The sequence below is a fragment of the Coptis chinensis genome, chromosome 7 (genome assembly GCF_015680905.1).
Source record: "Coptis chinensis isolate HL-2020 chromosome 7, ASM1568090v1, whole genome shotgun sequence".
In the NCBI taxonomy this organism is placed as follows: Eukaryota; Viridiplantae; Streptophyta; class Magnoliopsida; order Ranunculales; family Ranunculaceae; genus Coptis; species Coptis chinensis.
The window spans coordinates 61,723,661-61,863,342 of NC_141462.1; the positions used below are offsets into that span (position 1 = coordinate 61,723,661).

Genomic DNA, 139,682 nt, shown 5'->3' on the forward strand with positions numbered 1-139,682 from the left:
CTCGAAGACCTTATTCACTCATACATATCATTTTTGAATTTTCCATTCCATTTCCTTCTACACTACCACCTAAGCCCCATAACACCTAATAAAGACCTCTAGCTCAATTAGGAGTAGGGTGGTGTGATAATAAGAAGTAGATGTGAATTCTCGACCTCGGCTAGCTTCTCTAACTGTCATTGAGTATGTAAGGAAACGTGTGCCCACTGTACACTAGAGTTAGCAAAACTTGAGTGGAAAAATAAGAGAGAAATTGTGTTTCGACACATACCTGTGAGAACCTACTTAAGGACGCTATCCAGGCGATCCAGAAACGTCCCTACTTATACATTTCATTGTAAAGATCACTGCATGCATGATCATATGTAGATTTTTTTATTATTGTATGTATATTAACTTGAATTTCGAAAGAATTAATCCTTGTTTCCCTGCTAGTGAGATGTATAGATATCTGAGAATAATTAAGGGAACAAGCCTTTGTTACTGAGTCGTTGTAGTATAAATGAAGTTTGTGAATATCTTCTCTAGAAAACTCTCATGAGGCTATAACCCGTCCACTAGGGAACTCCTAGTGGTTTAAGTCCTTATTTCATACGGTCAATGCAACCGCACTCTGCGAAACGAGACTTAGTTTAGGACAGCACTACATTTTTGGCCACTTATCGTTTTAATGTCTCTTCTTTGGTTGAGGACAAACAAAGTGTTGGTTGGGGGTGGTGTGATAAGCACTCAAAACTGTAATACTAAACCCTGAGAAACATAGCATTTTGGTTAATTATGTGTTTAATAATCATGAAATAATTATATTTTCGTATTTTTGCATGTTTTCGCAGTTAACGTAAATATGATAATAAAACATGCATCAAAGTACGGGAATATTGTGCATACTTGAAGTCTTCCAACTCAACTCCAGTAAAGCCCAACAAAGCCTGACTAGAGCCGAAGTTTCCAAAGGGACAAAACAAATGCAGAACGAGTCCACGTGTAAAGAAGCAGCAAACTTCCGAAGCTCACATCTTTCAAACCTGGACGCCGATTTTGGCAATTGAACTGCTAGAGCAACCAGGGTAGTGAGCTCTATGGAAAGACAGAAAGTTTTAAAAATGCCAAAATCCGAGCCGCCACTGGACACAGTGCATGGACCCACTCTGTGAGCCCACAAGAAATGATGAGTCACCATGGACATGTGGAAAGTTAAGGGCACACCTTGGTGATGCCTTCCTTATAGGAACTAACAAAACATTAAATGCAAGTTTTGTTTTGTATACAAAACTTTGAAAGTTTATACAAAGTAAGAAAAAAACAAAGTAAAGAAAAGGACAAAATGGAATTAAAGAAAGCTTCACATGAAGGGGTTATATATATGAGAAGGGGACTTCAGACTTTAGTTTTTACTTTTTACTTTTTAGTTTTAGACTATAGTTTTTAGCTTTACATTCCTGCTTTAATTTCCAGTACGTATTGTTGCTTTCTCCTTCCAGTAGCTTATCCTTCCATTATCAAGTACTATAAGTACTCCCTTTTATAAAGCTCATTTCTTTTCAAGTTTAATTCATGTTCTTCATTTACTTATTTATTGTATACAGCAAGTTCAATTAATCATCTAATGACCATGAGCTAAAACCCTCCCAAGGGGGAGGGTTAATGATGCTCATGTGAGGATCCGGATTGACACTTTAATGTTCTAGAATCACTACTTAGGAATTAGGTGTAGATTATGCATCCGGTCCCAAAATGATTGAGATTGTCTAAGTTTGGAGTGCTAATGCTCCAGAACAGTCTCGCGAGAGACCCAAATTGTCTCGCACGCGACTCTATGGTGTCAGATAGCTCTCTGATTTGTCCAGCTGATGTAGAATCAAACCAGGAGCTGAAGTGATATTCCAGAGATGGAATATTAATTCAACTCCTTATGCTAGTGAGATGAGCTTAGAGATGCGTGCATCTCCCTAGGGATCGATACTCGACGTCGTCTCGGGTTTGTCTATGAACTCCAATGGATTAAAGTTGTAGTGATATGGTATTCTAACTGTTGAAACTGATTCTTGCATGAGTACGGTTAACCCTTTTCCTGTTTCACTATCCCTGTTTATTTATGTAGAAATCAATCATTATTATTTTACATTACTTGCATTGTTGTTAATTTACTTAAACCAACTAAATAACCTAAAATCATACTCACTAAAAGCTGTAAATCCAGTTGTGAACCTTGTCGATCCCTTACTCGACCTATCCTACTAACCCACGTGAGTAAGGTAACTTGACTAAACGGACGTTTACAGACTTTGGACTTTGGACTTCGGACTTCAGACTTAAAAGAATCAAACCTGAAATTACCATTTATCATCTTTGACTTTGGTAGTTAACTTGACTTTTGACTTTGACTTTTCGGTACTGTTGCTCCTAAGCTGGAATCTTCCCAAGCAGCATAAATAGCCATCCTTTTTGTACTAAAATGCACGTATTAGGAATATGCATCCTAAATGGCCTATATCTTGCAAATGGTAGCAAAAGCTATAAGTTGTCTGTTCATTAAGCATAAGAAGGGCATATTTGAAGTATTGTAAAAGTAATAAAACACACATTTGGGGACTGATCAACTACCCCCAAACAGTATTTTGCTTGTCCTCAAGCAAAAGATGGGAGAGAAAAACTAAGATAACAAATGTGTGATTTATTATACTAGTCTCGTTTCACGGAATGCAATTGCATTGGCCATATGCAACGAGGCCTTAAACCACTAGGACTTCCCTAGTGGACGAGCTTAAGCCTCGTGAGAGTTTTCTAGAGAAGATACTCACAAACTTCCTCTATTTAGTACAAAGGGTCTCGTTGTAGGAACCGTTATGGTCGCAGTTTACAAACCGTGAAAACCATGCGCAGCGGAATAAAGGTTCTCACGATTTTGTTTAGAATTATACCTTTAGATCAGCTGTGATATCTCTAAGAATCCAAGTTCTACGAAATCAGCAACCTCTTGATCTTCTGTTGTATTCCTATCCTTAGAATGGACGTTGTGTGGGCAACAATCTTCCAGCCTCTTCTTTCTCTCTTAGCCTCTCTTACTCACAAAGTTGGAACCGAATTTGGATCTCACTTTTCTTGAGAAAAACCTTAGTCTTTCGGCCAGAGAAAGAGGATTTCTATTTATAGGCTACAACAGGGACCATGAGGAGATCGAAATCAGGGTTAGGTCTCCTGACGGGCTTGGGCTTCCCAATTTCGCCCAGAACACACGACCCAAGTCCATCAACAAATGGCTTATTCTATTAAAGGCCATTGTTACACTACCGCCCAAATCCCAAATTACGTGTTACATTTATGGGCTCCATATTATATGCTCGTTGATCTCCCCATGTTTAAGATATCGAATGCCCGTTGATTAAGTCAAGTTACTGACAACTACATTAATCAACTTCTTATGTCTTTGAGTAGTACCACTCAACCTCATTGTCATGTCGGATTAAATCCACCTCCAGAGTTTACATGACAATCCTTATGAGCTCCTCAAGGGGACATCATCAACCCGACTTCCTGCGGGTAACGGATTCCTTCTATAATCAACAACACACCTTACATACAATGTCATTTCCCAATCCATCAAGTTTGTTGATTCACAAATGAATCTCACTCATTGATGATTTAAAGCAATGTACAATGCACGTAAGTGCCCGTTATTATATCCGGATTAAGAGGACAAGCATCCATAATAGCAGAGGTGTTTGTTCTCTTATATAGTCAGTATAAAGAGAAACAACCTCACTTGGTCCTGTTCAATACACACAAAGTGTACTAGTGTAATCCTGTAGTCAAGATAGATTAATACCAGATTATACTACAACCGTACCAATGGTTTGTCCAAATCCATCTAGGTTGTGAACGTTTACTTATACTTTATAAGGTACTGATGATATGATCTTATGTGTGTCACCACACACCATATCATCTACAACATAAAGTATTAGACGCATGCATATAACTAATAACACATATAATATGCATAACATTTGCCCATATGATTCTCATTCAAAATATAAAGAATTAGAGTTAATACAAAAGTAATGCTTTTAGTTTATAACCCTATCACCGTTTTCTTATTTATTCTCAGAGGGTTATACATCTCATTAGCAGGAGAATAAAGAAAAACTCCTTTGAACTCAGAATAATATATATACAATAGTTTAATCATCTAAAGATAAACGTGCAAAACATGAGCGGTGAAATGCAAAAGCAGAGTCGTTTCCAAAACTTTTGGAAAGTGTCCTTAAGTTGGGTCCTCACAGGGGTGTATTGCAATCACAACTCTCTGATAGATTCACTCAAGTTTTGTTTTCTTAAGTGCAGAGGGCACTTATATTCCTCACATACTTGAATGATGTCCAAGGAAACTGAGGTCGGTTGATCACAATATCCACTTACTATCACACCATCCTATTCCTAGTTGAGCTAGAAGTCTTTTATTAGGAATTACGGTGCTAAGGTAGTGGTTTAGAAATAAAGGGAAGGGAAAACAAACTCTGATAAGTTGAGAAATTAGGTCTTCACTATATTTGTAACTAGAGAAGAACCTCGTTTTGTTCTTTGCTTTCGAATTTGTGATTCTCTTTAGCCCTTTAGCTTTGTGACTCCATAGGATTTTAAATTTTGGGAGTTCTAACTTTGCTTTTGTTTCTTTTGAAATTGACTCCTTTTGATTTTGAACTTTTGGGAGATTTCGATCTTTGAATCTTTTCTTTATTTTCTTTTTCTTTTGAAGCTTCTAACTATTATGTTTTTGTATAAGGCATTCTCTTCTCTTTTTTACAGATCATCCAATTCTCAACTCGTCAGCTTGGTAAGCTTTTTATTGTGTGTAGTAACGGTTCAGGGATTGATGGCAAAGAAATAACGAGGCTTTCAGAATTTGGTGAAGGCTCAAGGGGGGTAACTAGAGGAAAATTTATCTTTTGGGGTTTTTCACGTTTATTTGGCTATATCAATCCAAAAATGGCCTAAATTCTCTCCTAGGATATGGCGTGGTGATCAAGCAAGTGGACATGTTATCTCTATCCGGACATCCTTGTGTCATTACTCAATAATCATTCAGATGAAGCTTTTGGCTAGATTCTCACAGGATATGGAACTTAACTGTTCTAACCTTGGTCTCGAAAACTCACTGCTATATATAATCAAATGCTGATGCATGCCATTCATGAAACAGTGCAGAAACTATTGTATGTATATTAGTCTGAGTTCGAAGAACGAATCTTTACTCTATTGCTATAATGAGACTTCTAAACCATTTATTCATCATAGAAAAAGGAAAACAAAACTTTTGGTACTAAACAGAAATATTTTTGGTCTTTTCAAAATATTTTAAGAAAGAAAGAAATATAGAAAATCTATCTAATATAAGAAATGCTAATAAATAAATTCCTAGTTTTTGCAAAATGTTACTATACCACCCCCAAACAGACATATGCTTTGTCGTCAAAGTATGAAGAAAATGAAAGAGATTACCATAGGAACATGAGCAAAAACGGCAGTAACTTGTACTCTGGTCCTCGTTATGAAAATATACCACCCCCAAACAAGTTTGGAGCGTGGGTTGATAGATATAGAATGAGAAATACATAGTTTATCTAAAAGGTAAAAAAACGTAATTATTCTAATTTGATTTTTTTTTTAATTTTATTTGTAAAAACATGCATAGTGTAAAAAATAAGAAAATTTGGGCATGATGTATTTGTATGTTCTTCTGCTCATATACCACAAATCCTCAGACATTCCACAAAACACAAACATATATAACAGATGATACTAAAAAAACTAGAAGTGCAGAAAATAAAAACAAATACTACAACGAAAATAAATTACATATAACTATGCGGACACTAGGGAGTTGCCTAGTCAGATTCCACGCGGGAAAACTAACGACGTCGAGATGAACTTGAGCTACTACTGTGTCTCCTCTCTCATCGGGCTCTCTCAGAAGTCTGTGGAACTATCTCATCTCGCAGCTCCTGAAGCATCTGGGAGTGCTGTCCTGAAAGGTGCGCTGCTCCTACTGAATCGTATTCAACTGCTGATATAGTAGACGCTGAACCTCATGCATGAATTGCAAAGCATCCAATGGACGCATGAACTGACACAGAGCTCCTGGAGCAAAGTAGTCCACTAGAGGTGGAGTGTTGTCATCGTCGAGACCGTGCTCGATCTCTTGTACAGCCTCTGGGGACCAGTCATGCTGAACGTAATTAATGTAGACATGAGTGAATGTGGCAGACTTTACTACCACAAAGTCACTCGGAACTGCTGCTCCCCAACTAAGCATGAACCTAGTTACAAGGGTAGGAAGGGGAGCAGTACTCCGTCTACACTAAGAAAGCTGGTCCCACAAGAAATAAGCAATACATATCCCGTTGTTCCGGGTCTGTAAAATCCAAAGAATGTGAAGGATCGACTTATTGATATCTGAAGGTTTCGTCATCCCCACAAGGTTATGCACAATCCATGTTGCCACTACCAACTGGTTCTTCCTCAAAGAAGTATGCCTGGCGCAGGTGGAACCAGCGATGTACTCGCCCTCTAACACCATTGCATGCATCAAATTGAACACTGCTTTATGAAACTACTTACTCTTAGGTACCTCATGTCGCGCTTCATTACCCAAAACCATCCCAACTGTCTGCCTAGAGAACACATGAGAGCGACCCCCAAACGAAATGGTAACCAAACCTTCGTTATTGCGAGCTAAGCAGCGATAATAAGCTTGAACAAGAGAAGGGGAGTAATGGGTGGTGGGTTCTAGCAAGAGTCGCCTCCAACCTCTTCTAAGGATTTGTGCTCTAAAGAAAACATAAAAAATCCTCAAATCAAAGAGATTTGAAAATCCATCTTGGGTACAATCTTTCGATTGGCAGCCATAGTAGGATGTGAGGTGGGGTAAAGGTGGGCAAGTGGCAGTCGAAACTGTTTTGGATTTGGCAAAGAAGGAAGCGCAGCGCGGATTATGGTAGGCACGGGCGCATGTCGGCTTTGGTTTTGTGAGCTAAGGTTTTGAGTGGAGAAGATGGTATGTCGGGCAGTCACATGGTTAGGTTTTAAACCCGTACATGACCGTTGGTTGTTGGGTTTTGAGGTTTTGAAATTTTTGGCCCAAGCCTATATGAAATGCAGAAATACCGAAAAAGTCTCGTTCCGTCTCGTAACGCGTAAAAAGTAAATCTCCACTTCGTTACATGTCCAATTTGGACAAACAAACTGTTTAAACGATCAGTGCAAAAAATCCTATCCAACGGTATATCACATGCTTTGATCCAAGGTTGTATGACACACAAGATGATAGATGAACACCTTGAAGCGTGAAGATGACATAAGTTGTATACACGAATAAGCTCTGAAAAGAATAGAGTATGCCAACTTGAAAGCAAAGCACACGAATAATGGAATGAATCAGAAAGAGTGTTACGAGAACAACGGAAACGGATGGTGGAAAGAATATACAAACTTGAAATTAAAGACTAATTAATTTTTTTGGATTAAATTTTTGAAAAACTATAAAAATGTGGGTCATTTTTAGTGAGATCCCCAAAACTCGAGTCAGTCCCAACCAGATGGTTTGATGACTCTATGAAGCCGAGCTCTGTGTTTTGGTGTAAGACACATGTAGACTGTAAAAACTGAGCCTTCACTTATCGACTGAAGCCCAGGGTATTTTGGTGCTTGACATCTCAAACACCAGTTCTCCCTAACTGCACGCCGTCTACGGGCGTAGGAACTTTTTCCTGCACCAGGTGTGGTGTTGTGATTTCTCTTCCAGATATCCGGTTTTATATCAATCAAAAGAGACGCAAAAACTTCAGAATTAGAGGGTACTCGTCTCCATTGAGCCTTGCTCGGTGGAGAATAAATATGCATACAATAATTAAAACATCTACATATGAACATGCATACAGTGAATTTTATATTGAAATGTACAAGCAGGGCCCTTTCTGGATCCTTTAGAGAGCGTCCCTAAATAGGTTGTCACAGGTATGTGTCGAAACACAAATTTGCTCATAATTTTTCCACTTAGGTTTTGCTAACTCCAGTGTGCATTGGCACACTTATCCTCATATTCAATGACAGTCAGAGGACCCGAGGTCGATCAATCATGTCTACTACTTATTATCACACCATCCTACTCCTAATTGAGCTAGAGGTCTTTATTAGGTATTATAGGGCTTAGGTGGTAGTGTAGAAGAAAATGGAATGGAAAATAAAAAATGACAAGTATGAGAGAATAAGGTCTTCAAGATATTTACACTAAAGAAATGCTTATTTTCTTTTCCTGCTTCTCACATAGGTTTCCATATATACTTGAAACTTTTAAGCTTTTGGACTCCTTTTTATTTGATTTTTGGGAGTTTGATTTTTCTTTTGACTTTTTGGAAACATATTTCTATTTTTCTTTTATTTTTCTTTCAGAATCAAGTAACTGATTTTGATTTGGGACAAGTCTTTCTCCTTATTTTTTTGAATATTTCATCCTATTTCTCATACTCATCATTTAGGTGGGTTTATTTTAGTTGGTTTAATAGATGGGTAAGGAATTTTTGGTGAAAGTGAAAGGTTTGATGAAAGGTTCAGTGGGGCGACTAGCGGTAAAATTTGTAATAGGTATGAATTTTTGGCTATGTCGATCCAAAGAAAGCCTACATTCTCGCCTAGGATTCGAATAGTGATCAAGTAAGTTGACGTGTGATTTTCTCTACTCGGAAATACTACTTCTCTGTGTCATTACTCATAATTCACACATATCGAGGCTTTTTTGTTAGATTCTCACAGGATTGGTAATTTAAGTAAACTAACCCTAGGTTCCAGAAACTTACTACTATGTACATTTAATGATACTCAATGCATGAATGCTCATGAAAAGATGTAAAAACTATTGCATACGTATTATCTTCAGTTTCTTAAGAACAAATCCTAATTCGAATGCTAATGTGAGATTTTTAGACAATTTTTATCACAGAAAAGGAAACAAGACTTTGTCACAAAGTACATTTATTTAGAATAAAAACTATATACAACCCACAAGTTGCCTAATTTTTTATACAGGGATAAAGCACCCCCAAACAGAATGATGCTTAGTCCTCGAAGTATCAAGAGAAATAAATTACCTGAGAACCGTAAGCAAAATTAGGACTGGACATCTGCAACAAAAAGGTTTTATAACCAAATATATTATACAAAAAGGAAAAATGATAGCACACCACACACAACTATGAACAGTTACATATATATATATATACACATTGTTCTACTCAAATTTTACCAACCACTAGGTACAGGCTTTCTCTCATCATCTCAAGTGAAATGGGTTTCCTTAGCATCGCGCCAATATATAATGGTTTGCCAAATGGTGCTCCATTGTGGTGCCCCTGATTCATTCAAATGTGCCAACATACCGTCGTCGTTAGGGAAATAGCAGACGTACCTCAGGTACCGTGACGGTCGCCGCCATACCTAAAATCTTAATGAACGAATTATTCTGTTTGTAGGCCACATAGAATCTACTTTAACCCAGTCGTTGAAAGTGGCCGAAAACTGTGGAAAATGTGTCCTCTTGATTCGGCATGTGGTTATAGGTAAAAGTAAATATTCGTGCCAAAAATTGCGTGCTCTTTTCAAATTAGAGATAACACAGTTTGTGATATCAAAGAATGTATGACCTTGAGTAAGAGTATTGAAGACTACACATGCAATGTCATTGGCAGTAGAAAACTGCCAATCTCCTATGATGTTTAGAAGTACAAACAACATCGCATTTCCCACGTTCATGGTCATGCTTGCCAAGGGAATGGTGGTGTATGGCCATCTGCCAGGTGTTGCTTCGTCTATCCATGCTAGACCATCACCATATGTCCAGCGAAAATGATGCCATGAAAATGAATGGTATGAATTCTAGTTAATGTATGACCAAGTTGTTGCTGGCTGGTGATAAGGTAGATCCAAAGTTAGGGCAATCGTTGGCTTAGATAAAATATGTTGTGTGTCCCCAATTGTGATTATGAACCTGTCTAGGAAGAAACCATGTTCATGGTTGAATGCTCGTGTGTCTTCCATATTTGCATAAAAGTATGCAACCAAACTTGGAGAATAAGCTTGGTCCGGTTGAAGAAGTAAGGAAGACCACCCAATGTTGGTGATGTAGTCACGGAAGTGAAAGCCATAAGCTGGGGAGTCCATCATAGCCTGGAAGGATTGCTCATGAATGATTTTTGGAGTGTCCATGATTGATGAAGATGATCCTTGATGGAGTAGAGAGAGATGTGATTTATAGTAGGGAATCCTGACAGACTATCAATCAGTGTGGTGAGAAGTCCAAAAGTAAATAGTCGCCTTGCGTGAAACAACGATAAGGGCCCACCGCAAGGGAATCAAATATGTTCCCCATACCTGCTGATAAAGTCGAATAAATTATGTCGCGATAGATGGAAAAGTATGGAAGAAGATAAGGCCTTCCTGCAAACAAATTTAAAACAATAGTTTAAAATTTGTCTTGAAATGATGGTTTATTGATAACAACAAGAATTATTACAACCTAATGGTACATGATAAACGTAAAAAGATTAAAGTTTACCTACGAAATGAACGATGAAACTCAAAACGTAAGTAAACTAAAACTTAATTACGTGCCTATATTTATCAAAGATTTCTACTCTCAATCCTCTTGAGATATAGTGGAGTAGATGATTCGTTCCACTCCTAGTCCATCCGCATGGTAATGTTCTCTACGTATAAATAATCTTAACTAAAGTCTAATGAGAGATTTACGAAATGATAACTAGACTACGATGCAACTAGTCGACTATTTAGACAACTACGGGAATACTACGTTGATTCTATGATAAGGAGTTAGAGGGGGATTGATTCCACCTTAGCTCAACTTAATCCACTAACGACAAATCGTCGTAATCCGAATTGAACTGCTTCGCAGAACAATCTGGTTACTCCTAATCCCTAATTACACATGGCATTTCTACCAATTCATAACTAGCATGTGAACGATTATACCCATTCTCATGGTGAACTAATCATTTTTAGAGTGGAAAGGAAATTACGACGACTCTACGATAATCGGAATCAAGCTTTCATCAAGGCTTCTCAACCCCCTCTAATGGAGGTTTAGCCGAGAATCATCTCGCTATCATTCCCAATCATATTTGAACAAGACATGATATAAAGATTTGAACTTTACTTGTTTAAACTCAATTCAAAACTACTCATGCAATAATTGAATTAAACTAATAATGACAAATAATTGAATCTAAGAATTGAACTAAATAAGTAAATGGAAAATGAACTAGATTACCAAGAACACTATTTTATTAATCTAATGAATAGAAATGACAATAGTTTAATATTGAATTCAAGGCAAGAATAAAAACTAATTAATTAATCTAAAACTATATCTAGAACTAAGGTTTAATGGCTACTTTTCTTATCCTAACCTAATTTATTTTCTAACCTAACTATCTACCATTAACAAAGTGCTAAGCTTTTATTTTTATATGTTTCAGATCCAAAAATCGTGCATGGGCTTGGAGCCATGTTTTGGGCCAGAGAATCAGGCCCAAAACCCAATTCTTTCAGTCCAAAAGGGCCTCTTTAGCTACAGTTGGCTTCAATAGACTTTTCGTCCACTTTTGCTCCTCTGATTAGGTCAAGTCTTAGACCATTGGAAATCTCTTTCCGAGCCAGTCGTTTTGACATAAAGTAGGCCCAATTCCGATGTCTGAGTCCAAAGATACGGCCTTCGGAAGTTCTGCTGACTTTGAGTGTTGTTTCTGCCCGCGTCGACTTTTCAGCTTTTGACCGGGCTTTAGAAAGGCTTTGTCTTCTTGAATCTTGGCCTTTAATCATGGAACTCCTTAGCAACCGACCTTTGCTCCTTTATCTAGCTAAAGTCTCACATTTCTGCACATAATGGACTTTGAAGCCTGAAATGCATAAAAACACGTAATTAGTATTAACTCTTAATTATTACTCACATAATTGGTCTAAAAGTATGACTGTTACAGGGTTAAAACTATAGTTTTGGGCTCTTATCAAACCACCCCAAACAGCATTTTGCTTGTCCTCAAGCAAAGATGAGAAATTAGAATAAGTGACCAAAAATGGAGTTCTACCTACTCTCATTTCGCTGAGTGCGATTCCATTGACCATATGCAACAAGGCCTTAAACCACTAGGAATTCCCTAGTGGATGAGTATAGCCTCGTGAGAGTTTTCCAGTGAAGGCACTCACAAACTTCTTCTATACTACAACGACTAAGAAATAAAACTATTGTTTCCTTATTCATGCTCTAAATTAACTATACCTCTCACTAGTAATGCATATAGATTAATCAAGTCGAAACCTAAGCTAATATATGCATAATAATCAATCATCTATAATAAACATATATACAATGAGTAATACTATGAAATGCCTAGCAGGTTCGTTTCTGAAACTCGGGATAGCGTCCTTAAGTAGGTTCTCACAATAATAGTCAAGATACAACACTCTAATTTTTCCACTCAAGTTTCACTACTCCAGTGTGCAGTGGGCACACTTTACCTTACAATCTCAATGACAACAAGGAAGTCGGAGTCGATCAAACACATCTGCCAGTTACTATCACACTAACCTATTCCTAATTGAGCTAGAGGTCTTTATTAGGTGTTGCGGGGATTAGGAGATGGTTTAAGAAGGAAGGAAATGGATATTCAAAAAGGACAAGTCTGAGATAATATAGTCTTCATATTATGTAACTAGAGAAAACCTTGTTATTTACTTTTGCTTCTACACTTTGTTTCCATCCTTAGCTATATATTTTTTTTTTCTTTTTCTTTGGCTTTTGACTCCTTTTATTCTATTTTTTTGGCGTTTTTATTTATTTCTATTTTTATTTTTCTTTTCTTTAGATGGAAACTTCTTTTCTTTATTTTCTGAAGCAATTAACTAACTTTTGTTTACACAGGTTTTTCTCTTCTTCTTTCTTCCTCATTCTATTCTCAGACTTATCTAAATTGGGTAGGTTGAATTTTTTTATTTTGTTTTGTTTTGTAATAGGGTAAAGGATTTGTGGTTTATGAAAGGCTAAAGAAAGGCTCGAGGGGCTTACTTACCGAAAATAATTCATAGGTTTGAATTTCTGGCTATATCGCTCCAAAGAGGGCCTAAATTCTTGCTTAGGATATGGCATAGTGATCAAGCAAGTGGACGTGTGATTTCTCTATCCGGATTTTACTTCTCTCCCTTGTGTGTCATTTCTCAAATGTTTCGCTCATATAAGGCTTTAGGCTATATTCTCACAGGATTTGTAGAATAAGTACTCTAGCCTAGAGTTCAGAAACTTACTGCTAACAATCATAGATACTCATGTAATATATTTATAGATAGATACAAAGATTATTACCTACATATTAATCTAAGTTTCTAAAAATTATTCTAATGCAAAAGCTACGTGAGACTTCTAGATTATTAAGAGCATAGAGAAGGAAAACAATACCACTATTCCTAAGTGTATAGCATGAACTTATTTATTTATATTTTTGAATTTTTAAAATTTTAACTAGGAAACAAATGCATATTATACATATCTATATCCTAACAGATGCCTTAATTACACGTTTCTATGCCCCCAAACAAGAAGCATGTTTTGTCCTCAAAGCATTTAAATAAAGAGGGTAGAAAAATACCATGGAAACGCGTGAAATTCTGGAACATCTGCAAAACAAGGTTAAAACATACTAATATAAAAATTGACGCAACTCTATAAGAGTTCCACCCATTATGGGGTTAACAAGAATCAAATTACTTGGGACATAAGCAGACACTAACTAGAATTAAAACTTACCTTATCTCCCGCTTTTATTCTTCATCCTCCTCATCCTCTTCTTCTATAAAGAAGTGAGGTTCCTTCACGTCCTGCCATGCCATGATAATTTGCCAGGCTTCCCGCCATTTATCATCTATTATTGCTAACCTATTAAAGCCACCACTTATCCGGACGGGTGTAGGGTGCAACCTAATGAGGTTGTATCCTCCACCCTTGCCAAGTCATTGCACGGAAAGATCGAATAATACTATTGGTGGGTCTTACAATGTCGACCGTAATCCAATCCGTGAAACGTGTACAAAAAACAGGAAAGAAACATAGCATAATATGGAATAATATGGAAAATTAGAACCTCATGCTATGGGCTCGTGCTAAACTAGACATCAAGGTTCGTCCATGGCACATACGCCCCGTAAAGCAAGGAAGACACTGCAAGTGGCATCATTCACAGAAGAAAAACGTCATTCCCCTAAAATGTTTAGCATGATCCAAAACATAACAGTTCCTATGTTCATGGACAGGCTACCAAAAGCAACGTTATAGTCCCATTGGTCCTCGATACGGAAAATGCATGCCCCATACGACTCATGCAAAAACTCATAAGTGTAGACATACATATTATCTACCCAATAGCACCATGGGTCTTGTATTTCAGCGGCCATAGCAAGTCCAAGAACAAATGCTAGTAAAAACCTGGTAATTTCCATTGGTTCATCATCAATGTTGATGGAGAACACTTGTTCTCCATCTGGTCTCTCAAAGAAAATGCAGTTATCGTAAAAATAAGATGCTAGTGTTGGAGAATAAAGTTCAGCAGGTCTTACCATAAGCGGTTCCCAGCCTACGTATGTGATCGCCTCGCAAAACCAAGCACCATAAGTAGTGCTTTGGAACAAATCTTCGAAAGACTGTTCTTGTATTATTATAGGACATGTCATCTCAAAACGATGCTCTGGAACAGCTGCAAATGATCTGGGAACAACCCGCAGAAAACTGGAAATTTTTGTGTTTACGAGGTCGTAGCCAGTGCGCCACTTTGGCGCAGCGCGCCTCGATGATTTTCGAAGTTCCAGTGTTTGAAGCGAAGTCGCTCACCTTGAAGCGCTGGTGCGCTCTGTGCAAAATTTTAGAAAAATGAGTAGGGCGCAGGTGCGCTCCGAGGTGCTGATTCGTGAAAAATGAGACGAAACGTGGGAGTGAAAGGGTGAGTGATGGAAGTTAGGTGTAGTGTGGGTTGTGAGTGTAGAATGAATGAAGTTTATATAGATTTTAAGTTGCTAAAACGGATCGGGAAGTTGCCAAAAAGTTTTTACGACAGTTTCCTGAAATACTAAAATTTCCAAACCCGAAAACTGAAACAACTCATATTCTTGATTCTAAAAGTATCTTTTAGGTTGAATTTAGGATAGAATCTACCTATTTTATCGAGATTTCATCTTACCATGATATTTATTCATAGATATGCCTAATCGGCCATATTCTCACCCTGACTCCGAAATAACTTCTAAAAATGAGGGTCATATAAAAATCATGCTGGAATAGATAACACCACCCCCAAACAATTTGGGAAGGTGGGATCAATATTAAACAACCACGCATAATGAAAATAACCGCATTATATTAAATTTTTCATTCAAAGTACATTTCACTACAAAATTCAAATTACGGAATTAAAACTTACATTAAAATAACTAACAATAATAAAACTACACATAAAAATCATTAAGCTATACTATCCCTAAACACGTCGGTACTGGTAGCGGAGGGCACACGCTCAGGAGATGGCTCTTGAGCTCCCGATGGGCTAGCACCATTCGTCTTTCGGCGACGACGCTCGTGCCTCGATGATGTATCCTCAAAAGGAGAATCCCCATGAGGTGGAAAGCGTGCTAGCATATCGTCTCGGAACTGGCGCTGAGCTTCTAGCTCAGCCCTCATCTGTTCCCATCACTCATCCTCTCGCTTGGTACGAATCTCGAAGTTATGGTGGATAGTAGCCTGTCGAGTCCGGAGGTCTTCGCAGATAGTATTGAGTGAACGCATGCCACGATGAATCACAGCCATGCGTTCTACATCTGACCAACACCTCTCCAAGGCATCAGCATCAAAACAAGTCAAGTCCTCCTCATCCTCCGAAGTCATTCTCATTTCCACCATCCTCCTCGTCCTCTACCCTATCCTCAGGCAACCTCCAAACTCGTTGGACACAATCCTTATAAATCCAAGGATTTCGTGTAGGGTGAGGTAAATCCTATCGACGCGTCGAGTCGCCTCTCAACTTCAAAGATGATCTTGGTTATCAAAACGAGGGAGAGGTGCAATAGACTTCCCTACTCCCCTAATCATGTTAAGCAAAAACTCCAAGATACGAACTTCGATTTTCTCCTCTGGAGTATCCATAGAATGTGGAGGCAGTTCGGACCGATGTCACCGACCTTCTCCTTCCCTAGGGCGTTCCAACCAATCCATCGAAGCTACTGCCCGGTTGGTTGGTTCGAGGATGCTGGCGAACACAATCGAGCTCGCATTGTAGTTCCCTTCGCATAATGATCCACGCTCATCAACGGCTCTACCCCATTATATTAGGACTCCTGTAACGTGGCATCCAGGTGGATTCTAGGCGGAATGCCTAGAATCTCAGCCAACAACCCAGCAGTTACTTCCTTCCTCCTCTTTGCCACCGTAACAAAAATTCTACTCCCCTCCAACTCCCTCGTGTTGTAAAACCGTCGAACTAACTCTTCGTGGTAAAAGGCGTCAGTCGAGTACCACAAGCTATTCCAATCTCTACTAATCATTTTGTCACCATAAAACGACGCGAAGTGGTCGCCAGTAAATGCTTGCTCCGGCAAAATTCGACGTTGTTGAGCCATTGGAGTTTGAACTGATTTGGGGTTTGTAGAAGGTGTAGGAAGCAATGAGGAACAACCTCACTGGAACAACAATGGTGGTGGTGCGGTGGTGGCGCGGTGGTGTGAATTTTTTTTTTTTTTTCGGTGGTTTTTGGTGATTTAAATTGGTGGAGGTGGTAGTGGAAAGATTTTAGAGAAGATTTGAAGTTGATTTGAATTGTGGGCGTGGGTTTAATTAGGTTTCTTTTTAATTTTTGGTTTTAGGTTTTGAATTTTTTGTTTTTGTTTGTAAATGGCGGTTTGAGAAGATGAAGAACGCGACTGTTGGTGTGAAGCAAGGGGCGCAAGTGCGCGCGGGTTGGACCCAAGCCCAATTAGAATTTTTCAAATTTTTCGATTTTTAGCGCGACTTCAAACTAATATTGCCGCTTCGTTACCGGTCCGATTTTTGCGAATGAGATATGGAAATGATCAGGAGAGAATTTCCAATCCAATGATCCATAAAACACTCTATTCCGACTGTGGATGATATATAAGATAGTGGAAAATGCCTCGAAGTGCGTGCATGACGTACGTTATGCGAACGAATGAACTCTAAATTCATAGATTATGTCAACCCGAATCAAAATACAATTAAACGGCCTAAGCAACTCTAATGGGACATAAAACATTCTAGGACGGAAACACGAACACCCCACCCCCAAACAAAATTTTTTACAACAGAGTTTAGAAAAAAAAATTTTTTTTTTTTTTTTTAAAAGTGGGTCTTTTAAAGTAAGATTCCCGAGACTTTCTAGATTACTATGTTTATTATTTAATATTTTTTTACTTTTATAAGGAAAAACAATAAGCAATAAGGACATAATTCACCCCATAGATAAACATGACTCAAAAATCCGAGAAAACATGCAAGAGTGAAAAACATGAATTATGTTAAACGTGGACTTAGGATCCGGTACTTACAGCCACACACTCCATAGGGAGGGCCCGGTTACCTTAATGGTGCACTCACCAATATATGGAAATGAAAGGAAATGCACCAAACACAAAAGTTGAGTCGTTTATAGTCAGATACTCGAGACTTTATCTAAACATATGTATGAACATGCAGTTTATCATATATCAACAACCGAAATAGTTGAGGATCATTCCATAAATAAATATCATAGAAAACATATCCAAACATAATCAAGCACCAAGATTTCCTATGATGCAACCTAGTGAAATGAAAGCGAAGTCGGATAACCCTATAACGTAACCTAGCATGCACCTTCTTTTTCATTTTTGAACGAGAGGGTGTCCTAGTGAATAAGTGTGGAAAAGTGAATGGTTGTGGAGAATATGGTGGATATGGATAAGTTGTAGAAGGAAAGCATGGAAAAAATGAGGATGTGGGTTTAGCACAAAACTCATTCATGGTGTAGGTAGGGACTGTCTCAAGTCTGAAAATGAAGATGTCAAATGGTTTGTCCTTCTAAAGTATTTGTTTACTAGGTAGATTTAAAAAATTATGAAGCACAGGAAAAACAAAAGGATCGAGTGCAAACTCGAGATTCCTTTGAAAAAGGGTGGAAGGAGGGGAGTCGAGGTGGATGTTGTGTAAAGTAGTTCTTGATAGGGTGAATCATCACCTGCTCTAAGAAACTCATCGAATTCCTCATCTAGATTGGTCATATCCACATTACTATGGTAGTCCTCTATATCTTTGAGAAAGTCATCTATCTCGTCTTCATCCATAATATGTGTATCGACTAGTGTAGGGATGAAAATGTTGGAGTCTGAACTTCCAAAGGAAAGAAATTTGGGCATATGATTATCAGGGAACGTGTTGTTGAAATAATCTTGAGCGAAGCTCTCGATCATGCTAACCTCTCCATCCATAGACGAATCGGGTAAATGTGTCTTTGTTTTAAAAACATTTACTTCAACAGCAAGATGGCCAAAAGACATGGACATCGAACCATCGCGGCAATTAATGAGCGCATTGGGCGGTTGCGAGGAAAGGGCGCCCCTAAGATGATCGGACACGAGTCGTTAGCGACTTCAGATCGAGGATGACAAAATCAGCCGGATAGTAGAAATCCTAACTTTTACCAAAGACATTTTCGACCACACCCTTTAGGATACTTAGTAGACCGATCAGCTAATTGCAATATCATTTTAGTGGGTTGCATCTCGTCTAGACCTATATGTCTATATAAATAAAACGGGAGTAAGTTAACAATAGCCCCCAGGTCTAATAACGCGGTCGTCGTATAGGAATCTCCTAAGGTGCATTGTACAGTAGGAAGACCAGGGTCCTTGTACTTAACAATTCCATTATGTTCAGATAGAGTTGGGAATTGTTCTGTTAAAAAGGCTTCTTTTGGTATATTGGTCTTACGCCTAGTAGTACACAACTCCTTAAGAAACTTAGCATGGTGTGGTAGCTTTTTAATAGCTTCAAGGAAGGGAAGGTTTATAGTTAGATTCTTGAAAACATCCCTAATCTCCTCATAATTTGTATCCCTAGTTAACATGGCTAATTTTTGTGGAAACGGTGGTTTCTCTCTATATTTAGCAATGGTATCACCTGGATGTTTAACCTTGGCTTTCTGTTTCTTAGGTTGTGTTGTAACTGGTACCTCTACAGTGGTAGGCTCTTCAGTTTCTATTTCGGTATCTAGTAAAATAGCAGGTGTAGGGGCTACTGCTGGGGTAACTATAGGCATAGTTACTTTGTTATCAACCACTCTGCCAGAACGGAGAGTGGTGATGGCATTTAGCTCACCTACATTTGCATATTCATTCCTAGTATTATCGATTACCTCAAAGGCTGTGTTTGTTGTTTTAGGATTAGGTATTGTGTGACCTGGAAACACACCTTTGGGTTGGGCTTTATCTTGGGCCAACTGTTGGCTTAAATTATTAACGGATTGTAGAAGCTGTTGGTTAGATTGAGCCATGGTTTGGAAAAGTTTTTGGCTCACTTGTATGAAGGTGTCAAGATGATCCGGTTGTGTGGGTGTAGTAGTCACGGGAACTATCTCGCGTGAATTATTAATGGGCGGATTTTGATAGTTATTATTTACCGGAACGATACCTCTATTAGCATTATAATTATTATAACTACCTTGACCTTGTGCTTGACCTTGTCGAGGTTGCACTTGGTTGTTATAATTATTATAATTACCCTGACCCTGTCCTTGTCGTGGTGGAGCTTGGATAAAATTGTGCGTTGGCCTAACATATGTATTATTGTACCCTGGAGGTGTGACGTGTTGGTTATTTCTCCAACCGAAGTTGGGATTTTGTCTCCAAGGGGCATTAGGTTCACTATTAATGGAACAAGCCTGTTCATAGGCTATAGGATAGTGGGAGTCGGGATGCTCAGGACTCCAACAGAAACTACATGGATTTGAATTTACATTCATGACGGGGATAGGCTTTTGTTGAACAGAAATGGCCTCTACCTTTTTAGTGAGTGATTCGATTAGAGTTTTAAGCTCGAGATCGTGTTTACTTTCAAACATACCGGCCTTAATCGTATTAGAAGAACTAGTGGAGCGATGGATATCGTCCACTACCCCAGTTGTTATTTCGCTTAGTTTGATCCTCTAAAAATTTATAAGCCTCCGAGGCTCCTTTGCTTAAGAAACTACCCCATTCATTATGTCAAGGACTTCTTTATGGTGGTATAGAAGTCCTTTGAAAAAGGCAACTAACTAACGTGTCTTTCGCTAGGTTATGATGTGGACACTCTACAAGGAGATCGGTGAAACGATTCCAAGCCTCCTGAAAATGATTCATGAGGATTTTGTCGAAAGAAATGAATCTTGGAAAGCATCTCATCCGTCTTTAGGGGTGGGTAAAATGTTCCATAAACAGGTGAACAAGTTTAGCCCACGAGTCCACGAGAATTAGGCTTTTGGGCGTTAACCAAGACGCCTTTATCGGCTAAGGTGAAAGGGAATACCCTCAGTTTAATTTGTTCCACACCAACCGTAGGATGGTGGAATGTTGTTATGACTTGTTCAATCCTACGCATGTGCTGATAAGGTTTTTCATGGTCTAAACCATGAAAAACGGGTAACAAATTAAAAATATTTGGGGGGATTCGAAATCCCCCACTGGGTCTGCTAGAACGATGCAAGATTTGGGGCTATCGCTCAAGGCTTTGTAGAAGTCAGAGAGAGGAGTCACTCCTTCTTCAGGCATTATATCAGGTGGTGTGTGTGAAATAGTAGCTAGAGGTGTAGTGGGTGGTTTACTAGATAGACTTGTTTCTTGATGTTGCCGCGTAATTATGTTAGGTGTTTTTGTTTGACCAGACCTTAATCTCATACAAGGTTAAGACCAAACTTAACTAAACACGACAACCTCCAAACAATCCTGATATTCTAGTATAAACCTCTAACAGAAGATGCGAGGTATGGAAGAAAGGAATACCTATTGCGTCCTTGCTTCGCTTATGAATAGCGTCTTGTTTACGCGTGTTCAGTGTATATAACAAGTTAGAACACTGAAAAACTTGAAAAATCGAAGTTCGAATCAAACCTGTGGAAATCCGGCAAAATTCAGCTCGAGCAGCGCGCCGGTGTAAACTTCGAAGTTATAGTGTGTTTGGCTGGTCGCTCGGTTTCGGTTTGAAGCGGTCAGCGCTCGGCTTCCAAGAACTTCAGTAACAAGTCGTCGCTTTTTGAAGCGCGGAGTGCGCTCCATGCAATTTTTTTATTTTGTTCGAGGAAGTTTAATGCTGAAAAAGACAACCACAATTAGAATCAAACAAGGGTGGGTGGGTAAAATGGGACTTTAAGAAGAGTACTTATACTACGAAAACAATGCGAAAGTGAAACTAAGATGGCAGCGGCGCCATTTGATAAACGTAAAAAGATAGTTTACCTACGAAATGAACGATGAAACTCATAACGTAAGTAAACTAAAACTTAATTACGTGCCTATATTTATCAAAGATTTCTACTCTCAATCCTCTTGAGATATAGTGGAGTAGATGATTCGTTCCACTCCTAGTCCTTCCGCATGGTAATGTTCTCTACGTATAAATAATCTTAACTAAAGTCTAATGAGAGATTTACGAAATGATAACTAGACTACGATGCAACTACCCACAAGATGCAACTAGTCGACTATTTAGACAACTACGGGAATACTACGTTGATTATATAATAAGGAGTTAGAGGGGGATTGATTCCACCTTAGCTCAACTTAATCCACTAACGACGAATCGTCGTAATCCGAATTGAACTACTTCGCAGAACAATCTGGTTACTTCTAATCCCTATTACACATGGCATTTCTACCAATTCATAACTAGCATGTGAACGATTACACCCATTCTCATGGTGAACTAATCATTTTTAGAGTGGAAAGGAAATTACGACGACTCTACGATAATCGGAATCAAGCTTTCATCAAGGCTTCTCAACCCCCTCTAATGGAGGTTTAGCTGAGAATCATCACGCTATCATTCCCAATCAAATTCGAACAAGACATGATATAAAGATTTGAACTTTACTTGTTTAAACTCAATTCAAAACTACTCATGCAATAATTGAATTAAACTAATAATGACAAATAATTGAATCTAAGAATTGAACTAAATAAGTAAATGGAAAATGAACTAGATTACCAAGAACACTATTTTATTAATCTAATGAATAGAAATGACAATAGTTTAATATTGAATTCAAGGCAAGAATAAAAACTAATTAATTAATCTAAAACTAGATCTAGAACTAAGGTTTAATGGCTACTTTTCTTATCCTAACCTAATTTATTTTCTAACCTAACTATCTACTATTAACAAAGAGCTAAGCTTTTATTTTTATATGTTTCAGATCCAAAAATTGTGCATGGGTTTGGAGCCATGTTTTGGGCCAGAGAATCAGGCCCAAAACCCAATTCTTTCAGTCCAAAAGGGCCTCTTCAGCTGCAGTTGGCTTTAATAGACTTTTCGTCCACTTTTGCTCCTCTGATTGGGTCAAAGATTAGACCATTGGAAAGCTCTTTCCGAGCCGGTCATTTTGACATAAGGTAGGCCCAATTCCGAGGCCTGAGTCCAAAGATACGGCCTTCGGAAGTTCTGCTGACTTTGAGTGTTGTTTCTGCCCGCGTCGACTTTTCAGCTTTTGACCGGGATTTAGAAAGGCTTTGTCTTCTTGAATCTTGGCCTTTAATCATGGAACTCCTTAGCAACCAACATTTGCTCCTTTATCTCGCTAAAGTGGCACATTTCTGCACATAATGGACTTTGAAACCTGAAATGCATAAAAACACGTAATCAGTATTAACTCTTAATTATTACTCACATAATTGGTCTAAAAGTACGACTGTTACAGGGTTAAAACTACAATTTTGGGCTCTTATCAGTACATTATCCTTAACCACTGCTTAATAAGAGAAAACATAAAAAGACAAAAGAGATGGACTAAGAGATAAACATAACCTAAAAACCTAATTTCGAAAGGTGGAACAAAATCCAGGGTTTTGTTAACAATGATGATGGCTAAGTGGAAACAGTTCATTTACAAGACTATTGAGGTTATCAACTTTCTGGAAGAGCTGCTGCTGAAGTTCACTCTGGTATGTGGAAAAATTGTTGTGGTTCTTCATTATGAGATTGTGATTTTCCAAAAACTGTGAGTGGTTTTGCAAGAATTCTTCCTGTGCCACTTTGTGTATTGCCTGAACTTCCTGTAATTCCAACATACTTGTAAAGATAACTTCCTGACGGGCGTGTAGGGCTCGCAGGCTTTGGTGAAGAAAATGAATGCCCTTCATAGGATTAAAGATGTTATGCATGGCATTTTCATCAAAGAAATATTCAGAGTATGGGTTTTGGTCTTCTTGTTCCTCTGTCAAGTTTATTGGAGGATCTATAGTCCAAAAACCAGCGGCGCACTCTGCATGAATTACAGTAAGGCCAGCTATTTGAAGAGGTATTTCTAGATAAATAGCTTGATAACCAATGCAACATAATTTTCGTGACTAGAGTAGGCCGGCATAGGTGTTAACCATTTTTTAGGCCTAGTGATCGAGTTCCAGAGATATTGGATTATGCAAAAGTCATCCCTTTGAGTCTGCATAACCCAAAGTAGGTGGAGAAGAGGTTTGGTCACTTCAGATGTTTGTGATGTTCCCACCATATTGTGTCCTAACCAATGGAGCACGGTTCATTGATTTTGTTTCAAAGAGCTCTAAAGAACAACATGGTTTCGGTTTTCGAGTTCGCCATGAGATATAGTGGCCTTCAGTAGTTATTTGACGGTATCAAATGGTGACTCCTGAAAATGCATCTTCGGGTTCGTCATTGGAATTTGAAGGATGTCAGAGATGATTTCCCTAGTCAATTCAAAATGTTGTCCATGGGCATGGAAATAGAATTTACCATGGTTAGGTTCACTAAATTGGTAGAACATCAACACCAATTCTCTAGAATAAACAGCTACCGAATGATATAGAAGAGGCATCCATCCTCAACGTACAATTTCTGTGTCAAAATATGGAGCAAACAAGCATTCATGAAAAAATTTCAAATGGTTTTTCTCGGGCACTATTTTCTTGGTCGATCCATTTGAAAGTATAAGTGAGGGAAGAATAGTGAAGAATGAGTGAAATGAAGATGGCTGAAAGGAAGAGATTTATATAGCCAAGATATGAACCTTTACAGATCAGGATGGCAAGTGTAGTTAGGTCCAGAATTAATATGTGGATAAACACATATAAAACATGTGCTCATGCCACATCAAATTTATGTGGTAGCATGTTCAAATGAGAAATTCCCTTGTGGGTCTTTTAACGTCAGATTCCCGAGACGATGAATAGGTATTCATAAGGATTAGAGAATACGGAGGAAGGTTTCACAAGGCAGTTAGACCAACACGTATTTTCTATCTTGAGTTGTCAAATAGGGCATGTAAAGTCACATCCCTAAGATTGTTATCGAGGTATGCAAAGAGATAGAACATATAGAGGAAAGGGCCACAGGGTAGTTAGACCTACACGTAAATTCTGAATTTATGGAGCAAACCTTAATAATGGAAGTTGGTTAGAGCTTACAGAGTGGTGTGTGCGACATTTTGTTTTTGTGAATTTTTTTTTTTTTTGGGTTTTCTATTTATGAGGAAGTAAAAATACAAATAATACATACAAACATAACATAGGCAATTTCTCCATTTAATATGTAAACGTATAGATGTGTGAGAATTATTTAGCACACCACGCTAATGTACAAAAACATTAAAGAAAATAAAAGATGTACGTTACATAAATCTAGATATTTTGAAGGATGTTATGCATAATCAAAAGCAGGACAGCGATAAACACCCCTATCATGAAAACCTTGAATGCATCGTCACGTTGCTGCTTTTCAAATTTTTTTATCTGATTCATCCTGCATTAAAAGAGTAGAGTGTGGAAGAATTAATTTTTTGGAGAGGTGGAGAATGGGATGATTGAAGTAGTGGGAGGGGGGGTCGATATTTATAGGGAGAGATATGACCTTTGAGGAAAGCGTGCAGAATAGTAGAGATAGCGTGGGCTAAAAAGCTCAAGCACGTGTCGTGGATCGGGTCGAAATTGGTGGTCCAAGCCCGAAAAGTGTGCGGAATAGTATAAATCGCATAGGCTTAAGCTTGGATTGGGTTCTTTTTTAGGAACTATATACAAATGTACAAGGGAAGATTAACCTGTAAGCAACCCTGGACGGCCAGAAGACTCTCCATGTAAAATCTCAGGCAACTGTCATGTCAGCTCTGTAGCGAACCCAATCCAGCCAGACTGTGATCGCGGGCTTAACCTTTATGTTTTGGGGGCCTAGGGTGCAGGACGGTACCATCCTTGACCGTGTGAGGGGGGCAACTGTCTAATAATATTACCCTTATTACATATGGTATAGCCTCAAACTGCCCCGAAACAAAATCAAATATCAAACAGCTAGGGGTTGGCCTGGTGGAATCTGTTGCCCATTTCCTAAGTAAGGCAACATCCGAGGTTGAACACAAATCTCTTTGGGCACACTGGTAGTGCAAAGGGGAAATGCAAAATACACGAGTATATACATGTTAAGTCTTTTAACATTAAATCCTCAAGACGATTCCCAACCCATGGGAGCAACGGTGCGGCGACGAAGTTTATCCTGCTCAGCTGGTGTCAGACAAAAGTATACCTTATACCGGCAAATATCGGATAGGAATTCAAGACCTGGACAAAACATTTTTGACAACACATACACCACCCCATCATATGCGCACGTCGTTTACGAGCAAAAGTACTACGACCATTACCTATTCGTGATGAGTGAGACTTACACCAAATGATTAGCTAAAGTTCGCGAGGCAGATAGTAGAAAAGGGAAGAGAATGAAGGAGGGGAAATTTTTGGTACCCATTGTTTACCAAATGGAACGTTTGTTCGATTATCAGAAGACATTTATACTCAGGTCTGAAATAGAGTTGTTGTGGACTACGGTTCGGCGCTTGCAACCACACACTCTAGTTGGTATGAGAGAAGAAAAGAAAAGAGGGCACGACTGCCAAAATAGTGTACTCCCTTTTTAAAACACACGAAATGAAGTACACCAAGAAAATCTATCAATCGGTGTAGATTGGATCGTGTAGAAGAGTCTTGTCAACATCTGGAGACAATACCTCATGGTAATGTTTGAGACATTGACCATTTTCTTGAAATTTGTTGTTATTATTTAAATTTTTCAAAGATGATGGCCCATAGAGCACGATGCTCAAGTTCAACCAGTAGATGACAAGGTTTTCCAAAAACGAGGCGGTAAGGAGACATCCTGGGGGTGGTATAGAAACACGATGTAAATGTTAAGCACATATTAGGTTGTATATTACGTATTATTTGTCTTAAAAATAATAAAAATAAAAATAAAAAGTTTATGCTATACACTTAGGAATATTGGTATTGTTTCTTTCTCTATGCTCTTAATAATCTAGAAGTCTCACGTAGCTTTTGCATTAGAATAGTTTTTAGAAACTTAGGTTAATATGTAGGTAATAATCTTTGCATCTATCTATAAATATATTACATGAGTATCTATGATTGTTTGGCAGTAAGTTTCTAAAATCTAGGCTAGAGTACTTATTCTACAAATCCTGTGAGAATATAGCCTAAAGCCTTATATGAGTGAAACATTTGAGAAATAACACAAGAGAGAAGTATATTCCGAATAGAGAAATCACACGTCCACTTGCTTGACCACTATACCATGTCCTAAGAGAGAATTTAAGCCCTTTTTGGATCGATATAGCTAGAAATTCCGACCTAAGTATATTTTCCGCTAGTCGCCCCACTGAGCCTTTCATTAGCCCTTTCATAAACCACAAATCCTTTACCTGTTACAAAACAGAACAAAAAAAAAAAATAAAAATATAATATATATATATATAAAAAAATAAAAATCAACCTACCCAATTTAGATAAGTCCGAGAATAGAATAAGGAAGAAAGAAGAAGAAAAAACCTGTGTAAACAAAAAAGTTAGTTAATTGCTTCAAAAAAATAAAGAAAAGAAGTTTCCATCCAAAGAAAAGAAAAATAAAATAGAAATAAAATAAAAACTCCAAAAAATAGAATAAAAGGAGTCAAAAGCTAAAGAAAAGAAAAAAATATGGCTAAGGATGGAAACAAAGTGTAGAAGCAAAAGTAAATAACAAGGTTTTCTCTAGTTACATAATATGAAGACTCTATTATCTCGGACTTGTCCCTTTTGAATATCTATTTCCTTCCTTCTTAAACCATCTCCTAATCCCCGCAACACCTAATAAAGACCTCTAGCTTAATTAGGAATAGGTTAGTGGGATAGTAAGTGGCAGATGTGTTTGATCAACTTCGGCTTCCTTGTGTGTCATTGAGATTGTAAGGTAAAGTATGCCCACTGCACACTGGAGTAGCAAAACTTGAGTGGAAAAATCATAGTGATTTTTGTCTTGACTTTTATGTGAGAACCTACTTAAGGACGTTATTCCGAGTTTCAGAAACGAACCTGATAGACATTTCATAGTATTACTCATTGTATATATGTTTATTTTAGATGACTGATTATTATGCATATATTAGCTTAGGTTTCGACATGATTATTCTCTATTCATTGCTAGTGAGATGTATAGATAATTGAGACATAAATAAGGAAACAATAGTTGTATTTCTTAGTCATTGTAGTATAGGTGAAGTTTGTGAGTACCTTCACTGGAAAACTCTCATGAGGCTATAACTCGTCCACTAGGGAATTCCTAGTGGTTTAAGGCCTTGTTGCATATGGTCAATGCAATCGCACTCAGCGAAATGAGAGTAGATAGAACTCCATTTTTGGTCACTTATGCTAATTTCTCATATTTGCTTGAGGACAAGCAAAATGCTGTTTGGGGGTGGTTTGATAAGAGCCCAAAACTGTAGTTTTAACCCTGTAATAATAGTCATACTATTAGACCAATTATGTGAGTAATAATTAAGAGTTAACACTGATTACATGTTTTTATGCATTTCAGGTTTCAAAGTCCATTATGTGCAGAAATGTGCCACTTTAGCAAGATAAAGGAGCAAAGGTCGGTTACTAAGGAGTTCCGTGATTAAAGGCCAAGATTCAAGAAGATAAAGCCTTTCTAAAGCCCGGTCAAAAGCTGAAAAGTCGGCTCGTGAACAAAGACACAAGTCGTGAGAACTTCCAAATGCCGTATCTTTAGACTTAGACCTCGGAATGGGGCCTACCTTATGTCAAAACGACCGGCTCGGAAAGAGCTTTCCAATGGTCCAAGACTTGACCCAATCAGAGGAGCAAAAGTGGACGAAAAGTCTGTTGAAGCCAACTGCAGCTAAAGAGGCCTTTTTGGACTGAAAGAATTGGGTTTTGGGCCCGATTTTCCGGCCCAAAACATGGCTCCAAGCCCATGCACGATTTTTGGATCTAAAAGTATAAAAACAAAAGCTTAGCTCTTTGTTAATGGTAGATAGTTAGACCTAGATTAGAATTAGATTAGTTAGCCTCCATTAATGAGTTTTAGAACTTAGTTTTAGAATTTCATTTCTTGTTTTAGATTAATTTCTTTAATCATTGAATATCATTCATTAGATAAATAAAATAGTTATTATTCTTGTCATTTCGATTTTTGTTATTTCAATCTATTAGATCTAGTTTTAATTATTTATGGTTACCATTTCTTAGTTGTTAATTAGATTTCGATTATTGTTTAGTTAAATTTCATAAAGTTAGAATCTTTGTAATATGTTGTATTCAATTTCAATGGGAAATGATGGTTTGATGAATCAAGGCTAAAACCTCCATTAGAGGGGTTGATGAAGCCTTGATGAAAACTTAGTTGTATAGTGTAAAAGCGTTGTAGAGTCTATTCCATTCTAGAAAGTGCCATTTTGCATGAGAATGGGTGGACGACCTCACATGCTAGTTATAATTGGTAGAAATGCCATTTTAATTAGGGATTAGAACGAGCAATTCTTACTGTAAGAACGTAAGAATTGGATTACAACAGTCTATTCTAAGTGATTAAGTTGGATTCGAGATGGATTCAATTCCCCTCTAATTATTTATCTAGATTCAAGAACATTAGTATTTCCATATATTTCGTAGTGACATTCAACATATTGCTTTTCATATTGCATCGTAGTATAATTCCCCCTCGTAAAACTCTCATTAGACTTAAGACCGACTAATTAGATTAGAAAACATTACATGCTAGAGCACTAGGAGTGGAACGAATTTGTGACTCCACTCTATTTTGATAGATTTGAGAGAGAAATCTTTGATAAGCATATAGGATCATAAGATAGTTTTAGTTTACTTACGTTTTGAGTTTCATCGTTCATTTCGTAGGTAGACTATTTCAATTTTATCTTTTATCAAATGGCGATAAAATTGATTAGTCTACCTATGAAATGAACGATGAACTCAAAACGTAAGTAAACTAAAACTAATTTACGTGTCTATATTTATCAAAGTTTCTACTCTCAATTCTATCGAAATAGAGTGGAGTAACAAATTCATTCCACTCCTAGTTCTCTAGCATGGAATGTTTCCTAATCTAATTAATCGGTCTTAAGTCTAATGAGAGTTTTACGAGGGGGAATTATACTACGATGTAATATGAAATTGATTATTTGAATTTAAACTACGAATGCTATGGAAATATGATTGTTTTTTAATCTAGATAAAGGATTAGAGGGAATTGAATCCACCTCGAATCCAACTTGATAACCTAGCATAGGTTCTTGTATCTCGATTCTTACGTTCTTACGGCAAGAATTTTGAGTTCTAATCCCTAGTGTTCATGGCATTTCTACCAAATACTAACTAGCATGTGAGGTCGTCCATCCATTCTCATGGCGAATCACGACCTTCTAGAGTGGAATAGATTCTACAATGCTTCTACACTATACCACTAAGTTTTCATCAAAGCTTCATCAACCCCTCTAATGGAGGTTTTAGCCTCGAATCATCAACCCATCATTTCCCATTGAATTATAACTACACATCATATCAAAATTCTAACTTTACTAATCTAAATTAAACAATAATTGAAATCTAATTAATAACTAAGAATTGAATGATAATAAGAATTGAAATTAGATCTAATAAATTGTAAATGACAAAAATCGAAATTGACAAGAATAACTATTTTATTTATCTAATTAAATGACGAACAATCATTCAAGGAATTAATCTAAAACAAGAAATGAAATTCTAAAACTAAGTTCTAAAACTCATTAATGGAGGCTAACTAATCTAATTCTAATCTAGGTCTAACTATCTACCATTAACAAAGAGCTAAGCTTTTGTTTTTATACTTTCAGATCCAAAAATCGTGCATGGGCTTGGAGCCATGTTTTGGGCCCGGAAAATCGGGCCCAAAACCCAATTCTTTCAGTCCAAAAAGGCCTCTTCAGCTGCAGTTGGCTTTAACAGACTTTTCGTCCACTTCTGCTCCTCTGATTGGGTCAAGTCTTGGACCATTGGAAAGCTCTTTCCGATCCGGTCGTTTTGACATAAGGTAGGCCCCATTCCGAGGTCTGAGTCTAAAGATACGCCCTCGTTCTTCTGCGACTTGTGTGATGTTTCTGCCCGCGTCGACTTTTCAACTTTTGACCGGGCTTTAGAAAGGCTTTATCTTCTTGAATCTTGGCCTTTAATCACGAAACTCCTTAGTAACCGACCTTTGCTCCTTTATCTCGCTAAAGTGGCACATTTATGCACATAATGGACTTTGAAACCTGAAATGCATAAAAACACGTAATTAGTGTTAACTCTTAATTATTACTCACATAATGGGTCTAATAGTATGACTGTTACAGGGTTAAAACTACAGTTTTGGGCTCTTATCACATCCCTATAGGTGTCTTAAAGGCCGTTCTATATGCCCATAAGGCATCTGATAATTGGAGAGGCCAGTCTTTCCTAGATGGATTAACTGTTTTCTCCATAATGGACTTTATCTCTCTATTAGATACTTCCACTTAGCCACTGGTCTAAGGATGATACGGAGTTGCCACCTTGTGGGTTACTCTATATTTCTTTACTAATTACTCAAAAAATTTATTACAAAAATATTTTGCCCATCACTGATGATAGCTCTAGGGGATACCAAAATGAGGGAAATTATTTTTTCTTTTACAAAAATTACGACAGTCTTGTGGTTATTAGCACGACATGTGATTGCCTCAATCCACTTTGACACATAGTCAACAGCCACCAGGATGTAGAGAAAGCCATGAGAATTTGGGAAAAGACTCATGAAATCAATGCCCCATACATCAAAAAAATTCACAATTAGAATTGGATTTAAGGGCATCATATTGCGTTGAGTAATGCAACCCAGCAGCTGGAAGCGAACGCATGCTTTGCAATGCTCATGTGCATCTCTAACAAGTGTGGGCCAGTAAAACCCACATTGTAGAACCTTTGCAGTAGTTTTCTTACCACTGAAATGACCACCACAAGATTGTTCATAGTAGAAGGATAGCACGTCATTGTGTTCCCTATCAGGAATGTAACGGCGTATGAGTTGGTCTGAACAATACTTAAAGAGGTAGGGGTCATCCCATAAATAATATTTCACACTGGAAATGAACTTTTTTCGGTCAGCATGAGACCAAGAGGAAGGGACTTCCTCGGTGACAATGTAGTTTACGATATCAATGTACCAAGGAGATGAAAAGATTAAGTACAAGTGCTCATCAGGGAAGGAATCGTAAATGGGATCTGAATCGTTATCAACATCACTGACGAGTCTTGATAAATGGTCAGCAACAACATTTTCACAACCTTTTTTATCTCTAATTTCCAAAGTAAACTCTTGCAAGAAAAGGATCCATCAGATCAATCTCTGTTTTGCATCCTTTTTCGCAAGTAGGTAACGAAGTGCCGCATGGTCAGTGTAGACAATTGTCAAAGATCCAACTAAGTATGGACAAAACTTATACAATGCATATACCACAGCTAGGAACTCCTTCTCAGTGGTGATATAGTTACGTTGAGCTTCATTAAGAGTTTTACTAATGTAGTAAATGACAATAGGTTTGTCGTCTCGGCGTACGTTGACCAAGGACAGCTCCAATAGCATAGTCGCTAGCGTTACACATGAGTTCAAACGATTTAGACCAATCTGGTGGTTGGATGATATGAGCAGTAGTCAGGGCGGCTTTAAGAGTCTCAAAAGCTTCTTTGCAATTGAAATTAAAATCGAATATAGCATCCTTAATTAGTTGATTAGTTAAAGGTCAAGCAACCTTTGATAAATCTTGAATGAATCTCTTGTAGAATCCAGTGTGGCATAAGAAGTTACGGATGTCACAAACTGCTTGTGGGATAGGAAGAGATGAAATCTTATCAATCTTTGCTTTATCAACCTTTATTCTGTCTTTTGAAACAATATGTCCTAGAATGATTCCTTTGGTAACCATAAAATGGCAATTTTCCCAGTTAAGGACTAAATTTTTCTTTTCACAACGTGCAAAAACCTGGGAAAGATTTGATAGGCATCTATCGAATGAGTTACCATATATAGAGAAATCATCCATGAAAACTTCCATAAAACGTTCAACCATATCACTAAAAATGTGAAGCGTACAACGTTGGAACGTACCAGGAGCATTACAAAGGCCGAAAGGCATTCTTTTATATGCAAAGGTGCCAAAGGGACAAGTGAATGTTGTTTTTTCTTGATCAGCAGGATCGATGACAATTTGAAAATAGCCTGAACATCCATCAAGAAAACATAAATATGCATGACCCATTAAACGTTCAAGCATCTAGTCGACGAAAGGAAGAGGGAAGTGATCTTTACATGTCACCGCATTAAGTTTGCGATAGTCAATGCAAATTCTCCATTTCACTGGGATGCGAGCTGAGATGCATTCATCCTTTTCATTTCACACAACTGTAATGTCAGACTTTTAGGGGACAACGTGGACTAGATTCACCCAAACACTATAAAAAATAGGGTATATAATACTAGCATCAAGTAATCTTAAAACTTCCTCCCGCATCACATCCTTCATGGCGGGGTTCAAACGACGTTGTGGTTCACGCGACATCTTTGCTCCTTCTTCAAGATGTATGTGATGGGTGCACACACTAGGGTCAATGCCCTTGATGTCATCTAAAGACCATCCAAGCGCAGAACGGTGTTCTTGAATGACATCAATTAAATGCCCTTCCTGATCGGCAGTCAACTTAGATGAAATGATAATTGGGTGACTGCCATCTGGATCCAGATGTACGTACTTTAAATCCGAAGGAAGAGGCTTTAACTCAGGAGTGGGGGGAGTGGGAATCAAAGATTCTTGTGGAAAGTTGTCTTCAATAGAGAAAACGGATTGAAGTTTTTCAAAATCATCAGACAACGCTATAGTAAGGTCAAATAGTGGTATTGACTCTAATAACGTGGTAACGTCCTTAGTGTATGAGGCAACATCAAATTCTGAAACACCAAAAGAAAGAAATTGGTGGACTTCATTGTTAGGAAAAGAGTTTGTTAAATACCCTTGCGCGAGACTATCAAACATGTTAATCTCACCATCAATGTTAGCATTTGGAATTTGTTGCATTAACTTGAAAACATTGACCTCGACAAAAAGATTTCTGAAGGACATGGTCATGGAACCATCCCTACAGTTTATGAGGGCATTGGCAGTTGCAAAGAAAGGGCACCCTAAGATGATCGGAATGGAGTCACAGGCAGAATGACAAAATCAACTTGATAGTAAAAGTCTTGGACTTTTACGAGGACATTTTCCACAATGCCTTTGGGATACTTGATGGAGCGATCAGCTAATTGGAGTGCCCCTTTAGTTCATGTAGACCTAGTTGTTTGAATAGGTAATATGGAAGTAAGTTCACACTTGCGCCTAGGTTTAGTAATGCAGTGGCAGTATACTTGTCTCCCAATGTGCATGGAACGGTGGGTCTTCCTGGGTCTTTGTATTTTACAATACCATTGGTTTCAGTGATGGAAAGGAAATGTCCAGTGAGGAACACTTGTTGAGGAACATTGGTTCTCCTTTTGGTGGTGCACATATCTTTCAGAAACTTTGCATGTTTTGGCAATTGTTTGAGGGCCTCAAGATATGGTAAGTTGATGGTCAAATTTTTGAACATTTCTCGAATCTCATCAAAATTTTCATCAAGTTTGTTCTTTGCCAAATGTGCAGAAAACGGTGCCTTTGGTCGGAATTTGGCAAACGGATCAGCTTGATTGTTTCCCAGGGTCGTGGATGGTGACTTGGTTGGAATTGGTGCTTCTCGTGTTGGTTCAACATCATAAACATGTATATTGGGAGAGTCAACTGTATTTGGGTGATCAACTGGCAGACGTATTTGATTATCTACGGTTTTGTCAGAATAAAAAGTAGTGATTGCATTCACCTCACCTTGGTTTGGATTACTTGTACCTTGTTCATTGTTGAGTTCAAAGGCAGTGTTTGCTCGCTTAGGGTTTGGAACTGCTTGTCCAGGAAACACACCCTTTTGACTCTTATCCTAAGCTAAAAGTTGAAGAGATTGTTAGATAGACATCAGCATTTGAGACTGTTGATTCTTGTATGCCAAGAAAGTCATAGTCATCTTATTAGCAGAAGGTTGCACAAGTGGAGCAACAGGAACTAGTTCACGATTATTGTTGGTAGGCTGAGGATGATATCCGTAATTTTGATGCACTGGAACAAGGTTACGGTTGTTTTGGTAGGTAGGAGTTGAATTGCTCGGAACCGGATTTTGACCTTGTTAGTACTGCAGATTATTCCCTTGACAGTATGGAATATAGTTGGTGGATGGTCGAATATGCGGATTGGTGAAACTTGGAGGAGGCATCTGCTGTGTATTTGGTCTCCAAGCGAGATTTGGATGTTGTCTCCATGGTGCATTAGGGATGTTGAATGCACAAGCTTCTTCAGATGTTTGGGCAGTGAAGTCATATAACAAGGGATAATATACATCAGGATGGTCAGGACTTAGGCAAAGAAAACATGGGGAAGTGTTAACGTTCATGACCTGTTTGGGTTTTTTATCGTTTACTTGAACTGTGAGAACATCTACCTTCTTGGTTAGGGACTCAATCAGAGTTTTTAATTCTGGATCAAGTTTTACCCCAAACATAGATGTAACTTTAGGACTAGTATCTTGAGATGATCTTGAAGTATCAGTGTTACCCCAATGGGTACCTTTCGAAGCATGTTTTTGAAGAAAATTGTATGCCTCAGTAGCCCCTTTGTCCATGAAACAACCGCCATTCATAATATCAAGAGTTTCTTTCTGATGATCAGAAAGGCCATTAAATAATTAATGGACTAAGACAACGGTGTCAAGTTGATGATTGGGACATTCTAAAAGAAGATCTGTAAATCGACTCCATGCTTCGGTAAATGATTTATGAGGATGTTGGTGAAAGAATTGAATTTTTTGAAGCATTTCAGTTGTTTTCTTCTGAGTGTAGAATTTGACCATGAAAGATTGCACAAGTTTGTTCCATGTGTCGATGAATTGTGGCGGTTGACCTGCTAGCCAAACCGAAGCTTTATTAGCTAAAGTGAAAGGAAACAACCTCAGCAAGACTTGTTCGTTGGAGACGGATGGATGTCAAAAAATGGTAGCGACTTGCTGAATCCTACAAAGGTGATTGTACGGTTTCTCATGGTCTAAACCATGATAAACAGATAACAATCCGAATACGTTGGGCGGGATTTGAAAATCACCCACAATCTCTTCGAGTTTGATGCAGGAAGAAGGTCCTTCCTGTAAGGCAATATAGAAGTCCGAAAGGGGCTTCTTAGCTAGTTGAGGTTCGTTGGCCATAACGAATTGAGTTAATAGCGACAAAGGATTGGATGATTACTATTAACAAATGAAGAACTTTGTTGAGGTTGATACTTACGCAAATGTTTATCATATTTTTGCATACGATAAGTATATTCAAATTCTTTATTATTACCAGACATTAATCTCATGCAAGCATAAAATTAAATCTGAGGCACAAAAAGAACTTATTTTTACATGAATTTTATCATTTACATAATTATTATAAGTGAACAACGTAGGCCTACGCTTTTGCTAATGCAGCAGTGAAACAAGGAATACATGTGCATAAACAGTCAGGTTACATGAGATATATGAGGGAGGCTTTCCGTGCAAGCACGTTCCTTAATTAGATAACCTCAATCTTTCATGTTTCCTAGATACCGTTGGAATATTATTATAATTTATGAATTTTATTTTATTTTTTATTTTTATTTTACAAATTATGCATAAGATAAAAGCACAAAATATTAATTATTATGATTATTATAATTATATGGGGCTGGCTACCTTGACAGCTAATCTTGACAGCCCACCACATACACTAGATTATAGTCCATCCAACGTCCAGATCTTGATCTCATTTAACAAAGTAATTAGGGAGGGTAACTTAGTGCTTTGACTTTCTATTCTAAAAAACAACTCACAAACAAACCACCCGACTCTTCTTCCCCTTCCACCCAACAAAATCGATCTCTCCCAACAAATCCCAGCTCTTCCCCTTCCACCCAACAAAATCAATCCCCTTCCACCCAACAAAATCAATCTCTCCCAACAAATCCTAACTGAGAGCTTGATGAACTCTCTCTCCCTCTACATGAAATCTTTGTCCTCTCTCCTCACCTAAAGAAAACAATTCAAGTTTGAAGATTTTTACCTTTTTGGTGAGTTATTTCTATTTTGTTTCAGTGTATCAAATGTTAGGAAGAAACCCACCTACCCACCTTTCACGTTTTTCATTTTTTCTAGTGTTTGTGCGTGGTTAGTTTAATAAGCGCACGCCTATAGATAGAGCACAACTAATAGGCGCACGCCCACATTTAATTATTGCCTAATTTTTTAAGAGTTAAAATTGGAAATTTAATATGGGAGTTGCTTGATATTTATTTCGTTGTGGTTCTGCATTTATTCTGTTTGATATTTTCCTCGCTTTTTGAATTTTCTAGAAATGGAAAGGAATGTTGGAGCTGTTGACGGGTCTTCTTCTCGTTGTACTAATTCCCAAAGTAAAGACGTCGAGATATTAGTTGCTCCACACTTAGGTATGAAGTTTAATAGTGTCGATGAAGCAAAGACTTACTATAGAGAGTTTGGTAAACAAGAGGGATTTGAGATTCGTGTTCAGACTACAGATAAAAAACAAACTAGTGTGGAATTGCCTTCTAGTTGTCTATTGGTTTACTCACGTGAGGGGGTCCATAACAAGAAAGAAGAAAGTGAAGGTGTAGCTTCGAGAAATACTTCGACTGTTAGGTGTGATTGTCAAGCTAGAATGCAAGTTACAAAAAGAAAACTTGAAAATATATATGATGTGAGCTTCGTTGCAAACAACCATAGCCACAGTTTCGTCTCTCCATCAAAGAGGAAATATATGAAAGGTAACAAAAATATGCCTGAAGCTGCGAAGTGTTTGACAAAGGTTTTTCATGACAACGGTATACCTGTAGGGAAAGTGGCAGACGTTTTCCATGGGGATGTGATAAGAGCCCAAAACTGTAGTTTTAACCCCTTAATAATCATACTGTTAGACCAATTATGTGAATAATAAGTAAGAGTTAATAATCGATTTACGCTTTTTTTGCATTTCAGGCTTCAAAGTCCATTATGTGCGTAAATGTGCCACTTTAGCGAGATAAAGGAGCAAAAGTCGCCAGAACTTCCTAATGCCATATCTTTGGACTCGCACCTCGAATGAGGCCTACCTTATGTCAAAACGACCGCTCGAAAGAGCTTTGCAATGGTCCAAGCCTTGACCCAACTAGAGGAGCAGAAGTGGACGAAAAGTCTGTGGAAGCCAACTGCAGCTGAAGAGGCCTTTTGGATCGAAGAATTGGGTTTTGGGCCCGATTCTCGCCCAAAACATGGCTCCAAGCCCATGCACGATTTTTGATCTGAATGTATAAGAACAAAAGCTTAACTCAGTTTAATGGCAGTTAGGTTAGGTAGATAGCTTAGAATAGAAAGTAGCCATTAAAATAGCTTCTAGATCTAGATTTAATTGTTTTATTTAATTAGTTTCAAATCCTTTATTAGATTAAACCTTTGGATCTTGTTCTTCATTTGATTAGATCAATAAAGTAGTGTCCTTTATCAATTTCGCTTTTGTCATTTACAATTTATTAGATCTAAATTCAATTCTTGTTACCATTCAATTCTTAGTTATTAATTAGATTCCATTATTGTTTAATTAAGTAAATTTCAATGCTTTATATTATGTTTAGTTTAAATTTAAATGGAAATGATTATTGAAAATGATTCAAGGCTAAACCTCCATTAGAGGGGTTGAGAAGCCTTGATGAAAGCTTGATTCCGCTTAACGTAGAGTCGCCGTAATTTCTATTCCACGCCCGTAAATAATTAGTTCACCATGAGAATGGGTTTAATTGTTCACATGCTAGTTATAAATTGGTAGAAATGCCATGTGTAATTAGGGATTAGGAAGAACCGATTGTTCTGCGTAGCAGCGGTTCAATTCGATTACTTACGATTTAATTGCCGCTAGTGGATTAAGTTGAGTTAAGGTGGAATCAATCCCCTCTAACTCCTTATCATCGAATCAACGTAGCATTCCCTTTAGTATTCGATAACCGACTAGTGCATTTCGCGGGTAGTTGCATCGTAGTCTAGTCCCCTTTTCGTAAAAGCTCTCATTGACTTTTAAGTAGAGTATTGAGACTAGAAAACAAGCATACGGAAGGACTAAGAGTGGAACTAATCACTCTACTCCACTATATCTCATAGGATTGAGAGTAGAAAATATCTTTGATAAACAAAGGCTCATAAGTCTAGTTGTTAGTTTACTTACGCCAGGAATTCATCACTCATTTCGTAGGTAGACTAATCATTTTTATCATTATCAAATGGCGCCATCTTAGTTTCACTTTCGTATTGTTTTCAGTAGTGTTAGTACCGCTTTTAAAGTCCCATTTCACCCACCCACCCTTGTTGAATCATACCGTGGTTGTCCATTTTATAGTTGAAAAATTTCGGCAAAATTTTACCGAATCGAAGCCGGCTATCCTCCTTAATTCCCACCTATATGTTATCGATTGGCTGAGCGACCTCCCCATATGGAGCTTGACCATTTAAAAACACTGTAATTTGAAAATTACTTTCGAGCGAAGCCACCGTGTTAAATTTTTCGATTTCGGCGGCTTTGATTCGAACTTTGCTCTTTCATATTTTTCGTGTTCTAACCTCGCTACATACACCTAACAAGCGTAAACAAGACGCTATTCATAAGCGAAGCAAGGACGCAATCGTATTCCTTTCTTCCACACCTCGCGATCTCCTCGTTAGAGTTTTATACTAGTATATCGAGAATTGTTTGGAGTGTTGCATGTTTAGTTAAGCTCGACTTAGTCTTGCATGAGATTAAGGTCCGGTAGAACAAAACACCAAACGTAAATACACAACAACAAAGAACAAACAAGTCTATCTAGTATACCACACACTACACCTCTACTACTATTTCACACACACCACCGATATAATGGGGAAGAAAGAGACTCCTCTCTCGGACTTCTACAAAGCCTTGAGCGATAGCCCCAAATCTTGCATCGCTTTCTAGCAGACCCAACGGGGATTTCAGAATCCTCCAAATATTTTTAATTTGTTACCCGCTTTTCATGGTTTAGACCATGAAAACCTTATCATCGACACGCGTAGGATTGCACAAGTCTTAACAACATTCCACCATCCTACGGTTGGTACGGAACAAATTAAATTAAGGGTATTCCCTTTCACCTTAGCCCGATAAAGGCGCTGCCTTGGTTAACCGCCCAAAGCTAATTACTGCAATGGACTCGTGGGCTAAACTTGTTCACCGTTTATGGAACATTTTTACCCACCCCTAAAGACGGATGAGATGCTTTCCAAGATTCATTTCTTTCGACAAAATCCTCATGAATCATTTTCAGAGGCTTGAATCGCTTCACCGACCTGCTTATAGAGTGTCCACACCATAACCCAGCAAAAGACACGTTAGTTCGTGCCTTTTCAAAGGACTTCAACATCACCATAAAGAAGTCCTTGACATTATGAATGGGGGTAGTTTCTTAAGTAAAGGAGCCCCGAGGCTTATAAATTTTTAGAAGACCAAACTAAGCTTAAATAATAATTGGGGGTAGTGATGATATCCCCCGCCAAATCTTTCTTCTTCAACAGCTTAAGGCCGCCAAGATGTTTGAAATTAAACACGATTCCGAGCTTAAAACTCTAATCGAATCACTCACTAAAAAGGTAGAGGCCATTTCTGTACAACAAAAGCCTATCCCCGGGCCATGAATGTAAATTCAAACCCATGTAGTTTCTGTTGAGTCCCGAGCATCCCGACTCCCCATCGTCCGACTATGAACAGCTTGTTCCATTAATAGTGAACCTAACGCCCTTTGAGACAAAATCCCAACTTCGTTGGAGGAATAACCAACAAGTCACACCTCAAGGGTACAATAATCAATATGTTAGGCCAACGCACAGCTTTAACCAAGCTCCACTACGACAAGGACAGAGTCAGGGTAATTTTAATAATTATAACAACCAAGTGCAACCTCGACAAGGTCAAGCACAAGGTCAAGGTAATTATAATAATTATAATGCTAATAGAGGTATCGTCCCGGTAAATAATAATTATCAAAATCCACCTATAAATAATTCACGTGAAATAGTTCCAGTCACACCACCCGTGACTACTACACCCACACAACCGGATCGCCTCGACACCTTCATACAAGTGAGCCAAAAACTTTTCCAAACCATGGCTCAATCTAACCAACAAAAACCAACTCCGTTAATAATTTAACCCAACAGTTGGCTCAAGATAAAGCCCAAACCAAAGGTGTGTTGCCAAGTCACGCAATACATAATCCTAAAACAACAAACACACCTTTGAGGTAACGGATAATACTAGTAATGAATTTGAAAATGTAGGTGAGATAAATGCCATCACCACTCTCCTCCGGGCAGAGTGGTTGATAACAAGGTAACTATGCCTATAGTTACCCCACCAAGAGTCCCTACACCTACTATTTTACTAGATACCAAAATAGAAACTAAGAGCCTACCACCGTAGAGGTACCCGTTACAACACAACCTAAGACACGTAAAGCCACGCTTAAACATCCAGTGATACCATTGCTAAATATAGACAGAAAACCACCGCTTCCACAAAAATTAGCCATGTTAACTAGGGATACAAATTACGAGGAGATTAGGGACGTTTTCAAGAATCTAACTATAAACCTTCCCTTCCTCGGCTATTAAAAAGCTACCACATCATGCTAAGTTTCTTAAGGAATTGTGTACTACTAGGCGTAAGACAAATATACCAAAAGACGCTTTTTAACGTAACAATTCCCAACCTTATCCAACATAATGGAATTGTTAAGTACAAGGACCCCCCGTCAGTCCCTATCAGATAATGCACCTTAGAGATTCCTATACGACGACCGCGTTATTAGACACGGGGGCTAGTGTTAACTTACTCCCATTTTATTTGTATAGACAAATAGGTCTAGACAAGATGCAACCCACTAAAATGACGCTTGCAATTAGCTGATCGGTCTATTAAGTATCCTAAGGGTGTAGTCGAAAATGTGTTGGTAAAAGTTCGTGGATTTCTACTATCCGGGCTGATTTTGTAGTCCTCGATACGTAAGTCGCTAACCACTCGTCTCGATCATTTTAGGGCGCCCTTTCCCGCAACCGCCAATGCGCTCATTAATTGCCGTGGATGGTTCAATGTCCATGTCTTTTGGCCATCTTGTTGTTGAAGTCAATGTTTTTAAAACAAAGACACATTTACCCGATTCATCTATGGAGGAAGAGGTTAGCATGATCGAGAGCTTCGCCGAGATTATTTCAACAACACGCTTCCCGATAGTCATATGCCCAAAATTCTTTTCTTTGGAAAGTCGACTCAACATTTTCATCCCTACACTAGTCGATACACGTATTATTGATGAGGAAGGGATAGAGGATTTTCTCAAAGATGTAAAGGACTACCATAGTAATGTGGATATGACCAATCTAGATGAGGAATTGGATGAGTTTCTTCGAGTAGGTGACAATTCACCCTATCAAGAACTAACTTGCACAACATCCACCTCGACTCCCTCCTTCCACCCTTTTTCAAAGGAATCTCGAAGTTTGCACTCGATCCTTTTGTTTCTCCCGTGCTTCATAATTTTTAAATCCTCCTAGCAAACGGATACTTTCGTAAGGACAAACTATTTGACACCTTCATTTTCAGAATTGAGACAGTCCCCTACACACACAATGAATGAGTTCGGTGCTAAAACCACATCCTCATTGTGTACAAGCCGCCTTTCTACAACTTATCCATATCCACCATATTCTCCACACCCATTCACTTTTCCACACTTATTTACTAGAACACCCACTCATTCAAAAATTAAAAAGAAGGTGCATGATAGGTTACACAATAGGGTAATCCGACTTCCCTTTCATATCACTAGGTTGAGTCATAGGGAAAATTGGTGTTTGATTGTGTTTGGATATGTTTTCTGTGATATTTATTTATGGAATGATCCACAACTATTTCGGTTGTTGATATATGATCAATTGCATGTTCATACATATGTTTTAGATAAAGTCGAAAGTATCCGACTATAAATCCACTCAATTTCTGTGTTTGGTGCACTTCCTTAGACTTTAATATATTGGCGAGTGCACCATTAAGGTAACCGGCCCTCCCTATGGAGTGTGTGGCTGTAAGTACCGGATCCTAAGTCCACGGTTCACATAGTTCACGCTTTCCACTCTTGCATGTTTTTCTCGATTTTTGAGTCATGTTTCTCTATGGTGTGAATTATGTCTTTATTGCTTACTGTTTTTCTTTCTAAAAATAAATAAAAAATAAAAATAAAAATAAACATAGTAATCTAGGAAGTCTCGAATCGACTTTAAAAGACCCATCGCTAAAAACAAATTTTCTAAGCTTCGTTGTAAAATTTGTTTGGGGGTGGGTGTTCGTGTTCCGTAATAAATATTTTATGTCCCATTAGAGTTGCTTAGGCCGCTTTTATTGTATTATGATTTGGATTGACATAATCTATTAATTTAGAGTTCATTCGCTCGCGATAGCTTACGCCATGCACGCGACTTCGAGGCGTTTTCCACTATCTCGTATGTCATCTGAAGTCGGAATAGAGTGTTTTATGGATCATTGATAGGAAATTCTCTCCTGATCATTTCCATATCTCATTCGCATAAATCGGACCGTAACGGCTGGAATTTTGATTTGAAATTCGCAAAAAATCGAAAAAATCAAAATTTCGATTTTGGGCTTTCAGCCCCAACCAACCCACCACCACCCATCGCCAGCCACGCCAGCCTTACATTCTCAGCAACAGTTCATCGTTTTTTCCACTCCATTCCGCCATTAACAAAGCTCAAAACCCTAACAAAAATAAAAATTAAAAAGAAATACCATAAACTCACGCCAACCATCAAATTTCCAAGCCAAATCTCTTCTAAAACTAAAACCAAACCACCTCCACCAATTTAACCCAACAAAACCACCAAAAATTTAAAATTTGGTGTCATTGCCACCACACCGCCACCACCACTGTTCTTTCAGTCGGTCAAGCTAAACCACCACCACCACATCATATTTAAACCCTCACTCCATTCCAAACACTAGATGGCTCAACGCCGAATTATACCGGAGCAAGTTTTCACTGCAGACCATTTTCATACGCTTTTCACGGTGACGAAATGGCTAGTAGAGACTGAATAGTCTCGGTACTTTCGACCGAAGCCTTCTACCACGAAGACTTGGTCCGACGCTTTACAACACCGTGGAGTTGGAGGGAGTAGGATTTTTGTGATGGTAAGGAAGAAGAGAAGGGAGTGTGTCCAACAAGTTTGGAGGAGGGCGGAGGATAGAGAGGAAGAAGAAGAGGATGGCGGGGCTGGGAATGAAGAGGAGGAGGATGAGGATGCCTCCGAGGATGAGGAGGACGTGACCTGCTTTGATGCAGATGCCTTCCAGAGGTGTTGGTCTGATGCAGAACGCATGGCTATGCTTCATAGGGCATCGCTCACTAAACACTATCTGCACAGACCTCCGGACTCGACAGGCGACTATTCATCACAACTTCGAGATCCGCACCCACAGAGAGGATGAGAGATGGGAGCAGGCGAGGGCTGAGATGGAAGCCCAGCGCCAGTTTAGAGTGGATATGCTTGCACGCTTCCCACCTCATACAGACTCGGCTTCCGAGGACACAGCTAGGGCATGAGCGTCGTCGACGAAGGACGACTGCTGCTGGACCTTCTGGAGCCCAGGAGCCACCACTAGAGAGTGTGCCCTCCGCCACCAGTGGCGAGCTGTTTAGAGAGTCTGAGGATTGATAGTGGTTGTTGTTTTATTTACTTTTGTTGTGTTATTTACTTTTGTTGTTTTATTTACTTTTGTTGTTTTTATTGTAATGTAATTTTTATTTCCGTAATTTGAATATTGTAGTGGTACTCCAAATGAAATTTTAATATAAGGGCTTATTTTCATTATGCATGGTTGTTTCATATTGACCCCACCTTCCCAACTTGTTTGGGGTGGTTTTATCAATTCAAGCATTATTTTTGTATAACCCTCAGATTAGAATTAATTATGAGTCAAGGTGAAAATATGGTTGTTTAGGCAGAAATATGATTAAGTATCATTGTAGGATGAAATCTAGATTAAATAGGTACATTCTATCATAAAATCAACCTAAAAAGATACTTGGGTTTGAATTAGAATCCGTGGATATGAGTTGTTTCCGCTTTCGAGTTTGGAAATTTTAGGATTTCCTGAACTGCCCAGAATTAGTTTTGGCAACTTTTCGATCCTTTTTAGCAACTTTAAACCTATATAAACTTGATACAAACTATCCTCACAACTCACACTACACCTAAACTCCATCACTCACCTTTCACACCCGCGATTCCCATCGCTTCGACTTCATTTTCGCGAAAATCAGAACTCGAGAGCCGCCTGCCAAGCTTCAAGAAGCGCCATACTCTACACTTCGACAGAAAATTTTGTCGAAGCGCCACCTTCAAGTCAAGCGACTTCGCTAAAACACCGGAATTCCAAAATACTAATAAGCGGCGCCTACGCCTCGCGCGACTTCGGCTTACTTATCGGAATTCCAAAACACAAAGAGCCCGACTTCAGCCTGGTTGGCTGAGCTTCAGCGCCGACTTGGCGTGGACCAGAAATTTTCCAATTTTTCGCCACAGTAGTATCCGGATCATTCGCAGCTATCCCAAAGCTGCATTTTGAGATGACATCTCCAACATTGATACCGAACAGTCTTTCAAGATTTGTTCCAAAGCACTACTTACGGTGCTTGGTTTCATGAGGTGATAACATATGTTGGCTGGGAACCTCTTATGGTAAGACCGGCTGAACTTTATTCTCCAAAGACTTGCATCTTATTTTTTATAATAACTGCATTTTCTTTGAGAGACCGGATGGAGAACAAGTGTTCTCCATCAACATTGACGATGAACCAATGGAAATTACCAGGTTCTTGCTAGCATTTGTTCTTGGACTTGCTATGCCCGCTGAGATACAAGACCCATGGTGCTATTGGGTCGATAATATGCATGTCTACACTTATGAGTCTTTGCACGAGGCTTATGGGGCGTGGCATTTTCCAGATTGAGGACCAAGGGGACTATAACGCTGCCTTGGTATCCCGGCCCATGAACATAGGAACTGTTATGTTTTGGATTATGCTAAACATTTTAGGGGAATGGCGTTTTTCTTCAGTGAATGACGCCACTTGCAGCGTTTTCCTTGCTTTAGCCAATGGACGCCGGTTCTATGACCTTCCCAGAACTTTGATGTCTAGTTTAGCACGAGCCCATACCATGAGGCATAAGTACCTTCTTATGCCTGTTCTAATTTCACGATGATATGCTATGTTTCTTTCCTATTTTTGTACACGCTTCAACGGATTGGATTAAGGTAGACACGGTGCGACCACCAATAGTATTATTCGATCTTTCCGTGCAATGACTTGGCATGGGTGGCGGATACAACCTCACCAGGTTGCACCCTACACCCCATCGCACCAAGTGGCACTCAATAGGTTAGCAACCATAGATGATAAATGGCGTGAAGCCCGGCAAATTATCATAGCATGGCAGATCGCCATGGAGCCTCACTTCTTTATAGAAGTAGAGGATGGCGAAGATGACGAATAACAAATGAGTGGAGGTAAGTTTTAGTTTCAAGTAGTGTCCGCTACGTCCCCAAGCAATTTAATTCTGTTAACCCCATAATGGGTAGAACCCGTGATAGAGTTGGTCGGTTTTATTTCCTATATTAGTACGCTTCTAACCTTGTTTTACAGATGTTCCCGAATTTCACGCTACTTCAATGGTATTTTTCCTACCCTCTCTATTTAAATGCTTTGAGGACAAAGCATGCTTTTTGTTTGGGGGCATAGAAACTCGTGTAATTAAGACATCCGTTAGGATATAGATAGACTTAATATGCATTGTTTTCTAGTTAAAATTTCAAAAATTTAAAAATATAAATAAATAAGTCATGCTATACACTTAGGAATATTGGTATTGTTTCTTTCTCCATGCTCTTAACAATCTAGAAGTCTCACATAGCTTTTGCATCGTAATAATTGTTAGGAACTTAGGTTAATATGTAGGTAATAATCTTTGCATCTATCTATAAATATATTACATGAGTATCTATGATCGCTTTGCAAGAAGTTTCTCAAATCTAGGCTAGAGTACTTATTCTACAAATCCTGTGAGAATATAGCCTAAAGCCTTATATGAGCCAAAACATTTGAGAAATGACACAAGGGAGAAGTAAAATCCGGATAGATAAATCACACGTCCACTTGCTTGATCACTAAACCATATCCTAAGCGAGAATTTAGGCCCTTTTTGGATCGATATAGCCAGAAATTCAAACCCATGAATTATTTTCCGCTAGTCGCCCCTCTGAGCCTTTCATTAGCCCTTCCATAAACCACAATTCCTTTACCCTGTTACAAAACAAAAAATAAAATAAAAAAAAAAAAATATATATATATATATATATATATATATATGGGGAGGGATAGAGGCACATTCATTATGTGCACATTATAGCCACATTTTCGACATACAAATGAATTAAGGCCTAGTTTTTTGTGGAGATGATCTCCCCACCATGAAGATCATTCTCACAAAAATCATAATATTTGATATATGTCTAACCATGTAAAAATTAGTGTTCATTTGTGTTTATTTTTGAACTTTTCATCTAACGGTCTAAAAGTTTTGTAAGCATATTCTAATGTAAGACTTCTTTGAATGAACTAAATTTTTGTGAGCATGTTCGCCATGGTGGGGAGATGATATCTACAAAAAATCAGCCCTTAATTCAACTTTTAAGTCCATGATTTTGCTTGAATTAATTTACAATGTGGCTATAATGTGCGCATAAGAATGTGCCTCTATCCCTCCCCTATATATATATATATATATATAATAAATCAACCTACCCAATGAAGATAAGTCTGAGAATAGAATGAGTGAAGAAAGAAGAAGAGAAAACCCTCGTGTAAACAAAAAATTAGTTAGTTGCTTTTAAAAGAAAAGAAGTTTCCATCCAAGGAAAAAAGAAAAAAAATAGAAATAAATAAAAACTCCAAAAATAGAATAAAAGGGAGTCAAAAGCCAAAGAAAAAAAAAAAAAAATATATATATATATATATATATATATATATATATATATATATGGCTAAGGATGGAAACAAATTGTAAGAAAAAGTAAATAACAAGGTTTTCTAGTTACATAATATGAAGACTCTATTATCTCAGACTTGTCCTTTTGAATATCCATTTCCTTCCTTCTTAAACCATCTCCTAATCCCCCGTAACACCTAATAAAGACCTCTAGCTCAATTAGGAATAGGTTAGTGTGATAGTAAGTGGCAGATGTGTTTGATCGACCCCTTCCTTGTTGTCATTGAGATTGTAAGGTAAAGTGCCCACGTATTAATCGGAGTAGCTTAAACTTGAGTGGAAAAATCGAGTGTTGTTTTTCTTGACTATTATTGTGAGAACCTACTTAAGGACGCTTATTCCGAAGTTCTCTAAAACAAACCCGCTAAACATTTGATAGTACTACTCATCAGTGTATATGTTTATTGTAGATGCTAGATTATTATGCATATATTAGCTTAGGTTTTGACTTGGTTATTCTTGTTCATAGCTAGTGAGACGATAGATAATTTGGAGCATGAATAAGGAAACAATAGTTTTATTTTCTTAGTCGTTGTAGTATAGATGAAGTTTGTGAGTACCTTCATCGAAAACTCTCACGAGGTATAACTCGTCCACTAGGGAATTCCTAGTGGTTTAAGGCCTTGTTGCATATGGTCAATGCAATCGCACTCAGCGAAACGAGAGTAGTTAAGAACTCCATTTTGGTCACTTATTATAATTTCTCATCTTTGCTTGAGGACAAGCAAAATGCTGTTTGGGGGTGGTTTGATAAGAGCCCAAAACTGTAGTTTTAACCCCTTAATAATCATACTGTTAGACCAATTATGTGAATAATAAGTAAGAGTTAATACTGATTACGCTGCGTTTTATGCATTTCAGGCTTCAAAGTCCATTATGTGCGTAAAATGTGCCACTTTAGCGAGATAAAGGAGCAAAAGTCAGCCAGAACTTCCGAATGCCATATCTTTGGACTCGGACCTAATGAGGCCTACCTTATGTCAAAACGACCGGCTCGGAAAGAGCTTTGCAATGGTCCAAGCCTTGACCCAACCAGAGGAGCAGAAGTGGACGAAAAGTCTGTGGAAGCCAACTGCAGCTGAAGAGGCCTTTTTGGACTGAAAGAATTGGGTTTTGGGCCTGATTCTCTGGCCCAAAACATGGCTCCAAGCCCATGCACGATTTTTGGATCTGAATGTATAAGAACAAAACCTTAACTCAGTGTTAATGGCAGTTAGGTTAGGTAGATAGCTTAGAATAGAAAGTAGCCATTAAAATAGCTTCTAGATCTAGATTTAATTGTTTTACTTAATTAGTTTCAAATCCTTTATTAGATTAAACCTTTGGATCTTGTTCTTCATTTGATTAGATCAATAAAGTAGTGTCCTTTATCAATTTCGTTTTTGTCATTTACAATTTATTAGATCTAAATTCAATTCTTGTTACCATTCAATTCTTAGTTATTAATTAGATTCCATTATTGTTTAATTAAGTAAATTTCAATGCTTTATATTATGTTTAGTTTAAATTTAAATGGAAATGATTGCGGAATGATTCAAGGCTAAACCTCCATTAGATGGGGTTGAGAAGCCTTGATCTCTAAAGCACGGACGCACATAGTAAAGTCATGTCCCGTGGTCCGCTGTCCGGACACGCCATCGGACGCTGACGCGGACGACGCGGCTCGGACGCGTGTCCGACGCGGTCAATATGGTCAAGACGCAGTCAATGACATTGGACGTAAGTCAAGACGCGGGTCAAACTCAAAATTCAAAACATTTTGAAAACAAATAAGAAAAAAAAAAGGAAAAAGCCCAGTAGCCCACAAAGGAAAAAACCTCATTCTCTGATTCTCACCTCGGACTGGAAATGGCGTGAATGCGTGATTTTGAGAATTCTTCTCTAAAGCCTTTATTTGAATCATCGAACTGACCGAACTAAAAACATAAAAGAATAAAATCTATTATGCCATTTATGCACCATCCACTTGAAGCAGTTTTGCTGAAGCATGTTATCGCTGAATTACAGATCAGCTCACACCCGGCCCTTTGGTAAGAATTCTTCTTACTTGGTAAATTATCTAGTGTTTTACTAATGGCTCAAAACATTTTTTATACATTTTTTTTTTATCTTTTTCAGTTCATCGTGTATTACTGTATTGACTTCTGCTCTCCTTCTTATTCTTAGATGAGTCAAATGAAACTTTGGCTGGAAATTTCTTTCATTTAAAGCAAGTTCTTGGTCTAATTCTCAGAAACACCCAAATCTCGCAACTTCGCAACTTCGCAAGTCTAGCAAGGGCAGTTGTTTCCATTCCACTGAAATGAGTAAACAAGAAAAACCTCCTCTTTGGAAGTATGTTACTGTTTTGGAAAAAATTCCAGGAGGAGGCAATGTCCGTTTCCAATGCAATTTTTGTTCGGTAGTAATTGTCGGGTCGTATCCAAGAGTGAAGGGTCATCTAATGAAAGTTGTTGGTAGTGGGAGTAGATCATGTGCCAAAGTCACTGCTGAGCACTTGGCTGAGATGAAAAAGAGCATTGAAGAGTATGAGCTAAAGCTAAGGAATTTATTACCCAAGCAAGTTCCGTTACCTCCATCTGCTAGTAGAACTCGAAGTTCTTCCTCCTCAGCCTCGACTGCAAGTACTATGGGTGTATTTGAGCCTTTTGAGGCTTCTCTATCAAAACGAAAGAGGGGAACAGGTGAATCACCTATTGAGAAAGCCTATAATATGAAAGCTCGAGATGAATTAACTAGTGTTATTATGGGATGTTCTACTCGTGGTTTACCATTTAATCTTGCAAAGAATCCTTACTATTATCTTCATGCTTCTATGGCGATCGCCAAAGTAAAAATCTTTCGAAGTTATATTCCTCCCGGTACAATGCATTGAGAACTACACTTCTGCAAAGGGAGAGAGCAAATATTGAGAGGTTGTTAGAGCCTATTAAATCTACTTGGAATGATAAGGTGTGTCGTGTTGTTAGTGATGGGTGGATGGGATGCTCAAAGGAGACCAATTATCAACTTCATGGCAACTTCAAATTGGTCCGATGTTCTTGAAAGCGATCAATTGCCAAGGTGTGTATAAAGACAAGCATTTCATAGCTAACTTGATCAAAGAGACGATTCAATCCATTGGACCTCTAAATGTGGTCCAAGTGATTACAGACAATGCCCCCGTGTGTAGGGGTGCTGGCTTGTTAGTGGAGGAAGTATATCCACATATTTTTTGGACTCCTTGTGTAGTGCACACCTTGAACCTTGCGCTAAAGAACATATGTGCAGCAAAGAATACCGAAGCGAACTCAGAAACATATTCGGAGTGTAATTGGATTACCAAAGTTGTTGGAGATGTGATGGTGGTTAAGAACTTCATTATGAACCACTCGATGCGGCTGTCTATGTTTAATGAGTACTCACATTTGAAGTTGCTTTCAGTTCTTGAGACGCTTTGCTTCTAGCATTATTATGCTCAGAAGATTTAAAGTCATAAAGCAAGGCTTGTTGAATATGGTGATTAGTCCCAACTGGGCAAACTATAGGGAGGATGATGTTGGTAAAGCTGCTTTTGTCAAAGAGAAGATATTAGATGATTTGTGGTGGGATAATATTGATTACATACTTGCCTTCACTGAGCCGATGTATGAGATGCTAAGGAAAGCCGACACAGATCAGCCTTGTCTTCATTTGGTGTATGACATGTGGGGTTCAATGATACGGAAGGTGAAGATTGCTATCTATAGCCATGAGAAAAAACTTGATTACGAGAGCTCAGATTTTTATGTAGTTGTCCACCGGATACTAGTGGCTCGATGGACCAAAAGCAGCACACCGCTTCACTGTTTGGCTCACTCCTTGAATCCCAAGTACTGTACAATAACTTCTTCTCATTTCAATATTTGTTATTTAATATATGTTCTTTTTACTAATAAAAAACACTATACTCATATAGGTACTATAGTGCTAAATGGCTCAATGAGTGTCCTACTCGTGTTGCACCACACAAAGACGACGGGATTTCTGCCGAGAGATTAAAGTGTTTTGCAAGATACTTCCCTAATGAAGATGAGCGGAGAAGAGTGAATACGGAGTTTGCTTATTTTTCATGGCTTTGAAGGAGTTTGGAAATAGCTTAATCTATTGAGAATAGAGGATATATGGAACCGAATGTGTGGTGGGTTAGTTATGGCGCTACTACACCCTTGCTCCAAAGCTTAGCTTTAAAGCTAGTTGGACAACCATGTTCCTCTTCATGTTGTGAGAGGAATTGGAGTACTTACTCTTTCATAAACTCTTTGAAGAGGAACAAGATAACACCACAAAGAGGCGAAGACTTGGTATTTGTTCATTCTAATCTTCGCCTCTTATCAAGAAAATCCAAGGAATACAAAGAAGGGGTGACTACCATTTGGGACATTGGGGGAGATACATTTGATAGCTTGGAGGGTGTTGGCATACTTGAAATAGCTGACCTTTCACTTGATGAACCGGAAATGGAGGCAATGCTTTTTACAAACGAGACAACTAGTATTGAGGATGAGCTCAATCGAATTGGAGAAGAAGCGGAAGAGGGAGAAGAAAATTGATCATGTTGTCTTGTGGAATCCTAGGGCTCTTTCTTTACTAATTACTATGTTTCTTGTGGCCTTGTGGGTTTTATTTTGGTTCTTGTTTTGTTAAGGCTTAAGAGTTAAGACTTAAGACTTACGAGAAGTTTGATTAAATACTATATTAATATGTTTGTTTAACTTTGTGGATGTTTATTTTGACTTTTGAGTAATCATGAATTTTATAATACATATAAATTAGTTTATAAATTGTAATGTTCAATTATTAAAATAATAATAAAAATTACATATATTATTTAATTCCAAGCCCGTTTAAAGTCCCTCCCTATTTTTTGAGTTACAGCCGAGTCGCCGTGTCCGTGTCCGCGTCCGTGTCCATGCAACATTGGCCTTGATGAAAGCTTGATTCCATTTAACGTAGAGTCGTCGTAATTTCTATTCCACGCCAGAAATAATTAGTTCACCATGAGAATGGGTTTAATTGTTCACATGCTAGTTATAAATTGGTAGAAATGCCATGTGTAATTAGGGATTAGGAAGAACCGATTGTTCTGTGTAGCACTTCAATTCGGATTACGACGACTCGTCGCTAGTGGATTAAGTTGAGTTAAGGTGGAATCAATCCCCTCTAACTCCTTATCATCGAATCAACGTAGCATTCCCTTAGTATTCGATAACCGACTAGTGCATTTCGGTGGGTAGTTGCATCGTAGTCTAGTCCCTTTTCGTGAAAGCTCTCATTGACTTTAAGTAGAGTATTGAGACTAGAAAACAAGCATACGGAAGGACTAAGAGTGGAACGAATCACTCTACTCCACTATATCTCATAGGATTGAGAGTAGAAAATATCTTTGATAAACAAAGGCTCATAAGTCTAGTTGTTAGTTTACTTATGTTGTGAATTCATCACTCATTTCGTAGGTAGACTAATCATTTTTATCAGTATCAGGATGCGATTGGGTTTAGGAGAAAGCATTGTTGGAACCACCATTATGGTTTGACGAAAAAAATGCCTAAAGACAATGATACTACTGCCGTACTTCACTATTTTAGGCAAAAGAGTGTTGAAAATCCTCAGTTCTACTATACCATTCAATTAGATACAAAAGGAGTTGCAATAAATTTCTTTTGGGTTGATGGAAGGTCCTATGTCCAATATGAGTACTATCTTTTGATACAACATATAGAACTAATGTTTACAGTATACCTTTTGCCCCTTTTACTGGAGTCAACCACCACATGCAGTCTATTCAGTTTGGTTATGCCCTGCTACTTGATGAGACAGAAGAGACATTTGTGTGGTTGTTTCAGACATGTCTTACAGCTATGGGTGGTCGTCCACCAACTTCAATGCTTACTGACCAAGATTTAGCGATGACTGCAGCAATTAGAAGAGTTTTCCCTGCTACTCGACATCGACTTTGTCTTTGGCACATTATGCAAAAAATTTCAGAGAAGTTATCCTTTGTCTACCATAAGCTCGATACATTGCGTTCAGAGCTTACATATATTATTTGGAAGTCATATAGGATTGCTGATTTTGAAAGAAGGTGGTATACACTACTGTTGAAATATGACTTGACTGAAAATACTTGGTTGAGAGAAATATATAAAAATCGTACGACTTGGGTTCTGACTTATCACAATGACATTTTTTTTTGCTGGTATGCATATGACTGGGTGAAATGAATCAATGAATTCTCATTATGATCAATTCGTTAGTTCGACGACTACACTTATGGAATTTGTCCATGGTAACGATCTTTGGAATCGATAGCCAGGAATGAAAGGGAATCTGATTACCGCACCGAACATACTTCTCGCATTGTGGCTAAGGATGCTTTCTTCCTCAAGCATCCAGGTAAAGTTTATACCATTACTGCTTTCAATAAATTCAAGAAACATTTAGAAAAGGCTAAGATGAAATATAGAATTGTTGGAGAAGAGATAGACAAACATGGAACTGGAATTTATACGGTGAAGGCAAGGGACATCAAGCAAACTTCAATTTGGAAAGTGACTTTTAATAGAGGAACCTTGGAGGGTGACTGTGAATGTAAGAATTTTTAGTTCGAAAGATTACTTTGTGCTCACATTTTAAAGCTTTTTCAGCGTTATGACATCGAAGAGATTCCAGATCATTTTATTTTGAAACGGTGGACGCAAAAGGCAAACACATATAGAGCGGTGTTTGATATTGGACTAGTGGCCGGTCATGAAGACCATGAGCCTTTAAGAGTTGCCCATTGTATCAAGGTTGCTACTCAATTAGCTTATGATGCATCGATTAGTGTTGAGACATATGCATATTTTATTCAGAAGATGAGTGAAATGTCTATTGGAGTTTCGGAGCTCAAGGAAACTATCAGCAAAATAGATACAATGAATAATGAAGCACCTCCAGTTGAAGAGTCTATAGTTGATACCTCACAAGTAATTTATTTAGTTTGTTGTTTATCATTATAGTGATAAAAATCTTATTTGATTTTAACTCTTAAATCTTCTTTTCAGCTCTTGGTTTTAAATCCTAACATTTCTCAAAGGAAGGGGAGGAAGAAGAAAGAGGAGAGAATGAAAGACCCTAGGGAGGAAGCCTTAGAGAATTCAAGAAGAATGTGTAAAAGTTGTAATAAGATTGCTAAGCACGACTCCAGAAATTGTCCAGAAAAATTAAAAAAATAAGAGTGTGGAATGACATGCTTGTCGAGTGTGGAAGGACCATTGGGTTCTTACACTCTTGTTTTTTTAGGTGTTTATTTTTCTTTTTTCTTTTTTTTGAATTGTCTGAATTTTAAATTAACTATCCAGTTTTTTGGGAGCTTACAGTGTGGAAGGACCGTTATTTTAAACATGCCTCCACGAACACGAGGAGAATCAAGCACCCAAACCTGAAAAAGAAAATGTAACGAAGTGCCACCAATTCCCATTGTTGACGAACCCGATGAAGAAATCACAAAACCAACAACTCAGTGGACTATGAACATTGAATGTTCATACTTTGTTGGACTATGAACATTCAGTGTTCATAGTTGATGCAGTACAGTTTTCCAATGCATATGTCAAGGGAACTTGGCATATGATGCATATGTCAATGAACTTGGCATATGTTAATGAACTGGAAAAGCGGGCAACAAAGTTGGAAAGACATGGACGCGGCCATATTTGATTGGAAACGACAAAATAAGCATAACCCACAACAAAGCTATGGGCACCACCCTCTCGGGCCCTAAATCCATTGTTTAAGCCTTCAAAATCACGTTTTTGCCATTTTAGGAAAGTTTTGTTTTTGCTATATCGTTTGATAGGAGAGTCCATTTTCGATTTGGTCAGTTAGGTTAGTTCTATTTTGATTAGTAGTTTCTTAATATGTGGTTATCCCAAAACTTTCCATTTTTGGAAAATTTCAAGTTTTGTGGTAATTAGGGTATTTCGCCTATATAAAGGCTGGTAGACGTATTAGGGTTTTCAGTTTTGGTTTGAGTTAATAATATTAAGAGTTACTTCTCTTGTTTCCATTATTTGGTATTCCTTGTGTGTGAATCAACAAACCTTGAAGCCATTAATCCCTGGTATTTCACAAGAAATCAACAGGTTTTAGTGTAGGTTGTGAAAATCTGCAACTTATAAGTTCTTCTCTACATCAATAGTCTTATTGGACTATGAGCAATGAATGTTCATACTCTTGTTAGACTATGAACATTCAGTGTTCATACCATTGAATTATGAACAGTGAATGTTCATACTCTTGTTGGACTATGAACAATGAATGTTCATACTCATGTTGGACAGCCTATACATTGTCGTATATAAACTTTCTTTGTTATAGTGTAGTGCACAGCTTATACAGTGTCGTGCATAGCTTATACATTGTCGTATATAAGCTTTACGAGTAGATATGACATTTGTTGAGGAATAGATCAAACTTGTTTTTGGGCATGCATTACTGCTCTGACATTGTTGTTGGTTTTATACCTAAAACAAACTTGTTCTGACATAAAACATACCCTAATTCTGCTCTGACATTGTTTTTGGTTTTATACCTGAAACAAACTTGTTCTGACATAAAACATACCCTGTAAGATTCAAGAAGAGAAAGATAAAATTAACAAAGCTCTTTCTTATTCCATTAATGGTGTTTACACTGTTCACTCTTTCTCTGTCTGTTTACATGTGAGAAATAGAAAAAGTCAAGTGGGATAAATGAATCTGGTCCTCCTTTATTTCTTTTGTCTCCACTCCTTTTATAGTTGCTCCACATATGTCCATCCAATAGCTTTTTGACATGTGTCCATCTTTGTCTCTTTCCTTTGTACCTGAAATTTATAATGAATATATCGGCCCTTATGCCGATATTGTATCAAAAATTAATGAAATAATGGCGAATATCGATATATACGATATTTGGCTACCACATCGCCCCCTCTCGAAATTTTCAAATTTTATAAGTGAAAATTTGAAGATTTCGAGAAACAATATAAAGTTTTTTTTTTTTTAACTGTTCATCCGATACACTATTCATCCGATACTGTACATCCGCATTTTTCTTATACACTATTCTTTTATCCGATAGTGTGCATCCGCACTCTTCATATACACTATTCATCCGATACATTATTCATCCGATATATCGTTTAATCCGATAGTGTATATCTCAACACTGTTCATCGATATTGTACATCCGATACACTATTCTTTTATTCGATAGTGTGCATCCGCACTCTTCATAGACACTATTCATCCGATACACTATTCATCCAATATATCTTTTTATCCGATACTGTACATCCCAACACTGTTCATCAATACTGTACATCCGATATACTATTCATCCGAGATGGAAATCTTTATAAGCAATTTTTCGAAATTCGAGATGACATTTTCGTAAATAATTTTTCGAAATCCGATATGGCAATTTTTGCAATTAATTTTTTGAAATATGAGATGAAAACTTTTTGAAATCCGAGATAGCATTTTTTTGCAATTAATCTTTTGAAATTCCAAAATATGATTTTTGAGTTTGGATTTTGTCTTTGGCCATACATCGCTCTCGAAAAACATAAGAGACGATGCGTAGAGCACTTACAAGGATTCTTCATAACTCAAAATTTATTGAACTTTAGCTAGGATTTTGCCTTTGGCCATACACCGCTCCCAAAAAACATAAGAGATGATGCGTAGAGCACTCACAAGAATTCTCCACAACTTTTTTCGAAATAAGATTTTTGAATTTTTGAATCCGAAATAGGATTTTGACAATATATATATTTTTTATTTTATTTTATTTTTTATTTTTTATTTTTTATTTTTTATTTTTTTGAATTTGGAATAAAATTTGATTTTGGTAAAATAAATTTATGAATCCAAAAATGAATTTTGACAATTAGAATTTTTGAATTTGAAATAAGATTTGATAAATGAAACTTTGGATAAAAGAAATTTTTTGAACTCTTCAACCAAATCCAACTTATCCAAATCCCCAAGTGATATGTTTATATCGGTATTTTCCCAACCTTAAATCATCAATGAAATCTTATATCGACAATAAATTTTTGTCTCCGAGTGACTTAAATCAGTATCGGCATCCAAGCTAGTGCACCATATCTGCCTCGAAAGACTGTTGTCGGTTACCCAATTTGTCGCCCCCAAGCACTGATTTTATATCCAGTTATCAAATATCGACTGTAGCGATATCAGCCCAAACAATTCCACCATCAAAATATCTTTTTAGCCCAAATGCCCAAAACCGTGACAATGAAACTATATAATAATAGCAAAACTGTGGTATATATGTTTAACGGATACCACGCGTTTTGAACTCCAAGTGATCAATTTCAACACCCATATAAGCTATTGAAATTTTATATTATTTATATAACGTGGTATATAGTTATTCCACTTTTTATATCCGGCTATATATATATTTTTTAATCTCAAATCTTTCAACCGAAGTTCGACATACCCATTATTATCCAATCCAAACATTCCATACCCATTATTATCCAATCCAAACATTCCTCGTCATCGTAGCAGTGAGGTATCTTCCCCAAGTGATTATCTGGTCCATCCATGTGAGCCCATCTCTATATCGGCCTTAAGCATTGACTTCATATCCAGTATCGAAACCATCTCTTACTTCTTCCCTTTTAAAAATCAATCATATTTCTCAAATTCTCAAATAAATTCTTATCTTTTCTTCCTCCAAGAAACAGATGAAGTCAACCTTAGATGTCAAACTCTAAAATTAACAGAAAACCCCAATTCACTAACACCAAATGTATCGGCTTTCATCAAATTCACCAAATATTTATCTGTATCTTATTTTTTCAAACCAACCATCACAGTCCATCCGATATCACAAAAATTTCAAAAACGTGTTAACCCCTTAAACATCATGTACCAAGAAACCTCATAAATCAATTGATAGAATGGAATTGCAATTTGCATAAAATAGTTTGGGGTTGTTTAAATGAAACTGAATTTAAGGAGTTGAATAAACTTATCTCGACAGCTCGATATCGGTTATGAAATAAAGAGGTTGCTACAACATTGATCCCATCTTTGGACTGATGTTGATATCACTATCGGCATCCTTCTTGGTCTTTCTGAACATCAACCATGGCAAGTCGCCCCCAGTATCGGTATCGTCTGAATTTTTTATGTCGTCCCAGGTTTTTAGCTGTATCGGTCTCAAAAGTGGGAATGGGTGCTTGATATCGAACTTAAGTTGTTAGAATTGATTGGTATCGATATTGAAAATGGGTTGTTGACTACGTTCTGTTGGGTTGGTTGGTCTCGATATCGAAAATTTGGTATCGATCTCGATATCGAACTTGGGTGGGGGTTGGTGTCTTGGTATCGAAATTGTGTATCAAAGCTAGGCTGAGGTTGAGGTTGGGTATTGAGATTTTCTGGTCTCAGTATCGACTTTTCTCATGTCACCTCCAGCATCGGTATCGGGGTATCGGGTTGTGGGTATCGCCGTATCTGTATCGAAATTTTCTATACGAATGAAGCTTGTACCAGTGTCAGTCTTCATCAAATATTTCGCCCCCAAGTATTTTAATTGTATCATGATCCTCTGCTTCCTCTAATTGCACATATCCTCTGTCCCTTCTTGGTGATTGTAATCGAACTTTCCTATATTCAGCAGTCCATTAATGATTGGTTTTGATCCTGAATCAGAAATTAAGATGAAAATTTGAATTTCTAAATGTTATATTATCTGAAATTTAATTATTACAGAAGCAATTTCTCTTTCATAAATAGAAATAACAATAAATCAATAATAAAACCAAGAAACTTATCTTGATAGTTCTGTGGATGTCAGTAAGCATCCTCAATCTTGACCTTAGCATCGGTTCTCCATATTGAATATCAGTATCAGCCTAATATTCACTTCCAGTATTTGAAAAGCTTCTTAACCAAGATTCATCATCAATATTCACTTCTAGTATTTGAAAAGCTTTTTAACCAAGATTTATCATCACAGTATTTAACTCCATTAAATCATCATGCTAAATAATTTTCTTCAACAAGCCATCAAAGAAAAATAAATTTAAGATACTTTCATTGTAGAAAGCAAAAAAAAACTCAATTGACCAATCCATCTCTTCTTTATCAAGAACGTAGATTCGAAATCGAAGAAGAAGAAAAGAAAAGTTTTCTTGTCTTCGATGCACAGACGGTGCTAATGCAAGTTTCGAAAAAGATAAAATTAACAAAGTTCTTTCTTATTCCATTAATAGTGTTTGTTCACTCTCTCTCTCTCTTTGTTTACATATGAGAAATAGAAAAAGTCAAGTGAGAGAAATAAATCGGTCCTCCTTTATTTCGTTTGTCTCCACTCTTTTATAGTTGCTCCACATATATCCATATAATAGCTTTTTGACATGTGTTCATCTTTGTCTCTTTCTTTTGTAATTGAAATTTATAATAAATATATCAAACTTTATATCGATATTATATCAGAAATTAATAAAATAATTAATAAAATAATATCGGTATATTTATTATTGTTTCAACTGAATATATCAACATATATTTTATCATTGTCGCAACCTGCTGCTCTTGCAAATTGTCACACAACCAACCTATTGTTAATCTTCTCCATGGACGAAAAATTCATTTAACTTGTGAAACAATATGAGAACTTTCTATCCAAAAGACTCCTTAATAAATTTCTACATTTTCCACCCAAAAATTTGTCAATTGGTTCCCAAATTTGCTATCAAATAATTCAACAATTGATTCTTACGATACATCATTCCAATTGAAAAAAGAAAAACAAGAATACTTCAACAACATGCCAAAAACAAATCAAAAATTGAAAGACAGAAACGCGGTTGGGCAATGAGCTTGAGCGTCAGCAAGCTTGAACTTTTTGTCTCACCACGTCTTCTTCAAGTTTAACTTCATCTTCTTCTTTCCTTTAATACCGTCTTTACGAGTTTAATTTTTGTCTCAGGACGTCTTCTCTAAACGCCAAAGTTTAGAGTTGGGTGATTTTCTTTGAAGAAGAAACCGGCGTTGGCTCGTCTGTAGAGAGAGTGAGTGAGGGCAGAGAGAGAGAAAGAGAATGAGGAAGAACAATCGTCGGGTGTTTTGTTGGGGTTTTTTTTTTTTGTGAATAGAAAGTCAAATGACCATTATCCCCACCCTGATTTCCTTTGATAGATGAGGAATAGATCTGAACGTTGGATGGATTTTGATCTAACAGATGTGATGAGCTGTCAAGATAAGCTGTCAATTGGAGCTGTTAAGATAGCCTCTATATATACTAGCAATCATGCACATGCTCTGTATGTGGTGAAAAAAAATTCTTATGGAAGCTTATGTGACGACTGTCTTTACCTTGGAAAAGTTTATTACTAATGTTAGACAAATAAGCAAAACTGAAGGGAAATCCATTGTACTTGGCACACTGGGAAAGAAAACTCTGGTCATTACAATACCCATGATCCACTTCAATACCTACTACTTCCTTATAGTTATCTAGAGCGCTGGTGTTGCGCCTATCATACTAAAAAGAAAGTGTCACTGATTGCACAAGGACACAAGCTTAACTCTGGTCATTACATAAACAATGACTGGTCATCGACTACAAACGCCATTTATTGGTAAACTAGATCAATTCAAAAGGTATTTAGCCGGTGGCGATGAGAGCAACTGCTACCCCGAAGAGGATGTGTATACTTCTTGCGAATGGCTTGAGCCCGCCCTCACCGGGTCACCGAGTGGAAGTGAGCCAACATCTTGGCAATACCGGTAAGGCGATTAAGAGAAACCAGATGTGATGCTTCGTGAGTTTTATCCCAATTCAAAAGGGGTTTTGTTCAAGGTACAACGCGTCAACATAGACTATCGAGAAGCATCTACCCGTGATGAATAGTACCGTATCAACTCATCTTGCGTCAAGGCCAGCTCTGCCAAGAAGAATATCATGTTCTCCATCTCCTAATCGAACCACAATGCCTTTATATATATCGCACAAGGAAGCTAGACATATGGTGTTGGACCGTTAAAGCTCCATTCAAGCTTTCCCGCATTAGCTTCTCCATTACAAGTATCCGTGCTTTGCCGTAATGCAAACAAAGTCATTAACCTCGGTGCCCAATCTCCTCATATTTGCTTGCTATGAGCATGGCACTCATGCCTATTAACCGCAAAATCTTCCTTGAAACCGATCTCATGGAAAGGTACCGATCAACTATATGAACTGTAAGATATAGAGTTTCGTGCATGAGCTCAAACTTGTTGTGAACTTCAATTAACCATTCCACAAGAATATCCCTCATCTTCTCATTAATTTCATCTTTGAGTATACATGTAAGCGTGAACTCATTTCAATTCTCAACAAAGCTTGTAATATTTGTATATATCCTCTACATAGTCCATACCGCCAAGTGATTATCGACATCTGCTGCATCAATATCGATAATGGCATCCTTTGGCTTATTGGTTATACCACAAGCAGCCTTGCTTCGAAAGCATTTAGAATTGATGTAAGGGTATGAACCTTCTTCTTCTTTGGCTTCTCTAGGCCGCCTACTTAATTTCTGATTTTTCTTCTTCAATATCGATGACGATGATCGGGACTAATCTCAATAACCTTCTCGGGCTTTGGCCTCTCAAAGTAACATTCTTGAGCAACCTTCCGTTATTGCAAAGAACTTCTTTTCCAACAATATGACCATCAACAACTACAACAATTTGTTTCTTATTGTTATTCTCGGTGGATCTCTTTGTGGTTTGGAAATTATCGTGCCGCGAAAATTCCTCGTTCGGGCGAGTAATTGGGTTCACATCAATGCCTCTTCCATCAACACCTCTATTTGTTACATTTATGAGTGCTCGTCGATTATTTCCTTCACCAATTGCACCAGCCTTGTGCGTTCCTCCACCACAATTCGCCCCCTCCTCGGGTTAGTTCCTGAACAAATGTGTCTTGAACCCATTTCTTCGTTTTCTTGTTCTTGAAATTGCTTCAGCACCAAAAATACACCTCCAAAAGTTTAAATCAATGATGATATTAGAATTTGTGGATCGGAACCACCGCCTTCTTCATAACTTGAATTAAGCCACCTTCTTTTCTCTTCTCCACTTCTCTCTTTCTTTCTCTCTCGCAAATAACGGTTCTTGTTCTTTGCGGTTGTTAAATTGAATGAAAGTAATTCAAACAGATGCACTATAAACTAATAATGGTAGATGTGTTTTTAGTACTACTCACTTGCACCATTTGGGAGATGTATACAATTGAATTCCTCTTCATTAGTAACCATTCCCTTTCCAAGCAAGCTTTGAACATCTCATTTTTGCTAATTCCGAACTTAGAAGTTGTTAAAGGCTGCGGGGTGGCTCTTTCTCTTATCAAATGGGGTCTTTGAGTTAGCTCTAGCTTGTGGCCAACATGGAATGATCGGAATGTTTCTGCAAACTCCTTGACAGAAACATAGTGATATGGTTCATCTTTACTGAGGCCTAGTAATGCTAGCTGGTCCTTTCTTGATGTTACCTCGATATAAAAATAATTGAGTCTTTGTCACATCTTGAAACTTTTGGTTTTACATATAATTCCTCTAAGGCTACTTGCAAAATAAGGTACCATGTTGTTCTAGACAATTAAAATAAGTTGAAGATAATTGATTGAGTTTGAAGCATACTTCACCGCAAGAAGTCCGCAACTCCCTTCCGGCAAGACATTTGAATCCCAATGATTCAAAGAACTCAAGAACATTCTCACGAGGACCCCGGTACACAATATGTCCATCGATAGTAGAACAATGTCATCAAAGAGGTCATAAGTTTCAGGTGCCGGCTGAAGAAGAGCAATCATAGCAGTTCCACCAAGAATGTGGACGACTACCGAGTCGCGTTCACAATCTGGAAAGTCGTGAAATTTGTCCGGGCCGTGGGATATCTCATCCATGAAAAATGCTTTTGTTGGTCCCACAAGCATCTCTCCTACATATAACAATCATAGTGTAGATTATTGACCCAAATCGGGGAGTAGCTCATGCTTAATAGTGAAAGAATCCGAAGCAGATTGATTTGTTCTACACGTGGTAACACGTTTCTTCCGCCACCGAGATACCCCTTATCATTACATTTCCCACCATGGTATCGGCACATATATCTAGTCCCAAAATCTGAAGATTTAAGGACGAAATTAATGAGGAAAAACTCGAACACTTGGTGCTTCCAAAACAACCATTTATCGAACAGAAATGCATATAGAACTTGTCCCTCACTTACCTTGAGAAAGTATTCAGTTATAACATTTTCTTTCGACCTTCCAAAGATGCTTTGCTGCTTTCAAGTGGGGTGAGGATGGAAACAAGCATAATGAAAAATGATTCAAACCATTGGATTCTTAAGAAAAAAAGACGAACAACAAAAACAAATAGAAAAGTTCTTCTTGAAGACACCATAAGAAAAGAGCTTAAATATAAAACGTCTCTCCCAAAGAAAAATTTAAGAAACAATCAAACGAGCCTTTGAACAAACAAAAAGAAGAATCGATTTCACCTTCATAACCACATCAATATCCGGTCCGGCTTAATATTAGCCACTTTCTCTCTTCGGGATAACTTTCGGCAAAGATATCGTAAAATAATTCCAATTCAAAAAATGAGAGAACTCTTTTCATATAGAGAAAATATTTTTCATTACTCTATTGCATCACTTGACACAATTATTTAGAAGTTGAAGTTACCATATCGTGATCCAACCCCTTGGCATCTTGCGGAAAATGCTAAGGTTTCTCTCAATCATCATTTCTCCAATGTGGAGATCATCCCGACTTACATAAGCGCGAATTCCTCCATGGAACAAATTCATCCATTCCATGTCCATTGTAGGTTATTCTTCCCGAAACCTCAGAACCACGAGAATGGAAACCAAACTTTGATTCATTTAATGTATCGTGAATTAGCTGCTCACAAAAACTTCCGAAAATCTGCTTACATGTGAACCTCGACTCGTGCAACCACTCTACATGTGAACCTCGACTACATGTGAATCTGCATTGACATTCCCAGCTATGTCCAAAATCTTATTAAAGATTGAAGTGCAAGCATCATATGATTTGATGCAATCATCTCCACCATTTTTCGCTGCAACAACACTTCAAGATTAACCCACAAGTCTAACATAATCATAGTGAAAAGTATAGAAGAAAGCTTTCTATATTCATTCGCAGAGAGATCAGTTTGGATGCTCCCTTCTAAAATCTTTTCATCTCAGATGAACTCAAAAAAATAATAATGAAGTGGTGTCAACGACCAAATCCCGTCGTCATAAATGATGTATCTTGAAATGGACAAACATCTAGGACTTCAAAACACTAAAACTACAATGATGTCTCGTAGTCTGAGAATTGTTATTACTTGGGAGTAGTATTAAGAAAGTGGGGAAGACTTACCACATAGTTCTACTATTTCGCCAAGATTATGGAACCATTCCATTAATACTTGGACTCTTGGATAATTTTCATTTGTAAGGCATAGTCCGTGGAAGCCTTGTCTTGAACTACTGAATCAATAAGTCCATTGCCAATGGCGAATCCCTGTTTGGCCACATAATTTGGTTATGTAGGTCCACGATTGGGAGTGACAACAACAAATTCATAATTAATCAATAAGAGAAGTACCTTCAGATTTATATGAATCCCTTCTTTCTCTTTGTAATCATTTTATTTTGAAGTCATCGGGCTATTTTGGAAATTATTTGCAAATACAAAAAATCGACACCATTATCACCATTAAGAAAAGAGAAGCAGTTCATTGAAAATTAGGACCAAACCTTTAAAACAAAGAACACTCAAAAACATTGGAATGATATATGAGAAAAAACAAAGGTATGTTAAGAGATGAATTTACATGAACTGTGGGCAATAAGATTAAAATTCTCAGTGACAATCTTCATGGTAGACTATAAAAGTGATGGTCGAATTCACTCACCCAATTAATCATCCATCCATCATTAAAGAAAAAACTGATTTTATCGATTTCAAGGAGAGTGGCTTTTTCGTGGGATTTGCAAGCAAAGAATTGGGAAAAAGTTTCAAATCTAGGGAGGCGAGCTCTCTTTTACTGTTTTGCAAAAGAGGTGGGAGACGTAGAGTCGAGATTGAAACGGAAAGGTTTTCGTGAATTTATTAGTGTAAGAGCATCTTCTAGTGTCATATTTGATATCTCCGACTTTAACTGCTTTTCAAGCACCTCTGCCATGTCTTCAATCCTGCCGCCTCATATTGAGAGCACTCTTAACAGAGCGTGCCCAATTCATCGGGTTCAGTAGACATCAAACTAATGAAGAAATAGGAGGAAAAGACGAATGCCCACATCTCAAAACAAAACACTATACACATAGGGTGACATTGTAGATTTAATTTAGTAGTACTCAAGTTCTTAGATCAACAAAATTTCAACAAGTAAGTATAAAACAGAGGAAAAAAGATCAAATGCAAGGAAAAGTGCAACACCAACGTTTCAAACAGCAAATTAGACAATATATATAGACAATTCAAATAAAATAAGAAAAACTCAAAGTGCAAACTAAAATGTATAGGTTGAAAAAATAGTGGAAAGCATATCATAACACATGTATGGCAAGATGCAAAAGAATGTAGCATTTCCCCATGTTTACAATGAACTATATGTAATGAAAAGAAGGAAGATAAAGTATATGCATACCTGAGCAAGGATCCTAATCTTTTCAATCTTTTCCATGACTTGAGGACCAACTTCTCTTTGAAGAACGTCAAATGTTCTATTTGTTTGTTAAGGTTAAGAGACCGGAGGTTAAGTGATTAGAGGTTTTTTTTAATTTAAGAGACAGAGAAGAGAAGGCTATTGATCCTAAGTATTTCAAGAGAGGCAAGAGATAATAAGATTTTTTTTTTACCTACTGTTTGCAAAAAAAAAGGTGGGATACTTAGAGATTGAGAGGGAGACGAAAAGTGAAAGGATTAGTATATTTATGGTAATTTAAGTCTTAATTTATGACTAATAAATATAGGCGTACAATTCATATAGTCATATAGTGCGTGCATTTGGTTTTCGACTTGAATTTACACGAAACTCCTTTGTGAGTGTGTTATAATTTAAGGGTATAAATGGAAATAAAAGTCGAAATAACGGAATAGTCCTTTTTAAAGGCATTGAATATTTTATTTTAATATCTAGTCAAGGGTATTTAGTGGTAGATAAAAGGTTGGTCTAATTTAAAATGTCAGGTTAATTATGGTATACTCAACCTGAATTTACACGAAACTCCTTTGTTAGTGTGTTATAACTTAAGGGTATAAATGGAAATAAAAGTCGAAATGACGGAATAGTCCTTTTTAAAGGCATTGAATATTTTATTTTAATATCTAATCAAGGGTATTTAGTGGTAGATAAAAGGTTGGTCTAATTTAAAAGGTCAGATTAATTATGGTGTACTTTACTAATAGAGATATATATATATTAAAAGGTCGGACTGACTACGTCGACATACGGAATTGACATACGCAATCATACCTACCTACATAATGAACTAAAAGCTGATTTTATAGGGATGTAATCTCCACAACATGGATATCATCTCCACAACATGGATATCATCTCTACAAAAAATCAGCTCCTTTGAACATGTCTAACCCTACCAAAAATTGAGTTCAAATTAGAAATTTATCAGACAATCCAGAATTTTAACACTCTTTTGACAAGACTAGACACATCCGATTGAGCTGATTTTTTGTTGAGATACTATCCATGGTAGGGAGATAATATCTACTAAAAATCAACCCTTAGAGCAATGTACAAGTCCGTTTTTGGATTGTGTATATCAATTCCGTATGTCATTTTTGTATGTCGACGTAGCCAGCCCGTATATATATACGGTTAGGCTAGAGTTCCACTCTTATACTGTCACTCTTATCTCACACTTCTTCTTAACCGTCCGATCTCTTCTCAAGATCTGATGATCTAATTCATTCAAAAACTCTGAAATTTCAAAATTTTGTAATATTTCAAAATCGAAAAAACAAAATAAGCCAAAAACGAGAAATTGGAGAACTCTCTGTCTCAGTGTTGTTCTTCTCCACTCCAGCAACCAAACTTCTGAAACTCTCTCTCTCTCTCTCTTCAATCGGATGATTATCAATTGTTTAATTAAGGCAGCAAGCACTTTCATTATTTAATTTTTTTAATTCATTTGATTTTCGTTTAATTCGTTTGGGTTTTGTTTAATTCGTTTGAACAATTTATATTTTTAATGAAACTAAATATATCAACTTTAGTTTAGCTTTAAACATAGTGATTTGTTCTCACCTTGCACTGGCCTCTTGCACATCTTGAAGAGGTTTAGTGGCAATTTTGGCTGATCATAAAGCTCTTCATAACTTCAACTTCTTATTTTCAAAAAGATTTACAGAGTTTTGTTAGCTTATTTAAGAGTTAGTGAAAAAGTTGACTATAAGTAGACAATTTTGTAGTAGGTTATATGATTGGGATTTGCGTATGGCAGATTCAACTTTCCCAACAATCAGCCCGTTCTAAATTTCTAATGTACCTAACTTCTTGAAAAGTTGTAAAGATTCTTACAATGCAGTTTATTCATTATTGTGCTCAATTTTTCTATATGGTCATCGATGCTGAAATGGAATCATTATTTGGTAACAATAATGAGTAAACTGCTGGATTATCAGTTTGGAACTAGCATATTCGGTGAACTCTATCGAATTCGGTGAACTCTGTCAGAGTTTTGAACTAGCATATTCGATGAACTCTGTCAGAGTTCGGTGAACTAGCATATTCGGTGAACTCTGTCAAAGTTTTGAACTAGCATATTCGGTAAACTCTGTCAGAGTTCGGTGAACTAGCATATTCGGTGAACTCTGTTAGAGTTTTGAACTAGAATATTCAGTGAACTATTGTATATGTCGAGTCGAGTCCTTTTAACATCACATAATTAACATCACATGACGTTGAGTCCTTTTTAAATGAGTAAAAGAAAACTAGATATTCAGTTCAGAGATATTGAGAACGTAAAAAAGATGTATTTTTGGATAATGTTGGGAAATTTAAGTGTTCTGTTTTATATATTGTTAGGGCATAGCATCTGCTGCAACGTTCATGGGTTCGAGCCATATTTCTACGTTAGTTGTCCTCAAGGAATGGGCCCTGATGATGTCTCTCGTTTCCATCACATTGCTCCGGATTATTTGTAGAGTGTTGGCATTCGCTGTAGAGTGTTGGCATTCGCTGCAGAGTGTTGGCATTGAAGCTTTCTTAGATTGAAGAGGATGTCTGCTGAAGAGTGTTGTCAAGGTTGCTCCAAATCCAGTGGACTTGGTGTTAAGTTTTCTTTCCATTAACCTCATTTTTTTTTTCCAATTTTTATTGTGTTATTGTTGTTGGTATTAAGGAAAGTGTATTTTGTGTGTTGCAAATCCAGCTCGATTTTTATAATCCTCAAAGCTCTGGATGAGCGTCATTAGTGTCTTGTGTGGATAGTCTATATAATTCGGCTGTTCAAACTGCTGAAGCTGGATGCAGTTAAGGGAGCTGAATTGCTGAACTTGCAGCAGTTCTGACAAATATATTTCTTTGTTCCACGTAGCTAGGTTATAAATTTTTTTTTTGGAGATAATGAAAAGTTGAAGACAAATATGTATAACCAAGAAAATGGTTAAACCAGTAATGCAAAATGGGATTTTCAGTTTCAATTGGATCACAACTCTATGTCTGTATGATGTATCAAATTGCTTTTAAATGAATTGTGTTGATTGTTCTTTGTTCAACATGACAAAATTTAAAAATCTTCCAACAATGTGTATTTAAAAAGGTAAATGTATGCTCTTGACTACAGAGACAACGAGACATATTGTCACACAGTCAAGTCAGCACTCAACAAAGTTTACACAAAGTCTCGAAATGGCTACACCTTTCGGAAGTTAAAACTGTAGAGTTAGAACTACTATTTTTCACCACATCAGCTTTAAAAACAAAAGGATGTTGCTTTGCTTAATGTCAATGAACCACCGAAAAAGCACTAATGAAAACCCAAGCGGTGGGATTTCATTGTTTTTTTTGCGGTACCTCGTCAAAGCATATTTTACCTAACTACTTGCGAAACCAAAATTTTAAAAGTATGAACCCGCCAAGAAACAACTTGAAAAAGAACTTTAAAACAACATCCTAACCACAAAATTGATCAAAATCTCATACACTACCATTCATTGTTGTTTAAGTCTACAGGAGAAACATGTCATTGAGTTTAGTTACATAATTATTGTCACAAAAAGGCAAAAAGGAAAAGCCTCTATAACATTCGGAAGAGCAGATATTATACCATCTATTTTAGTGTACAAAAGCTCTTGCGAAAGACGAGGTGACATCAACACGTAAACAAATAACTTCGATCTCAAACTACAATCTTCAAAGCTGCAATCATTTAAATTGCAATCTTCAAAACTAAAATCTTCAAAGCTGTCAGAACTGTTGAACTGCTGCAGGCCTTGTGAATGTGCAGGAAAAAAAACTGAACTGACCTTTGCCTTGACAGTATCGACAGTCCACTCTCCCGCTACCTCCACAGATCACACAATGTGGACATATACAATAATTCACAGATCACACAATGTGGACATATACTAAATACAATAATGGATTCCAGCCACAATGAATATTCTAGTTCAAAACTCTAACAGAGTTCACTGAATATGCTAGTTCAAAACTCCGACAAAGTTCACCAAATATTCTAGTTCAAAACTCTGACAGAGTTCACCGAATATGCTAGTTCACCGAACTCTGACAGAGTTCAAAACTCTGCCAGAGTTCACCGAATATGCTAGTTCAAAACTCTGACAGAGTTCACCAAAGTGTGACAAGAGGTGTTAACTATTCTTTGTTCACCTTGAAAAAAGTTTCAACTCTTTGCAGCTTATGCTCCACATTTACAGAGACTACCTAATGTAGAACCTCGACACCACCACAATGACGATAGCTGGGATTCGGGGATTTCTTCCCATATTAATTCTTAAATCAATTAATTCAACCTGAGTATCCTAATTAATTCAACCAACCACAGTTAGAAACTCGAGTTGGAAGTGGCTTTGAGGAGTAACCAACTACCATGGGTTGGAACTAGAACTGGCTCAAGTTCAGGAGAGTTTGGGTTGAGTGCTAAGTCAAATTGATAATCGAAAATCAAACGAATTAAACAAAACTGAAACTGATAATCGATGTTCAAACGAATTAAACAAAACCCAAACGAATTAAACAAAAATCAAACGAATTAAAAAAAATTAAATAATGAAAGTGCTTGCTACCTTAATTAAACAATTGATAATCGTCTGATTGAAGAGAGAGAGAGAGAGAGAGAGTTCCGAGAGAGTTTGGTTATTGGAGGAGGAGTGGAAGAAGAAGAGAGAGAGAGAGAGAGAGAGAGAGAGAGAGAGAGAGAGAGAGAGAGAGAGAGTTCTCCAATTTCGCATTTTTGGCTTATTTCATTTTTTCGATTTTGAAATATTACGAAATTTTGAAATTTCAGAGTTTTTGAGTAAATTAGATCATCAGATCTTGAGAAGAGATCGGACGGTTGAGAAGAAGTGTGATATAAGAGTGGCAGTATAAGAGTGGCACTCTAGCCTAACCGACTAAATATACATATAAAATCTAATCATGCAAACATAGTTCATTCATACGTAGCTATAGATATTAGTATGTGAAAAGATTCTACTCATATATATATATATGAGCAAAGATGGATCACATACGGAAAAACTAAACATGCAATGTAAAATAATATACTACACTAAACGACACATATTTTGCATAATAATTTGATTTTGTCACTACTCAGTGAGATTGTGAATGTCATATAGAGAGCAACTTCACCCCGAAAGGCTTAGAAACAACTTACCCAACTCAGATTTTAACCCTCGTTGGAATGTTCTCCTCTTTCATGACAAAATCAAATTATTGAACAAAATAGTGCACTGATGTATAGATAGATGCTAAGCATGCAACAACGTCCACTGATACGTATATATATTATAAACATGCAAACAATTTTTACGCGTGCTTATATATAGGCTATCATGCAAATAATAATATACAACATGGCAATATTAAGAAACGGGAGTGTGAGGAGTTGAAACCTGAAAATGCCCGTGCTACGCTTATAAATAGCGTCTTCAACAGCCCTGTTCCACGTTCTTATGCTACTGGAACACGATACGAGTATTGCCCCAGGTCCGAGAAGTGAATTGGATAGTCCCCCAAAAAATTCAACCTGATCAGTATTTCATGGACCGCGGGGCGCGTTTGGTACAGTGCAAACTAGGGCACAGGGCGCACTTGGTACTTTTGGTTGATAGGGTTATATACTAAAAGCATTACTTTTGTATTAAATCTAATTCTTTATATTTTGAATGAGAATCATATGGGCAAATGTTATGCATATTATATATGTTATTAGTTATATGCATGTGCCTAATACTTTATGTTGTAGATGATATGGTGTGAACACACAGAAGATCATATCATCAGTACCTTATAAAGTATAAGTAATTGTTCACAACCTAGATGGATTTGGACAAACCATTAGTACGGTTGTAGTATAATCTGGTATTAGTCTATCTTGACTATAGGATTACATTAGTACACTTTGTGTGTATTGAACAGGACCAAGTGAGGTTGTTTCTCCTTATACTAACTATATAGGAGAACAAACGCCTCTGTTATTATGGATGTTTGTCCTCCTAATCCGGATATAATAACGGGTACTTACATGCATTGTACATTGCTTTAAATCATCAATGAGTGAGATTCATTTGTGAATCAACAAACTCGATGGATTGGGTAATGACATTGTATGTAAGGTGTGCTGTTGATTATAGAAGGAATCCGTGTCCCGCAAGAAGTCGGGTTGATGATGTCCCCTTGAGGAGCTCAAAAGATTGTCATGTAAACCCTGTAGGTGGATTTATTCCGACATGACAATGAGGTTGAGTGGTACTACTCAAGGACATAAGAAGTTGATTAATGTAGTTGTCAGTAACTTGACTTAATCAACGGACATTCGATATCTTAAACACGGGGAGATCAACGAGCATATAATATGGAGCCTATAAACGCTGACATGTAATTTGGGATTAGGGCGGTAGTGCAATAATGGCCTTTAGTGGAATAAGTCATTTGTTGACGGACTTGGGCCGTGTGTTCGGGGCGAACATGGGAAGCCCAAGCCCGTCAGGAGGCCCAACCCTAATTTCTTCTTATGGTCCCTGTTGTAGCCTATAAATAGAATACTCTTTCTCTCTGGCCAAAATTCACTATTCACTGGTTTTGAAAAAGAGACAAGAAAAGTAGATCTAAATTCTTTTCTGATCTTGAGAGAAAGAAGGGGGTTGGTAGATCGTTGTCCACACAACATCTAATCTATTCTAAAGGAATACAACAAAAGATCAAGAGGTTGATTTCGGATTTCATAAAGCTTAGATTCTCAGAGTTATCTAAATTGGATTCAAAGGTATGTTTTCCAATCACAAATCGTGGACACCCATTAATTCCGCTGCGCGTGGTGTTCGCGGTTTGTAGAAATAGTCATTCTGGAATAACGGTTCCTACATTGGTATGCATGTAATTATTTTTATTTTTTTTTCCGAGTAGTCTTTTTACTGTACTGGATCGCGAGGCACTCTTTATATAGGGCAATTTAGAGCGCGTGCACGCTCTCAACTATTTGCAGCCAGCTGGAATTTTTCTAGTGAGTTTCCAGTGGTTCAAGTAGTTGGTTGTTCAACTTCATTATGCAACCTAGAAGTGAAAAAAAAAATCGGATCTTGGATCGAGAGGGAAAACATAAAGAAAATTTGAACAAAACACAAAGCAAAATGAAAACCAAAATAGAGGAAGGGGTAGGAGTAGGGGTGTCCTGTCTGTGAGATATTCCAGCTTGTATCACAGCTCCATTGAGTCTTTAGGATGGCAGCAGCGCCAATTGACAATCGTACTTTTGCACGTGTAAAGATCCGGTTTCTCACACACACTCAAATACGGCCGTTCAAATACCTCGCTCACGTGCACGTTTCAATATACTTGGAGTGAGGGTCATTCCAAACCTAAAGTCTAGAACTCAAATTGAAAACCAAACAAAAATTTCTCTAGGAGGAACTTATGTGAGCAAGATTTTACTTTTAATTTTAACCAACTTACTAAGTTACTTGATATGCAAGTACTAACATTAACAAGAGAAATAGAGAGAACTATAAGTGGAGAGTTTTTAGCTCATCTTCCTAAATCAACTTATCATGATATAAGAATGTGAAATATATTAAGTGAAAAACATATTCTACTTTATGTTAGAAATGATTTTTATTATCAACTACAATTTGAAAACACATTACAAGATTAACTTAAACAAAACCAAAAAAAAAATACAAATATGAAAACTTTCAACTCCATAACAAAACTTAACTAAGGAGCAAAAGTTATGTCTTGCCCATCAAGCCTCCTTTCTATAGCAAATGAGAGTGCTCTTTTTCTTTGCATCCACGTAAATTCCAACGCTCCACTACACTCTTAAATGTGGAATCAAGACTTTCTTCTTTTTTTTCTTTTCCATATGACTTTGTGTTACATAATTTGTATCCAATTGTCAAGACTTGCCCCAAAATTTAATTTGTAATTACCTAATCATGCCACCTAATCCCTTTTTACCTAATCAAGCCACCATTTTGGACTTTGTGCCCTAATTAACAAGACTTTGTTCAAGCCACCTCATCAAATATGATGACTTTTGTGCCAAGTTATGTACAAAAGTCTTTCATACAAATTTACGTGTGTTGAAGCTGTATGTCTGAGCTTGGTCACCAATTTCTGTGGGTCCACATAATGGGCCCCTCATGCTTTGACAAGTGGCGGATCCAAAAGTTGACTTTTTACAAAGTCTCACCTATATGTAGAGCTCGTCGCCCTGATCATTCTGATGGTTCAATTTCTGCTATTGGAGTCCAGGTCTAGCAGATACAGGCTTCGGAAATTTGATGCTTTTTCGGCACTTTGATCCTGTTCTAACTTGGAATGGTCTTGTTTGATTCCTTAGGCTTTAGTTGGGCTTCATTTTGGCTTCATGTAGACACCCTATTCTAGGCTTAAATCTCGGCTTTTATCCTCATTTGTACGTTGATTGCTCCAACCTGCAAAAGCACGAAAATACAATTATTTCATGATTATTAAATACATAATTAACAAAAATGCTACGTCTCTATGGGGTTTTATATTACAGTTTTGGGTGCTTATCAGCCACCACCAAAGAGATTTGTGGTGGAGCTAAACTCTTATGCTAGTGAAACCTCGATCCGAGAGGACTTGGTGTTCACTAGGGATTAAAACAATTGATTCGATACTAACTAATAGTCAATCGATTCGCGTGGCGGATTAAATCCCTTCTAATATTTTCTATCATCATTTAATTCACTATTTATCTACTGTTTTCACATCATATTACTCTCACTAGTAAAAGCACAATTCTAATCTAGACTTGCATTCAAGTAGTGTACAACTAGAGTGGTACGAACACGACTACTCTCCTCTTTATCACATGATTTAGAGAGTTTCATATCTTGATTATTTACTATTTTTCACCCTTAAATCGGCTGTTTTTACATCTACTTTTATTTACTTATCAGCCACCACACACGTGCAACTAGTGAGGACGTGTCGCTCATCCTAGTAGTACACATGTCCATACCACTCCGCATGTCCTACCAACTGCTTGCTCACAACACCTATAAAAACCAACCCCAGAACTACGTTGGTTTGATTCCAGTCTCACTCATGCATACAGTACTGGATACGTAGACATCTTCTTACTCATGAAGAGCAGCCATTTCCATCAACCAAAATCATCCCCTTTCTTCATCTAAATTAGAGCTAAGTCACTTGGTGTAATGTCATGTTAATCCCCTAGGATAAAAATAGACATTTACATCATCTATCAGGATGCGCTTGAGAAACTTTGAATCTGTTGTAGTATCCCACGTATATAGGGAGAGGAATAGAGTGGCTAACTAGCTGGCTAAATCAAGTATTGTAATGGTAGTATGAATCCTTGTGAGAGTTTAGGTACCTTTTGTAGCGTTTCTCCTCGTGTATGAGCTCAATGTAATAGTGGAGGATGATCCTAGGGGAATGATGTACCAAAGAGTTTGAGTTGTTTTAAATTAATATAGGTTGGGGTATGCCTAATCCCTAACTGTTTCAAAAAAAAAATATTAAAAAATTAGAGAAATCGTGCTGAATAACATTAAACCTATAGAACTAATTTGTTTCTTAGAACGGAACATTCTCCATCAGTGAAACCAGATCATATACAGCAGCTCCCCTTTCTTCTTCCACTCTAGACTTGGTCGTTGCGCGTGTGTAATCATCATATGGTTGGCAAACATTATCATCAACAGCTCTAACAGATTTGAGAATATAGTAAGGGGCCATTTGTTTTTGCCTCTTATAAGACCTTGAGGTCTTATAACCTCTTATAAGATGTGGCCCAATGATTTTGGACATTTTTTTGGTTTGTTTTTTGCCTCTTATAAGAGGCATTCTACTAGAAATGTCTTATAAGAGGCTCCAATTCTATAAGTACCAAAATTGGATCTACTTCAATTCTATAAGTCTTATAACTTGAAAAATGACTCAAACACCCCCGTCCATATACCCCTAGCATCATTTCTCTCTTCTCTTTTTATTATCTTCTTCTCCAAATAACTCTATTGCCCTAGCCACCATCGGCTATCACCACCACCACCACCAAACTATTAAAACCACCACCACCACTACTGCCACCATCATCACCACCACCACTACCACCATCATCATTACCTTCACCACCACTACCACTGTACTATTAAGACTATCACCACCACCACCACCGTGCTATTAAAACCACCACCACTTCTACTACTACCCCCACCACCATCACTACCACCGTGCAATTAAGACCAATATCATCACCTCCACCACCACCACCACTGTACTATTAAGACTATCACCACCACCGCCATTGTGCTATTAAGCCATCCACCGCTTCTACTACTACTACTACTACCACCACCACCACCGTGCTATTAAGACCAATATCACCTCCACTACTACCACTACCACCACTACCACCGTACTATTAAGACTATCACCACCACCGCCACCGTGCTATTAAGACATTCACCGCTTCTACTACTACTACTACTACCACCACCACCACCGTGCTATTAAAACCACCACCACTTTTACTACTACCACCACCACCATCACTACCATCGTGCTATTAAGACCAATATCATCATCACTACCACCACCACCACTACCACCGTACTATTAAGACTATCACTACTGCCGCCACCGTGCTATTAAAACCACCACCACTTTTACTACTACCACCACCACCATCACTACCATCGTGCTCTTAAGACCAATATCATCATCACTACCACCACCACCACTACCACCGTACTATTAAGACTATCACTACTGCCGCCACCGTGCTATTAAGACATCCACCACTTCTACTACTACCACCACCACCACCATCGTGCTATTAAGACCATTAGTACGGTTGTAGTATAATCTGGTATTAGTCTATCTTGACTATAGGATTACACTAGTACACTTTGTGTGTATTGAACAGGACCAAGTGAGGTTGTTTCTCCTTATACTAATTATATAGGAGAACAAACGCCTCTGTTATTATGGATGTTTGTCCTCCTAATCCGGATATAATAACGGGTACTTACATGCATTGTACATTGCTTTAAATCATCAATGAGTGAGATTCATTTGTGAATCAACAAACTCGATGGATTGGGTAATGACATTGTATGTAAGGTGTGCTGTTGATTATAGAAGGAATCCGTGTCCCGCAAGAAGTCGGGTTGATGATGTCCCCTTGAGGAGCTCAAAAAGATTGTCATGTAAACCCTGTAGGTGGATTTATTCCGACATGACAATGAGGTTGAGTGGTACTACTCAAGGACATAAGAAGTTGATTAATGTAGTTGTCAGTAACTTGACTTAATCAACGGACATTCGATATCTTAAACACGGGAGATCAACGAGCATATAATATGGAGCCTATAAACGCCGACAATTTGGGATTAGGGCGTAGTGCAATAATGGCCTTTAGTGGAATAAGTCATTTGTTGACGGACTTGGGCCGTGTGTTCGGGGTGAACATGGGAAGCCCAAGCCCGTCAGGAGGCCCAACCCTAATTTCTTCTTATGGTCCCTGTTGTAGCCTATAAATAGAATACTCTTTCTCTCTGGCCAAAATTCACTATTCAATCGGTTTTGAAAAGAGACAAGAAAAGTAGATCTAAATTCTTTTCCCCGATCTTGAGAGAAAAGAAGGGGTTGGTAGATCGTTGTCCACACAACATCTAATCTATTCTAAAGGAATACAACAAAAGATCAAGAGGTTGATTTCGGATTTCATAAAGCTTAGATTCTCAGAGTTATCTAAATTGGATTCAAAGGTATGTTTTCCAATCACAAATCGTGGACACCCATTAATTCCATCGGCTTTAGGCGTGGTGTTCAAGGGTTTTGTAGAAATAGTCATTACGAATAACGGTTCCTACATTGGTATGCATGTAATTATTTTTATTTTTTTTTCGAGTAGTCTTTTTACTGTACTGGATCGCGAGGCACTCTTTATATAGGGCAATTTAGAGCGCGTGCACGCTCTCAACTATTTGCAGCCAGCTGGAATTTTTCTAGTGAGTTTCCAGTGGTTCAAGTAGTTGGTTGTTCAACTCGTATGCAACCTAGAAGTGAAAAAAAATCGACAGTACTGGATCAGTAGGAAAACATAAAGAAAATTTGAACAAAACACAAAGCAAAATGAAAACCAAAATAGAGGAAGGGGTAGGAGTGGGGGTGGGGGGGGGCTGTCTGTGGAGATATTCCAGCTTGTATCACAGCTCCATTGAGTCTTTAGGATGGCAGCAGCGCCAATTGACAATCGTACTTTTGCACGTGTAAAGATCCGGTTTCTCACACACACTCAAATACGGCCGTTCAAATACCTCGCTCACGTGCACGTTTCAATATACTTGGAGTGAGGGTCATTCCAAACCTAAAGTCTAGAACTCAAATTGAAAACCAAACAAAAATTTCTCTAGGAGGAACTTATGTGAGCAAGATTTTACTTTTAATTTTAACCAACTTACTAAGTTACTTGATATGCAAGTACTAATATTAACAAAAGAAATAGAGAGAACTATAAGTGGAGAGTTTTTAGCTCATCTTCCTAAATCAACTTATCATGATATAAGAATGTGAAATATATTAAGTGAAAAACATATTCTACTTTATGTTAGAAATGATTTTTATTATCAACTACAATTTGAAAACACATTACAAGATTAACTTAAACAAAACCAAAAAAAAAATACAAATATGAAAACTTTCAACTCCATAACAAAACTTAACTAAGGAGCAAAAGTTATGTCTTGCCCATCAAGCCTCCTTTCTATAGCAAATGAGAGTGCTCTTTTTTTTTTGCATCCACGTAAAATTCAACGCTCCACTACACTCTTAAATGTGGAATCAAGACTTTCTTCTTTTTTTTCTTTTCCATATGACTTTGTGTTACATAATTTGTATCCAATTGTCAAGACTTGCCCCAAAATTTAATTTGTAATTACCTAATCATGCCACCTAATCCCTTTTTACCTAATCAAGCCACCATTTTGGACTTTGTGCCCTAATTAACAAGACTTTGTTCAAGCCACCTCATCAAATATGATGACTTTTGTGCCAAGTTATGTACAAAAGTCTTTCATACAAATTTACGTGTGTTGAAGTCAGATGTGTCGAGCTTGGTCACCAATTTCTGTGGGTCCACATAATGGGCCCCTCATGCTTTGACAAGTGGCGGATCCAAAAGTTGACTTTTTACAAAGTCTCACCTATATGTAGAGTTTGTCGCCCTGATCATTCTGATGGTTCAATTTCTGCTATTGGAGTCCAGGTCTAGCAGATACAGGCTTCGGAAATTTGATGCTTTTTCGGCACTTTGATCCTGTTCTAACTTGGAATGGTCTTGTTTGATTCCTTAGGCTTTAGTTGGGCTTCATTTTGGCTTCATGTAGACACCCTATTCTGTGCTTAAATACTGGCTTTTATCCTCATTTGTACGTTGATTGCTCCAACCTGCAAAAGCACGAAAATACAATTATTTCATGATTATTAAATACATAATTAACAAAAATGCTACGTCTCTATGGGGTTTTATATTACAGTTTTGGGTGCTTATCAGCCACCACCAAAGAGATTTGTGGTGGAGCTAAACTCTTATGCTAGTGAAACCTCGATCCGAGAGGACTTGGTGTTCACTAGGGGATTAAAACAATTGATTCGATACTAACTAATAGTCAATCGATTCAAGTGTATGGATTAAATCCCTTCTAATATTTTCTATCATCATTTAATTCACTATTTATCTAATTGTTTTCACATCATATTACTCTCACTAGTAAAAGCACAATTCTAATCTAGACTTGCATTCAAGTAGTGTACAACTAGAGTGGTAATTAACACTACTCCTCCTCTTTATCACATGATTTAGAGAGTTTCATATCTTGATTATTTACTATTTTTCACCCTTAAATCGAATTGTTTTTACATCTACTTTTATTTACTTATCAGCCACCACACACGCAGTGCACTAGTGAGGACGTGTCGCCATCCTAGTAGTACACATGTCCATACCACTCGCATGTCCTACCAACCTTGCTTGCTCACAACACCTATAAAACCAACCCCGAACTACGTTGGTTTGATTCCAGTCTCACTCATGCATACAGTACTGGATACGTAGACATCTTCTTACTCATGAAGAGCAGCCATTTCCATCAACCAAAATCATCCCCTTTCTTCATCTAAATTAGAGCTAAGTCACTTGGTGTAATGTCATGTTAATCCCCTAGGATAAAAATAGACATTTACATCATCTATCAGGATGTGCTTGAGAAACTTTGAATCTGTTGTAGTATCCCACGTGTATAGGGAGAGGAATAGAGTGGCTAACTAGCTGGCTAAATCAAGTATTGTAATGGTAGTATGAATCCTTGTGAGAGTTTAGGTACCTTTTGTAGCGTTTCTCCTCGTGTATGAGCTCAATGTAATAGTGGAGGATGATCCTAGGGGAATGATGTACCAAAGAGTTTGAGTTGTTTTAAATTAATATAGGTTGGGGTATGCTAATCCCTAACTGTTTCAAAAAAAAAATATTAAAAAATTAGAGAAATCGTGCTGAATAACATTAAACCTATAGAACTAATTTGTTTCTTAGAACGGAACATTCTCCATCAGTGAAACCAGATCATATACAGCAGCTCCCCTTTCTTCTTCCACTCTAGACTTGGTCGTTGCGCGTGTGTAATCATCATATGGTTGGCAAACATTATCATCAACAAAATTTTAACAGATTTGAGAATATAGTAAGGGGCCATTTGTTTTGCCTCTTATAAGACCTCAAGGTCTTATAACCTCTTATAAGATGTGGCCCAATGATTTTGGACATTTTTGGTTTGTTTTTGCCTCTTATAAGAGGCATTCTACTAAATGTCTTATAAGAGGCTCCAATTCTATAAGTACCAAAAATTGGATCTACTTCAATTCTATAAGTCTTATAACTTGAAAAATGACTCAAACACCCCGTCCCATATACCCCCTAGCATCATTTCTCTCTTCTCTTTTTATTATCTTCTTCTCCAAATAACTCTATTGCCTCTAGCCACCATCTGCTATCACCACCACCACCACCAAACTATTAAAACCACCACCACCACTCATACCATCATCACCACCACCACCACCACCACCATCATCATTACCTTCACCACCACTACCACCACCGTACTATTAAGACTATCACCACCACCACCACCGTGCTATTAAAACCACCACCACTTCTACTACTACCACCACCACCATCACTACCACCGTGCAATTAAGACCAATATCATCACCTCCACCACCACCACCACCACATCACCGTACTATTAAGACTATCACCACCACCGCCATTGTCTTTATTAAGACATCCAATCCGGCTTCTACTACTACTACTACTACCACCACCACCACCGTGCTATTAAGACCAATATCATCACCTCCACTACTACCACTACCACCACTACTACCGTACTATTAAGACTATCACCAACACCGCCACCGTGCTATTAAGATATTCACCGCTTCTACTACTACTACTACTACCACCACCACCACCGTGCTATTAAAACCACCACCACTTTTACTACTACCACCACCACCATCACTACCATCGTGCTATTAAGACCAATATCATCATCACTACCACCACCACCACTACTACCGTACTATTAAGACTATCACTACTGCCGCCACCGTGCTATTAAAACCACCACCACTTTTACTACTACCACCACCACCATCACTACCATCGTGCTATTAAGACCAATATCATCATCACTACCACCACCACCACTACCACAACAGACTATTAAGACTATCACTATCGCGCATTACGTGCTATTAAGACATCCACCACTTCTACTACTACCACCACCACCACCATCGTGCTATTAAGACCAATATCATCACATCCACTACTACCACCACCGTGCTATTAAGACCACTACCACCACCGCCAATTAATATAGTTTCCTAAAATCGATATTCTAATTATCAAAATTGATTTGAAATCGAAAATCAAACTATACGCTTGTTTCAAATTAATCTATTCAAGTTAAATGTGATGTAAAATAGGGTTATATTTGTCAAATAACCATCTATAAGATGTCATGTATTTGTTTTTTCTATTTTTACAAGTACTTGTAAGAGAAACTTAAAATGAAAAACAAACCACTTTATAAGACTCTCTTATAACACATGTCTTATAAGACTCTCTTATAATTTAACCCAAAAAAACAAATTGCCCATAAGAAGACATGAGGTTTTGGTAATTGTCAAAAGCAATGGGATCGTCATGCCCGCTTATCTGGATGAAAACTTCAAGGCTGATTTTTTAAAAGCACCCGAAATTGCTCTTTCTGTTAACTTAGATCCTTCTTCTCCTGAAGGTAAACCAAACCTTTCACAATGCTCGTTCAAATCAATGGCCACCCAAGACACCACAAGTTCATAACAGTTTAGAAATTCCATCTTTCCTTTCGATTGATGGCTTACTTGTGTATGACAAACAGGGTTCCAAATTCTAACGATGGCCTCTCTTATATCTACTATCTAGAAATTAAAAATAGAAACTATCTACTATCTAGGATCAGAATTTGGAACTGAGTTTAAATTGGCACTAATTGGAAATGGTAATTGAAATCTTGTTCATTAAACAAGAAACCCAATAAACTGAAATAAAATAGCAGATATTGAATTATTGAAATCAAAATAACTTAATGATGAGAAGTCCTACTCAGTACATCACATTGAAGACTTGCAACATTCTTAAAAGTCATGATCTTAGGGGCAACATCATTGGAAGAGCAGAATGTCCCACACCATATCCATTGGGGCACATTACTGTTCACGAAGGTAAACAATAAGATCGGTCCACTGCTTGGAGGTATGCATGGTTTGTACACAACAGGACCTTGTCAAACTTTCTGCATATGCAAGCGCAGTATTGCAATTCCATGCCATGTGAAATAATTTTAAGCCGGGAAGTGCACAAACTAAAGAACTGCGCACATGAAAGCAGGGGCAGGCAGCTCAATTTCCATGTCGAAGTGCACAAAATATCCTTTAATGGAGGACTAATCAAATGACATCTCACCTGCGGTGGGACCAACAACCACATAAAACTCATTTAAGAGTTTCAAGACTCGGTTTGTGTCAGATGAACCCACCATTTCTTTGATCCAAATATATTTGGTGAGCGGACCTTACCTCAAGTAACACATTGTATAAATATAAATGAAAGCTTTTTGAGGCCATCTTGGCTGCAATTCAAGAAAAAACATTTTCTTCTGAAGTTTTGGGTACTACACTGAGGTGTGAACCTTTTATTAATCGAAAGCCTTTTGACGCCATCTCCTCTGCGATTGAAGTAAAATCAATTGCTTTTGATGTCTTTGGTACTTTGCTGGGGATTGACGAAAATTTTGCACTATCATCGAACAACAAATCTCCATCACCACTAGAGATGTTATCCCAGCTATCCCCGTCACAAAACCAAGTTTTATTAGAATCCACTGGTTTGGTAGATAAAATTCTTTCAACTTGAATGGTCTCCTTATAATATCGTTTTTTCCTTAAAGCACTACATAGCAGGGACCTGCAAGAATTACGGTGTCTTGAGAAAATCACATACTTCCTTTATACTTTATACTTCCTACCTACAGATCTTAACAAATAGTGTGAATGTAGGGGGTTCAGAGCTGACTGACCTGCAGTTTTTGGAAATGGCGGCTTTAGCACGTCCAGCAGAAAGGCCAAGCAAAGATGACAAATTTGCAACATCACACGGTCCTCTAAGTTCACTTACAGATGCAGCAGCACTGGAGAAAATGAGATTTTTCCCCCGCGTCCATTCAACTAATAACTACAATTAAGAGGTAACTTTGATGAACGTTTTACTTCTCAAGTTATAATTAAAGGATACAACGGTACAATAAAAAATAAACCAACTTCAATATCATACAAAACTTCCATATAACAAAAATATTGATGTATTTTCACAGCTTCCAAGAGATAGTTTCAACTAGTGAACCACACAACGGTGCTTGGAACATGTTGCACAGACAGGAGATTTGAATGTCCACAAGACTGGCGTATATCAAAGTTTTTTTTTCAAACTCATGCTTTACATACAATCTGGGTTTTTACCCCATTAATAAAGGTATGATGATGTATGAATTGTAGTACAATATTAAAGGAGTTGGGGTGTGAGTCAGTTTTAAACGAGCACATAAATTTTTAAAAGCACGATTTTTTCCAATGTTTAGTTAAGGGCAAAATGCACCCTTAAGGCAGCACTGCCTCCTAACGCTTGAGAGGCCCAATTGGCTGAATAAAGAGTGTAAAAAAAACACACACACACACAATATAAGCTATTTTTTTAATAGAAACACTTGTTAATCTAACCAATATGAAGCATTTCAATCAATCAAGATATAGATAATTTATGCTATCGTGAGAACTGCACTAATTTTAAAGTTGATTAGTTCTTACTTCTTAAGTAAATAACTACATATCAAAGTACACCATAAGGAACTAGTAGGAAATATAAAGGAGTCGGTCTTGAGTCATAACAGCATTAACACTAATAAACCCTAATTAGTCAAATAGTACCAAGTCACATATATGAATATCCAAAAACATCAAAATATTCAAAGAAAATTGACATGTCTAAGATATCAGTCATCATCATCCTCTCCAAGGAGGACATACACAGTATCTTCCTCTCCAACTTCCTTATCCTCCTGTTCAACCTATTCTTCTTTTTCCATGTCTTCTTCACTTTCCAGATTATTATCTCCTGCATCATCACTCTTTCATCCAAAATCACCCTTGCCTTTGATATGGAAGCCTGTAATCTAGTACGGTTTTGAGGGTTCTCCTTTCAGAAAGCTTTTGCAACGTCTCCCCGGGTTATGTTATTATCTTCAGTTCTTCACCTACCCTATCGCTGGATGCATCTTGTTCCATCCTCACAACAAGCCACTCATTAGAGTATCACGTCTTTAAATAGTATCAAGTATATCCTGATGGTTGACGCGCTCCTTAAGGATATCGTTGTATCTTTTTTACTCCAGCCTGTTTCTCTTCTTACTATGGATATGATAATTTATAGTAAAGAAATAATCAACCATATGAAATTGGGATACAAGCGTAAATGTTTAATCAACTAATCAGTTCCATTTACGCGTTGTACTACTTACTTGCTTGAAAAACTCCAATTACACTCACATCCACATGGAGTCATGGACTACATGCAAGGCTAAGAATGTGTACTGCCAAACTTTGGAAATTTGGGGTCGAAGCTCATAGCATTTGAACCACTTAGCTACATTAAATATATAACATAAATAATGAACTAATAACTATGTTTCTGAACTGATGAACTAGAATACTATATAGGGTATATATATATCTGATGCCCATCAAAAGCATTCTTTTAAATAAAGAAATACATACTAGGTGCTTTTGTTTTGATGGAAAAATATATTGTTCCAGCATAGCATATCATATGATATCTCTTATGATATGATATGGTATCATATCATATCTTGTCTGCTTTCCTTATTAGTATTATGTCATGAGTTGTAAACAGTATTATAAATACAAGGTGATGGGAGAATGAACACTCAAGTTCTCTCCATCTTTCTCCATCTTCTTCTTCCTCATTTGTCCATAATCTTCTTATTACTCTATTATTTAATAGTGGTGACAAGTTAAGAATTACAACATGGTATCAGAGCAGGGTTGCTCGTCAATCAAGAAGATTTAGGGTGAGTCATCAAGCCCTATAACCACCACATAAATCTGTCTAGATCTAATGGAAATCATGTCAAAGATCTAAAGAAGTCTTATTCAAAGTCGGGTGATTTTTATTTCTTTAAGCAATGCCATCCATTGAGGATTTATCTGTTTCTTCTCCTAATCCACCAACAGGCAGGGGTTTGTTGTCACATGGTACCCACACAGACCATAACCCACAACTATGTATCACTACGGTGAAGCTTGATAGGTCAAACTACCTAGAGTGGAAGATGTCTGCTGAGATGTATATCGGCAGATGGGGATTTGATGATTACCTCACTGGAGTTCTTTCTAAACCAGCTCCAACAGATAAGTCATACAAGAAGTGGCACTGAGAAAATCTCATGGTGAGTTCCTGGCTGATCCACTCTATGCAACCTTCAATTAGCAAAGGTTTCATGCTTTTGAAATCTGCAAAGGAGATCTGGGATGCATTGAAACAAACTTATTCCTAGGAGGGGAATTTCGGAAAACTCTATGATTTGGAGAAGGAGCTACTGGATATTCGGCAGGGGGATTTGTCGTTAATAGCCTATTACAATGCCTTACGAAGCAAGTGGCAAGAAATAGATCATTATGACGACCCAGTATGTGCAGAAGATGTAGCCTCTCTACATTCTCGAACTGAGCGGAGTCGCATATTCAGATTTCTTGCTGGACTTAACTCTCACTTTGAGCATGCAAGAGTGCACATTTTAGGGAGGCAGCCAAAAACTTTGGCAGAAGTATATTCTTATATACAGGGGGAGGATAGTCGACATTCAGCAATGCGTGTCCAAGAAACTCATGATCAATCTGTTTTTTCCTCCAGCACTGCTCAAAAGACACCTTCAGGTTCAAAGAGATTTGGTGATGATAAACAACCATACAAGAGTCAACAACCTAAATGTGATCATTGTGGTCGTAATGGCCACACTCGTGAGGGTTGTTGGGACCTACATCCTCATCTCCAAGGAAATATTTCCAAACAAGGGTCCAACCCTAAACGAGGTTCTTCTACGCAGTTTGCAAATCCTACAACAAATGTTGGATCACAAGAAATCACAACTCCTTCGCCAGATTCCGAGTTTTCTGTTTCAGACTTGGACCGACTTCGTCGAATGATGGCCCAACTTTCTGGACAGTCTTCTACATCCACTTCCACTTCTACATTTGCTCAAAAAGGTATACCATCCGCATATAATGTCGCATCCACCTCATCCAACTCCTGGATCATTGATTTAGGGGCGTCCGATCACATGACGGGTATGTCTTCTGTGTTTTCTAGTTACAATATCCTTTCTGGTCGTGATACAGTAAGGATAGCGGATGGAACTTATTCCTCTATATTTGGGAAAGGCAATGTTAGGGCTTCTCCATCCTTGACCTTGTCCTCAGTCTTGCATGTTCCAAAATTTGCCACTAATCTCTTGTTTGTTAGTAGCCTTACAAAAAATTTGAACTACAGTGTTACATTCTATCCTTCTTACTGTGTTTTTCAGAATTTGGAAACGAGGCAGACGAATGGTCGTGAAATCGGTGGCTTGTATTTGTTTGATCCCACAACACCTTCCGCGCATCAAACTAGCCTTAGTAGCGGTAGTCATGTCAATAAAGACCAGCTCATGCTCTGGCATAATCGTCTAGGTCATGTTCTCATGACAGTCTTAAAGAAAGTACTTCCCGCTTTTTCATCTATGTCAATTGATGATTTCTTTTGTGATAGTTGTATGAAAGCCAAACATTGTCGAACCATCTTTCCACCTAGTGAAAATAAAAGCACTATTCCATTTAATATTGTGCATTCTGATGTCTGGGGACCTTCCCCTATTACTTCATTGTTTGGATACCATTATTTTGTGACTTTTGTAGATGATTATACTGGATACACTTGGGTTTATCTCATGAAGACAAAAAATGAGGTGATTTCTGAGCATAGCATCATCCACCAAACATCATGTGTGTCGACCCCTCAACAAAATGGGAAAGCAGAAAGGAAAAACCGTCATCTCCTAGAAGTTGAACGTGCCCTTCGTTTTGGTATGAATGTCCCCAAACAGTATTGGTTCGCATCTGTCATACTAGCATCATATCTTATCAATCGCACGCCATCTCGTGTTCTTGGTTTCAAGTCCCCAATATCTCTCTTGTGTCCTGATCATCATACTTATCGTTCCACCCAAAGTCTTTGGCTGTGTTTGTTATGTCCACATCCATCACCCTCATCGGGATAAATTGGATCCTAAGGCATTGAAATGTATCTTCTTGGGATATCCTTCAACTCAGAAAGGATACGTGTGTTACCATCCAGGGACTCATCATCGGTTCGTATCAATGGATGTCACATTTGTTGAGTCTGTACCTTTCTTTGATGTTCAGATCCCTCTTCAAGGGGACCATGTTACTGTAGAAGAGGGATCCATTCCTCTGCCTATGCCAGTGCCAGTACTTGAGCCTAATCAAGAGGCTGAAATTGACACGAGTGATACTACTTTAACAGTGCCTAATCAGGAGCCTGAAATAGACAAAAGTCGTACTACTTTAAAAGTGTACACAAGAACTAAGAAGAAAAATCAAATCACTGATCCACCACAACCCAATCTGCCTTCCAATCCTAACCCAAGTAATGTTTCTGTCTCTATTGATGTTCCTACCAGTCATGTACCATCTGATATGGACAACAAACTTGTTGCAGTCCGCAAGGGTCTGCGTACAAAACATCCTATAGAACGGTTTGTCTCATACAAAACTCTGTCTCCTAAGTATAAGTCTTTTGTTAGTGCAATATCGCCAATTTCTATCCCTTCTAGTGTTGCAGATGCACTTAGGCAGCCACAATGGAGGAAAGCAATGATGGAAGAAATGCAAGCACTTGAAAAAAATAAAACATGGGGCCTTGTACCTTTACCAAAAGGTAAGAAGCTAGTTGGGTGTAAGTGGGTCTTCACCGTGAAATATAATCCAGATGGTTTAGTGAATAAATACAAGGCACGGCTAGTCGCTAGAGGATTTACTCAGACATATGGGATAGATTATCTAGAGACTTTCGCACCTGTGGCGAAGATAAAAACAGTTCGGGTACTTCTCTCTTTGGCTGCAAACATGTCATGGCCCTTACATCAACTGGATGTAAAGAATGCATTCTTGCATGAAGACTTGTCAGAGGAGGTCTATATGAGGTTGCCACCTGGTTAGAAACTAGCAGAGAGTGACAATTGTGTGTGAAAACTGAAAAAGTTGTTGTATGGACTAAAACAGTCTCCCCGGGCTTGGTTTGAAAGATTTAGTGAGGTCATCAAAAAGGCAGTTTACTCACAAAGCCATGTTGACCATACCTTGTTTGTGAGATGCACACAAAGCAATATTACAGCATTGATCGTGTATGTGGATGATATTGTCGTGACAGGGAATGATCCATCAAATATTATCAAACTGAAGACATTCTTGGCCCCTCACTTTGAGACTAAAGATCTTGGCCAACTAAAATACTTTCTAGGAATTGAAGTTGCTAGATCACAACAAGGAATCTTCATCTCTAAGAGAAAGTATGTATTAGATCTATTATTAGAGACTGGTTTTTGGGTGCCAGACCTGCTGATACTCCTATAGATCAGAATCATCGCCTGAATCATACAGATGGAGATCCCGTCCAAGACACGGAGATGTTTCAACGACTAGCGGGCAGACTAATCTATCTCTCACACACGTCTTGATATAGCTTATGTTGTTAGTGCAATTAGTCAGTTTATGCACTCACCACAAACACCACATCTTGAGGCAGCACAGAGAGTGCTGAGATACCTTAAAGGCTCTCCCGGTCGTGGAATCCTATATACAAAAACTAAACACTTTCAAGTAGAAGTCTATAGTGATGCAGATTGGGCAGGATCTATCATCGATAGACAGTCTACCACAGGTTATTGTGCCTTTGTGGGAGGCAATATTATTTCTTGGCAAAACAAAAAACAACCTGTAGTTGCTAGATCCAGTGCTGAAGCTGAATTTAGAGCAATGGCACATGGAGTATGTGAGCTTCTGTGGTTGAGAATATTACTTGGTTAGCTGGGAATTCATGTGTAAGAACCAATGAATCTTTATTGTGACAATAAAACAGCTATCAGCATTGCACAGAATCCAGTCCAGCATTACAGAACTAAGTACATCGAGGTTGATCATCATTTCATCAAGGAAAAACTTCAGCAGAAAGTGATTTGTACCCCATATGTTAGCACAAAAGACCAGGTTGCAGATGTGCTCACTAAAGGGGTTGCCAAGAGCTGCCTACAAACTGTGATTGGCAAGTTGGGATTGATAGATGTCTTCACACCAACTTGAGGGGGAGTGATGGAAAATATATTGTTCCAGCATAGCATATCATATGATATCTCTTATGATATGATATGGTATCATATCATATCTTGTCTGCTTTTCTTATTGGTATTATGTCATGAGTTGTAAACAGTATTATAAATACAAGGTGATGGGGGAATGAACAATCAAGTTCTCTCCATCTTCTTCTTCCTCATTTGTCCATATAATCTTCTTATTATTCTATTATTTAATAGTGGTGACAAGTTAAGAATTACAATATGTTTTTCTATGCCTCACAGCAAACTCTTTTCCAAATACGTATTTCACTTCATTACAAGAGGTCCGTTCACCCATGCTCTTGTCTTGTAACTTATTATCAGGTATGAGCCTCAGAATGCAATCAAGGAGGTCGTCCACAACTTCACCTTGCTTAATGTGTGGATTGTCAAGGTAAAAATCAGGTTTCAGATAATAATAACCAGTTGCATGCAAAGGCCCATGTGGTTTGCAATTCTACCTTTCATCAGTGATATCATAAACATTCCCGTACTACTTTTCCATTGAAGGTTGTTTTTACTGCCTCATTTGCCCTATCCATAACCTCATAAAAATATCCCACTACCCGTTTCTTCTTACTATCAATTAATGAAAGAACATGAAATAGTGGAGTTGTAACTTAGGGCACACATCACATCATTCCAAAAACATTGTGCTAACCACATGGATAAGCTCACGCTTGCCCATCAATTTGGGATCCAATTTGGGATTTTCCTTGGGAGGGTTATGTTATGTTAGCTTTAGGTATGGGATCTTATAGAGCTGCTTTATTTCATTTGATCACTCATGCCAATTTGAAAGCATTATTATTTTTAGGACGATGGGATCGGCCCATGGATTTTCCTTCCTTTTGCTGCATTTGTAGATTTAGAAAAGATGCATTATATAAATTATATAATACACTAATATTAGCCTACCCTCTCTGGACTAACTTGACCTTTTTTTTTTTATCTAATTCCAGGAGGAGCACTCTTCCAGTAAGGTACCTTTCGGGTTAAGCTATTGAAGTATGAGTTCAGATACTTAAAAATAAGAATCTTATGTGAAAAGTAACTTGCCAACATTTACATAGCTTGAGTGGCTATCAGTGATAACTTGAATGACATTATGGCCTCCAACCTTCTAGACCATCTTGTCTAACAGCTCAAACATCTTATTCCCGTTTTTACACACTGACGCATCAATTGATTCCAAAAAAGTTGTTTCTTCACTAGAAAGTTTATCAATGATCTTCCTCTTCTACAAATCCATCCATCAGACACAAGCAAACACCCAGTCTGCACCCATTTTCTCTACAATCCTTCTGAAGTAACGAATTTTCTCTATAATCCACCTCCTTCTGAAGTAACGAATTTTTCAGTTCATGATAAATAGGGGGCTTCAGTCCTGGTCCATATATCCCAAAAGCTTCCATCATGATGAAGCTATCCAATCATGGAATCCCAGCTTGATAAAACCACCTAGCGATATATTGGCAAGTGACTTGCCTTCTTTCTCTGTCTAACATATTAGGCACTGTAGTTTGCTCCAACTTCTTTTGCTTTCAATCTTGTACTACACCTTTAGGATTACTAGTCATGAAGGCATCAATTGGACCTCTTGTTTGCGGCTTTTTTCTCCCAATTAAATGCCTCCACTAATACCCACACCACCAGGTATTTTGCTACTGGCTCCACTAGTCCCAGCAGCACCGGATCTTTTATTACTGGCTCCACTAGTACCAGCTCCACCTCTACCTACCAAATTTACATCATCACTTTCTTCAAGAAGAACATTTTCATTGGCCCCCGAATTTGAAGCGCAAGAGTAAGCATTGCCAGCCTTCTTCTTTTTCATAAATTCAAATACTTCAGACTCACTTCTGGTGGGATTTTCAAACACATACAATCATCACCACTCTTTTTTACTCTTGGACTGACAAGGTGTAGTTTATGTTGATAAATCCCCCCCAGTTGTCTTCTCACAAAACATGCATGCTACATCATTACCATTTTCTTTTATCATTCAAATATGCCCGCCTTGGTCCACCTAATTGAAGCTGCCCCGCGTGACCACTGAAAAGGCACCATAGCCTTGCCTCGCCTCACCTTGGCTCGGAGCCCCATAACTACACTGGAACTTAGAAATTATGACATCCTACAGATCGTCATTGTTGTAGTATATGATACAGTAAGAAGTACTATATCATTGGAGTTACCAAAGCATTGAATGTGTGAATGTCCCCAGAATATCTTCAGATTAGGGAATGTATCTCTGCAGGCTCATGTAAGTCTCCAAAAATGATCCAGTGCATCTCACCATATCATATACTCCAATATTTATAAAGTTTCATAGAAACATTCAGTAGAGCTATATGATTCACTGATGCTATACAAAAGTTCTATAGCACACTGTTCTGAATGCTATAATGTTTACAGCCTTGCTATATCTTATATTTTTCCATCCTTTATTTCGTCAAAAGTCAGGTAAAGCCAAGAACACGCTAATCACATGCATAAAGGTTTGATGGACAACATTGGTGTTTTAACATGTGATTAACAACTAAATTTTTAAAGGATAAGTATCCACAACAACTACATAATCTGGGTTTGATGGACAACTTTACATTCTGTTTGGGAGATCCTGGTTCATTTCCTCAGCACTAGCTCAATTCATTAGAACAAACAGTGTTTCTGAAACCCTTCAACATTCTCTTCACCTACCACAAACAACCCAAATCATCAAAGATTAACTTTACTCCCCATTCCTCTCTAATGAAAGACAATATCTATGATTCATCTCTTATTTCTTTGTTAAAAAATCAAGGATTTGTAAATTCATATAATGGGCCTTCACATGACCATGTGAGACCAACTAATGGTGATATCTCCCCTGGGAAAGGTAAATGGAAACCTAATTATTCTTCCATGTCTCTTAAAGCTTGGTAAATAGAATATAATGACACACACAAAAACAAACCAATCAAGAGAAAGCAGGATGAGGTGTCCCGCTACTACAAAGATCGAAAAAAGTACATGAAACTACAAAGCAGAAGTTCCTAATTAAAACATCAAAGAGTCCCGTCTATACACAAAATGCCCCAAAGGTAAATTTCTCGTCTCATTATGCACCACAGACCCAAGGAATAAAAAAGGTTTTGAGAGACAGGATGGCCTTGTCCATAGCGTTCACCTCTCCTTCAAAGTGCCTTCAATTCCTTCCTAGCTAAATGCCCCATAAAATCGCAATACATCCGTTCTTCCCTGAGCAAACTCTCAAATTACCCAAGGCAATCAGCTCTTTCACTGATTTACAGAGTTATAGGGTATAATCAGTAGAGGAGCTCCTTGTTATATCTGATGAATCAGACATTTTTCAAATTGATTAGGTCGATGTTCATTTAAAATCAGCTTAACTAAGAAGGGAACTGCACCATAGTTCAACGTGGTCAGACTATCAGTATCACAGTTAACACAGATTCCAAGTTGACTTGGACAACAAGTTAACTCAATCTGAACCGAACGTATTAAGAAAACATTTAATCAGATAACCCCTTATAACAAGAAGTAAATTCTCTCACCTTGGCATTCAAAATCATTTGCCTCCTCGTTTGAACATCCGCAACTAAATGTGAATACGTTATCTCAAAATATATCCCACGCTGCATATTCAAACACCCCACATTATAAAAACAATAAACATTATATTAAAAAGTAAAATGCACCAAAAAACTACCTTCATTGCAGCTTTCACTATCGGTAAATTCAAACGAAACGGTAACTTTTCCGAGAAATCAATAGCAATCAAGTCAACCTACACAAGAAAATTGTTAATACAAAAATTAAAAATGTACACGTGACTAAAAAACAGAAAAGCTTACCACAGCAACTTTACACACGTGATCAAACACATGCTGATTCAAAGGCTTAACCGCAACTAAATCGTAACTTTTCAAAACCGGGTTACCCGAATTCAAACTAGCTGCCTGAATTAAACTGTCAACCGAAACAGTTAATCTTGTGTACTGTCTAAAAGGAGTGTCTAGTGGGACACGTAAAAGGTCACGGTGGAATTTAACTGAGGCAAATAAATTAGGAGATAAAGTAAGGATTGATGAAAGTGGTGCAAGTGAAATAGAACAAGAATCGGAATCTGACACGGCAGTGGCTTTTATTGAATGGTTGTATGCTATTCCAGTGTATCCTAGTTCTATTAATTTTGTTACTAGTTTTATTCTAGTTTTACGTTTTGTTACTGGGTGTTTTCCTTTTTCTATGGCTGTTGTGTATGGGATGTTTAAGTCGAAATAACCGTCGTCCATTTTATGGGGTATAGTTTTTCGCTTGGTCATTGAAAATATTGTTTGTAGGGAGAATGATAGTTACAACTTACAATGCAAGTCTATTTATATTTTCTAACTGCCGCTCAACGAGTGGCAGAAAGGAAGTTGTGAGCCCTAAAGCATGTGTAAGTTCGGTCGGCCCATATAATGAATCCGGCCCAAGTTGCTCGTTGGTTTAAAATTTAAGTTGTACGGAGCGGCTCAAGACATTTTGGGCCTTAAGCGAAAGTTTCTCATATCAAATCAAATAAAATAACTTTTGTTTATCATGTTATTGCAGTGTATCAATTTCTTTAATCGGAATGTTGTGGAGTTAGAATCAATACAATATACAATGAAAACTTTAAAGTATTTTTTTTATATATAAAATTAAAGTGTTGAAAAACTTTCAAAATTTAAGAAACTGAAGATTAAGATATTTATGACTTAATTTTTTATTTAAAATTAGAAAACTGTAGTTTAAAGAAAATAAATTAATAACGGCTCAATATATATATACAAGACTTAATTAAATTCTTTATGCAATTTTGAACATATGGAACATCTTGACAAACCCGGTGTAATGATAAATTTATAGTCCACTTAATCCATTAAATAATTTTTTATTCAATCAAAATAGAAAAATATGATAATTAAGTTTTTTGGCAAATTCATGCACATTCCCTCTATAGAGAAAATAAGCAGTAGCACATAAATGATAGTTACTATAAATTTATAAATTTTGATGTTAAACACTTAAATCCATACTTGGTTAGAGGCTTAGAGTAATCAAAGTAGCCCACAACCAATTGAACTAAGTGATTCTTAACTTTTTAAAGTTCGCTCACAAAACTATAATTAATTTGGACAATGCGTTGGGGACTTTGTCTTTTATAAGGCTAAGTCTAATGGTGCGGCAAAACACCAAATATCACGGACATTTTGATCCAATGGTGCGTCAAAACGCTAACCCGCCAACGCTATCAATATAAGTTTACTTATATATAGCACCAGTTTTAACGAGATAGCATCAAGTCTACACGCCACTCAAAGTGGCGGGTAAAAGAAATCTAAACCACATGCCTTTGAGAATGGCGGTTGGAGAGTCCAAAAAAAAAAAAAAAAAAAAATTTTTTTTTACCCACACGCCTATGGGAATGGCGGTTGGAGAGTCCCAAAAAAAATCCTTTTTTTTTTCCATAGGCAATGGCGGTTAAGAGTCCCAAAAAAAAAAAAAAAAAAAAAAATGGCGGGTTGGAGAGTCCCAAAAAAAAAAAACCCACCCAGGCCATAGGCATCGGGCGGTTGAGAGTCCTAAAAAAAAAAAACTTTTTTTTATTTTTTTTTCTCACTCGCCTGTGGGAATGGCGGTTGGAGAGTCCAAAAAAAAAAAAAATCCGCCATAAGCATTGGCGGTTGTGAAAATAACCATTGGGTTGGAAAACGCTAAGCCGCTAACTATATACACTATGCTATTGTGGTTTGGCGGGATGGCGCACCAAACCATTGGACTTAGCCTAATAGCAATATATGGACTTTTTGACTTTTTTAGTTCCGTCCATAAGCATTTGGGAGGATTGGGCTGGGGGGCCCTAAGCAAATGCATATTTTGCTATATGGTTGAGCCGGCCCTTACTATAAACCTAGAGGAGGCACATGGCTAGTCATCGAGTCGAGTTGTTCGTGAGTAATTCGAGCTCGGTTAGTTGAAGGCTTGACTCAAACTCGTCCGCGCAAAAGTATGAGTCGAGCTTGAGCTTAATTATTGCTCATCCTAGATAACGAGTAATTAGAGTTTGAGTAGCTCGTGAGATACTTGTTTTATAAGCCCATACATAGTATATAATTTATAATTTATACTCATTTAGTACTTCATACTAACCATAAATTTACAATTTAAACTAGTTTTAATGTTTTATATACTTTTTATTTCAAGCTTGAGTTCAAACGAGCATAAGTGAGCTCGAGCTATTAGTAGAAACAGGACGAGTCGAGCTTGAGCTTCAAAATTAAACTCAAATGCGAATTCGAGTTGAGTTTCTACATGTGCAATTTGACTCGAGTATGATAAAACTCAACTCAGGTAGCTCAATGACCAGCCCTAGAGGAGGGTCGGGTTACACCAAGACCCTAGTTGTCTAGACCAAAGCCCAAAATATCACCGATATATCCGATATATATCGTTTTTTTGGTACACCGACATCGATATATATGATATATATCCACCGAATATTGAATTTTTTTTTTCGATATATATCAGAATTTCTGATATAAAACGTTATATCACCAATATAACCGATATATGTGATATTTACGATATATATCGCTTGACTTTTTGACCATTTTTTAATATAAATATCTAATATTTTCAATATTTTCCGATATTTTTATTGATATTTTCAATATTTTTTTACAGATATTTCCGATATTTTAGATAGTTTGGACTGGTCACAAAAAAAATAAATATATCCGATATTTTTGATATATATCGGTTTTTTGGTACACCGAAAATATTCACTGAATTCGATATTTTGGACCTTGGTCTAGACCTCTAGCAAACCTGATGCCATTACTTGTACATTTTCAATTTTCTTTTGTGATAAATATACAACATTCTCAAACGGTCAAACCAACTTTGTTGGCTTCAGAGATCCAACTCTGAAGCGCCCAAAATGCTACTGTCTTGCTCCTTCACCCACATATCAAATAGCAAATGTATCATAACAGTTATATGAATTGGTTTCTAGTATATAGCAAATAACAAATAAGAAAGGAGTACAAAATTTTAATGAAAAAAGTGTCTAGCTCACATATTCAATCACAAAACTGTTGGGATATTTGGCCTTTACAAAGCCAATGAACATTTATTATTTATACATGACGATTAAATACACAAATCTTATTACTATGCATATGGGTGAACTAATATGATATGATGAAATCATAAGTTCCATAGGTAATAGAACTAGAACAATCAAACATATGAAAAGTCATGTAATAACGAATAACAAATAAGAAATGAGTACAGAATTTTAATGAAAAAAGTGTGTAGCTCACATATTCAATCACAAAACATGGTGAGATCAAAAGAATCAAAGTTTGACCCTATCAAGCAAAACTGATATATGAAAGATCAAAACCTTTCTCCTAGTCTAGCACTAACTGCTCTAAGTTTTGAGTAGACCTTCCCTGCGGGTGATCCTAGAATTAGGCTACAGAGGGAATCCCTGGCAACCTTGATGTTTGTGAAAGATCCAAGTACATGAATCTTGGTATCTGCAATCACAATCCGAGTCTTTGTTGCATTCTCAATTGCAAACTTGGTCTTGCCTCCTTTTCCAGATAGCCTTCCAATTGCACGAGATAAGTGCTCACCTCGTAATGTCTTGACATCCTTGATCTCAAAAGAATCCACATATAGCTCATCCATACGTAAGAGGGCAACAGCATCTACTATATCAAATCCAAGCATAAAAGCATGGACGAAATCAGCACATTTTTGTAGGTTACTGATATCAGGTGTGTCTGACCTTGTCTTCAGTTCAACCTTCCGAGCCTTGAGATTCATACGAATGTCAATCTTCATCTGCTCATAGACAGGAGTGTAGATGTCCATCCAAGCTTTCTTCAAGGGTGTATAGCGATGAGGAGGTACTGCGACTTTACGGAATTGAACACGGCCTTCAGATATCTCGTGAGCTTTCAGAGGTTCAAATTTAGGCTTTGTTGCATGAAAAACCGATACTGCTTTGGGTTCGATCTCCATAGAAGAAGTAGTTTGATTGGATTCCATGATTAAAAATATCCTAGTTCAACAGTTCCAAGACTTCTAGCAAACAAAAACCTACACGATATAAGAAACTTATCAGAACGAAATAGGCTACAAATAACAACTTCATAAAAATCACAATTGGAATGACATAAATTATCACAAGAGCAAAAACTAAGAACATATGTTCAAAATTGAATTAAGAAAATGACCTTGAGAGAAGTGTGGCTGTTGGTTGGGCGTAGCTGAAGAGCCGATAAACTCTCCTTGTACCGAAAATCTCCCTATAGTCTGCCTGAAGGTTTGCTTAGGTCGGGAGAGAGAGAAAGAGGGAGAGGCGAAACTTGTATTTTTAAGGGTTTTACAGCTTCTCTGGGTCGGGTGAGCAAAACCAATTGGATTTTGCCCATGTCTTAAGTTTAGTTTAGGCCCATAACTCCTTAAAATCGTTTGGAAACATGTGTGTTTGGTCAATGGCATTTTAGATGAAGAGATCTTCGTTCTATGATGTTCTTGCAGATCCACAACAATATGTGATAGTATTGGGATGAATGCAAGCATAAATTGTTCACTTTCGGTTTGTACCACCCTGAAATCCTGCATTATGATGCAAGCATAAAACTAAACAGGCGTCTCCGCGTCTGGATGCGTGCACCCTGGTAGAAAAAATACGACTCATGTTTCTACATAACATAGGGAAGTTCTTGGGAAGGGTGATTGGTGATCCCGACCATGCAACATTCCGGTGTTTAGACAATTGGCACTAACTGGTCTCTAATCCTTTACAGTAGGAGTGGGCTACAGCACTTGTTAATTTCAAAAGTTTCAAAAAGAGTAAGCATAGGTGAATCAGAATTCCATACACAGGTTTTTAAACAACTATATTCCTCTTGGAGAGTCCTCTCAAGTGCCAGTAACTAATTGATCACAAGTTGAAAAGAAGTAACATTTTTGAAGTACGCCCTCACTGTTGAATAGATAATACATATGTCTGCATCTGTTGTGAAGCTGAACTATTATAATTGAAAAACCTCGAAACTAGACAGAACAAGGTTCGTATATGAAGATCAGATGTGGCCTTTTGAGCTATACTCTGGATGTTCCCAGTTTTCTTTCAAACAAGCGTTTCAGGAGGTACACTTGCAAACAACTAGCTCCAATCAGTACTACTGATTCAAACATGGCCTTGTGGATTGCTCTCTTGCTCATTCCTTCATTCACTGCGCCACGTGAAAACAATTTAGTGGCTAAGATCAAGCAACTATTTGACAGCACACCCAGAATGTAATCATTAGTAATGACAATAGTTATAAGTTAGTAATAGAGATAATAATACTGCTAATAAACTTATTTTAGTAATAAATTAACTGTTATTATAGTTGTATTACTATTATAATCATTGTCACCAAATTCGGCGTTATTTTAAAAAAAACGCGTTTAAAACCCGTTAAATTGGCAAAGTGTCCTGTTCCAGTCATTGTCACCAAATACGGCGTTTTTTTTAAAAAAAACGCGTTTAAAACCCGAGATATTGCCAAGGCGTCTGGTTCCAGTTTAAAACCCGGGTTTTTCAAAAAAACGCGTTTTAAACTTAAAAAACGTTTAAAACCCGAGATTTTGAAAATCTCCCGTTTAAAACTTTTTTTTTTTTTTTTTTTTTTTTTTTTTTTTTAAAAGAAAACGCTAGAAAAGAAAAAGGTTTTGGAGTTTACCTTTTTGAAGAGTGGGCGTTAGATTGACTTATTGAAACCGTTCTATTTTGCTTTGGACTATTAATAATTAATTAAAAATTTTAAAGTTATTAACTTATTTGTAGTACTTAATTATGCCATTATGGTTGGTAATTAGTAGTATCTTATTTTGAGTAGTGTTTTGGCATGGCATCTAAAACTTCTAATATTTGGATGAATAATGATAATTTGATACTTTCATGTATTTGAATTTTCTTTCATTTGTATTATTATTATTTTTATTTTATGTGTCTATTTTTTTTTTCCACTTTTATAGAAAATCAAACTCCTTATCTATTATATTATTTATCATCGGTTTTTACCGTTTCTTTTACGTATTATACGTTTTAAACCCGTTTTTTATGCCCCACGTTTTTTTACGTTTTTTTTTTTTTTCTCGAAACGTTCCGTTTAAAATACGAACTAAGTTTTTTTTCAAGTACACCGTTTTAAACCCGTACCGTACTTGGTGACAATGGTTCCAATTTAAAATCCGGGTTTTTCAAAATATCGTGTTTTAAACGTTTTAAACTTAAAAAACGTTTAAAACCCGAGATTTTGAAAATCTCCCATTTAAAACTTTATTAAAACTCTTTTTAAGAAAAATGGGTTTTGGAGCTTACCTTTTTGAAGAGTGGACGTTAGATTAACTTGTTGAGACAGTTCTATTTTGTTTTGGACTATTAATACTTGAAAATTTTAAAATTATTCACTTATTTGTAGTACTTGATTATGCAATTATGGTTGGTAATTAGTAGTATCTTATTTAGGGTCGTGTTTTGGTAGTGAATCTAAAACTTCTAGTATTTGGATGAGTAATTGATAATTTTATTTGAATTTTCTTTCATTTGTATTATTTTTTATTTATTTTATGTGCATTTTTTTTTCCACTCTTATAAAAAATCAAACTCCTTATCTATCATATTCTTTATCATCTATTTTTACCGTTTCTTTTACGTATTATACGTTTTAAACCCGTTTTTTATGCCCCACGTTTTTTTTTTTTTTTTTTTTTTTTCTAAGACATTCCGTTTAAAACACGAACTAAGTTTTTTTTCAAGTACGCCGTTTTAAACCCGTACCATACTTGGTGACAATTATTATAATTACCATTATTAGTACTAATATTATTTTATTTGTTTAAGACGGTATCTCTCTAAACTAAACAGCTAAAAAGGTAGAAAAACTGGTAAATTTCCGCCCATTTAAACACATCATATTACGAAGAACAATCATCTACTGGCATACAAACCAGGTAATCATTATCTATGCTTTTACGGAGCCAGCAAAAAATACTCCGACGGATAGGAAAGGTGAAAAGGAACTTCCCCACTTCTGTTTTTTGCTTCTTTTTTCCTTTTAATTTGTAGATGAATGAAGACAAAATCAGACAATTAGACAATTCACGTTCTTTTCTTGTTCTAGTACATACCTACTGCTTGGCGGTCAGTTTGAGCCTCTAACCAGTGTTGCTCAAACTGAACGTTGTAAAGAGCTTCCTCTAACTTCGAAATCTGCTCTAACAGTGGGTTAAAGTGCTCTACAGACATTCACAAAACATATGTTAGTTCCCAATTTAATATTTTAACGAGTTACAAGAAAAAGAAATAATGATACCCATAGAAATAAAAATCATACCATCTTTCGCATGCTGATCGACGTATGTAAAATGACCACCATGTACATCAAAGTCTATAGTTTCATGATAAGGAGACTTGTTGGTGAAGCAGAATTGATGAAGACCTCTCTTGTGAACCAGAAAATCAAATTTCTCACTTGTCTTGTCTCGAGAATCATAAAGCTGGTCCCCAGAAGGCCCCTTCACCTGACAAATTCCACAAACTTATGAGATTACTAGTGGTTCCACATAAAAATACAAAAGAGTTGCCTATGACTCTCCCATCATATTTACCGAAGAAATCAAATTTTATATAATCAGGCTTTTGGCACCCCGAGAAGGACCCTTCACCTCCACAAACTTATGGGATTACTAGTGGTTCCAAAGGCATACGTACCACATAAGGATACAAGTGAGTTTCCTACAACCTCTCCCATCATATTTACCGGATAAATCAAATTTTATAATCAGGCTTTCTAATGTAGATCTTACTGGCAGAAGCTTCAGTTTAATTGAATCTACACTTTAATTGAAACACAATTAAAAGACGACCTAAAAATCACTCTTTTATTGAATCTCTCAATCACAAATCACACACATAAACACAACTACTGAAACCCTAACTACAAGCCCGTTATTTAAAGTAAACCTAGAAAGCATAAACCAATAGGAACACGACATGTGTCCAATTAACTAATGGACTCGAACCATGGGCCTGGACTCAACTAAGGGGCTCACGCCCATAACATGACAGCAATGTACTAATGTTCTACATCACTTTCAGCACGGGTCATGGTATTACCATGTCGGTGTGCCCAGGGCACATGTTTGATCAAGCACATGCTGCTATGTTTACTCACATGAAATTCAACACTCATTTACATGCTTCTGGGCTTCAGCATGCCTAGTCCTCAGCACCTTTATAGTCTATCGCGCACAAAAAGAAAATTTATAATTTTGTAGAATTAGGTTTTCCTCACTTGTCAAGTCGGAAACAATTGACGACTACGATGCACGGATACGGGTACCGGTACCGGTACCGGTACGGAATACGATACAACTTTTTTGAAATATTAGGATACGAGTACAACTAATTAATATAAATATTTTAAAATGTGTATTCTAAAAATTATGTTAGTAGTTCTTTGAGTAAAGTTAGTTAGGAACATACATGTGAAAAACTATTATAACACATGTCAAAGTCCATACAGTTTGAAGCCTCAAGAACAATTACATTTCAATGGAGTAGAACTATAGGATCAGGTATATTTCAGGGATTCCAGTACCCTAGAAGTATCCAATACCCGTATCGGTATCTTACCCGACTGATACGGGTGCAATGGCATTTTAGGAGTATCCGTGCATCATAGATCGACGATAATAAACATGTTTAAATATTGAAGGTGATTTTATTTTCTTTTACTTCAATAAATGTCCAATTTTGGAATGTTCATCCACGGAAACTAAAAGAGAAATTAAATTCAAGAGCGGGGGTCAGTTCCGGCTTTAGTGTATGTCCGCCCTTGATGACTGGCCCAAATTGAACTTCATCTACAAATTCTCCTGAATGTCAACTTTTGGATGAAATGTTATGGCAATATGAATTTCAAAAACTAAAATTACAACAAATTCTCTCTGCCACATCTCTCCAAACATGCACTTTGGTTTCGCCATTTTTTGCTTTGCCATTTCAGACAGACCCAAGCTCTAGCATTTACAGCTTCCAAAAAATATAGTAGTTCAACATATTCTTTCTAAGCCATATGCATAACATATCTCTCTTCCACACATGCACTTTGCCATTTCACATGCCCTATATTTGCGCACCATGTTGTTATCCAAACCCAAAATCGACCATTAAAGTGTGGTTCTAAGACTGATAAGGCTTTAATGTGAACAATGGAGGTAGCTGCAGGAGATAATTTGTGTATTTATTGGGTATTTGGGTGTGCTTACTAAGACACCTAGACTGGTTGAGTTTCCCGTCGAATCCGGCGTAAAAGATGGTTAGCAATCAAATCTTTTAGTCTGTGCTGATCTAACAAATTGAGAAAAATGCAGCTGGCACTTTAGTTCATGGTCATACAGATGTGTGTGTGTGTGTGACAGAGATTATAGGAAGGAAAAGGACTTGACAACCACTTTCTAAAATAAATAAAATACATACCACAAGATCTACGCCATCTTCACTGTAATGCCAAGGCGCATCAGCTTTGATCACGACAAAAGAAACATGAACAGTATCCCCTTCATACTGAACTTCGTGAGAGAAACACTCTTCTCTGTCTATTACAAATCTAATCCCAAATACAGATTGCAGACTTGATAACAATGCCAATACGAGAACAAATTTAAAAGATCGGAAATCCATCTGGAAATTTAAAAAAACAAAAAATGAATAATTTTAAGAATATATAACAACCCAAAACACCAGTTATAAAAAACGTATTGGAGGCTTGACTCCAATTCAAGTGCAATTCCTCAAAATGCCAAATACGCTATTGAAAGTATGAAACTCAATAAAACAACAGATCATCTAAATAAGTTTTGAAGGCAACAGTTCAGAAAAGATATGTACCACTTCAGAACTAACATCATACTGGTCTAACTTGCATGATTCACTAATAATTGAATTAATTTAGCAATTTTTTCTCAAATTTTAGTAGCTTAACAATAAGCTTCCATTTATAATGTCAAAAAAAATTATTTTCGTTTTATTTTCAGCTGAAGATTCCAAGATATGACAAGAGGATAAAATTGTTTGTGTTTGCTTTTCTGGAAGCAGTTGGGGATTGGATCTCTGACCAGGGATGGAATACACTACCGAAGCATTCCATCAGAATAGCATGATATAGATCATCGGTAAAAGGTAAGAAATTATATTCATATAATCAAAAGATTAGTAGATTACAATAATTATATTTGTGAAGGGCTCTCTCAGTCCTTTCTAATTACTATGGACGAAGCCCTGTGCAAAATCTTTTAGAGTACCAACTATCGTGGTGTCCTCACTGATTGTAGAATTTCCCATGAGGTTTTGCAATTTTGCCTCCTATAAGTCTATAACTATTAAAGGATTCTTTGAATAGATAGTACTCTTCCTAGTCTTTTTACCTACTATAGTGTACCGGAGAAACTAGACACCACTGTAGCAAGATCGGTCTGACCATTCCGTCTTTTAAGAGATAGAATTTGATATATTGTGTTAGTAGAATCAAAATCAACGTACAATAAACACAAAAGCAAACAAGAACTCGAGACTAGAATTGAATTTTTATTGCAGAGAAAGATTAGACAGAGTAACTGCGGCAAAACAAAATTAATTTACCTCTTAGCCCTCTGGAAAATTTGATTTCAGATCGCCAGAAAACCAACTTTTTTTATTTGAGAATACAGACTTGAGAGAGAGACAGCGCGATATGCTGCACACGGGGATAAAGTTTCCAGTAGAAAATATTTATTTTTTCGGATTTAAACTTTTCACATACGGCTAAATCTTCACAGGGGATAATACTTCGTTTTTAACGGGAAATTTAATAAGCTCTGCTTGATAAAAATTGAAAATAATTTCCCACTTAAAAATTTACTAGGAATATATTTAGTGGGAAAATTTTATTTTGCCACAGCTTGCTTGCACAATTTGCATCAACTGGCAAATGACATTTGCCAAATTTACTAGTGCTTCATAACACAAAATTTTCCACCGGCAAATCATTTTTAAAAATTATTTTGTATATAAAATGGTTCATACATATTAAAAAGTTAATTCATCTAAAATATTTTAAAATCCGCATCCCTCAACTACAATCCCGCAATAGTGTTTTAATATTTTCTTATGTATCTCTCAATCACTTCTCCACTTTTTATGACGTTTTTGCCCCTATTTTTTTAATGTAAATTACAATATTATCCTTCTTTGCTTGAAGCAAAACGCACATCATGCGTGCATCAATCTAGTATTATTTACAAAGGAGTGTTTTGATTGGAGTAAATAAATATGAAATGTATCAAGAACACCAACAACTAGGGGTGGGAATTTGGCCCTAACGACCCAAATCCGGCCCTGACCGACCCGACCCTAAGCCCTATAAAGCCTTCACAACTAAAGCCCTCACAAAGTTTAGGACAGGGCCGACTCGACCCTAAGACCTTCTAGGGCAGGGCTAGGGCTAAGGTTCAGAAACATAGGCCTAATCCCTAATTCAAATTTAACCAAGCCCTAGTTATAGTTTTACATTTTCACTATAAATACAAATACTATAATTGTCCTCTTTGTTAAATATTTTAAATTAAAATAACATTGTCTTTTGTAATTTATCACTTACACCAAAAAGTACTTCCAATAACTTGTCTTATATAACAAAAATTTGTCAACCTATCTAGCAGCCATGAAAAACAATGAGCACTAGCCTAATAAAAAAAATAAGATTTTATTCTTTTGATCATCAAATCAAAGTCTAGAACTTATTATTCTCAATTTATTTTCCCACTTACTTCTTATAAATTATATTTTTATTCATATTCAAGCCAAGTCTAGAACTAAAGGTTTCCGTCCACACCATTAAAGCGAAATACATAACAGACATTTGTAACATATAAAAAAAAAAACAACCTTTGTCCTCGAAAAATGACATTTGTAAAAGCGAAGAAAAATATATAGGCCTACCATAAAACCCGACCCTAAAAGCCTTTAAAGATGGCTTAGGGTAGGGTCAAAACTTCGAGATTTAGACTTGTGACCCTCGACCCGACCCTATCTTTGACTTTAGGATCGGGTCGATCTCCTACCTTTAATATCTAAAGTGCTTTTAAATGTTTAGGGCCGGGCTAGCCCAACCCGGCCCATTGCCCACCCCTAACCAACAACAACATTGACGAAAATGTAGGAAACAAAAGTTGAATAGAAATGATTAACTAGAGCATTACTGCCACTATCATACTTGATATCTAGGATCGTAATAGTTGTTAACTTGTTATCCATTAATCCAACTTCCTTATTTCTCTTGGAAGGACGCCTTCTGGTTACAAAAAGGAGCTTGTTTATGGTCAATGAGAAGATGAAGAGCAGAAGTATTGAAGTTTTATTTTCACCATTTCTTTTTTTTTTTTAATTTGATATATAAATTTCGACAATGTAAAATGACTATACTTACCTTCAGAAACCAATGACCCAAGTCCAACTTGTTTTCCGCCAAATTCGAGTTGAGTAGAATAAGAAGAAAGGAATGGCACTCAAACGCCACCCACTCTACTTCACTCTCTGCTCCCTCCTTTCATTCTCCTCACTTCCCCCAACACTAGAAAATCTTTCCACCTGCACCACACCACACCACCCTTGCACCAGCACGCACGAGGAGGCATCACACCACTTGCAACACACCAAACCAGCACAACCACACCACACCACCCCACCTGCAGCAGCACACACCACACCTCACCAGCATACACACACACCACTTGCACCGCACACACCACCACTTACGCCACACACCAGCACCACTTGCACCACACACACCTACAACACACACATCCCACCAGCACCACCACACACCACACCACATAATAATTGTAATACACACACTTATACACTACCACACATGTACGACAGCATTCAAGCGTAAATACCTTCACTTGGCATGGTGCCAGTTCCATTATATACGCTCGCACATTGCACACATAATAATTGAATTTAAACACTAAATAACTTAAGTAGAACACATTAATTCAAGTACCAAAAAAGATTTGAAAAATAAAAGGGTACATAGTCCCATCATGTTTTAAGTTTCTTCAACAATCGGATTGCTAGAAGAATCTCATTCTAATATCCAAAAGACATATACCAAGTCTAAGAAATAACAAATTCAACGACTACGAGGTTTACTGCCCCAAGTTCAACAAATATGAAGAATCTCATATCATTGTTTGCTGAAGCTTCCTAATAAGCCTTGAATACTTCACTACAGGGGTAGTAATGCACCCACTCTCAGCTTGTGAAGTATCATAACTGTTTATCAAACACTTATGGAATTCGGTCATTCCCTCTAAACCGCATTGGAATTGTCCTTCCCTTGGTCCCAAAACCAAGCCTACTCATCGGAACGCGTGTGGAGTTTGGGAAAACCTCTGGGGAAGCCTTGTCTATCCTTTTACTCTAGAAGAACCCACCTGCAAAACTCGAGGGAAACACAAGATCCCCTGCAAATGACGTCATATAGTGTAAGACCAAAAGGAATGAAAAATTATTATAGAACATGTCTTTATCAGCACTTGTAATTCTTTGAGTATTTGCCAAAGTTCTATATCATAAACTGATAAATGCAAATAACCCATGCTTTCCATTTAAAGTTTCATAGGAAATGCAATAACTATTGTAGCTAGTAAAATTCACATGGATTAAGGTTCATATGATTTACCAATGAGACCAAAAGTATAAGGAACATCTAGTCCAACTTCAGGAGGGGTTCTAAACCAGAACTGCCTCATGGTGTTACCCACTCCAAGGGCATAGTAATATTTTGTATTAAACTACAAAACACAACAAACTCAAAATTACATCATTTACATTCACACACACCTTCCTTTCTTGTGGCAAGTAAAGGGGCAAATTAGTCGTCTAACTATAGAGCACAACTACCATCAATGAAACAATTCTTGTACACAAACAATAAATGAGTTCCAAACCTACTGCCAAATTCTAGATGGTGCAATGATGAATGTATCCAGAAGTATAATTGTAGAACTTGTAGGTAAGCACTTTGCCCTCAGCACTAGACTTCTGTTTGTCATTTGCTTTCTTGCACAACACAGTATTTGAACTAGGTTCATCTTGAGTTACCCAAGATACAATTACTGCTTTTCCCACTATATCTCCTTGAGTAATATGAACCTATTTAGTAAAATTGGCATGTACCAACAAGAACTTTTATACTTTCTATAGGAACAAATCGTGAATTGTGAAGAAGTGTTTTGAAGAAGAAATATGTAATAGAAAGAGCAATTACATACCGGAAAGGCCAAAACAGTGACTACATATATCACACTAAGCCTCCTCCTCAGTTTATCATGTGCTCAACCATGATATCAACCATCAGACCCGTCAGTGCCAGACACGTCATCCAGTCTCTGAGTTGCTTCGCACCCACTCCTTTATGTCCATCATCTCAGGGTCCTCAAATCCACTCATCTTTTGGATAATAAACTTAGGGTGTGTTTGTTAAATTTTAACTCATTTCACTATGGAATGGAATGGAAAGGAAATAATTTTAGGGCCGCGGTATTGACACCCCTATAAATGGGACTAGCACCCCTTTGACCAATTCAAAGGTACTAGCACCCCTCCATTAAATACACAAAAAATACTAACGGCAAGCAGTTGTCGCGGGATCGCACAATCCACGACATCGGGTTGCCACGAGATCCTATATTCCACGGAAGGTGGTTGCCGTGGGTCTTTTTTTTTAATAGCCACCGTAAAAAAAGTTAGTTGCCGCGAGATGATTTTGTTTACTAAAATGGAGTCTTTGCTTGTGTTAATTATCAAAGCTCTTCTTCATTAATTTGATCACAAAATTTTCTTATAGCATATGAAAATATTTGCTCGCGAGATAGCAAAATTATAGCTTAATTGTACATTTTTTTTTTGTCATGGTTTTGGTGTTATTCTTGGAGTGTATAAAGAAACTTTAAAAAAGAAAATGAGGTATCCATATGTCGTGTGTGTTCAATACACAAAATTTGAAGTGAAAAAAAAAAAAAAAAAAATGTCGCGACAACTGCTTGCCGTGGGATATGGGATCTCGCGCAGCCCGATGCCGTGGATTGTGCGATCTCGCGACAACTACCTGCCGTGGGATATGAGATCTCACGGCAACTGCCTGTCATAGAACTATGGGCATGTGGGGTGTAAAATGACATATAAGGAATAACCATTATTGTTTTACTTTTTGTCAAAAGGGTGCTAGTCCCATTTATGGGGGTGCCAATACCACGCCCCTAATTTTAAATGATATGTGTTTGGTAAAGGAAAGGAAAGTAAAAACTGGGGAAAGAAATAATCATGTTTGTTTGCAAAAGCTATGGAAATGAATAATTATATTGTTGGGTGTGCTAGTAGTAAGTCCCTAGTTATCTATTTCATTTCATTTCCACAATTTTTTTAGGGGTTAGCTAAGGACACAAAACCTTTTCCATTTCCATGATTTTGTTTCCATATGGAAAAATCCATTTTCTTTCCATAGGTAAACAAACGCCTTAAAAACTATGGAAAAGGTGGACCACTCTTATTTTCCTTTCCTTTCCATAGTGTTTCCATCATAACAAACACATTCTTAGTTGAGGCGAGAATATCCATAAGTGACTTTTCTTTGTCATTAATACAATACATTTCCATAAAACAAATTCAACTTCTTCAACTGACCATTCAGAATGTTCAGATAACATCTTACTGAATCTCTTGTGCACTACAGACACTTGTCATGCTCTCGTTTGACTAATCATCTCTGTCAACTCAACGGAATTGATGGAGCCCTCTCTCAACTGATGTTTTCCCTTTCTTAGCTTTCCCCTTTCTTAGTTTTTCTTTATTCAAGGTGTCTCGCCAAAAGATGTACTGGTCATCTAAAAGGGAAAGACACATGACATTCTCTAATCATACATGTAAATATATGTATGCTCTACATAAAACTAGAAATAAAATCAGCATTGAAGGAAATCTTAAGTGTTTAACATGAGACTAGAGTTATCAAGGAGTTCCAGACCCTTTAGAAAGAAAAACCACTATCACCACCCCCGCCGTCCGCAACCCCATTCGTTATTGTTATTCTTCCCTAATAGACTTCTCAACCTAAAGTGGAACTACACAATGAGTTAGGGGCTGATTTTTGGTGATGTAATCTTCTCAATATGGATATTATCTCCACCAAAAATCAGCTCAATTGGATTTGTGTAGCCTTGTCAAAAATTATGATTGAGTTTGCAATTTATTTAACGGCCCACAAATTTTTCAATTTTTTAAAGCACATTTGCCAAAACTATACATATATGAGATGGTTTTCGGTGGATCTACATGGTAGAGGCATCTTACCTACCAAAAATCAACCCCTAATTGTGTCAGTGTACTTTTGGTTAGGGAAGTCACATATTGTCAACTCCCGAATCGTATCACAAATATCACAAATCATTTTCAATTTTCAGTGAATCAAAAATCGAATTGAGTCGCAAATAGTTAGATTCACAAACTAATAAATCGTTTTATAAATATGTATATTTTATTTTATATTTTATGGCAATATTACTAAGTATCCAATTACATGAAATTTTAAGGTTCATGAATAGAGAATGCTTAAATGAGCCATTTGCAATTGTTGAATTAAGATTTTAAATTGGGGTTTTTAGATAAAACCCCACAAAGTTTGGTACACTTTGTAATGAACCCCCCATGATTTGGCAATTCACACATAACTACCCACTCTGTCCTGGTTCTATTTATCTAATATCCATATTTTTGTTATTGACAACTCTACCCTTTCAACATTACCATTGAGTTAGTAGTTGGTCATCTTGACTTTATGTTCTTTTCTCTCCTATTAGCTCTATATATTCCCCCACTCCAAATCTTCTGCCCTAAATCAAAAACCAAAATCAAGTGACAAATTTATGCATAAGATGAGCAAAATGGGTGGTGGCAAAACGTCAGGGTCAAATACAAACAATGTTCATGGCAATGTTAGTTAGTGTACTTCACATCGCGAAGTATCTTCTTCATCATTATTCTCATTAATTGGTTTATGTGTGTGTTAGTGGGGAAGGGGGTGAACTCAAATGTTTTAGCTAAAATTGGGGGGTTGTTTATAAATAATTAACTTTTACCATTTCAGGTTCATCACAACACAGGAAAATGTTTTGAATGCGGGGAGCTTGGTCATTGGAAGCCTAATTGTCCATGGTTGAACTGTACATGTGTCAATGGATGGCCACAGAAGATGACGTTGTATTGGAGTGCTCAAGAGAACTCCAAGGATAAAAGATTTCTTTCTTGCAATGGAGGACCTAAATGCAAAGGTTTTGTCTGGGTTGATAACCGCTTTCCAACTGACACAAAAGCACAAGCAAAAGAAATGATTGATGGTGGGAAGCTACTACTGACTATTTCTGGACATGTTAACATGCAAATTGAAGGGTCTATCAATGATGTGAGTGAACTTGTAAGAAAATTGACATTGAGAAACTAATGGAATGAAAAATGGTCTTTTATTATTGTCTGACTCTTGCATTAACATAACACTAGCACTAACAGAGTGCCTGCAACTGTTACAAGCATTCAATACAACATTAAGTAATCAAACCAACAACAAAAAAGTGGCAACAACATTTAACATCATGGGTACCCTAACATCATATCATAATCACCATTCAAAGTCAAGCTAAAAATATAGCAACATAACATCCAACTTAACAACCAAAATATGCATAGGTACCCCTAAAATATCTTGTCTACACATCCAAAGTAATAACAAAAACCAACATCAAACCATAGTAGTTAGACACATACAGAACCCCAAAAAAATACAAAAGGAATAACGAGAAGCACTTTGACTTCCTTGACCTTGTCCTTCTTGATTCTTCTGGCAAAGTTGGTGCTACAGGTATAACCATTTAGGGTCTAACAGTGGATGGTGGTGGAGGGGTTGGTTGAGTTTGGGTCATTGGTGGTTGAGAACCACTCAATGGTATTTCAATAAGTGCAACAACATTAGCATGTCCTCTTCCCCTCCCTTTAGTTCCTCTTCCTCCCTCTAGTTCCTCTTCCACCCCTTCCCCTAGGTGCCACATTAGCAATAGAAGCTTTATCAGCAGCAACATACTTATCCTCTGCCTCCTCCCTTTGTACCCCTTCCCCTAGGTGCCACATTAGCAGTAGAAGCTTCATCAGTAGCAATTTCTCCTCTTCTTCCTCCCCTTGTACCCCTTCCCCTAGGTGCCACATTAATAGTAGAAGCTTCATCAGCATCAACTTCTCCTCTTCCTCTTTTCTTTGTACCCCTTCCCCTAGGTGCAACATCATCAATATAAGGTTCATCACCAACAACTTCTCCTCTCCCTCATCCTCTCCTACCCCTTCCCCTGCCTCTACCTCTACCCCCACCCCTAACTAATTGTTCACCATCTGCAGGAACTTGTTTACCTTCTTGGTTCAGAGGTCTTGTAAGAAAATGATTTCTCATTGCTCTTTGTACTGGTCTTCCAGGTCTTCCTCTAGTTGCATTACCACTAGTTGGTTCCAAATTTTCACCATTTCTAGTTGCCGCCCTAATTGCATCATTACCACCCACAGCTCCTCATTGACAACTTCTTGCATTGTGCCCAAATTCTCCACATTTTCCACACCTTGTTGTGTTTGCATTCTCATCCTCTCCTCTTCTCCTATTAACTCTTGGCCTTCCCCTACCTCTACCTCTACCCCCACCCCTAACTGATTGTTCACCATCTGCAGGAACTTGTTTACCTTCTTGGTTCATAGGTCTTGTAAGAAAATGATTTATCATTGCTCTTTGTACTGGTCTTCCAAGTCTGCCTCTAGTTGCATTACCCTTAGTTGGTTCCAAATTTTCACTATTTCTAGTTGCAGCCCTAATTGCATCATTACCACCCATAGCTCCTCATTGACAACTTGCATTGTGCCCAAATTCTCCATATTTTCCACACCTTGTTGTGTTTGCATTCTCATCCTCTCCTCTTCTCCTATTAACTCTTGGCCTTCCAGGTTGTGTCTGCCTAATGGGTGGAAATAAATACTCAGCTAGTGAAGCCTGCATAAATGTAATGAGTTAGCATCTTATATGTCTGACACATATGGTGAATCTATACTTACGTAATTACAAGCACCCACCTTCTCCCAATCATTTTCAGGCTCAATTGAAGCTATGTGGCCAGCACATGCTTGTTTATAAGCTTTAACAAGTAGATATGGACTACAAAAGCTGTCATCAAGTACATGTAACATAATAAACAATAACATATATGCTAAGTACATAAAACATAAGTAAAGATATGTAAACCTTACTTTTTCCATAACAACGTTCTAGGTTTGATAACATATACAACATGAATGCAAGGAATCCAAGTCACTTATCATTCATTGCAAGTGCACTCCTGTTTCTCTAGATCAACTGTCCACCAATGTGTAACATTCCATGATACACACAACTTGTTATTATTTGAACTAGTTATATCATAATCTTTGATATCTTCACACCTCTTATTGATCAACTCCTTTACCCTAGGTACTAACTCATCATCTTCCCACAACTCATATTTCAACTTTCTTTGGTATAGAATCTTCATTTGCAACATCAAAATCTTTGGAATCATCTTTGTCATAGGCTTGTCTCTGACATCCAAAATGTAATTGTTCCAAGTGATAAGAGCTCAAAACTATAGTTTTAACCCCTTAATAGTATTATATTTAGGCCAATTATGTTTATAATAAATAAGAGTTGGTAATGTTTACGTGTTTTTGTGCATTTCAGGTCTTGGAATCAATTATGTGAAGAAATACGTCACTTTTGTAAGAGAAATGAGTCAAATTGCTTGCCAGAGAATTCTATGATTAAAGCCCAAATTTCAAGGAGAAAAAACCTTTTTAAAGCTAAGTCAAAGCTGAAAAGTCAAAGTCAACGGGGTAAAAAAAGAATATAAAAGTCAATAGAACTTTCGTAGGTCGTATCTTTGGACTCAGACATCGGAATTGGGCCTATTATATGTCAAAACGCCAGGCTCGGAAAGAGCTTTCTAATAGTCTAAGCCTTGACCCAATCAGAGTAGTAAAGTGGATGAAAAAGGTGTTGAAGTAAATTCCAGTAAGAAAACCCTTTTTGGACTTAAGTAATTAGGTTTTGGGCTTGATTTAGTGGCCCAAAACACAGCTCCAAAGCCCATGCACAAAATTATAAACCTAACCCTCTCCTATATAAAGAGGATTAAGGAAAAACTCTATTCACTCTCTCTCTCATTAGTTAGAATAATTTAGCTGTCTCTCTCCAACTTAGTTTAGTTTAATTAGGGTTTAATATTAGTTCTCTCCTACCTCCTTTCTTTAATTTAATATAGTTTAAGTAATTACGGCTTATAATTGTAGCCTCTATAAAACCTCCATTAAAATACCTTTAAGTTATTATTATTATTCAATTTAATTGCTTCTCTTTCTATTATGTCTTATTCTCATTCTTTTATTCATGATAGTTTCATGAATCAAAGCTAAACCTCCATTAGAGAGGGTTTGAATGAAGCTTTGATGATGACTTGATTTGTTAGTATATAATTGTTGGGTAGAACTTCAAGTTTAGGTTTTTCTTGACTTAGAAATAAAAAGAGTTTAATCTAAACTAGAGAATAATGAGTTTTGCTATGAGAATGAAAAACAAACTTTCTCTCATGCTAATTAGTTATTACTAGAGATACCATAATTGATTAGGGATCATTAAAGGTCTAATCTTTATGTTTGAACCTTGTGTTTGAATGTAAATATTAGGGTTTCATAACAAACTCTATGCTAGCATGTTAAGTATTAATTAAAGTGGATTTCAATCTCTCTATTCTTCTCTATATTTTATTCAAGTCATATTCAATTGCTTTAATTAAATTAGTATAAGTTAAATTCATATATTTAGTTTTGTAGTATAATTTCACATCCATAATATTGCTTTCACCACTGTTTTCTTGTGTTTGATTAGTTGAATTTGTTTAAGTCTAGAAAGTTAAGAGTGGAACGATTCTGTACTCTATATATTGCATAAATATATATGTGAGAGTAGAAAATAAATAATTGATAACGCAAGAATAAGTTAGAGAAATCTAGTATTGTGTTTTTACGTTTATCAAATGGCGCCCTGCCATCTTAAACTCATTCAGGACAAGAATTCAATTGCTTGAATCCAAAAGGCAATCCCCCATTCTCTACCCACCCACCCTTTTAATTTTTTATTCTTGTTTCACATTTTTGTTACTGCTTCACTTGATATTCACTGTTTTAAACTCGAGAGCACCCTCCCTTTTACCTTGCACAGAGCACGCTCGCGCCCCCTTGAGGCTGCAGAATCACAATGAAGAATACTACAATAAAGTGTGTTTTTTCAGTTTTGCAACACTTAATTTCTGGAACAACAGCTAATAAGGAGGGTTTGTAGAATTCCAATTGCTCTAAAATTTTAACAAGAACACACACGATCTATCAGGTGTCTCCAATATAATTTTGGCAATTTTTGGCTCTGTTTTGATTGGTTAACCATTCGGTTGTTTATATTGTATTCGAAAACTATTTCACAAACTTTGCAGGGTAGTAGAAGAACTTTCCGAACTCTAATTGTTCTAAAATTTTACAGGCTACTTACTGAACGTCTTAGCAAACTACTATAAAATTTTCAAATTTTTTAGAGCGTGCACATGACCTATTATACCTATATTGGAGCGTGCCTACGCCCTGACATCAGTAACCTAAGTTTGTGTTTTCTTCAGTTTTCTTTTACAGCTCGCATGCGCCCTAGTAACCTTATATTTGAGTGCGCCCGCGCCCTATGAAGTAAGCCCGATTTACATTTAGTTACAAGTCATATCTTGTTTCAAAATATTTGCTGGTTCGGTGTTCCAAGCTTCTACAGGACACTGAGATTCGTATTGAAGGCACTATTCATAAGTGTAGCAAGGAGGCATTAAGGTTCTCCTTCTTTCACTCCTCGTTTCTTCTGTCAGAGGAGTTTAATTCTGGCTTGTTTGATACCTATTATTGTTCTTTCATATTAGACTTAGTCTTGCATGAGATTAAGGTCTGGTAAGAAGAAACCATCTAACGTTATCTATTGTAAACGTCAATGCACACGCCTATCTAGAATATCACACATCACACTTGCAACAATGGCTAAAGAACCAGAGACTCCTCTCTCTGATTTTTACAAAGCCCTGATCGTTGGACCTAAGTCATGCATCATTCTTGCAGACCCAATGGGGGATTTTCGAATTCCCCCGAATATATTTAACTTGTTCCCAATTTTCCATGGTTTAGACCACGAGAAACCTTATCAACACATGCGTAGGATAGAACAAGTTCTCAGTACATTCCATCATCTTAGCATAAGTCTGGATCAAGTTAAACTTAGGGTGTTTACATTCACCCTAGCCGACAAGGTGGCGTCTTGGTTAACTGCCCAAACGCCAAACTCCATGGACTCATGGGCTAAACTTGTTCAATTGTTCATGGAACAGCTTTACCCACCACTGAAGATAGATGAAATGCTTCAAAAGATTCATTTCTTCCACCATAACCCTCATGAATCCTTTTCAGAGGCCAATAATCGTTCCACTGATCTTCTCATTGAATGCCTGCATCACAATCTTACCAATGACACGCTTGTCCGCGCATTTTTCAATGGCCTTTCACATCATCATAAGGAGGTTCTGGATATCATGAATGGGGATAGTTTTCTTAGTAAAGGAGCTTTGGAGGCTTATAAATTCTTAGAAGATCAATCTAAGAGAAACAACAATTGGGGAGGTAACGACTCTTCCCGCTCCACTCCTTCTTCTTCAACATTTAAGGTTGCCAGTATGTTTGAGGTTAAGACTGATCCTGAGCTTAGAAATCTTATCGATGCCCTCACTAAAAAGGTAGATGCCATCTCTGTTCAATAGCAACCCACTCCAGTCGTGAACATAAACTCTATTTGTTGTAATGTCTGTTTTAGTCTTGAGCATTCCGACTTCTATTGTCCTCTTGTTTATGAACAACCACCACCACAGCCAGAAAATGTCTGTGCTTTTAATAACATCCCTAACATACAATGAAGGCAAAACACTAATTATAATCCACAACAACAAGCTACACCTCTAGGTTTTAATAATCAAAATGTTAGGCCTACTACAAACTTAAACCAGTTTACTCAACCTCAAGGACAAGGAAACTTAGGTAATCAGAATAAATGTTTAGTGCCCATGACCCAAAACTATCAACATCAAGACATGACCACATAACAAGCCTTAGTTCCGGTCACTCCTCCTATGGCCACTCAACCCATCAAACCATCTACGATCGGCGTAGTAGTTACCTTCTTTGCAAAAATCGAATCAAATTATGCAACAAACATTTCAAATGATACAGTCTTTGTGCCAAAAGGTTATTGACATGTCTCTTAACCAAAATAATAACCAAACAGGCATGCTTCCAGGTCAAGTAGTGCCTAATCCTACATCAACAAACACCGCCTTCGAAGTGAATAATATTCACTGTAATGATGATATAAACCAAGGGGGCCTACAGGCAGTCACTACCCTTCGTTCAGGTAGAGTAGTTGATAACAAAGTGACTATGCCTACAGATCGCCTGCAAACGGAAGCTAAAAATGAAACCATACCGAATACTGTCATAGAAACTAAAGACCCTACAACTGTAGAAGTTCCAGTCCAACCACAACCAAAAGGTACAACCTTACCGAATACCACCATAGAAATTGAAGATCCTACACCTGTAGAGGTTCCAATATGGACACCTAGATGGAAAATGGCTAAAGATAAAGCAAAGACTAATAATACTGTTAACCCTTATGCTAAATATAGAGATAAACCACCGTATCCCTAGAGACTAGTTGTGTCTAAAAAGGACAAGAATTTTGATGAGATTAGGGAAGTGTTTAAAAATTTGACTATAAACCTACCTTTCTTAGATGCTACAAAAAGTCTACCTGGACACGCTAAGTTTCTAAGAGAGTTGTGCATCAAGAAAGGAAAACCAATATACCCAACAAAACCTTCTTAACTGAATAATATACCTCTTTATCTGAACATAATGGAATCGTTAAGTATAAGGACCTTGGTCGTCCTACTGTACAATGCACCTTGGGAGATTACTTCATAACAACTGCTCTATTAGACCTAGGGACAAGTGTTAACTTACTCCATTTTTATTTATATAAACAATTAGGTCCAACAAAACTTCATCCAACCAAAATGACTTTGCAGTTAGCCGATCGTTCTATTAAGTACCCCAAGGGCGTAGTTGGAAATATTCTCGTCAAAGTTTAAGACTTTTACTATCTAGCCGACTTCGTTATTCTCAACACAGAAGTTGCTCATGAATCCATTCCCATCATCTTAGGGCGTCCTTTCTTGGCAACCGTCAATGCACAAATCAATTGTCGGAATGGCTCAATGACTCTTTCTTTTGGAAATTTTTCTGTGGAAGTTAACATGTTTAGACAAAAGCAGGGACAACTAGATTTGCCTGTAGAAGGAGAAGTGAAGTCTATTGAGAGTTTTGTATCTCACATTAGTGCGGCCGACGCTTTCGTTCCCACACTAGTAGATACCTCTTTTATTAAAGAAAACAAATATCACAATTTTAACTCCCTAGACGTAGATGAAATTGAGGGAGATTTCCTTTGACTCTTTTCTAACCTTTCTTCACCACCTCACGAGTCCCCTCCTATTGACATCTATTCATCCCTCGACGCCATGACGGAAGAAGAATTTTTCAACCTCTATCCCATTGATTCTTCTGACCCACCTATTGAGGAATGTCTTGTATATCTCAAGGCTTCTACTGATCTAGAACTGAGAACACTAGTTGAACACCATTCACCCACCTCACATCCTCATGTTACTCATTCACCTTCCATCACTAATATTCCCCACCTTCCACCTTTTCAAAGGAACCTTGAGTTTGCACTTGACCTTCTTGCTTCTCCTATGCTTCATGATTTTTTAAACCCTCCTGATATGGAAATAATACCCAATGACAAGCCACCTGATACCTTCATTTTCAGATTTGAGACAGTTCATACCTACACCATGAATAAGTTTTGTGCTAAACCCACATTCTCATTTTTTCCATTCCTTCCTTCTAAAACTTATCCATATCCCACGTTTCTTCCACAACCATCCATTTTATCACGATCATTCACTTGGACACCCTTTCATTCAAAGAAGAAGAATAAGGTGCATGCTTGATTACGTTCTAGGTCTATCAGGCTTTGCTCACATTCCACTAAGTTGCGTCGTAGAAAGTTTTGGTGCTTGATTATGTTTGGTGGTGCATTCCATGTTAATTATTTATGAAAATATCCACAACTCTTTAGGTTGTTGATATATGGTAAATTGTATGTTAATAGATGTTTTCGATAAAGTCTAGGGAATCTGACTTTAAAAGACCCAAGTTTTTGTAAAATACCACCTTTTTGGAGTATAGGCCATAAATTTTTTCAAAAAACTTAAAAAGAGTTTTCAAATTTTGTTTGGGGGTGGCGTATTTTGATATTTCATTTCAAAACTTTTTGCCATCCTTTGCCTGTCATATTTACTCCAATAGAGTTTGTGTCAGTTAGTATGTAACAATTTAATTGTATTTCATGTTATCATATTATCTTTATAATATTTCTGTTACAGGTACTGCCAATTTTTGCCCTGTTTCTTTGATAAATTCTTTCCTTATCTCTTTACACTTTGAAGACAAAGCGTTCGATTGTTTGGGGGTTGGATAGAAACATTTGCAAAAGTTAGGCAGTTTTAGGATGTAAATTATGCACTTTTCTTTATAAAATGTTAAAAATTATAAAAATTAGTTAGTTACGTAATTTAATTATGCTATTGAATTGTTTCATGGATCCCCTTCTCCCAAATTGTTTGGGGGTGGTATAGTTAATTTTAGCACATTGTGCGTTCACGTATTAAAATTATATGTATAAATATCAAAATATAGAATCCATAGGCCCTATTGATTTTATTGAGATGCATAATGTAATTAGGTACATTAATTTTGTGAAATTCACTATTTCACAGAACTTCGGAAGCTAATCCAATAGGAGCCACGATAGGCGCATGCTTGATTTGTGAACGTATGATATTATTTTATTTTTGTTAGAGCCCGCTTATGTCCCAAGCGCTATTTATTATTTCGTGTTATCCCCATAATGTGTAGAACTCATATAGGAGTTGCGTATATTTTTATTTCTTTATATTAGTATAGATTAACATTCTTTTTCAGGTGCTCCCATTTACAAGCACGTTTCTATGGTACTTTTTATCATTTATTTTCATTCCATACTTTGAGGACAAAGCATGATTATGTTTGGGGGTGGTATATAAACACGTTGTAAATATTTAAGCACATATTAGGTTGTATATTATGTATTTGTCTTATAAAAATTAGAAAAAAAAAATCAAAAATATAGTTTATGCTATGCACTTAGAGACAATGGTATTGTTCATTTCCCCATGATGATATTAGTCTAGAAATCTCACGTAGTACTTGAATTAGGATTTAATTTTTGAAACTTAGATTAATATGAAGGTAATAGTCATTGCATCTTTTCATGAACATCTTGCATGAGCATCTATGATTGTACTTGATAGTATTTTTCTGCGACCTAGGTTAGAGTACTTAATACATATCCTGTGAGAATCTAGCCAAAAAGCCCATATGAATTAATATTTGAGTGATGACACAAGGGAGAAGTCAATTCCGAGTAGAGAAATCACACATCTACTTATTTGATCACCATACCATATCATAAGCGAGAATTTAGGCCCTCTTTGGACCGATATAGCCAGAAATTCACACCTATATGAAATTTATTATCCGATAGTCACCCCACTGAGCCTTTCATTAACATTTTCATAACCATAAATCCTTTACCCAATAAAACAAAATAAAAAATAAAATCAGCTTACCTATCTGGATAAGTCTGAAAAATAGGATGAGTAAAGAAAAGAGAAGAGAAAAACCTGTATAAACAAAAATTAGTTAGTTGCTTCGAAAGAAAAAGAAATAGAAAAAGAAAAGAAAAGAAAGCTTCCAAAAGGAAAGAAAAGTAAAAATTAGAACTCCAAAAATAGAATCAAAATGAGTCAAAAGCCAAAACAAAAGGGCTAAATATAGAAATAAAGTGTAGAAGCAACACCTAATCCTATTTTCTCAGATTTGTCTTTTTGAATATCCATTTTCTTCCTTCCTTAACCAACACATATGCCCCGTATCACCTAATTAAAAGACCTCTAGCTCAATTAGAAATAGGTTAGTGTGATAGTAAATGGTAGATATGTTTGATCGACCTCGACTTCCTTGGATTGTCATTGAGATTGTGAGGAAACATGTGCCCACTGCACACTAGAGTTAGCAAACTTGAGTGGAAAAATTAGAGTGTTATGTGTCTTGACACATTCTTTGTGAGAACCTAATTAGGCACGCTACCCAAAAGTTTAAGAAAAAGACCTGCCACTGTATTTTATAGCATAGTTCATTGTATAGTTGTTTATCTTAAGATGATTTGATTATTATGCATGTATTAATTTAGGAGTTAGATTGATGATCCTTGTTTAAATGCTAGCTAGATGTATAGATATCTGAGATAAATTATGGGACAATTATTTTTATTTCTTAGTTGTTATAGTATAAAAGAAGTTTGTGAGTACCTTCTCTAGAAAACTCTCACGAGGCTATAACTTTTCCACTAGGGAATTCTTAGTGGTTTAAAACCTTATTACATATGGTCAATGTAATCACACTCAGCGAAATGAAAGTAGTTAGGAATACATTTTTGGTCACTTATTTTAATTTCACATATTTGCTTGAGGACAAACAAAATACTGTTTGGGGGTGGTTTGATAAGAGCCCAAAACTGTAGTTTCAACCCCTTAATAGTATTATATTTATGCCAATTATGTTTATAATAAATAAGAGTTGGTAATGTTTATGTGTTTTTGTGTATTTCAGGTCTTGGAATCAATTATGTGAAGAAATACGTCACCTTTGTAAGAGAAAATAGTCAAATTGCTTGCTAGAGAAGTTCTATGATTAAAGCCCAAGTTTCAAAGAGAAAAAACCTTTTTAAAGCCTACTCAAAGCTGAAAAGTCAAAGTCAACGTGGGTAGAAAAAGAACATAAAAGTCAACATAACTTCAGTAGACCATATCTTTGGACTCAGACCTCGTAATTGGGCCTATTATATGTCAAAACGACTGGCTTAGAAAGAGCTTTCTAATAGTTTAAGCCTTGACCCAATCAAAATAGTAAACATAAACAAAAAGGGTGTTGCAATAAATTCCAACAAGAAAACCCTTTTTTTACTTAAGTAATTAGGTTTTGGGCTTGATTTAGTGGCCCAAAACACATCTCCAAATCCCATGTACGAAATTGTAAACCTAACCCTCTCCTATATAAAGAAGATTAAGGCAAAACTCTATTCTCTCTCCCTCCCATTAGTTAGAATAATTTAGCTATCTTTCTTCCACTTAGTTTAGTTTAATTAGGGTTTAATATTAGCTCTCTCCTACCTCTTTTCTTTAGTTTAATATAGTTTAAGTAATTACGATTTATAATTGTAGCTTCCATAAAACCTCCATTAAAATACTTTCAAGTTAATATTATTATTATTATTCTATTCAATTGCTTCTCTTTCTATTATGTCTTCTTCTCATTTTTTTATTCATGATAGTCTTATGAATTAAAGCTAAACCTCTATTAGAGAGGGTTTGAATGAAGCTTTGATAATGACTTGATTTGTTAGTATATAATTATTGGTTAGAACTTCAAGTTTAGGTTTTTCTTGACTTAGAAATAAGAAGAGTTTAATCTAAACTAGAGAATATTAAGTTTTGCCATGAGAATGGAAAACAAACTTTCTTTCATGCTAATTAGTTATGACTAGAGATACCATAATTGATTAGGGATCATTAAAGGTCTAATCTTTATGTTTGAACCTTGTGTTTGAATGTAAAGATTAGGGTTTCACAACATACTCCATGCTAGCATGTTAAGTATTAATTAAAATAGATTTCAATATCTCTCTATTCTTCTCCATATTTTATTCAAGTCATATTCAATTGCTTTAATTAAATTAGTATAAGTTAAATTCATATATTTAGTTTCATAGTATAATTTCACATCCATAATATTGCTTTCACTATTGTTTTCTTGTGTTTGATTAGTTGAATTCGTTTAAGTCTAGAGAGTTAAGAGTGGAACGATTCTGTACTCTATATATTACATGAATATATATATGTGAGAGTAGGAAATAAATAATTGATAACATAAGAATAAGTTAAAAAATATAGTAGTACTATTTTTATGGTTTATCACCAAGCCTCAGTGAAATTATTGGACAGATGGTCTGATTTTGTTGTTGTGTCAAAATGTGATCTTGCCCATAGACTTGGATTCTCATGCATTAGCCAATCATGTGCCCCTACATCTTAATTTCTTCTTAATGATTTCCATTTTCTTTGTCCACTATACAAATGAAAATTGTTTTGCTGCATCCCATGATTTAACCCTTATACTTTCTCTTCATATTTTTCACCATATGCTTGAAACAAAACCTCTGATGACAATTGGGTAACACAACTTGAATTGCATTGCTCAAACCTTTCTGCCTATCTAAAATGATAGTAAGTGGCTTTTCATGCCTCATGATATATGGAGGAATGATACCCCAAAACTTTGTCCAACTCTCAATATCTTCAACTATGCAAATGTAAAATGCCAAAGGAAACAACCCATTATTCCCATCCAAAGCAATCATACTTATGCATACACCCTCATACTTCAATTCCCCTTGAGAAAATACCCATCCAACCTTATTATAGGCCTACATCCAGTGACAAAACCATCTAAACAATGGTTCAATGCTATACATATGCCTTCAAAGGTTATGTAACTTAGGTTTCTATTAAATTTTGCTATACTTCTTAGGTTCCATTCCAAAATTTGCCAACACAATGCAGGAAGTCTCTAGTATGAATCATCATAACTACCATGAATTACCTCTATAGTTATACTCCTAGCATACTAAAGCTTTATCTAGTGGTGGTAACTTCAAAAGAGTTTGTTTAAAAGTGAGGTTCATCCTAAATGTTTAGAGTTTAAGTATGGGAGTTGTGAAAAAGAAAGGTAGACTCTTGCATTGTATATATTAGATTGGTTTTAAGCTAATGAAAACATGAAAGCATTAGTTGTTGGTATTGAAATGACTTGAAAATATTGAAAGCAAGATTGATTAAAACTTGAAATAATAACAACAAGATAAGATTGAAGATTGAAATAAGAACAAGTAAAATAACAAGTTTTGATTGAAAGGAAATAAAACAACAATAAAGTAAAAACTTGAATTGAAAAACTAGACAAGAAATTAAACAAACCAAATGGTTTGGATCCTAAGACAATGGATGGTTTCTTTCTCCCTTACTTTTGGGTTATATACCCCTACTTTTGCCTTTTACAGATTTTCCTTTCTCCATTACAAATTAGACACCTCACACTTTATTTTTGCTTTTGCTTTTTGATTTCTTTTGACCAAGGTAGGTTTTGGGAGAATGTCATATTTTGAGATAAGGGCCTCCATCTCTGGTCTTCTGAGTTGAGGGATTTGACTTTTGACTTTGATCGTTGACTTTGACTTTTTTAGCACTTTTCCATAGCAACTTCTGGTCTTCATAATAAGCGTGATTAAGGCTCTTTTTGGTGCTAAGATGCAGCTTTTATAATAAGTGGTATGAAATACTTCCTGTGTGATGATTTTTCCTAATCAAGAAACACAAATATTTTGTTGATGATCAAAGAACAACTTGAAGTATTGAATCAATAAGAAGAAGAGATTTAGAAGATGATGAGTTGAACCACGTTCTTTAATGGCTGCCTACGTATCCTGTGTATCGGAATCAAACTCAAAGTGTAGTTCAACTATTCTATTTATAAGAATAGATGAGGTTTCCTAATTAGTGTTTAACTAGGAGACCGTCTCTTGTTAAGTATCATCTTGATGAATAGATGAGGTTTCCCAATTAGTGTTTAACTAGGAGACCGTCTCTTGTTAAGTCTCATCTTGACTCTTCTAGAAGCCCCATGTTTCCCAAGTCAAATAGGTCTCCTTTATTGACTTAAACAACAGAAAAACATGTTTTAGGTTCGGATTGGGAGTTGGAGTTTCAAACTTAGTAGTTCCGGATTTGGTGTTCCTAGTCAGGAGTTGGTTCTCCGAGCCTACAACTCGAACTAGATCCGAACCTCCAGTTCTCCGAGCCTACTACTCCAACCGGTTCCGAACCTCTAGTTCTCCGAGCCTATTCCAACCAATTCCGAACCTCCTCTTCTTATTTCACTTCCGAACCTAGGAAGTAAGAGGATTTGGACTTGAAGTGTGTTCTGGTACTTTCTACCCACACCAAGACCATATCCGAGCCTTACGAAGATGCTACCACGTGCTACATATCTATTTGCTAAAATATGCACACATACTTCCTAACCTGAAAAAGGCAATAAAAGCTATGAGTTGTCTTTTCGTTAAGCGTAAGAAAAGCTGTAATGCAACAATATACTGCTAATAAAATACACATTTGGCAATTGATCACCACCCCCAAATAGCATCTTGCTTGTCTTCAAGCAAGGATGAGAGAAAAAACTAAGATCACAAATAAGTGATTTATTATAAGTTATACTTATCTCGTTTCACAGAGTGCGATTGCATTGACCATATGCAACAAGGCCTTAAACCACTAGGAATTCCCTAGTGGACGAGCTTTAAGCCGCGTGAGAGTTTTCCAGTGAAAGTACTCACAAACTTCTTCTATTTAGTACAATGGGCCTTGTTTCCTTATTTTTTTCTCAGAAGTTCATACATCTCATTAGCGGTGAATAAGGACAAGCTCCTTTGAACTTAGAATAATATATATACAGTAATTTAATCATATAAAGATAAATGTGCAAAACATGAGCAATGAAATGCAAAAGCAGAGTTATTTCCGAGGCTTTTGGAGAGTTTCCTTAAGTTGGGTTCTCACAGGGGTGTGTTGCAATCACAACTCTCTAATATATTCACTCAAGGTTCGTTCTCTAAAGTGCAGCAGGCACTTATATTCCTCTCATACTCAAATGGCGTCCAAAGAAACCGGGGTCGATTGATCACGCTTGCCACTTAATTATTATCACATCATCCTATTCCTAATCGAGCTAAAGGTATTTTATTAGGAGTTACAGGGCTAGGGTGATGGTTTAGAAAGAAAAAGGAAGAAAAACAAAATCTGATAAGTCGAGAAACTGGGTTTTCATGATACTTGTAACCAAAGAAGAACCTCGTTTTGTTCTTTTGCTTTCGAATTGTGATACATTCTTTTAGCCCCTTGGCTTTGTGACTCCATATGATTTTGAATTATTGGGAGTTCTGACTTGGATTTTGTTTCTTTTTTGTTTCTGATATCGTCTCCTTTTGATTTTAAAATTTTAGAAGATTCAATTTTTTTGACTCCTTTGATTTTTTTTTGGAGTTTTGGTTTTTGATTGGTCTTTCTTTTCTTCTCTTTTTCTAATATCCATCCAGTTCTCAACTTGTCAGCTAGGTAAGCTTTATATTGTGTTTTGTAACGGGTTAGGAATTTTTCGTGAAGAATAAAAAGGCTTTTAGAAAGGGTGAAGGCTCAAGAGGGGTAACTAGAGAAAAACTATCTTTTTGGGTTTTTAACGTTTATTTGGCTATATCGATCCAAAAAGGGCCTAAATTCTCTCTTAGGATATGGCGTGGTGATTGATAAGAGCCCAAAACTATAGTTTTAACTCCTTAACAATAATACTTTTAGACCAATTATACGAGTAATAAATAAGAGTTAATGTTGATTACATGCTTTTATGTATTTCAGGCATTTAAGTCAATTATGTGCAGAAATGTGTCACTTTGGCAAGAAAAAGGAGCAAGGGTTGGTTGCTAAGAAGTTCTGTGATTAAAGGCTAATATTCAAGGAGAAAAATCCTTTGTAAAGCCTGGTCAAAGCTGAAAAGTCAAAGTTAACGCGGGCAGAAACAGCGCACAAAAGTCAGCAGAATTCCGAAGATCGTATCTTTGGACTTATACCTCATAATTGGGCATACCTTATGTCAAACCGACCGGCTCGAAAAGATCTTTTCAATGGTCCAAACCTTGACCCAATAAGAGGAGCAGAAGTGGATGAAAAGTCTGTTGAAGCAAAATCCAGCTGAAAAAGCCTCTATGGACTGAAGAAATTGGGTTTTGGGTTCGATTTTCCGGCCCAAAACATGGCTCCTCAGCCCATGCACAAAAATGTGGATCTTGTCTCCTCCATTTCAAGACACAAGACTTAACTCTTAAGCAATAATTAGTTTAGGTAGCAGGTAGCCATTAGCATAGAATTCAAGATCTAGATTTAGACTCCATTAATTAGTTTTCATATCTTGTTTTAGATCTAGTTTTTCCTTTCAATTAATTAGTGTTAGAACAAGTAGATTATTATTTTAGAATCAAATATTAGTTCATAATAAAGTATTCATTTTCATCTCAATTTAGTTTATTAATTAAATTTTTATATAGTTTAATATTGTTAAATTCATAAATTAGTTGTTAATCATTTCTTAGTGTTAATTTAGTTTTGAATTCTTGATTAGTTCAAATTAGTAAAGTTAGAATCTTTTTATGATATCTTGTTTAAATTCAATTGGAAATGATAGTTTAATGACTCTAGGCTAAACCTCCATTAGAGGAATTTGATGAAGCCTTGATGAAAACTTGATTGTGTAGTGTAGAAATAGTTGTAAGAGTCTATTCCACTCTAGAAAGTAGTTGATTCGCCATGAGAATGGGTTGAACTTCCTCACATGCTAGTCATTAGTTGGTAGAGATTGCCATGAATGATTAGGGATTAGAACGACCAATTCTTATCGTAAGAACGTAAGAATTGGATTACAACAATCTATGCTAGTTTATTAATTAAGTTGGATTCAAGGTGGAATCAATTCCCCCCTAATTCTTTATCTAGACTCAAACCTTAGCATTTCGTAGTTGAGTTATTCATATCTTGTTAGCATAATTTGCATCGTAGTTTTAATTTCCACCATTCTCTCATTAACTTTGGATAAGACCGATAATCTTAAAAACATTGAATACTAAAGAACTAGGAGTGGAACGAATCTTTTACTCCAACTCTATTTCGATAGAATCAAGAGTAGAAAACTTTGATAAATAACACACTCAAGTCTAGTTTTAGTTTTACTTGCGTTTAAGTTTCATCATTTATTCGTGAGTAAAACTATCATTTTTACATTATCAGTGATCAAGCAAGTGGACATGTGGTCTTTCTATCTAGACATTCTTTGTGTCATCACTCAATAATCATTTAGATGAGGTTTTTAGCTAGATTCTCACAGGATATGGAACGTAATTATTCTAATCTTAGCTTCGGAAACTCACTGCTATTTACAAACAAATGCTGATGCATGCCATTCATGAAAAGATACAGAAACTATTGTACGTATATTAGTCTAAGTACGAAGAACAAGTCCTTACTCTATTGCTATAATAAAACTTCTAAACTTTTTATTTATCATAGAAAAAGGAAACAAAACTTTTTAATACAAAACGGAAAAATATTTTTGGTTTTTTTCGAAATTTTTTTTTAGAAATGAAGAAATATACTATTATATCTACTATACAGAAAATGTCAAGTTTTTGCAAAATGTTACTATACCAGCCCCAAATAAACTATGTTTTGTCCTCAAAATATGAAGAGATATAGAAAGAGATTACCATAAAAACATGAGCAAAATGGCGATACACCTGTATTCTGTTTTTCATGATGTAAATACGCCACCCCGAAATAAGTTTGGGGCGTGGGTTGTTTGATATAGAACGAGAAATACATGGTTTATTATACTAAGGATATTTATTCTACTATAAAATCTTTTTGGGTTTTTGTATTTTTGAAAACATATATGAAATGCATGAAAGAAAAATAGAAAATTTTGGCATGATGTATCTGTTTTACCTTTTACTCATATACCAAATTCCACAAGAAAAACAAAACAAAATAAAACAAGCAAATAATATTAAGCATATAATTAAACTTATACTACGTCATACACATAAGAAAGAAACAGAAAAATAAATAAATCCAACTATACGGACACTAGGGAGATTCCTAGTCAGAATCCGTGCATGACTCGTCTCGACGTCTAGAAGTTCTTTCTGCTTGTTGACGTCGGGACCTGGCATGTCTATCACTACACGAGAGCGCGTCTCTGATGTTCTGTAGTGTTCTAGTGACACTGTGCTAAAAACGTCGCTGCTCCTACTGGAAGGATCGCTGCTCCTCTATAATGTTACCCTGAGTTTCCCTGAGCTAGTGGAGGTACGAATGCAGAATCCTCTGGCCTCCATGGAGGAAGTGAATTTCGTCCATGGGCTGAGTGAACTGTCGAGTGGCATCTTCAGCGAAAGTAATCCACCTTCTCAATCGAGCGTGCTTGCTCAGCGGCTCTGGCGGCAGGTGGAAGCCGTAACTTCTGGATGCAGTGTGCATAGATAGGACCTGTGGTAGCATCCTTGACCTCCACTAGGGCGTCTGTGGCCTAGAACCCCCAGTGCTGCATGATCTTGGTGACTAGCACTAGTAGAGGGGCAGTTGACTTCTTCGGTTTGTAGAGTTGCTCAAAGATAAAGGAGACAATGTAGAAGGTGTTCTTCTGCTCTTGAAGAATCCATAAAATATGAAGCATCGCCTTACCTATATCCGAAGGCTTGGCTGAGCCTAGCAGGTTGTAGGTTGTCCACAGAGATACTGCTAGCTGGTTCCTTCGTAGCGAACTTTGAAACGTGCAGTAAGACTTGGGTTTTTAACCCCTCAAGAAGTGCCTCTACCATCATCACGTCGATGGTCTTTCCGTCTAGGGACTGTTCCGTCTGAGCATAAGCCTTCAGAGGAATCCCCAGAACTCCACTCACCACCTCCTTGGTGAGCTTCAGTAAGCGACCATCCTTGACAACTGTGATGTGGTCATCCTCCCCTCTAAGCATGCAATTATAAAATGAAAGAGTAAGAGAGGGAGAATAAATCACACCTTCCAACAAAACCAAGGGTTCCCATCCTCTTCTTCTAATATCAGCCCTGAAGTGCACTTCAAACAGATAGGAATAGAAGAGGTCTTGAAAATTTTGCTCCTATACAATTTTAAGAACTTGAGCCATTTAGAGTAGGGATTGATAAAATTGGGGTTTTTAGTTGGAATGGTGGTTGAAAATGGAGCATGCTGTAAAAAAATTGGGTGGAGGTGTGTTGAGGTGAGCTCGCGGTTGCGAGTTGGATAGGGGCGATCGCGAGTTGGTGTGGGCGGCTAGGGTTGGGGATTTTCGCGATGGAGAAGATGGAATGTGGGTGTTTGTGTGGACTAAATAGATTGATGGCATGTGCCTCACACATGCCTCTTTAATGAAATTGAAATTTTGGCCCAAGCCCAAATGAAATCAAGAAATTCCAATCTTGTCCTCAGTGCCTTGCCAACTTCAAGAGCCGATCTCCAAATCGATCAACATAAAAAAATGCAACGTAACGATATAGGGTACACTCACATCCAATAGTGGATGAAAAACGGATGATGGAAAGAACTGTACAGGAACTGTAAGAAATATGTACAGATAACAGAAGGAAAATTTTAATTAATTTTTTTGGGTTTTGATTAAGTTTGATAGAAATTTTAAAAAGGTGAGTCGTTTTAAGTCAGATCCCCAAGTCTTGGAAGTTTTTGAAAACTTGAGTCAATCCCAACCAGATGGCTGGATTACTCTCTTAGACCGAGCGTAATGCACTGGGGGATAATACATGTAGACTTTATAAACATAATTATTATGAGGTTAAAGACCGGGGCAAGTTGGTGTTTGACAATTCAAGCACCAGCCTTCTCTCATAGCTCGTCTCTTACGTACGTATGAACTCTTACCTAAACCAGGAATGATTTTCAATATATGTATACATTACTTAAGCTGCAGTTCTCTAGGAAGTGCTTGCACACGATTATTGAAACTGATCCATCTAATCTTGCTAGGTGGAGGGTTTTCTTTGCTAGAGAAGACATTTTTGAAAAGTTTTTCAGATACGAGAAAGATTTAGAAGGGGAAAAGATTTAAACGAGAAGGGAAAGATTTTTAAGAAATAAAAATTTTAAAATTTGAAATTTTTTGAGTCTTTTAACGTCAGATTCTCGAGACAAAATAGAGAGGTGGAGGCAAAAGATAGAATTAAATAGAGAATAATATCACTTTGGGTTACTCTATTTGTTTAATTCTCGTTTGGAGACGCCTTGTTTTTTTTAGTTGGTTTTCTCATTCAAAATAAATCTCTATCCATATAGAGGTTTTGCCAAGAAGATAAAATTATACGTTAATCTGGTATCATTTTGGTTACTCCGAGCATATAACTTTCATTTTTATATCCTCTAGGTTTGAAAACTATGGAGAGATGTTTTAAGAAACTCGTACTCAAAAGTTGTGATTCTAGATGTTACTACTTGAAAACAAATCATAAAAGATAATCTTAGGCAACTTTTGTGTCGGTTATGTGGCGAACCCAATCTAGACAAACAGAGCTTTAGCTACGCGAGTTGGGGGATTTACTACACAAGACATGGAATGTCCTGACCCGGGCGAATAACTCAGTGATATCGGCGACCCTTAGTAAGCAAAGCTGATCTCAAACCGCCCCTAGATTGCGTTATTCTAGGGCATGTGTAAAATCCATTGTCCATTTTGAAAAATCACTTAACTATTGATGTATCGAGAATCATCTATTATATGCGCAGTGAAAACAACCAATTTTATTAAAAAAAGAAAAAACATTTGTTTTTGGCTTTTTGGTTTTTATGTTCCTAAGTTACTATGACCGAAAAATATAAACTATAAAACTACTCAGAAAAATCACTATGACTAAAGTGATCCTCCCAATAGAAGGTGCTAGAAATTAACTGATTCTAATTGCGAACCATCCCATGGTTTGGCCTCCCTAGATCTTCCACCTCTTGTTTTGCAAGTAGGCAAATCTTGTGAAGAGGACTAGCTCTATTTCTAGATAATCTAGTCTCTCCTCTCCTACTATCTAGTTAGCCCTAGTTAAAGTCATTCCAACCAGAGAGAAAGACGAAGCTCGAAACAATTAGAAATCACCCATAGAAGGAAAAAGTTTTCAAAATCAAGGGCTCCAGTTGCTAACCATCCCACGGTATGGCATGCCTATGGAAGACGAGATATGCTAAACAACCATGAGAGACAACCGTAAGACACCTTCACTCAATCCCCATTGCCCTCTGCTTTGTTTCACATCTCTTCTTCATAGAGGAAAGACTACTCAGCGTTAAAGGTGAGATTGAAAGAAAAATGCTTATGTAAAAACAAAAATAGGGAAATGAAAATAAAGACATGAATTGTAAATGACAGGAGTAGAAAAGTTATTCTAAAAAGAAGTGTAAAATAAAGAAAAGAAAAATTGTATACTCGCTCCATAGGTTCACACTTACTCCAACGACGAGTAAAAAGTATTTTACAAAGAATATGCGAGATATACTGTGGACTAAGGCTCCGGCACTTACAACCACACCCTCCAAGTGGAGAGGTCCGATTACCTTATTGATGTATCCTTTTAAAAGCAAAAGATGGAATGGAATGGGAAAGGAATACATCGAAAAGGAGGAGTCAATCCTTGTAGATGGGATGATTAAGAAAGAGTTGTTAGTGCTCCAACTTCGTTCATGTCACTTGTCGCTTCAAAGACTGTGTTTTATTATCACTATAAACTAATAATCTAAACAATTTAGGATCAATCCATAAAAACATATAAAAGCATACACCCCCAAACAGAATGAGATAATGCATGAGTGTAATATGTAGAATGATAAGAGGATGTTTGTGTAACCAATTATGGAATTTATGCAATAACCTGTCATGTTTGAATTGTCCAAAAGAGTGAGAGGTTGGTGGTAGAGGTCCTTCATGAGGCTCAAATGATGGGGAATAGGACATACCAGGTTCCTTGACTACTGAAATGATGGACTCTTGTGTTTGTTTATTGGGCAAAGTCTCTTTACTGGAAAGGTTTAGAAAATTATGAATGATCTCAAAGGCAATTGGCTTAAGTGCGAATTTGAGGTTTCCTTGAAATGGTTTCATGGTGTCGCCCTCAGAAATTGGTGGATTTTTTATGAATGGAGGTTGGATTTCAAGAGGTGTTAAATTGGGATGGTAATGGTTGGGTGGTGGTTCTTCACATGATCTCGAGGACTCAGAGAATTCTTCATCTAGTTTTGGCATTTCCACAAGATTGTGGTTCATATATGAAATAGTAAGGATGTCAAAACTTTGTTCTATCGATAAGTCTTTAACGGCCAAACTAAATTGAAATCCACTTTCCACCATAGATTGTATTCCCTCTTTTCCAAGCACTTCATTTTCTTTGTCCTCTCTACCTAGATTTTCATAAATTCTCTCAATGCCATTTTCCAAATGTATCGAGTCCAATACATACTCTTGAATTTCTTCTACTAGAGTTTTCTCATTTATGGGTAATGATGCATTAAGGCACATGAGAGAAACTTTGACTTCAGGCATATAGTAATCATTATAAGATATGGAATTCTCACGATAGTCAGGTAGAGGTTGATGGTGATTTGATTGGTCATGAGTATCAGGATGGGCTTTAGCAATTGGCTTTGTTATAGTAACACCTTGTTTCTCTTGTTGGATAGGTTTTGGACTGGTGGGAAGAATAATAGTCTCAGATGTGGCATTATTTGAATCGGATTGGAGAAAATATAAGGTAGTTGCTATTTGTTGAGTTAGTATTGTTTGCTTGGCCATTTCCTGGTAGAGTTGGTCTGTGAGGGATGGTGGAGTGGAATATGAACTCGATATGGATGCTGATGTGAATGGTGATGGGTTTTGGGTGAAACCGTACTCTGACTGACCATATGGATATTGGAATGGTGGTTGACTATTTGTGATGGAACTCAATGAATTGTTGGCATGATTAGAAAACTCTTGAGTGTTTGGGGTACTAGCTAGGGAAGTTTGAAAATTGAAGTTCGTAATCGTAAGGATTTCCCGTAGTAGACTCGAATTCGGTATATGATGGACAATGGGATAACCAATGATAAGGACTACCGCCAAAAGAACAAGGTTTTGGGGTTTTGGGGTTGCATTGTAATTCCATGATGGTTGCGATACATATTGGTAAGACATGAATGCTCAATCAATGATGATGCACAAATAGTAGAAATTCATTTTTTTGTATTTTTGATTTTTTTTGCTTTGGTCTATAATTTACTATGCCTTGTTCAATGGAACAATTGGGTGCGAAACTAGGATGGCTCTACTACAAGTCTCAGAAGAGTAGGCAGTCACTTCACCAAGTGGTGTGCTACCAATAATCTCACTCACGATGAATCTGGGGGAGGGGAGTGAGGAAGGTAGTTGGTCCACCGGAATCTGGTAACTGATTACTCTAAATCCTCGTGGCTATATTTTTGTCATTTTCTGGAGGAGTGTGACTACTTTGGGCTCTAGTTGATTGATTTTTATTCAATTGTTTTTTGGTCTAGGGCTTCCAAGAATCAAGCAACGTCCAATTTACCTACATTGGGTAATGACTTTCCAATGGTTGTTATGTGGCTCAGGTTCAGCCTTATCCGCAAACGTAAATTGCAGTACGGAAAGCAAATTTCAAACAATCACGTAAGCATGCTTGAACACACAAGGTATCCTCTTACTTGGGCTTCGAGGAGGTTTAGAATTTACCTCTCAAGCCGTGCTTACGCATTGCTTGAGAAAAAGGCGACGTCAGTTGGCACGTGATCTGAGAATCAGGCCCAACCTTTCGAGCTTTACCCTGTTTTAAGTTACAATAAAGGCCCACTTAAAAAGCCCACAAGTTAGGTTTTTGATAATTCATACAACTTTGCCTTCAAAGGCCCAAACTTAAAACTAGACTAATATTATACTAATCTAATAGATTAACTAGTTTTAGATTAATAACCTAGATTAACTAGAGTCAAATGGACTTAGAGTGTTGATTACCAAGTTGATTCAAAATGTGTGAGCTATGATCCACAACTTGCCTCACACACTTGAACTTCTCAAGGCAATTAAAACTCTAATCTCTTGGTAAGTATATAACTTAAACAAGTTTAACTCATGTTCATCATAAGGAATCAATCAAAAACTAATTTTTCCTATTTTTTTTCTTTTTTCTTTTTATCTCTAACTATTACAAACAAGTTCCACTGACTTCTCCTACTCTATTACAAAATCTGAGCTCGGAGTATAACTATTCATCAAAAACCAACTAAGCTACATATACCAAAAAACTGGACCCACGTCTCTAGAGGAGGATGGGCGATCTCCCCCTAGCCAACTCGTGGTCGCCCGCCGACACCGGTGAAGATCGGTCGTCTTTTGGCTATGTCTTCAGCTCCTCTCCAGCTTTGTTGTCCCGCAACCTGATTTGTAAGAAAGTAGATCAGTACTAAAGAACAATAAAAAAAATACAAAATATTAAAAAAAAATAGAAATGGAAGGATGAGAATGATGCTCCGTTCTTAGATTCTCAACCAAGCACTCTCACTCCTTCAATCCATGATGGCGGCTCCATTTGAAGCTTTAGCTAGTGGTGGTAACTTTAAAAGATTTTGTTTAGAAGTGAGGTTCATCCTAAATTGTTTAGAGTTTGAGTGTGGGAGTTGTGAAGATAAAAGGTAGACTCTTGTATAGATTAGATTGGTTTTAAGCTAACGAAAACATGAAAGCATTAGTTGTTGGTATTGAAATGACTTGAAAACATTGAAAGAAAGATTGATTAAAACTTGAAATAAAAATAACAAGATAAGATTGAATATTGAAATAAGAACAAGTAAAATAACAAGTTTTGATTGAAAGGAAATAAAACAACAATAAAGTAAAAACTTGAATTGAAAAATTAACCAAGAAATTAAACAAACCAAATGGTTTGGATCCTAAGACAATGGATGGTTTCTCTCTCCCTTATTTTTGGGTTATATACCCCTACTTTTGCCTTTTACAGATTTGCCCTTCTCCATTACAAATTAGACACTTCACACTTCACTTTTGCTTTTGCTTTTTGATTTCTTCTTAACCAAGGTAGGTTTTGGGAGAATGTCATATTTTGAGATAAGGGCCTCCATCTCTAGTCTTCTTAGTTAAGGGCCTTGACCTTTGACTTTGACCATTGACTTTGACTTTTTAAGCACTTTTCCATAGTAGCTTCTGGTCTTCATAATAAGCGTGATTAAGGCTCCTTTTGGTGCTAAGATGCAGTTTTTATGATAAGTGGTCTAAAATACTCCCTAACTTGAAAAGACAATAAAAGCTATGAGTTGTCTTTTCGTTAAGCGTAAGAAGGCATGTAATGCAGCAATATACGGGTAATAAAATGCACATTTGGGAGCTGATCACATACCAAGTTGTATAGTATTTTATATGGACTTGATATCTCCTCCAAATTAAAGTTATGATATCACTTGCCCTAAAGCTTTTGTGATCCCTCAAATCTGCTTCAACTTGTGCAGCAACCCAAGGTGCATTAGCTAATGAATTCCAATCTCCAGGATCAGCTTCACATGTGTGCACATCATTCAATTTCCTCAACTTCATTGTATGATGATCATTTGTCACCCTTACATAACACCTCCAACTGCAATTTTTATATGAGCAGACAAATTCTATCTTGTCACTGTCATTTCTTTTGTACCTAAATGAAACCCTTCTCCTTATAACATGAAACCTCATAGAAGCCTTGCATTCATACTTATCACCCTAAATCTGGCCAACATACAACTTATTCTCTGTTATAACTCCAACTGTACCTTCATCACTTGGAATCTGAAAAGTTCTTTCAGCCACATCTTCTTCAGGATCATTAGTGTGAACTTCATCTTCATTAACTACAAAGCAGGTTGGGGCCACATCATCTGGTTCATTAATTTCATTTTCTTCAGGCATGTAGTCCTCATCTTCAAAAGAATCTTCATAGTACTCATCCTCAGCATCTATTTGATCTATGTCCACCTCTCTAGACCTCTTCTTCTCACTATGAACATAAAAAAACATAAGAAACTTTAATAGAATATAAATTATAATAAATAATCTAAATTAATTCATATTTATAATAAATGCTCACCATTACTGGAAGATCCAGCTTCAAAAGTTGATCTAGTTGGATTGATGTCAACTACTTCTGCTTCAATTCTCTCATCAAGAACCTCTACAAAAGTATCACTTGCAATATTCTCAACTGCTTCTAGTTCACTTCACTCCTCATGAATCTCTACGAAAGTATTAGTTGGATTCTGCTCCAGCCAACCATCATCAGAATCTTCATAAATTATACCATATGGAACACTGCTTCTATTCTTATTCAGCCTCCCATATCTAGAGTTGGGTTTTCTCTTTTCAACATTGTTTTTATTTTCGCTATGGTCCCCCCCCCCCCCCCACTAGGCACTTCATTTGTCCTACATGTTTGATTTTGTTCATATCCCAAAAAAAATTGGGACCTACTATTTGCCAACTTCTTTACAACTTCTTCTTGTCTATCATATTCTTCCACAGTAGGCCATTCATCCAAATCAAATGCAATAGGTTCTTCAGAGGATGGTTCATCATCAAATGCCCCATCATCATCATCACTACTACTAGAGAGTACTTTAGTGATGCAGATAAACAAGTGAGTAAGGCCATCCTTATCTTCTCTAGGATGCCTCCACATGTACATCAACTCATCATCTGATACAATTTGTTTAGTTTCTTGACCATTCACCCAAGTTATATCAATAACAGGGTTTGCCAATGAAACAAACTTGGAAGTAATCCACTGAACCAAACTAATAGCATCTACCCTATTCCCATGTATTAGACATGTATCTTCATACTCCCCACCAATGTAACTATAACATCTACGATTGTTTCTAATAGTTTCACACAACTTCCCACCATGGTGACACCTAACATTTCTTGGACATTTAACAACCATGCATGTATAAGAAACTAACATCAACAACTAACATAAAAAAAAAAACCGATTATAATTGACATCAACAAAAACCCTAGCACAATTAACACTAAAAGTACGAGTGCAAAATATAACCCTAGCACAACTGGACGAAAAATTTAACTAATCTAACCCAAATATTTATAATGCAACAAAACATGCAACATTTTGAGCATATTAGTCAAAAAAAAAATCACAACTTGATAACAAAACTTACATTTTCTCACGATCTGAAATAGTACGACCACCAGACGAAGAAATAAGAGAAGCTAACCAAAGCAATGTAGATAAAGACAAAGAAATATCAGGTTTGATGGAAAAGTTAGGGTTAGGGTTTTGTGGAGGTGATAAAGAGATCGGTTGTGTTTGTGTTAGATACTACTATTCGTGATAATATGGGGGGTTTAACTCTACAAACAAAATAAATGCAACTGAAAGGCTAGTGTTGTCAATAATGAAAATATGGATGTTAG

General features: G+C 37.0%; 4 protein-coding genes, 1 long non-coding RNA gene and 2 pseudogenes across 7 annotated transcripts; 2 read left to right on the plus strand and 5 right to left on the minus strand.

The window, feature by feature from the left end:
• Positions 1-50,201: 50,201 nt before the first annotated feature.
• On the plus strand, positions 50,202-52,660 carry LOC147488266 (uncharacterized; annotated as a pseudogene). Its single transcript, XR_015201880.1, has 2 exons — positions 50,202-51,857; positions 51,944-52,660. The product of XR_015201880.1 is annotated as an uncharacterized LOC147488266 (transcript).
• Positions 52,661-53,568: 908 nt separating this feature from the next.
• On the plus strand, positions 53,569-55,241 carry LOC147488267 (protein FAR1-RELATED SEQUENCE 12-like). The gene is made up of 5 exons (XM_086574328.1): positions 53,569-53,702; positions 53,762-54,112; positions 54,341-54,575; positions 54,663-54,992; positions 55,071-55,241. The coding sequence occupies exons 1-5, from the start codon at positions 53,569-53,571 to the stop codon at positions 55,239-55,241; spliced, it is 1,221 nt and encodes a 406-aa protein (XP_086430454.1).
• Positions 55,242-61,916: 6,675 nt separating this feature from the next.
• On the minus strand, positions 61,917-62,752 carry LOC147488268 (G2/mitotic-specific cyclin S13-6 pseudogene; annotated as a pseudogene).
• A 2,754-nt stretch (positions 62,753-65,506) lies between these two features.
• Positions 65,507-66,891, minus strand: LOC147488269 (uncharacterized). The gene is made up of 3 exons (XR_015200854.1): positions 66,752-66,891; positions 65,707-65,767; positions 65,507-65,622 (listed from the first exon to the last, which is right to left on the minus strand). It is a non-coding gene; the product is annotated as an uncharacterized LOC147488269 (long non-coding RNA).
• A 16,487-nt stretch (positions 66,892-83,378) lies between these two features.
• On the minus strand, positions 83,379-95,343 carry LOC147488270 (protein GAMETOPHYTE DEFECTIVE 1-like). 2 transcript variants are annotated; one of them, XM_086572613.1, is made up of 5 exons: positions 94,794-95,343; positions 94,649-94,726; positions 94,494-94,574; positions 84,493-84,647; positions 83,379-84,380 (listed from the first exon to the last, which is right to left on the minus strand). In XM_086572613.1, the coding sequence occupies exons 1-5, from the start codon at positions 95,262-95,264 to the stop codon at positions 84,053-84,055; spliced, it is 1,113 nt and encodes a 370-aa protein (XP_086428739.1). In that variant the 5' UTR covers positions 95,265-95,343; the 3' UTR covers positions 83,379-84,052. The 2 variants fall into 2 exon arrangements, with proteins under 2 accessions (XP_086428739.1, XP_086428740.1); XM_086572614.1 differs by lacking the exons at positions 83,379-84,380; positions 84,493-84,647 and adding an exon at positions 93,424-93,632 and having other exon boundaries at positions 94,794-95,307.
• A 2,872-nt stretch (positions 95,344-98,215) lies between these two features.
• LOC147488271 (uncharacterized) lies at positions 98,216-99,027 on the minus strand. Its single transcript, XM_086570057.1, has one exon. It carries the CDS (start codon positions 99,025-99,027, stop codon positions 98,368-98,370), a length of 660 nt encoding a protein of 219 aa, XP_086426183.1. The 3' UTR covers positions 98,216-98,367.
• Positions 99,028-99,869: 842 nt separating this feature from the next.
• On the minus strand, positions 99,870-106,156 carry LOC147488272 (transmembrane emp24 domain-containing protein p24beta2-like). The gene is made up of 5 exons (XM_086570058.1): positions 105,680-106,156; positions 104,519-104,722; positions 102,372-102,558; positions 102,166-102,273; positions 99,870-100,223 (listed from the first exon to the last, which is right to left on the minus strand). The coding sequence occupies exons 2-5, from the start codon at positions 104,720-104,722 to the stop codon at positions 100,090-100,092; spliced, it is 633 nt and encodes a 210-aa protein (XP_086426184.1). The 5' UTR covers positions 105,680-106,156; the 3' UTR covers positions 99,870-100,089.
• Between the last annotated feature and the right edge of the window lie 33,526 nt (positions 106,157-139,682).

Excerpts from the sequence above, each read along its gene's own strand:
- LOC147488267 (XM_086574328.1), top strand. The coding sequence starts at position 53,569 with ATGCCTAAAGACAATGATACTACTGCCGTACTTCACTATTTTAGGCAA. Across the intron at positions 54,113-54,340 it reads GCTGATTTTGAAAGAAGGTG|GAATGAAAGGGAATCTGATT; the intron begins GTATACACTACT and ends ATCGATAGCCAG. Across the intron at positions 54,576-54,662 it reads AGCAAACTTCAATTTGGAAA|CTTTTTCAGCGTTATGACAT; the intron begins GTGACTTTTAAT and ends CACATTTTAAAG.
- LOC147488270 (XM_086572613.1), bottom strand. The coding sequence starts at position 95,264 with ATGACCAAGCGAAAAACTATACCCCATAAAATGGACGACGGTTATTTC. Across the intron at positions 84,648-94,493 it reads AAATGATTTTGAATGCCAAG|TTATTAGTTGAATGGACGCG; the intron begins GTGAGAGAATTT and ends TCTTAATTGTAG. Across the intron at positions 84,381-84,492 it reads GCCATTTCCAAAAACTGCAG|GTCCCTGCTATGTAGTGCTT; the intron begins GTCAGTCAGCTC and ends TAATTCTTGCAG.
- LOC147488271 (XM_086570057.1), bottom strand. The coding sequence starts at position 99,027 with ATGGAATCCAATCAAACTACTTCTTCTATGGAGATCGAACCCAAAGCA.
- LOC147488272 (XM_086570058.1), bottom strand. The coding sequence starts at position 104,722 with ATGGATTTCCGATCTTTTAAATTTGTTCTCGTATTGGCATTGTTATCA. Across the intron at positions 102,274-102,371 it reads CGATCAGCATGCGAAAGATG|AGCACTTTAACCCACTGTTA; the intron begins GTATGATTTTTA and ends GAATGTCTGTAG. Across the intron at positions 100,224-102,165 it reads AACTGACCGCCAAGCAGTAG|TGAATGAAGGAATGAGCAAG; the intron begins GTATGTACTAGA and ends CACGTGGCGCAG.